Source organism: Callionymus lyra, chromosome 12 (assembly GCF_982586985.1).
Source record: "Callionymus lyra chromosome 12, fCalLyr1.hap1.1, whole genome shotgun sequence".
In the NCBI taxonomy this organism is placed as follows: domain Eukaryota; kingdom Metazoa; phylum Chordata; class Actinopteri; order Syngnathiformes; family Callionymidae; genus Callionymus; species Callionymus lyra.
Genome location: NC_141829.1, coordinates 18,986,267 through 19,116,366, shown reverse-complemented (window position 1 = coordinate 19,116,366; position 130,100 = coordinate 18,986,267). Strand labels below are relative to the sequence as shown.

At 38.3% G+C, this 130,100-nt stretch overlaps 9 protein-coding genes across 11 annotated transcripts in view; 4 read left to right on the top strand and 5 right to left on the bottom strand.

Annotated features, from left to right (window-relative positions):
• Positions 1–17,266: 17,266 nt before the first annotated feature.
• Positions 17,267–18,699, bottom strand: LOC148068563 (ADP-ribosylation factor-like protein 4C). Its single transcript, XM_087804706.1, has one exon. It carries the CDS (start codon positions 18,262–18,264, stop codon positions 17,686–17,688), a length of 579 nt encoding a protein of 192 aa, XP_087660832.1. The 5' UTR covers positions 18,265–18,699; the 3' UTR covers positions 17,267–17,685.
• A 2,602-nt stretch (positions 18,700–21,301) lies between these two features.
• On the bottom strand, positions 21,302–41,265 carry LOC148068562 (SH3 domain-binding protein 4-like). The gene is made up of 5 exons (XM_087804705.1): positions 40,883–41,265; positions 32,325–32,515; positions 28,884–31,228; positions 24,111–24,299; positions 21,302–22,364 (listed from the first exon to the last, which is right to left on the bottom strand). Exons 1-5 carry the CDS (start codon positions 41,053–41,055, stop codon positions 22,140–22,142), a joined length of 3,123 nt encoding a protein of 1,040 aa, XP_087660831.1. The 5' UTR covers positions 41,056–41,265; the 3' UTR covers positions 21,302–22,139.
• A 2,715-nt stretch (positions 41,266–43,980) lies between these two features.
• Positions 43,981–69,251, bottom strand: pde1a (phosphodiesterase 1A, calmodulin-dependent). Of its 3 annotated transcripts, none has more exons than XM_087804702.1 (16): positions 68,619–69,251; positions 63,170–63,196; positions 56,932–57,045; positions 56,676–56,858; positions 53,674–53,740; positions 52,070–52,186; positions 50,660–50,800; positions 50,481–50,581; positions 49,674–49,799; positions 49,493–49,594; positions 47,839–47,959; positions 47,272–47,353; positions 47,093–47,213; positions 46,842–47,023; positions 44,875–45,024; positions 43,981–44,802 (listed from the first exon to the last, which is right to left on the bottom strand). In XM_087804702.1, the coding sequence occupies exons 1-16, from the start codon at positions 68,999–69,001 to the stop codon at positions 44,759–44,761; spliced, it is 2,061 nt and encodes a 686-aa protein (XP_087660828.1). In that variant the 5' UTR covers positions 69,002–69,251; the 3' UTR covers positions 43,981–44,758. The 3 variants fall into 3 exon arrangements, with proteins under 3 accessions (XP_087660828.1, XP_087660829.1, XP_087660830.1); XM_087804703.1 differs by having other exon boundaries at positions 47,099–47,213; XM_087804704.1 differs by lacking the exon at positions 44,875–45,024.
• A 2,495-nt stretch (positions 69,252–71,746) lies between these two features.
• On the bottom strand, positions 71,747–75,453 carry dusp19a (dual specificity phosphatase 19a). The gene is made up of 4 exons (XM_087804639.1): positions 75,231–75,453; positions 74,572–74,618; positions 73,659–73,811; positions 71,747–71,932 (listed from the first exon to the last, which is right to left on the bottom strand). The coding sequence occupies exons 1-4, from the start codon at positions 75,451–75,453 to the stop codon at positions 71,747–71,749; spliced, it is 609 nt and encodes a 202-aa protein (XP_087660765.1).
• Positions 75,454–78,857: 3,404 nt separating this feature from the next.
• Positions 78,858–89,811, top strand: frzb (frizzled related protein). The gene is made up of 8 exons (XM_087803939.1): positions 78,858–79,138; positions 86,087–86,335; positions 86,898–86,933; positions 87,201–87,260; positions 87,537–87,602; positions 88,626–88,830; positions 88,904–88,967; positions 89,184–89,811. The coding sequence occupies exons 1-8, from the start codon at positions 78,934–78,936 to the stop codon at positions 89,241–89,243; spliced, it is 945 nt and encodes a 314-aa protein (XP_087660065.1). The 5' UTR covers positions 78,858–78,933; the 3' UTR covers positions 89,244–89,811.
• Positions 89,812–94,315: 4,504 nt separating this feature from the next.
• Positions 94,316–105,132, bottom strand: dnajc10 (DnaJ (Hsp40) homolog, subfamily C, member 10). Its single transcript, XM_087803757.1, has 25 exons — positions 105,068–105,132; positions 103,553–103,788; positions 103,308–103,470; positions 103,163–103,213; positions 102,335–102,417; positions 102,111–102,242; positions 101,892–101,985; positions 101,727–101,804; positions 101,599–101,642; positions 101,088–101,153; positions 100,902–100,967; positions 99,427–99,516; positions 99,250–99,360; positions 99,070–99,184; positions 98,878–99,005; positions 98,387–98,503; positions 97,668–97,769; positions 97,173–97,233; positions 96,164–96,258; positions 95,741–95,874; positions 95,609–95,662; positions 95,031–95,178; positions 94,837–94,959; positions 94,651–94,758; positions 94,316–94,580 (listed from the first exon to the last, which is right to left on the bottom strand). The coding sequence occupies exons 2-25, from the start codon at positions 103,754–103,756 to the stop codon at positions 94,569–94,571; spliced, it is 2,379 nt and encodes a 792-aa protein (XP_087659883.1). The 5' UTR covers positions 103,757–103,788; positions 105,068–105,132; the 3' UTR covers positions 94,316–94,568.
• Positions 105,133–106,287: 1,155 nt separating this feature from the next.
• nup35 (nucleoporin 35) lies at positions 106,288–111,510 on the top strand. The gene is made up of 9 exons (XM_087804058.1): positions 106,288–106,526; positions 107,005–107,163; positions 107,229–107,353; positions 108,452–108,506; positions 108,802–108,925; positions 109,008–109,077; positions 109,278–109,406; positions 110,717–110,839; positions 110,923–111,510. The coding sequence occupies exons 1-9, from the start codon at positions 106,514–106,516 to the stop codon at positions 110,998–111,000; spliced, it is 876 nt and encodes a 291-aa protein (XP_087660184.1). The 5' UTR covers positions 106,288–106,513; the 3' UTR covers positions 111,001–111,510.
• A 2,904-nt stretch (positions 111,511–114,414) lies between these two features.
• Positions 114,415–117,504, top strand: neurod1 (neuronal differentiation 1). The gene is made up of 4 exons (XM_087803902.1): positions 114,415–114,473; positions 114,802–115,029; positions 115,730–115,959; positions 116,040–117,504. Exons 2-4 carry the CDS (start codon positions 114,812–114,814, stop codon positions 116,579–116,581), a joined length of 990 nt encoding a protein of 329 aa, XP_087660028.1. The 5' UTR covers positions 114,415–114,473; positions 114,802–114,811; the 3' UTR covers positions 116,582–117,504.
• Positions 117,505–119,836: 2,332 nt separating this feature from the next.
• cerkl (CERK like autophagy regulator) overlaps positions 119,837–130,100 on the top strand; it is a 13,539-nt gene continuing 3,275 nt past the window's right edge. Inside the window, exons 1-7 of the mRNA XM_087803956.1 lie at positions 119,837–120,024; positions 120,971–121,080; positions 122,759–122,992; positions 125,972–126,103; positions 126,973–127,036; positions 127,961–128,091; positions 129,956–130,030. Coding sequence (XP_087660082.1) covers positions 119,915–120,024; positions 120,971–121,080; positions 122,759–122,992; positions 125,972–126,103; positions 126,973–127,036; positions 127,961–128,091; positions 129,956–130,030 — 856 coding nt within the window. The 5' untranslated portion in view covers positions 119,837–119,914. The remainder of the gene's footprint in view (positions 120,025–120,970; positions 121,081–122,758; positions 122,993–125,971; positions 126,104–126,972; positions 127,037–127,960; positions 128,092–129,955; positions 130,031–130,100) is intronic.

Genomic DNA, 130,100 nt, shown 5'->3' with positions numbered 1-130,100 from the left:
CTTATGTATTGAAAAAAATGGAATAACATCCCTGTACATCCTGGACAACTCGTGCATGTAAACAGAGTCCATGCGAGATAATATCTACCATGAATAACCAGAAAGAACACTTCTGTCGTCCCAGGCTTGTGACAATCCTGCACATGTTTTTGCTTCTTAATAACCGTTTGAAAGTGTCAAAGCAAGTGTCTCAGACAAGTCTGGAGCTGCGCACGACATTCCATTGCGTCAGTCTGCCTGACGCTCGCTGGGCTGGTTAATTATCAGGCCACGGTTTGTAATGAGAAGAAGACAAACAGTAGACAGACGTCACACGCTTGATGTGTGTTTTTGGTGTAGCTTGGAACTCGCCCGATAATAACTGTAACCATGTCACCGGGATCATTACCTCTGCCAAGGATGTTATGGTTGGTCAGCGTTTATCTTTACGTCTGTCATTAAAATAACTCGAAAGGCTTGTTTTTTTTCACCGAGTTTTTTAATTAAATTTCTCTCGGCCCTGTTGATAAAGTAAATAAAACAGAATTAAATAAACACAGCATGCAATAAATGAATCAAATGCCATGTTATCTTGGTCACAAAATGCCTCAGAGGTTCAATAGCCTCATGTCCCCTTTTTAAGGTTGCATAATAAGGTCCTGTGACTGGTCGCCGTGAAGGATTTGTTACAAAAAATTGTGAAGAATTGTGCATCAAATTTATTTTGAAAACAGCCTGTGGTTCCCAACAAAAATGTTTACATATAATAGATAAGTGCAGACTTAAGCAAGAAAGCATGGATCAGCTAACTGGGTAAGGAGTCTGTTGAAATGTCAGGATTATAGACCAACGTTCAAATGGACAAAAATAAAAATAAAATAGCATGAGCTGTAAGAAAATAAAATTAAGTAAATGAAAAAAAAACATCTCACCGTAACACAGGATCAGCAAGTGCTCTAGACTGGTTACAACTGATTGTGTAAGTAAGTAAGTAAGTAAGTTATTTGTATTTGTATAGCGCTTTTCCAGACCAGGGTCACAAAGCGCTTAAACAATCAAAACAATATTTAATAAAGTATATACTTTAAAGATCAAGATAAAACTGATAACACAACAGGAGTTCCAGAAAATCAAGGAAAAGCCTGAACAAATAGAAACGTCTTAAGATGTGTACTTGCATCTTTGTAGATTTGCTTGTATGCCGACAGTAGGGTTCTATATGTGTGTGTCTCCTGGCTTTTGGACACTTTTTGCTAATGTGTGAGTTTGTGTGTTAGCATTATTTATATGGATTGAGGAGTCTGAAACTGAGGTTTCTAGAGTTTGTGTTTCGCTCATTTCTACTAATCAAGAGTCACACGGTACTGTTATTTCAGAGAAAATCAGTTTTCTTTTTTATAAATAAAACACCTTTTAGGTAGAAATAGTGTTTGTCTGATGAAGCTTCATGAAGCAGTGTCATGTTGTTTAGAGGTCAGTAGGTGGCGCCATCAGTTTAAAAATGATGTGATGTTTCATTAGAACAGTTGTTCAAAAAAAAAGGAAAATAGTGCAGAGACCGCCATCTAGTGGACTCTGAAAATAATGACACTGCTTCATGAAGCTACCATCAGTAGGCAGAAATAATAAATAGAATATACCGGACCAGAATGGAACCGGACTGGTACCGCTGCACTGGGTGACGTCTAACCTGGTTCTTCAAAGAAAGACTTTATTGACAACTGCTAGAAAGAATTAGATTGTGCACAATGGTATTTAACAGTTAGGCACTTCCTCTAAATTCACTTCACATTCCTTCTGTTGACAATGCATGGATAAGTAAATACAGAAATAACTCCAACAACAAACAAATCCCACTGCTTTACATTCTACACTGGTGCGTCAATCCAGACCAAAGCAACAGATAAGACAAGATTTGGATTTGCTCTGATTTTGATGTGTGACAGAAAAGTTTTTACGCAAAATAAGTTCAAGTTATTGGTGTAACATATAAGTCTACATTTATATGTCCAACTCCCAATTTAATTTCATAGGCACCACAGGAATCTGAGAGGTCAACACCACTGACCCTGGATGCCAGCGAAGGTCTAACCTGTTTGCTCTGCTAATGAGAGCAAATGCTGCTCCTCCCACTGAGCTCCACCAGCTTCCTGCTGAGCTCGTCACTTCAGCCGTCGTTTTTTGAGAGCTCTCAACGTTGTCCAAGACGTAATTAAAATATCTTTAATATGATTCCATTCCAAGCTTACGATGTCTGATCTAAACGTTTTTTCGTGTTTATTCGGCTTCCATTGAGAAGCTGTAGTTAGTAAGTTAGTGATTTACACTCAGTGGTTAACAATTACCCACAAAAAAATCATTCTTGCACTGAAAATTAGTAGTATTTTATCATTTTAAATCAGTACTACATCACATTTGGAATTCATTTTGCCATTTTCTGTCATTACTGGTTCATTTTGAATAGCCACAAACCGTCTTCAGCTGATCATTTAATAGTCTGATTCACTACAGAACTTTGACCAAGCAACTCGAATAATAACCCACGTGACAAGAAAACTGATTAATAATAACAGTTTTTAAGTTCTACAGCTCTTGCATTCATTTCCATAATACAAACAAAACAAACAAAAGAGAACTTTAAGATTTAAGGAGGTTTTTATGTTTATAGTGTAAAATATCTCACAGGTCGTTTCAGGCAAAAGGGCTTTTTATTTAATATATATGTTGCATTTCTTTGTACAATTTCACATCCTTACTGTATCTCTTGCTATATTCTCTTTGCCAAATATATTTCCATTAACCAAAGAACACCTAGCATCATCCACTCCTAACACCACATCTTGGACTGTTTTTTTTCCTTCTTGCTTTTAGTAGTTACTGCTTTTTTTTTAGAAAATGGGATGTCATGTAACATATAATGAATGAATAAAGAAAAAAGAATAAATATGAAATCCTAGAAAAGCTTCAATTTTTCTTTTTCACTAGTGTTAAATTGCTCGTCTTGTGTTTTTTTGTGTTGGTTTTGTAACATTTACCTATAACTGTCCCACCCTTCTCCAGATGTGGAATCGTTTCATTTTGAGCTTTTTGGACTAGTGTTAGGAGTTATGTTTAGGTGATCCAGTATTGGGGGTTTGCATTAAGCTAAGTGTATCAAATTAAAAAAACATGTTGAATTAGGGTTAGGGTTATGTTTATGGTTAGGGCTAGGGCTAGGACTGGGCTAGGGCTAGGGTTAGGGTTAAAGCTAAGTTAAAGCTTAGTTAATCAAAGCAAAAAACAACAACAAATTGAACGTGAGAAGGAGACAGGGTTGGTCTGAGTTTATAGCAAAGTTAAGAAAGCAAATAACCATAGCAATTTATTGCGTTAGTGTTAAGACTAAAGATAACAAAGCAAATAAAAGTATTGAGTTAAAAAAAATAAATGCTGAGTTAGGATTGGTTAGTGGAATGGGATTCGGGATTAGGTGTAGGGATATGATAAATGGGGATAGCTAAATTGAAAAAGCAAGCGATACATTTAACAAACCAAAGCAAAAACATACAAAACAATTCAAAAGACAAGCTCTGCCGTCTCTGGAGAGGTGGAATAACGATCCTACTTCCATGTCGGTCGAAGAGGAAACAGCGTCTGTGGAATTAATGTCTGAGAATTCCTTGACTGGAGCATCTTTATTGGCAGTAAAGCTCCTGCTGATATCACAACATTGTTAATGAGTGTACCGAGAACAGCAGGGACGGCCCACTCAGGTATTGTTGTGTTAATAAGGGGCGAGTGGAACACAAAGAGCTCAGCATTAAAAAAAAAAGTGGCAAAAAACAGGAGCTCCCACTGTTTAATGGCTCTGCAGATAGAAACACCCCTTCCTCTCAGGGACACCCCCCGAAGACAGGAGGAGGAGCTATGGTTAATAGAAAGAGGAAACATGAGCTCAGACTGTGATAGATGCACTTAAGAACCAAGGTTCTGTTGAGATGCTGATACACTAAAAAAAAAGCTAAAGTCTGAAGGTACACAAAATAACAGATCAGTGATTCACAACTATTGTTGCAGCTTTTCCAAGACTCAGGGCAGATAAGTGGGAGAGTCAACACCTGAGAGGTTCGCAAGGTTTTCCAGCTGCTTTGTGTTTGCACACCTGGAGCTGAACTGGAAAACCTGTTGACACTTGCAGGTTCTCGAGTGTTCTTCCCAGAAGAACTCCCCAATGCTTGGTCCTGACATCTAGTGGATCCTACTAAAGACCCGAAACATGTTTAAATGGTACCATACGGTGGCTGAGAAAGCTGCAAAATGTGTGACGTTACAAAACTACATTAAGCTTTAACACAATAATGACAACTTACAACAGATGAACACTAAACTGAGTGTTTCTTAAATTTATCTTAAACCTCTATTTTACTCATCAGTATGTGTCTGTTTGTACAAAACTGTCTTTTCATTTAAATGTTTACCTTAAAACACATACAACAATATTAAGCTACAACTCAACAACATTAAGCTACAAAACAACAAAATAAAGCTACAATACAACAACATTAAGCTACAAAACAACAAAATAAAGCTACAATACAACAACATTAAGCTACAAAAACAAAATTAAGCTACAATACAACATCAAGCTACAATACAACAATGTTAAGCTACAACAACATAAAGCTACAATACAAGAACATTAAGCTACAACTCCACTCCAAAAACCCCAACAACACAACAAAATGAAGACAACATGGCAACAGCTACAACATAAACACATTCAGCTACAACACAACAATATTTAGCTACAACACAACAATATTAAGCTACAACACAACAATATTTAGCTACAACACAACAATATTAAGCTACTACACAACAATATTTAGCTACAACACAACAATATTAAGCTACTACACAACAATATTTAGCTACAACTCAACAATATTTGGCTACAACGCAACTAAATTAAGCTACAATACAACAAAATAAAGCTACAACTCAACAACATTAAGCTACAACACAACAATATTTAGCTACAACACAACAATATTAAGCTACTACACAACAATATTTAGCTACAACTCAACAATATTTGGCTACAACGCAACTAAATTAAGCTACAATACAACAAAATAAAGCTACAACTCAACAACATTAAGCTACAACACAACAATATTTAGCTATAACACAACAAAATTAAGCTACAACACAACAAAATTAAGCTACAACTGAACAATATTAGACTACAACTCAACAATATTTAGCTACAACTGAACAATATTAGACTACAACTCAACAATATTTAGCTACAACTCAGCAACATTAAGCTACAACACAACAAAACTAAGTTACAACGCAACTGCCAAAGCACTTCAAAACAATTTTAGAAATTTTAGCCACAATAGAAATGTAAAAGCCACAATACAAAAAAAACAACATAAACAACAACAAAACAACAGGAAGTACCGAAAGATTTAAAATAAACCAAGTTGGTAAAGTAACTTGAAAATTATGAAAAGAGAATTTCTGTGTCAAAGATCCTCAACAATACACAACATTAAATTCATTCACTTTGTTCAGACAATATAATCCTGTGACCTCTGGTGTGGCTCTTGCAGTTGTGTTGTGTCTTGATGTTGTTGCATAAACAAAGTATAATCAAAAATATAATCACAGCATTCACTGTGCTGTGACTAAGATGCTGGTTTGTTGACGTTAAAGTGAACATGTCTCTTTAAAAAAAGATGGAGGTAATGTCAGCCGTGTGTTTCTCACATTGGAAACTAAAGTTCAATAAAATCATTACTATTCTACCAATGGAATGTATTTTCTGCTGCTACAACGGCTCCATTACTGTGTTGTTCACACGTTACCATGAGATATCATTGAGACCATTGAGCTCAGACTGCTCTCTGCACGACAACAAAGAGGTATAATAAGACATATTTAAACTTGTCAACTAGTGGCGCCAACAGTAGCATTTGTTTACGTGTGTCTGAGAACTAAACCACCGCCATGCTCTCGGATTCTGAGCCTCACATGTCGGTGAGATCTTAGGTTGTTTGTTCATTTTATTTTTTAAACACATTTGAATTCAAGAATAAAGTGATAAAGAAATGTGTCTGTATGAGCGAATTACAGATGTTCAAAAAGTAATTGCAAATAAATGCAATGTCACCCGAAGTCCTGAAAACAAACGTTTTTGAGGTATCCCTTGTATTATCTCAGGGTCAAGATGACCAGAAGTCCTGAAAACAAATGTGTTTTAGGTATCCCTTGTGTTGTTTTAGGGTCAAGATGACCAGAAGTCCTGAAAACAAATGTGTTTGAGGTATCCCTTGTGTTTTCTCTGGGTCAAGGTGACCCGAAGTCCTGAAAACAAATGTGTTTCAGGTATCCCTTGTGTTGTTTTACAGTCAATGTGACCCGAAGTCCTGAAAATAAATGTTTTTGAGGTATCTCTTGTGTTGTTTTAGGGTCAAGATGACCAGAAGTCCTGAAAACAAATGTGTTTGAGGTATCCCTTGTGTTTTCTCTGGGTCAAGGTGACCCGAAGTCCTGAAAACAAATGTGTTTGAGGTATCCCTTGTGTTATCTCAGGGCCAAGACGACCAGAACTCCTGAAAACAAATGTATCTGAGTTATCCCTTGTGTGGTTTTAGGGTCAAGATGACCAGAAGTCCTGAAAACAAATGTGTTTGAGGTATCCATTGTGTTATCTCAGGGTCAAGGTGACCAATTGGCCCGAAAACAAATGTATTCGACGTATCCCTTGTGTTGTCTCTGGGTCAAGGTGACCCGAAAGCTGGGAAACAAATGTGTTAAAGGGATCCCTTGTGTTGTGTCTGGGTCATGGTGAATGACATCCCTGGCTTCAAAAATGCATATGGATAGGTGGTTGTTCACCTTAATCAAAAGACAACACAAACATATTTGTTTTCGGGCCTTTGGGTCACCTTGACCCTGACATAACACAAGGATTAAAATAATTACAAATACACTCGAGCAAATGCAATTTCACTCAATAATGAATGACCAACTGGTTTTCTAAACATAATAAAAAATAAACCCAAATAATTAGATTAATATTCACAAACATAAACTGATAAATAAAGACACAACCTAATAACAATAATAATAATAATTAAGAAATACAATTATATTTCAAATAAAACCTCAAATAAAAGAAGGATGTAACAAACTCTCTGATGTTACTTCAGCACGTGAGAGTTCAGCTGTGCCAAGCATCCACACAACAGCGTCTTTATTTAGAACTCGAAATCAAACACTCATCTGGTCTCTTTTTTAAGTCCCAGTAAAATGTCTGGCATGTTTTGAAAGCGGGGGCTTCCTCGGCCTCCGCGGTATGTGGGGCCACTGGGACGAACCCCAACATCAGATGACAGCTGTCCTCGTCCGATTCCATCCCGTCTGGGACGCACGTGTCACGGGAGCTTCGGCGCGCTGTGATGTTTCCGCCTGTCACCGGGGTCTCTCCGGATCACAGGCTCAGACATGATTCGGGTTTAGAGCTCCGTCAGTGTGTGGATCCTCCAGTGTGTCGAGGTATGTTGTGCGTCACGTTCAGAGGCGACGGCAGTCTTTTTTTCTGGATGTTTCGTAAAAAAACTAAAAAACATTTAGTTCACATAAATATTATATATGTAAAAAAATATGTATAAATCTGAAAACATCAATTACTACAAATGTAGTTACCAGCATCGTATATAGTTAAACATATTGTATTACTATTAACAAAAGAATACTTTAAAAGTTGAAAGACAGACTTTATTTATATGTTTAGCTATTTTTACCCTTGTGTTGTCTCTGGGTCAAGGTGACCTCGAAGTCCTGAAAACAAATGTGATTCAGGTATCCCTTGTGTTGTCTCAGGGTCAAGGAGACCTCGAAGTCCATAAAACAAATGTGTTTGAGCTATCCCTTGTGTTGTCTCAGGGTCAAGATGACCCATTGGCCCGAAAACAAATGTGTTTGACGTATCCCTTTCGTTGTCTCTGGGTCAAGGTGACCCCGTAGTCCTAAAAAAGAAAGGTCTTTGAGGTATCCCTTGTGTTGTCTCAGGGTCAAGGTGACCAGAAGGCCTGAAAACAAATGTGTTTGAGGTATCCCGTGAGTTGTCTCAGGGTCAAGGTGACCCAAAGTCAGGAAAACAAATATGTTTGAGGTATCCCTTGTGTTGTCTCAGGGTCAAGGTGACCCGAAGTCCTGAAAACAAATGTGTTTGAGGTATCCCTTGTGTTGTCTCTGGGTCAAGGTCACCCGAAGTCCTGAAAACAAATGTCTTTGAGGTATCCCTTGTGTTGTTTCTGGGTCAAGGTCACCCGAAGTCCTGAAAACAAATGTCTTTGAGGTATCCCTTTTGTTGTCTCTGGGTCAAGGTTAACCCAAGGCATGAAAACAAATGTCTTTGAGGTATCCCTTGTGTTACCTCAGGGTCAAGGTGACCCGAAGTCCTGAAAACAAATGTATTTGTGGTATCCCTCGTGTTGTCTCAGGTTCAAGATGAACCGATGTCCTTAAACCAATGTGTTTGACGTATCACTTGTTTGGTCTCAGGGTCAAGGTGACCCCAAGTCCTGAAAACAAAGTGTCTAGGTCAAGGCCTACACCTCTTAGGATGCCAGTGTTTAAGATAATATAAGAAACAGAGATGATCAAAGTCAACAATTATACTTACGCTAAGGGTTAAATGACGAGGAAAGGTATTTGAAGGGAGTGCGGAAATATTGGGTACCTTGTATGATTGAGTTTGACACCCCTGATGTAAAGTGTAGGTTCATGGATGTAACCCCGGTTCTATGAATGCATATAAGCCTTTCTAACCAGCTTTGCTTTTCGTTCACCACACTCTGAGGCGCCTCCTCGCCACTGAGCAAGAAAGAACGCTCTCCGGGCCCAGCAGGTGCATTAGCCTTCCGATATAATCCCATCAACCCTGCTGGGGGCCGAGAGCACCGCGGCCAGTTTCCTTCGAGCAGGAACTCGCATGACTGCCTGCAGACATCCTTCCACGTGAGCGACGGTTCAGGAGGAAGAACACGCCGACACTAGACATCAAAGTACGCTTCACTTTTGGCTTAATTTATCTTATTTATTATTATTAACCTAATTTGTATTGAAGCCTCTTAAGTCTGACCATCCATTCATTCATCTTCATGTATTTCCATGAATCCACTTGGATTCCTTGTCGTTGTGTCACATTAAACTATCAGTTAGTAAGAACAGTCCTGGTTCTTCCCACGTGTCCCTGTTCTGTCGCTCCAGCTGATCTGTGTTTTGTCTGCTTCGTCATCGTGATTTTTTATGTCGGGTTCTGACAAAGGAAAGAATCGAAGTCAAAATAGCTTTGAGCAAAGATTCTGACACTAGTATGAGCGTTAGCCACTTCAAAGTATATAAGAGAGTTTATAAACTAGATGGATAAATAGATTTTTACGTAAACATGATTAATCTCACAGATTTTACCAGCATATACAACCTCGTCCATCCGTCCGTCCGTCCATCCGTCCATCCGTCCATCCGTCCATCCGTCCGTCTGTCTGTCTGTCTGTCTGTCTGTCTGTCTGTCTGTCTGTCTGACTTTGAATAAAATACAAGAATCAAAAATACAATCTTGTTAAAGTACTAAATACAATATTGATAAATTACAAGAATCGAGGATACAATCTTGATAAATTACTCAATACAATCTTGATAAAATACAAAAATACAACCATGATAAATTACAAGAATCAAAGATAAAATCTTGATAAAATACTAAATACAATCTTGATAAAATACAAAAAATACAATCTTGATAAATTACAAGAATCCAAAATAAAATGTTGTTAAATACTAAATTCAATCTTGATTTAATGCAAAATACAATTCTAATAAAATACAAAAATAAATACAATCTTGATAAAAAAGAGAATACAATCTTGAAAAAATACTAAATACAATATTAATAAAATACAAAAAAAAGAAGCTTGAAAAAAAGCAAAAAATACAATTTTAATAAAATACAAAAAAATACAAACTCGATAAAATACTAAATTCAATATTAATAAAAATGAATATAATCATGTATATCAAAAATAAAATCATATGCTAATGTCCAAATAAAATAAAATAGTAAGATAAAGAAGATAAGATTAAAAAATATTCAAGATGTCACGATTATCATAAAATATTATATCAACTTTATTTTACAATTGATTTACAAAAGACTGAAAGCCTAATTAATAAATATGACAAAAGAAATCTAAAACGCTTTAATTCCCGGTATTATGATGTAGTAGAACTGCTGTTGCTTAAGTCAGAATAACATTAGAATTGGTTCTGAGTGGACGCGTTAAAGACAGTTCTTTAAGGTCATCATTCCATTGGTGCACCTGCAACCTCCATTTAAGAGGAATGTCTACCCTCTGGTCCTGGTCTACTTGTTCCGCCACAGATGGTTTCTCAAGAAAGCCATTTGTTTACAACTCCAGTTCATGTTTGGCTAAGTAAACAGAAGACCTTTAGATGTTCTTTCCTAAAGAACAGAACATGTTAATAGACGTCTAAAAAAAACCCATTCAAAATCGAAAATGTTTCCTTTATTCAGCTTTATTCTACTGTCAGATCCATTTTTCATATCTAACCAAGATAAGTAAGTAAGAAAGTAAGGAAGTCATTTATATTTATAGAGCGCTTTTCGAGACCAGGGTCACAAAGCGCTTAAACATAGTCTGACATATGGCATCATGACTTGTGTAGTTCTCCCCCAAAAAAATCCATTTACAAACAATACAAAACTTGATTGAACATTTAGAGCAGGGTGGCTTGTAAGTAAGTAAGTAAGTCATTTTAATTTGTATTGTGCTTTTCCAGACCAGGGTCACAAAGCGCTTTAAACAATCAAAACAATACTCAATAAAGTATATACTTTAAAGATCAAGATAAAACTGATAACACAACAGGAGTTCCAGAAAATCAAGGAAAAGCCTGAACAAATAAAAACATGTAAATGTATTGTAAAATCATGACGTGAAGTGAAAAATGATCACCAGGAAGTGATTCAATATTTGTTTGGATTACTCCAGTTAAGTCATGGTCGACCACAACTATCCAAACACGGCATCAAAGAGTCCAGCTGGAGCTCTGCTCCCACGACCTGACCTCGCCAAACAAGTAGCACAAAAGGGAGGGATCTCTTTCTTATCACCGACTGAGGCCCGGGAATACTAATGCTAGCCTGGCGATTCTTTGCCAACGCCCGCCCCTCTCAGCATATATCCATTGTCCATTAACCCTATTCATCATTTGTGTCACACCCCCCAGAAAAAAAAAGCCCCCAGTCCTGTCTGGAACTTCTCAGTCCTAAACCTGTAGCTTCAGCATCACGGTGGCATCACTGTCTCGGTACCGAATAAGGATTCAAGGGTGTGTTGAGCGAGCAACTGTTTTCTGCACTTACACTTAATATTTTAAGTAAGTAAGTAAGTCATTTTTATTTATATAGCGCTTTTCCAGACCAGGGTCACAAAGCGCTTAAACAATCAAAACAATATTCAATAAAGTATATACTTTAAAGGTAGTTTTAAGTGCACAAGTAAGTCCCGATGAGCAGTGTGCGAAAATTTAGTGCGCATTGACCCACACAATTTGCGCACTCCAATGTTAAGTGTGGATCGATTAACACTTTCCACCCTTAACCGCCGCCATCTTAGTGACGTAGACGCCGCTAAACGGAAGCTACGCCACCGTCTTCGAAGTAGATACCGGCGTAAATGAGAGAAAACACTGATTTTACCACAAAACAAAAGAATAATAACAAATATGATTATGAAACAAAATGAAACACTACTTAATAACTTGTTTCGATTGGAGAAAATCGCGTCGAAGTGTCTGCGATGGAGTTTCAACGGCTGGTTGTTAAAAAGTAGTAGAAGAAGAAGTAAGTAAGTAATTTTATTTGTATAGCGCTTTTCCAGACCAGGGTCACAAAGCGCTTAAACAATCAAAACAATATTCAATAAAGTATATATTTTAAAGATCAAGATAAAACTGATAACACAACAGGAGTTCCAGAAAATCAAGGAAAAGCCTGAACAAATAGTCTTAAGATGTTTCTTAAAGCTGTCGAGTCATTTCCGGTAAGTGTGTAGTGGTAGTGCTGGATTTGAGACAGTACTACCCTGTCGGAATTTGAGCACTGCGCAAGTACGTACACTGTCTTACCGTGTACTGTAAAGCAGTGCACTTAGAGAAGTGTGCGAATTGAGACACAGTATTGGAATATGTCGTATGCTAGCATTAACCATTCCTATGGTCACTGTGTGCCATACTTATTTTGCCTTTTTTATTTTTATTTTTTAAGATTTGATTTCAATTTGCCAAGTATAGTTAAGAGTTCAGGAGTAGCCATTGTCGAAGGATCCTGTATGTCCCCGGCCTAATACCCTGGTCGACTGGTAGTTAAGTGATACTCGCCACACCAGCTAAACCTGGTCGACAAATACAAGCCAAGATCCGAGGTTTTCTGGTCCGTGTCGTCTCGCTCACGGGTCTCTATGCACATACTCGCACATACCGGTCTCAAGTGGGGCGGGGTCTTAAAGCGACACATTCGGAGATAACCTCTCTCGTTTAAAGCCTTACTTAAAGATTAAAGTCGACATCTCGACGAGTGATCTTCGACAACGTTTGCTTCGACAACCACGGATTTCTCTGTTCCAAAACGTCTATTGGTTCAACACCCGCGTGTTGTGTTTGAACTGGGGGGGTGTTGGGCTTTAAAGAGAGAACGCCATTGCATTCCTGCAGCCCCTGGGTTCGGCCCATCACCCGTCAGCTGGGAACCAGCTGACCTCTTCCTTTATGGACGTCCTTGTTGTCTGTCAAGCCCTGAAACAATTGTTAGAGGCCCAGACCTGGGAGCTCCGCGGGGGCAACAGATGTATGGGCCCTTGTTGTTGTTGAGCTTTATTGGTCGCTCTGGATAATGTGCTGCTTCCACGTCCACGCGACATAAAAAGGGACGTAGTAAGATTGTGGGCTCATTCATTTTGACACTATCAGTCTGATTTAAGGTCAACTTTTAACAATCTGACGCAGCATATTTTTCAGCTAATTCAAGCTAACGGCTAAAGTAAACCATCGTTTAATGCACTTCCTCAAGCATCGCCGTAGCAACGCCCTTGGTCTGAAGACAAAAGACAAAATGAGATTAAGCAGAAGTGCGTCCACGTCAGAGGGACTTTCACCTCCAACCATTTCTGCTACAAAACATTCCATGCGCGTCAATAACCGCTTCCCCTCAGATCAGGAATGACTGAAGCTACAGCTAGAAACGTACATACAAATACCACTGCCCTTAAAAAGAATGCATCACTGAAATAATATGAATTCATTTTATTTGTTGACAGTATACATGGTTATGGACAATTAAGAAAAAAGAGCTAAAGGTATAAAATCGAGTAATAAGCTGAAAATATCATGATAATGCACTTGTTCTCCAATAAAACAAACACTTAACTCTTGTGTTATCTCAGGGTTAAAGTGACCCAAAGGCCCGTAAATACAAATGTGTTTGAGATATCCCTTGTGTTGCCTCTGAGTCAAGATGGTTTCTATGGAAACCAGGGAGAGGTGGAGGTCGTCCAGATTTCAGCTATTTTTTTCTAATCTTCACATTCCAAGTTTGAATTTCCACAACAACAAAAAATCCAATATTTATTTGCATATATAAAATCTCTTAACTTAGGAAAATGATGTCACAACACGATCTGGAATTCATAATCAATGCGTTTGTGTCTTCTCGTTTATACTATTGTAACAGTTTATTTCCGTGTCTAAACAAGAAGGAGCTGTCTCGCCTGCAGTTAATACAAAACTCTGACCTGCTCTAGTAGGAGGACTTACATTGAAGATCCTTTAATCTCTGCATTGGCTGCCAGTTTCTTTCAGGATCAATTACGGCTGTTGCTCCTAAGCTTTGGAACGATCTTCCTCTCTCTGTGTGTTTGATGGAGTCTACTCCATTGAAGAAACATCTTAAGACATTCTTATCTGTGCAGGATTTTCCCTGATTTTCTGGGACTCCTGTGTTTGTCTTATGTGTCTTGACTTTTAAAAAAGTATTTATTTTAACTGTGAATTGTTTTTGATTGTTAAAGTGCTATGTGACCCTTTACAAATAACTATTACTTGCTTGCTTACTTAATTACTTAGATTGACAAGGATTTCCAGAAGAAAATGTGTCGTCCAGATCCAGGCGGAGGGTCGAAGAGGTCAAAAGAAAGTCATGTGTTAAGAACAAGCAGCTCCGTGTTACTCGTCACATGTAGCAGCTCGTCGGCTGCTTCAAAGTTTCTTCTGCTCGGTGTGACACAACCTGCAGCCCCTCTTAAAGCAGGTCTTTAAGAAGAAAGGGTCTGCAGTGGAAGAACTGGATCAAAGACCAGCTTAACAATGACTCATTGAACTAACAATGACAAAGGATTCAAAAGTTTTATTACACAAACAGATCCTTTTTTTCCCCCCATTAATAAAATTCTTAACTTAAGTTGCCTATTATGGGCTCTTGGGAAAAAGCAGTTTTTTTGGGTTGTTGATTTCTGAAATTTGGAGTGGAAAAATAATATATGACATGTAAGTAAGTAATTTTTATTTGTATAGCGCTTTTCCAGACCAGGGTCACAAGGCGCTTAAACAATCAAAATAATATTCAAGTATATACTTTAAAGGTCAAGATAAAACTGATAACACAACAGAAGTTCCAGAAAAAAAAGATGTTTCTTGAAAGAGTCAGTAGACACAGTTTTAATAGCAATAACAGTCCAAAATAACGACTTTACTTGAAAGAAAAACAATATAAAAGTGTGCCTGAATTTTATCCGTGCAATATGAAGAATTTTGGGGATCAATTGTGTTAACTAGATCCACTTCAAACACCAGGAAGCAGATTTTTCAGTTAAATCTATGCGCTTTGTTTGTCTTTCTTTCAAATTAAAAGCCTTTTCTGTGCGTGTTTAATTCGTTATCCTGTTAACTATAAGGCTGTGTTGTTTACAGTTTGTGTTCTTACATTCCCTGAGCAAAAACATTTCTAATCTACGACTTGACATTTCTGGAAGTTCTGGAGATCTTCAGTCTGCTTCGTCAATTAGTGGGAAACGCCGTCTGCCATTTCACTTGCGCTCAGGTCAGAGGCAGTAAAAGTTGACTCGAGGTTCATTCTGCCCGGCCGAGCTCGAGTGTGCTTTAACCTCCGACCTCTCCCATCCCCCTCCCCCTCCCCCGTGGATCAATGAGCGGAACCTTCGGGCAGACTTTCCTTAAACATTTTCACATGGCTCGCCGTGCTTTCAGATGGACAACCCATTGATGGATTCACACGCGGCTCTGGCATGTGTTCAGCGACCACGTTGGTATCAAGATGCTGTCACCGTTTGTCATGCATAGGTCATCTCTCGCTCTTGCTCGCCCCCCCCTCCTCTCTCTCTTCTGGAAAACTGACTCACAATAACAGTAATCGTTTAAAACTGCTTGTTTTAATGTGTCTTGCAGCAGTTGTGTGTGTGTGTGTGTGTGTGTAGATGTGGTATGTTGAGCCTGTGTTAAATGTTTGCTTGCGTGGGTTTTCCTCCTTTTTCCTCCCACCGTCCAAAAACATACAAAGTATTTGTCCAGTCACTTGCTGTAACTTCCTGTTGTCAGCTTTTATTTTGAAGAAATCTGACAATAAGCCAGAAAATACATTCCGTGATTGGATGGATTAATGTTTTCGGTGCGTCTTTTGCTCTCGCTTCAATTTTTTTTTTGTAATATCCAATACACTTTTGAACATTTGACTCCCCTGGAAGTTTATCTTGGATTGATACTTAATTGTGGATTGTATTTGTTCTTCAAAAAATGTTTTCTTATTCAAACAACAAGATTATTTGACATTTTTAAAATATTTTAAAGTTGAATTTAAGAGTCTAGGAGTACTTTGATGTGTCCTCGATGCTTGGATATTTGTTTCGCTGAGAAAAAGTAGTGAGCTCGGATGTCACGTACGTCGACCTGATGCGACCCCGTTACATACGAGACCACCAGGATCTGTCGCTTGAAATCACTCTTGTCGTCTTGAAAATGGGGGACCAGAAGGCAGTCGGATCAAAGGAACAGTTCGAACGGATTAACCCAAAGTTTTTTCCTTATTCGTAAAGTTTGCTGTGTCTGGTGAAAGATGAGTCTCATGGCCGGATCTGTGTTGGGGTGAGTTCTGCTTTCTTGTTGCCGTAGCAACGGGGAGGCCTTAGATGACTGGGGCTTTTTTTTTTTTTCTTCTTCCACAGACAAACATGTGAGTAATGATGAAGCTTGTGACCAACACTATGAGTGGAATGACCTTTATGGTCACTCAGTATTTTCGTAACATCATCAGATTAAATCAATGTTTCGCTCATGTACGAGACTGACTTGATGATTTATAAGAGAATGGTTTTTCTGAACATTCGTTTATTCATGCAGGGTTATTCACAAGTGTATTTGTCAAATTATATCTATAACTTAAGTGTTTTCACTTATCCTGGAGGAACTGCAATACAGTTGTGTGTACAACAAAATGACAATAAAGATAGATTTGATTTCATTGAGCATGAGATAATTCATTTGTTACATTTACCCAGAACATGCGTTTTCTTTTTTCTTGGTATTTATGTTGGTTTCTGTTTCTGTAAATCACACAGTTAAGGTAGCCGTAGCTATAAATTACATTAGAAATGGCATTGCCTACAATAACTTGAGTGTTTTTATATTTAAGTATTTCTTTAAAACAACTTACGTTTAGTACATGTAAAATACATCTCACCATAATTTGTATTTTACTTGTTTTCACTAGTTTAAATGTTTATTGTTTGAGTAAACTTCACCAAAACCAGCATGTTGATGCAAATTTTCTGGTCTTTTTCTTTTTTTAACTTTTAGAAATCACCTATTTGACAATATTAACCAATTTAACTTGTATTTCTTTTAAAATATCTACTAATTAGGTTACTATAATAATTGTTTTCCCAAAATTTTTCATTTTTGCGAGGATACTCAATAATTAAGAGGTTTTACACATCACGTCTTCGTTGTTGGGCTAATTGCTACATTCAGGAAACACCATTTAGAGTTTATTTAGTTTATAAGTGATGAGCAATTATTTTAGGTTTATTACAACTCACACCCCTTGACTAGTCTCGTCCACACCCGAACACGATAAACACGTAGATCATGTTAACAATGATTTACTCTCGATTACCACAAGAATAAAAAGAAACCGGTCAAATATGGTTTTATATCTTTAATAGTCAAAAAAATACTTCTTTTGGCTTTTTAGTACATAAACCACCTCAGTCTGTTCCTACAGTGATTACTGTCCACTAGGAACTGAAAAGTGCACAGTGGTAGACCTGCTGCCTTCAGTCCACCTCGCAGAGTTAAAGGCTACTTCAATGCTTTCGGAAAAACAAACAGTGACATGACATCCATGAACAACTGCCATAGTACAAGTGTCTGTTGAGCCAGCGTTGAAAGGGAGAGAGGGGGGGGGGCAGCCATGCTGAAATCATACTTGAACAAAAATGAAGCAGCAGAAAAACAGGCCCGCCTGTTTGTGGATTTTCTACTCCATCAACTATTTGGTTGTTTTTATTGTAGAATCCTCAGCAGCGTTTTTTTTTTTTTTGGTTGGCGTCGGAAGCTCCATCACCGTTTCTTCTTCTGTTTCAACGACTTCCGTCGCTTCACGATCATCTCGTAGAGTCTGTCCATGCCCTCGTGGAGCCCCTCGCCGATGATGGCGCAGGCGGGCTGGACGTGGTAGCTGGTGGCCGGCGTGAGCTCGTGCAGGGCCAGCTGCTTCTCGATGTCGGCCACGGCCAGCGACTTGGGCAGGTCCTGCTTGTTGGCGATGACCAGCAGCGGCGTGCCCTGGTTCTCGGCGAACTTGGTGACTTTGTGCAGCTCCGTCTTGGCCTCCTCCAGCCGGTCCACGTCCACCGAGTCCACCACGTAGATGATGCCGTCGGTGCAGCGGCTGTACGACTTCCACAGGGGGCGCAGCTTCTCCTGACCCCCGACGTCCCAGAAGTGGCAGCTGATGCCCTTGGCCGTGCCGTTGCTGAGCTTGATCTTCTCCGTGTTGAAGCCGATGGTGGGCACGGTGTTGACGAACTCGTTGAACTTGAGCCGGTAGAGGACGGTGGTCTTGCCGGCCGAGTCCAGACCCAGCATGACGATGTGGAGCGACTGGAAGGCAGAGACGTTGGAGAAGCTGTTGCCCATGTTTTGTTTTTTTTGACAAGCTGTAGTGCAACAATAATAATAATTTAAAAAAAAATGTTTGATCAAAAAAAAAAAAAAAAGGGTTCTAGGACGTGACACCCCGGGTGGCTCCGGTGGCCCTCGGCAGCAGCAGGGGACGCGGTGCGCCTCTGCAGGACGTCATTAGTATTCTCCACACACACTCATTTGGCGACGCAGTCTTGACTCCAAAACCCTGGGAATCGCAACACAAAAGACACACAGTTCCGGAAGAGGGGAATCCTGGGAAATCCTTCCTCAACGTTTTGATATTCCAAAAAAAAGATAAATCTGAAATTAATCCGCTTTTCTTTATCTTTTTTTTTGACCCCCCCCTGTTGCTGTCGCCTCGCGTTTCCTTCAAAAGACGGAAAGCGTTTCCTGGTGTTGTCGCAACGTTCGTCCTCATCGGACGCTGCGGCTGCTCGATAAACAACACCGCAGAGCAGGAGGCGACGTCGGAGTGGCCCCGCCCCTGCGAGGCGATTGGTAAAATCACGCCGGGGCACTAAACCCCGCCCCGCCGGGGCCGGGAGCCGAGCCAATCAAAAGGGTTTCGTAAAAAAAAAAGCTGTGACGAGAACGAATGCGAGATTTGAATTGCAAATTAAATATTAACCATTTTTAATTTATTTTTATCCTATTATTGCTTTTTATTAATTAATTTAAATGTCAGATATGGTAAGACTTTTGTGAATTATTTCGTTATCACAATGTCTGCCGCCACAAATAAACTTAGAGGTGAAGGACGCCATCTTCTGGTGAATTAAAGTAGTGACAGGAAATAGACTTAAATTTGATTTTTATAATGACTCTGATATGACTTTAAGGGCCAGATTTGATAGATAATAAAATAAAAACAATATATGGTCAATGATTCCATGTCAACTAAGTTTTAAATAGTGAAAACACAAGATAAGATCATTCTAAATTTGTATCAATTTTTTAAATTGTAAGTAAGTAAGTAAGTAATTTATATTTATAGAGCGCTTTTCTAGACCAGGGTCACAAAGCGCGTAAACAATCAAATAATACCCAATAAAATAAATACTTAAAAGGTCAAGATAACACCGAGACAAACCCAAGAGTCTCAGAAAATCTAATTGTAAACATTTATTAGGAGCAGATCGTGATCCCGTATGTCCCACATAAATCAGCACTTCATACAACATTTAAATTCGTCATTTGCAAGCCTAATTTCCATTTATTTTATTATTAAAATAATTCCCTGTTGTTAAATGGGCAAATAAAGGGGGCCAAACATATACATAATGAATGAACTTTTGAGCCAAAAGAAAGACTCAAATAAGTAAAAGACACTAGTAGAAGTACCACAATATAAAGAAAATAATAAATGAGGAATTAGATATAAACTTTAAAATATGTCAATCATCATCAAAGTATCATATAATTTTCTATAGATGTTGTTCAATTAAATATGTGGAAATACTGAAGGGATTTGCAAATGTAATACAGTTCTATTTAAAAACAGCAACAAAATATATATGTTTTATATACAGAGTATTTTGACGGACACTAGCCAAAAAAAGTGACTTCTAAAAATGTTATATGAAGGATTCAAAAACTGTTTTCATACTTATTTATACGTTTAATCTTTTCACATCTAGTCATTTGTTGTTCTCTCTCATACTCTGATCTCTTACAATGCAACTAGAAAAAGAAAAGCTTTAAGTACATATTCACAGAGAGATTGGTGTATATATTTGGAAACGGTATCATTTATTTGAGAATTAAAAAAACATAAGTTAATATTGATGCAGAATAATGTGTTTTAACCTGCATAAATAAAGACAACAAAACAAAGTGCACGTCTGCACCCACACATAAGCAATATGTGAATTTTTTCCCTTCCCACCGTGACCTAGATTCGTTCTCTGCATATCTTAGTGATAATTTTAATTATAACTAAAATAGTTTTCCCTTTAATTACACTAGACTCTAATGGGGATACAAAATCGACCAGTGTCATGTTACACCAGCATAATAAAATGAATTACATGTATTTGTCAATTTATAGTTAACCTTCTTTTAATTTTTCCTTTTGTCGCCCAAAACCCCCACTTTTAAAGTATTTTTGTTTTTACTTATTCAGTTCACCCTCCTCCTGGAGTTACGAGACATTACTTTGAATTCTCTATTTTGGGATCAAGCATCCTTTGTTGTCAACTTATTAGATTTAGCAGTGTTGTGTTATAATATGGACTGAAATATGAAGTGGCCGGAATGAAACAATTTCTAAGTTCACTAATGAGCGTAATTACATAGAAATTAGTTTTTATTTTCATTTCATATTCATAAAAAATATATTTTTAATTTCAATTATTTTCTATTGTGCTGGCCTCCCCACATTTGAACCCTAACCCAAAAAGATGAGAGTTGTAATGTACATTCTGGGTACCTTCTTTCTTACTTACTTCTACTACTTTTAAACCTTTAAACTTTAAAACTGTATCATGACACTGTGTTTTCAGTTTGTAAAGCCACTAGATGGCACTCTCTGCTTTAAAAATAATTGACTCTGATCTAGTAAATCAGTGAAATCTGGCATTATTTTCAAACTTAGAGTGCCATCTAGTGGACTTTTCAGATGAAGACACTGTATCCTATTACAGGGCCGTTTGTCACTGTTGAAAAAGTCAGAGTTGAAACAAGGATCACCGACAATATCCCTTGACCTGTAGCTCCATCCAAGATCTCACCTTGCCGGGTATAAATTACCTTAAGAACAGTGAGAAAACTGTATTGAACTAGACAACCGTGGAACCTGGTGGTCAATGACTTGAAGACCGCTGTAACAAAGGTTACCATCATGTGGTCAGTTGGGACAAAAATACAAGTATTTGTCATAAAAATGCTGAGGTGAATCCTAAAAAAACCATCTAAACTGTGAAGCATGGGAGTGGAAACATTTTTGCTTGGGGCTGTTTTTATTGCAAAGAAGACAGGACGACTGATCCATGTTAGGGAAAGGATGAATCGAGCAACGTATCGTGAAATTGTAGGGGAAAAAAATTCTCCTTCCATCAGCGAGAAGATTGATGATAAGATGTATCTGACAACTATATTTTCTTCCTTTCACTGTCCCGGTCTGGCTCTGTGGTTGAAGCTGGACTCACTGGTGACAGTTTCTGAGAGGAGATCACTGGACAAACTACTGATTGACTAAAACTATAGAAAAACATATTTTCACCTTTATTTTCATGAATTATTTCACAAGAAAAGAAGGTCAATATATCCAGCTATTATCTTTAAAAAAAAGAATAACGGCAAATTTTCACAAAATAATAAAAAGTTTTTAATCTGTTGCACAATTTCATCATCATGAAGTTGTTATTTTTACAGTACATACAATTCTATTTCCTAGTGAGTTTCCTTATTTACGTCTTCAGGGGGCGTAGAATGAGACACACCCACCGATATATTCAAACAATGGCACGTTGTTTTGTCTACAAAGAAACCGTATTTCCTCGACTGCGTGGTTCAGATAAAAGTTTTGACGAAACATATAAAATCATTGTTTTAATTCACGTTATTTGTGTAACAAAAAAGCATCAGTGGTTCACATGATGACTTAAATACTGAAGCGACAAGATCTTCTGATGGATTCATAAATAAAGTGACGTCAAAAAGTGTTCTATCGCTGATTCTAAATCCTTAATAGTGTTTGTTAAAAAAAGTAAACAGCAGTAGAAAAATACACAACTATGCTAGACAAAAAAAAGTGTATAAATATATATATATGGCAACACATCCACAGGCTGAAGGTGGCGCTGCAGGATCAGCATGTGACAGCTAAAGGACGTTCACAGTCTTGGATGTTCATCACACCAGAGCGTTCATATGGCACAGTCGTCCTGTGAGCCGGGGCTGAAGGCGGAGCTCCGGAGGGTGTCCAGGGAGTTCACCAGGATCAGGGTGCCGGTCAGATGCTTCCAGCCTTTGGTGATGGGATTCTTCATCTTGTCCAGACCCAGGTGCAGCTCCTGGATGACGTCCCTGTAGCTGTCGCCGATCTGCGCCGCCCATGTGACCAGGAAGTCATAGGCAGGTTTCCACATGGCCTGCAGAAGAAAAAAGGGGGTTCATACATGTGCTTACAACCAGGGACGTGTGGTCAGTGGAGGCAGGTGAGGCAGTGCCTCACCTCTCAGTTCGCAATCCATCACAAACTGCGTTGATACATGCAACTGATGCGCGCCTGTTGCCAATATAATGCTCACAGATACGTTTATTTGCCTTGATTTTTCACAGTCCGACTGATGTCTTTAACCATTAAAGTTTAATGTTTGTAAGGGTCTTATTTAGATTTGCTGATCGGAAATACAACCGCGGTTAAAGGCAGAGCTTGAGGCACAAACTAATGAGCCTCATCAAACTACGTCTCATCTCCATTGAGGCGGAGAGTTTTTCAAACTAAAGGAAATAAGGTGGACTTTTACAACAAAGTAACAGAGGTTTGTGTGGCGGAGAAAAGACGTATGGACTTTATCTACAGATAAAATGAAGGCCAGAAAAGGTTTTAATCTCAATAGTATTAAAAAAATAAAATAAGACTTAAAAATATATTGGTCGTTTATATTGACCCATTTAATACTCAATACTTATCTTTTCATGATAATAAACTTTAGTCCTTTTTACATAAATCTAGCCAATCACGTTCATCAAAAGGCAGGTGAATCTTTCATTACTGCATCACTACTTACACAGACATGTGTTTGAGTCATAGTAACTTAACAACATTTTACAATTACAGCGCTAAAGAGAGTTCTCGCTAAACTTTCAGTCGGAGGAAATTAAGAGCATTTTATCAGCTGCGTCTTCCTTGTAATCCTTTATTATCACGTTCATACTCTACACTGTTTAAATCAGACCTGGGCAAAGTCAAATGCGGCCCTTTGACTGTATTTATGCGACCCCTGTAATGTTGAAGTAGGATAATGTATAAATGGTTCTAATTCATTAACAAATGTATTTTGTATTCCTTTACATTTTCAAATAACACTTCCCTCCTCTTTGTGTGTTATTTTTTGTGTATATATTAATCCCTCAAAACATTTGTTTTTCAAGTTAATTGAAGAAATGTTTTGAAAAAAACTCATCTATACAAGAATAAAACTGCGGCTTATTTAGCTTAATAAATGTCATGGCCTTATGACGCATGTCCTTTTTTTTAGGGATTTTTTTGTATTTATTTTTGCTTGACGGCCCCTAACAACATTCACAGAATTTAATGTGGCCCTTGAAGAATTTTAATTGCCCACCCCTGGTATAAATCCATGTTTGCTTATCCTTTTTATTATCTTTATTATTATTATATTATTTTATTATATTATTTTATTTTAATAATATTATTTATTAGTTCATTCATTTTTTTTGTATATCCATTGATTGTTTAAAACAAATTCACATTTAGATTTTCAGCCAATGAAAGGTCTCAGATATTTAAATATGACCATGGTTATATCTGGTTATATATTGTATCGTTAACCCTGTATTGTGATACATGCTAATAGGCAGATTCTACTATTTTCAAAGGAAAAATCAAGTTAACAAAATAAATGGATAATAAAAAAAATGGATCTTTTGTCAAGTATTTTGATGTAAGGAGTGTTGAGCGCTTTTTCTCTATCGTTGCAAACACAATTCTGTACTTTTTAACTTTTGATTTTTAACTAAAAACCTTCTTCTTATCCAAGCCTCTTATCTAAGCACATCTTTGTTGATACAACCTAATACAGTTGAGAGTCTTTGACCTCGTAAGCGACACAGTGGGAAAGCAGATCGTAGGAGAAACGGTTTCATTGTACCTCACTCTCCACCACGCCGTTCTTGTCACGGTGCGGCGCCTCGTAAGCGTCCATCTGCTGGCGGGAGACCTTCACCAGCCTCTCGGCGAGCTCCCTCCAGCGTCCGGCCACCTCCACCGCCGTGGTCAGCAGGACAAAGTCCATGACGAGTCGGGCGACGAGCCCCTGACAGTCCATCTTCAGCAGCGCCTGCGACAACACACGAAAAAACAAGCACAGAATCAGCTGAGTCGACACAGGTTGAGTGACAAAACAGGTTAAATATGAATCAAGAACCGTTATTTTCAGTTGCGGCTCACACACACACACACACACACACACACACACACACACACACACACACACACACACACACACACACACACACACACACACACACACACATAAATCCGCATTGGAAGCTTTTGCATATTTCACATTCTTTCAAGGGGAAATAGAAACATGAGCTTTGCCACGCTCCTGAGATCTTTGCTCACATGGAAGTGGAGACATCTCAGATGTATATACACGACTAGAGGGAAAACTATAGATTCATTTTTATATTTATTTTCACGCTTTGAGACAAGAAGAAACATGACATCAACGTCTATATCAATTATAAATATTAGTAATTAAGTAAGTAAGTAAGTCATTTTTATTTATACAGCGCTTTTCCAGACCAGGGTCACAAAGCGCTTAAACAATCAAAACAATATTCAATAAAGTATATACTTTAAAGGGCAAGATACAACTGATAACACAACAGGAGTTCCAGGAAATCAAGGAAAAGCCTGAACAAATAAAAACGTCTTAAGATGTTTCTTAAAGGAGTCAGTAGATCCATCAAGCGCAAAGAGAGAGGAAGATCGTTCTAAAGCTTAGGAGCAACAGCCTGAAAAGATTTCTCTCCTCTGGTCCTGAGTCGTGTGTGAGGAACCATCAGTAGATTCTGATCCACAGACCTCAGAGCCCGAGCTGGGGTGTAAGGCTGGATCAGATCAGTGATGTAAGGAGGAGTCTGACCATGAATAGATCTGAAAGTAAGAACCAGAAATTTAAAGTTGATCCTGAAAGAAACTGGAAGCCAGTGAAGAGTTTTAAGGATCGGAGAAATGTGAGTTCTTCTACTTGAGCGGGTCAGAATTCTCGCTGCAGAGTTTTGTATCAACTGCAGGCGAGACAGCTGCTTCTTGTTAAGACATGAAAATAAACTGTTACAATAGTCCAGACGAGAAGAAACAAACGCACGGATTACAAGCTCCAGATCATGTTGTGACAACATTTTCCTAAGTTTAGAGATTTTTCTCAGTTGAAGGAAACAGTTTCTGGTCAGTTTTCTGACCATAATATTACTTTGGAGGCGACGCACACGCGCAAATGATTCGCTGATTGATAGATACTTGGTTTAAATCTAGACAGGCCATTGATCTCAAAGATTTCCCAGATCGTGTACCGACACGGCTGAATTAAAATTGGGTGATGAAAACGGCGCCCATTTAGCTCGAGGCGAGGGCGACTTATACACGTTCACATGTCAGTCACGTCCACCACGTCACCTATTTCGCAAACTCACAGATACTTATAAACTTGAATAGAATTAAAAGGGAAATGACTCAACCCCGGTACAGTGTGTACCAGTGGTGAAATGAGTGTTTAAGATAAAAGCTTAATTACTTCAAAAAGTGGCTTAAAAAAGTTTTTTTAATGCTGTAAAAACCTTTTTTTTTGGCTGGATGTGTACGTCACTTCCGGTCTTTTCTACAGCCAGTCTCAAAACACTCAATGAACTGCTGCTTATTTCACTTTTGCATTGTGTCTTGACTTTTTAAAACTGAATGTTCCTCCTTGGTTTCGCCCTTTGACCTTCTATAAAAAAGTTCAGATCACAAGAAAAAAATGAGTTAACTTTATGTTTTATAAAGTCAGTCACACAGCACTGGTTGACCTATAGATTTTCTGGATTGAAATGTTGGTTAACTGGTTAACATCGTTTATGTCTGGCGTTTGTGACAAGAAAACTAAAAATAAAACAAAGATTTCCAAACGTTTCTGAGGATATCCGTCGTACACACACACAAACACACATGTGTGCACCCCTGCAGCCCCTCTCCACCAGATTGGTGCATTCGATCCATGTGAAGGAATGTGTGGGACAACAGGATGTTGAAAAGGGAGGGGGGGGTGGTCAGCAGGGTAGGAATGCAGTCCAGGCCACCTCAGTCTGTCGGGGGTGATAGTTGACCAGACCAGATGAGACTCCATGCAGGTGTATGTGGCTGAATAAATGTTGCTGAGTCGGTTTAAATTATATATTTAATATATGTTCATCCAGGTATCGTCAGATCTCAGTGACAATACTGTGATTTCAAGTACAATATACAAGTCGCTTTTAACTATATATGTTTACAAATACTTTTTTTTTTTGGTCGAGGTTTTCTCTTACTCTTATTTTATATTAACATTTTTCTTTTTTATTCATAGTAACTCAATGTAAATATTGTCAGTAAATGCTTATACACGTTTATTTTTGGTGCTGATTTATAGAATGTAATTTCTTAACAATACGTAAATAACTGAATTTTTCTTGATATTCTAATAGCATGGCATATTTTCACTTAGTAATAATCTTCGATATGGCTGCTTTCTCCATGGTATTAAGGACTTTTTTTGACGGTCCCTAACAATAGTCGCAGTATATACTGTGGCCCCTTAAAGTGATTTAATTGAGCACCCCTGGTTTCGATTATTTGAATAGGTTTATGGCTAAACAACACCTCAATAACAAAACTAAAGTTCTGTCAGTTTTGCAGAAGTTTAGCTTTGACACATCAGCAGATAGATCCCCTCTAATATCATCATACTTCATAAATAAACATAAAACGAGGAAGAGACGTCTTAACTTCCTCACTCATTTACGTCTGACTTCCTCTACCTTCCCACAGATGACGTATCCATCCATCTACTGCCCTCTGTGTTTGTCCATCTCATCTCGTCCTTGACCTTCCTTATGAAACGACGGTCAAGGAGGCAGGATCCTTGCGTCTACACTGTATACAACTTTCAGATTCCAAAAAAAAATGAATTTCCTCCAAACAGGTGAGGTTTTACCGCTGAGAGACAGAAGACAGTTGAACAGATACAGAGCAGAGATAGAACCAAAACATCAAACCAACAACATTGTGCACTCAACTGTTTTTGATCTTAAGTTTATGGATTTTAAAAAGCTTTTTTTAACAACACTAGGGGTGTTTACTGTCAAGAATCTGACAATGCGATACGTATTACCATACAAGGGCACCAATACGATATATTGCGATATAGTAAGAACAAGGATATATTCCGATTATTGAGTACTTTACTCCGGTACAGCAGAATTTACAGACTGCAAGGAAGTCGTAACTTCTTTCATTTGTTTAAAAAACATAAAAAAAAAAAAATCTGCTAATAAAGCAACTGGAGTCAACTGTATCCTCTTATCCTCAGTCTTTACAGGTATCTGTTGGATATTATGGTTCCTTTAGCTGCTGAAGACATAATGAGTGATGCCATCTAGCACCCAGAGGTTTATTGGAAACCACATGAACAATCACTTTGAATTGCATGTTATTTGTAAAATAAACAAACAATTGTTTTACTTTAAACCGAGTATTGAACACTAAACCATAAAGAACTATGGTAAAAAATATATGATATAGCAATATATAAGGGGCTTTCTTAGAATACTTAAAATAATTAAATTCATCCTTATCTATCATGTATTAAATATGGTATACATTGCATTTAATTGATGAGAAAATGCTGAGCTCAAGCTATATTATATTTACCAACCACTAATATTATTGTGATTGTATCACTGCTGGTGTTTTCATCACTGCTTGTGTGAGAAAGGAACGTGAAAGTGTATGACTTGGTGCCAGGACTCTGAAGTCTTACTCCAACCTTGGAGCGTTAATAACTCCTTTAAGTTTATGTTTGGTGGAAACCTTTCAGGTAAGATAATAACCGCTTTTGAAACTGTGACAAAGATATGACAGGGACCAGCTCTGTGAATCAGAAATCATTCAGACAGACATGTAAACTCTGTTCTTCCTTCACATTTGCAAAAGTAAAAATGTGTGACTTAAACCAGATCTGATTTATATTCTTTGTTTAAGTGTTAAGTCAGATTCCTAACATGACACAAATTCTTATGTGGGCCTTTACGCCGCCCTAAAGAATACAAAAAAGGCCTGAAACTCCGGAAATCTCCCTTACTTAGTATGTAATACACATGGTTTAAATTACATAAAAATTGGACATTTTCATGGGGATCTTCTGCTCCTAAAACCTTCACAAGAGGTCAGTAATCTACATTAAAATCTACCAGTAATTTTGTAGAGGAAATTGAGAGTCACCAAGATCAGGCGGACGGACATACTTTGTAAAAGTATTCATATCTAAATATGTATATGTTTGTTATACATATATATATACAAACAAAGAATCAGAGGTAATGGATGAAGACACCATTATGCAGGTCAAGCTATGGCCGATGCATTCAGCTCCCGAACTGGACCTTCTGTTTATGTGAACAATGGAACAGGAAACATCTGGAGGCCTGAGATCAACAGTTCGCAACTCAAAGCAACTTGAACATCCCCTAAAGAAGACACAAAATGGTGGCAGCTGACGAATACTCCACTGAGGAGCTGGGGACATCTGTTTTACTCAAACATTTTGTACAGTTAGATGTACTTCTATGGTGGTCAAAATACATTACACTAAACAAGTATCTGCAAAATTAGCGGAGCTTACCATCAGGAGTTCTTTCTGGAAGGACTTCTGATCCTTGCCCTCCGAAGTGTTGCAGTCCTCCTTCAACTTCTCCAGCACACAAGCCACCCTCTCAGGCTCACTGTCCAGCTCTGCTCGGCAGAAGTGCATCAGGGGAAGGTTCACGTATCCCAGGGCGTCCGCGAACGCTCGCCAGTTGCCGATGTTCTCCATCAGGATCGTTCTCACCGACGCATATATGTAGGTGAGAAACTTGCAGGGCTTCAGCGAAAGCTCCAAGAGTTGGGACGTCATCAGTTCTGGCCCAGAGAGGTAAACGGGCTTGACTTTGCCGATGATCAGCACATTCTTCGTGTGGACAAATCCCAGTTTTCCCTGATAATATCCGATGTACCATTCCTTAGTCCACAGCTGGCCTTTCAGTTTTATCTTTTCCTCGCTCAACACAGCAACATAATCTCCTTTTTTGTACTCGAGCAGGTACTGGTTTTTGGTCTGCCGGATGACTGTTTTGATGAGCTTTCCAAATTTAAGGTTGTTTATCTTTTTGTCCTGGAAAATGGGATATTTGGTCGCCACGGCAAGAGGAGATAAAACTATTTTGCCCACTTCCTTTTTCTTGAGGAATCGGCGCTGCATGGATGTCTTGGGGCCTGTTTTGGGCGGTGCTGTTGGCGTTTGGACACAAAATTGAGCCAGTATAGAATCCTTTATGTCTTTGACTTGGATTCTTAAAGTGAAATCAGAAATGTCTTCAGAGGTTTGCGAAGCTATCATGTAGACCAGCCGACTTACTTTACCTAGTTTGATCTGAAAGCCCTGCACCACACACGCCTGCTTATTTACCTTGACGGCATAGTTGGACATGTTGGAGTAAACCATGACCTGAAGGTCCTGTGGTTTTGACAGGTGAAACTGGTGCTTCCCCCACAACTGCAGGACAACTGGAGGCGCAGACTGGGCCTGTTTGCCTACTTCATTCACCAAAAGGCTTTTCGGTGCACAGTCATGACCGAACATGGCGACGACCGTTTTAAAAGAAGGATGAATGTGTTTAGGACCGTAGACACCGAGAGTAATCTTTTTGACTACATTCTCCCAGACTGTAGTGCCGGGAGATAATATCTTTGTTTGACCAACAATGCAAACATACATGCACGGCTCCAGGTTATCCAGGGTAACCTGGATGGTGTCCTCGTACATATAGTGCTGAGGAATCTGCGTATAAGGCCCCTCTTTGCAATCGCTCCTGAGACACAGGATTTCCGTGGTTTGCCTGCAATCCGTTTTAACTAAGACAGAGAGTTTCATCTCAAGGGAAATTGTGGTTTTGGTTTCCATATTACTAAGTTTAATCTCCACAACGGGGCTTGAGATTGTGCAACGGTCATTGTTGAGCTCGAGTGGAGGGTCAAGCAAGGCTTTGATTGAGATCTGCTGTGTTTCCCCCTCAAGAACGTGGCCCTCAGGTATAAGGATGCTAATGCTCGTGTCAGGGAGCTGTACTGCACCACCTGAGCTGTCCAGCCTACACACGATATTCGTTTCCACTGGTTGTGTTTGTCCCCAACCGGGGTTCTGTCCCAAAGAGTCCAGGTCATGACATGACCGGGCCAGTTTGCGGTGGCTAAGCCAGGCGGTCCGAAAGTCCTCCCTGCTTTGGAACTGCTCCGGCATGGGTGCTTTAAGGCCACTGAAGAAACTCGTCGCCTTCGGGCCATCCGACTGAGCTTGAAGGATGGACAGCTCCGATAGACTGTACGATCGTTTGCTTCTAAAAAACGGGTTGTCCCTGCGAAGTTGCCAAACCCCCGGTGAAGGACTTGGTGGGTTGTAAGGATTAAAGTCTAAATCGTTTGACTTAGTAGATCGAAGTATGGAGTGAGACTCTGGTTCAGAGTCAAAGATAAGTAGATCAACAGATTTCTCATTACAGTTTTGATCCAGTGAATGCTGGGGAACGCTATTCAGGAATGGGTTGGTGGAGTTGTGGCTGGCAGTGAAAGGATTATCAATTTTTGACGTGTTGGAATTAAGAATCATGTCTGCCCATTCTCCAAGAACATCCATTTCATCAGCAGTCTCTTCAATGGTGTCTCCCAAGGTGTCAATCATTCCGCTGTCACTGAAGGACGAGTCTCTGTAGTTGACGGGTTGAACGTACGCGGAAGGGATGTAGCCCATCTCCGTGTTGTTGTGGGCGTACCACCACTCGGCTCCTGACGAGTCCAGAACATAGAGCGTGTCCCCTTTGGAGAACTTCAAGGTGGTGAAGCTGGAGGGGCAGTAGTCCTTGATGGCGATGACTTCTTTGGCAGCGGTGAACGAAGCGGTGGCATCCAGACGTAAGACACTCGGAGAAGGAGCTATAAAGCAATATTGAACACAATGAATCACAGTTGCAGAAGGACGGCTGATTCAAATTTTCCTACCCACCCCTCTAAAATATACCTTGAGCATTACAACTAAGACATGATATTTTCAAGGTCTCTTCTAGGTCTCTTGATTACTCAATAAGGGAGGATTCCTGTTATTTCCTGTTTATTTTTTTCATTCACTTCACGTGAACTGCACTACACATTTTCATTTTAGTGATCAGTCTTTTTCCTCTGGGTCTGTACCATGTCTGTCTTTTACCCTGTGCTGTCCGATTGCCCGTCATTGGCTACACCTGGTGTGACTAACCTGGATTATCAGCATTTTATCAGCATTCCATTCTTTATTTCATTTGCTCTCCTTGTCTATTGCCAGTGCATTGTGGAAGTCTAGTCAGGTCTGTGTCAGAACTTGATTCAGATAAACTTTCCTGGGATTTTCAAAGAGCCTTTTAGTTTTTTGTAATGAATGCCATGTTTTTTTCCCCTGGATTTTTTCAGAGTCCTTGTTTTTTGATATTGTATAGTATGTATTTTATTTAATTTTATTATCTTCCATTGAGAATTTTTTCTTGATGTGTTGAAGCAGTAGCTTTACTTCAGCTTTGCATCTCAACGTTCATTGAATGCCTAATGGATGGCAACGTTCAAAATTCTTTCTACATGTGTAACCGAACCTTATAACCGTCGTGTCACCGGTTACGAAGGAGATTTATGACCGCCGATATGCCATCTTTCTATTGATGTTGTGCTATACAACCACTAGAGGATTCCGTCTCGATTCAAATACCTCAAACCTAACCCCTACCATCCCTTTCAGCTGTTGCCAAAACTATAACATTTAATATACAACATTTTTAACCCTGCAAATTACAAGTTTACAACAAATACTTATACTTAACATTATGTATGAAAAAAAATGTTTTACTTGTATCATTTACCGATCGTTCCTTATAGCTTGAGTCATTGCTGTAGAAGTCTTAAATCTTTATTTAAACCACAGTATCCTGTCATAAATTTAAATACAGAAATGGTTTTCCAAGGTGGTTACAATTAAGGGATGTACAGTATTGCTTCTTGCACTGACCTTTGACATCACTCAGACTCGACTGGGATATGCCTTCATTGAAGTCGATCAGGGTCCCCTCCGACTTGCAGCGAGGAAGGGGCGTCGTGTTGTTGGTGGTGGCTCGGATTCTGTGGGCAGCCATGTTTTCTATCCGTGGGGCATGAAAGCTGTTGAACAGGTTGCAACGTCCAATATCAGCAGGGCGCCATCTGTAGAAGAAAAACGACGATTTTAAATTAATTCAGGGAATACAATAGAAAATCTGTCTGAAGCCGCTTTGGTAGGCACTTTAAAAAAGACAACATACATCAAAAAATAAACGTTATATCAACTTGTTATAACCTACGTTTGCTAGTCATAATCCACCCTCATGCAGACTATTTTTATTTAGAGGTGTAAATTAATTTCAATTAATTAATACAATGAATATTTTGACCTTGGATATATGTAACATTGATGATTAATCTTGATTTTTTGGGGGGATAAATATAAAGATTTCACAATTTACTTCGGGAAATCAATGCATCTACTATATGAAAAATCACTGTCATTTGTTAACTTGTGGTTCCTCTGTTTTTTTTTTGACCATTTTACCAAATTGATTGGTGGGGCTAGGAAATATATTTTTTGCAAATTTTCAGCAGGAACTGAAAACAAACACTAAACCACTAACAGCTCCCCAGTGCCCGTAAAGACGTGTCATTTTTGTCCTAGCTTTTTCCCCCTCATTCTTATTTACAGTTCCCCCTGATAACACAAAAGTGGCCAAAAGCCACACCCACTGTTTATAGCTGTGAAAACGCTTTTGGTTTATTTGGTTCACAGCTTCTCCTTGGAGAACAGTTTACTTTATAATCCAAAGAAATAAATCCATCTAAAGGGTATTCACTATTTTGAAATGCTCAAGATCAAAGTTCAAGCTCGAGAAGCTTGAAGCTCCTCAAATCTCTCAGTGAAACAAATGGGAGGCTCCTTATAAGTAAGAAATTACTGAGGGGGAAATGCCAATGTGATGACATCACTTCCAATCTCAGCTGGCTCTGCCCACCGCCACGTTTCCTTTCCAGTTTCATTCCTGACATTGTTCCTTGACAGACAAACTCATTTTGAATAAAAACAACAACGATAACTTTTCTAGGTGCTGCAACTTTAGAGGATTCCTGCTTTAGACCAAAACAATTGCAGAGTGGATGCATAATTATGCAAGAAAACCATAGTTTTTGATTATATTTAACAGTTTACCAAATTCTAATGAATGGATTGAGATTCCTTCTACATGAATACAAACTTGTTTCTATTTATTAAACCAGTGTGACACCAAATTCAGGTGATCCTCTCCTCAATAACTGTGTAACTTGACTAGAAATGAACAATGCGTCGGTTCGATACCGCTGACAAAAACGGGAAAACAAAGTGCTGGAAATTGTGCTTGAGATATCAAAAATGGGCCCAAAACTTGAATAAAAGTGTTTCGTTTTTTTATTTGGAATAATAATATATATTGTATAACATGTTTGTATTTTAATATACTTTGTCTGATTTTTGATCTGCCGTTCAACCCATCATTTTAGGACAACATTTTGTGTGCGTAAGACCTCGTGCATCAGGGGATTTTCCAGGACGAGAGTGATGCGAGTCATGACTTTTTTTATTAACAAAAAGGAGACTAACATCAAAAAGAAAGCAGCCTTGCTTTTTGGTAAAGCACCCTGAAAGCCTTCAAGCACAGTATGGTCAGAAAGTTCAACTGCTAAAAACTTGTGAACTGCTTGTTAATCCTCTTCGGAGCTGCCCTCACGGCCACCTCGCTAATAATGAACTACTTGAGCATCACCTCGCCTCTCATCCTTCTCTCACACTGTCTCCACTTGATAAAACCATCACTGCTATCAACCTACACCACTCTTACAGCTCGCTACAAACCTCTATACTAGCCTCAGCTAACCCTGGGCACTTCTTCATTCATAACGTTTAGGTTAATTTTATGCATAAAGGTTTTAAATGCCCAATCTTTGCAGTTACAAGTTAAACAGGCTGGTTTTCATGCAAATATCCGACAAGTGAAAGGTTGCGGGAAAACCTCTTGACCTTTTGTGACATCATTTACATATCAGACATGGTTCCAGCACTAGGGGTGTTAGAAAATATTGATGCTGTATAGATATTCAATTGTATTGTATTAGGTATCGCTTTTTTTGGCTTTCAAATCATCCATTTTGTATTTTTATCATAGTTACTTTATGGTTTAAAAAAAAGTCTGTTTAAAATGAAAAAAATATGTTTTTTTATTTACAATTATCAAATATTCACAGGTTTTGTTAATTTTTGTGTTGCAATTAAAATTCCTAACTGCTAGATGGCAGCAGTCACGTACGTCCACCCCAGTTAAAAACAACAATAAAATCCTGTGAGATACCGGAAATGGCTGAGAACGAGAGGTAACAGTGGAATGTTCTTGCAATGCAAGAGTCAAGTAAGTAAGTAAGTAAGTAAGTACTTGGATAATACTAGTAAGTAAGTAAGTAAGTAATAGTTATTTGTAAAGCGCCTTTCTAGACCAGGGTCACAAAGCGCTTCAACAATCAAAAACAATACACAGTTAAAATAAATACTTTAAAAGGCCAAGACAAAACACAGTAGTCCCAGAAAATCTGAATGTACTATGTATTAGTTCCTAGTACAGTATCGCAATATATTGTATTGTTGCCCCTGTATCGTGCTGTGTATTGTATCGCCACATTTTTGCCGATACACACCCCTATCCAGCACAACACAAAAATACTGTCGGGACACATTTGTGAGAACGGCCGCACACAAGAACAAAAGCTTGATGGAGCTCAAACTGCTGCTTCCTGTTAGCACTTGGTCGTAATAGCAGCAAAAATAAACACCCTTGACCACTGTGGCACGATGGTGATGACTCTCAATGTCATTTTCAATCATCAAATTGAACAACACACACTGTGGCCGCAGCTTAAAGTCAAACCACACCAAACACATCGACAACACCTCTTTAACTACAACCATCCCTCTCTGTTGTTTACATCATTTCCACCTCATTCACGCAGAACTCGGACAAATTTGCCATTAAATATCATTATACTGACTTCTGCTGGTAAGTCAAATAAAGATAATTTAAATTACTTTTTGATTTGTATAACAGGCAAATTTGATCGTGTCTGGAAAGATTTGCATGCTGGAGAGAAGCATACAATGTTTTTTTTATCAAAATCATATTTGGCCTGTTTAAAATAAGTCGTCCATTTTCATTTCCAAATATTAACATTTTACGTTGTTTTTTTTGTTTTTTTTATCATTGCAGGCTGTTAAATAAACAGTGTATAATCTCAACACAAATGTCAAGTGGGATTAATGATTCGAACCCATTACCTGTGTCCATTCTCGTTTCTATAGAAGCTGCGTGTCTTCATGACGGTAGTGACCTTGTGAAAGGTAGTTAGACAGGTAGGTAGGTAGTTTGAGTGATCTATTGAAGCCCTCAGTGTCCTGCTTCATTTCGTATCTTTGTCAGAAGTTGTTACCCTAATTACATTGTCATATGAACGTTTAATTTATATCCTAAAACAATCTATTAATGGATTAATAAATGATACATCTTATACTGCAGTAACTACATTTCTATTTATCTTGGCCTTGTTATTTTCTCCTATTGTTTTAGGATGGTATTGTATTTCTCCCATTTATACAATAAAGATTAATTAACATAAAATGGTTACGTTATATCCCTATAAAATCTAGACGTATTGAAATGAATGTATCATTAAACACAATCTTTAATTTCCTTATAACTCCACTGGTATGAGGGATATGGCTCCGGGGCTACAGAAGACCCAGGACAAGTCTCTAATTGTTCAGTAACATAGGTGTTCGATTGAGAGACAAATCTGCTGTTTCCCAGTAATAGAAAAAAAAAGCTATTTAACAAATTGGCTCGAAAAACCTTCCCGTGTGCAATCATGGGATTAGAAAAAGAAAAGCAGATGCTGCATTCTCAGAGGGAGACGGCTGAACACCGACGGACTGATAGTGCGAAAACATTGGCAATGTTTAACTGTGCAGATCGGGAAACGACAAGAAGGAAGAGAGCATGTGCATCCAAGCGGAAAAGAACAACATTGTTTTCTCGAGAAAAGGTGCCTCATTTAGAGGTTGATTCAGACCGAAAAAATCGTCTTTTGTACCATCTTGTTTGCATCAGAACCATGTGAACAGAGGTTGATGTTAAGCGTAACTGTCCAATAGATGTGTGATAGAGTGTGTAAACATATGTTGTCTGTCCTAACGCTAATATAATAATAACGCTAATTTGTTTGTTTTTAACATCTTAAAAAGTGTCTAAGGGTTGGTATTATTTTCAAAATAATCCGTTCCTTTTTACAGATATAGGCTAAAAATGCAAAGCCTATAACTCTTATAATGTATCGATTGATGCTACGTTTATGTTGTCTTCATTTTCTTCCAAAATGACACAGTTAAAAACATCAAAATACCTCTTTGTTGCTCGTCTGTAATGTCCATCTTGTATTGAAGCAAAGACAAGAGGAAATTGTTTGGGAAAAACTTAAACATGGTCAATATTCTAAGCGTGTTTGTAGCAGAAGCTAAAAGGCTAACACGCTACAGGGACACAACACACTTACACTTATATCGCGATATTTACCCTGTGACATGAGTGCAAGTAGAAAATGAGTTAAATTTGAATTTTGGAAGAACTATCCCTTTAACTTATTCAATAGCTGCGGCTGAACGAGTACCGGTAGTAGTTCAGGTTGAATCTTAGGCAATTTTACGTTTTAGTTACGAAACTCAAATTACCGACCAGGATACGGACTAAATACAGTATATATTACAAGTGGTCCATGTTACAAAAATATGTCATACAGGTGAAAAAACTGGAAAAAAAAAGTTACCAGTTGACATTACATTTGTTGATCAACAAATACTACTAAATACTTTTTGCAATTTCGGTGCATGCATTAAGGCATTTAGCCTGCAAACTGGATCGCATGCATATGGCTAATTTTGTGTTGCAGACAAAGTAACCACAGATTTGTACAAGTTCTCAGTCAAGATTTACATTTTATGTATCTCCCACTAAAACTCCCAGAAGTCTACAGACATATTTCAATGCTGGCTTGACTCAGAGGGCGGGGTCAAACAATGACAGACAGGTCTCAGGCAAGCGATGTTTATATATAAACACGCATGCAGCGACAGATCGGGTCACGTAACCGCCCACGAGCCCTTTCATGGTTTGTTCAGATAGAGTCCATATGTCAATAAAGTTGTGTGAATGTGGTTCTGTGAGTTCATCAGGAAGATAACACATAGTAAAACTGATGCTAACTAGCAATGAAGAAAATGGATGTTTTTAGTCCATTATTCAGATTTTAATCATAAAAATGACATTTCTCAGAATACATGTTGGTAGATACAGTAACTACAGGCTGAAACTACACCCACTGATAAACTGATAAAACTGATAAAAAAAAAAAACTTTCTCTTACGCAACTGCACTGAAATATCAGTGTGTTCAGGTAACGTGGAAAATCCCGAAACATACGACCGACTGTCTACCAGAACTCTCTAGCTGCCTGTGTTGACTTGTTTGAAGCAGTCGAGCCTCAGCGGCACAATTTTTGTTTGTGTACTATTTGTTATTCAGGTGAAACTAGGGGTTGGTTTTTGACAAGACTATCCGAGAAAATAGTATCCATAACAATACTTTGATCACGATACAATAACGTCACAATATATCCCGATATTGTGATATATTTTGGTATTTTAGACAAAAATAATCTTACTCAAAAACTAAAAAAACATTTGATTAAAAATAAAAATAAATTAATTTAGTGAATAAGTCACATTCAAATTCACTCTGGACTAAGGATGTATTTTTATTTTCACCAAAACATAAATAAAAAACCATTGGGAAATTAAATAATTCGAAAAACAAGGTCATAGTATTGCGATGTATTGTTGTACTAATATTTTTCCAGACTGAATCTCCTACAGAATCCCACTTGTCAGTATACATAATAATGCAATCGTTGCTGAGAAAACTTTGGATTTTTTAAAATTAATTTACTGTAATGAATCACGATTAATAAAAATGTAACTTTCATAGGGGTTTGTATTGACACGAAACGCTTGATATGATACAAATCATGATACTAAAGTATCAATATATCACAATATTTTGACACTATGCAATACTCTACATTTTACAAAAGATAAATGCAGTGTTACATGCATAAACTACCTTGAAAACATAAAGTTTGACTTTCTTGATTTTACTTTAGCAACATATTAAGGAAGAAACTTTCACTTTACTTGCTTTTATAATACGTGGTGAACACAGTTGGTTTGTCTTGTAAGTGATGGGCTCACATAATTAATTGTTTACTAAAAATAAAATAGCTATTAAGAATATATTAATATTATATGAGAACATTGCTATATATTGTTCTTATCTATTTTTATTTTTTTTACACAATTCTACTTTATCATACAATCAAGTTTTGTCCAAAACATGCTTTTATAATTGACCTTTGAAAAAAAGTCCATTCTCTTCAGGCCCTTGTGTTTCTAGGGGAACCCAAACACACAGTGAGTGTTGCTCATCTTGAGCGTCTGCACTACAGTGTGCCACTGTGTCTGTACCACAATCAGCTGGTGCAGGAGAGTGACTTTCAGCAGCGTAAAGCTGATCTCAGATCACATGTGATGTTGATTTGAACAAAGAGATATATTCAAGTGCTGATCCAACCCCAGGACTGCTGCTCCTCCAGACAAAGTGAAGTGTTGTTGCTGGTTCTTGCTGTGAAGTGGGCGGCGATTGATGTTTTTATTTGGTAGTTGCTAGGGCGTGATATATTATTGTTGTAAATAATGACACAACCAAGACATAAAAACTAGTAAAAAATACCTCATAATGCCAACGTTTTTAATAGATGATTCAGTGGTCGTGACATTTAATTTGGACTTTTTTATCTGTAGTTCTGTCTTGAAAATAGTGCTGACATCTAATAGGGGTGTGTATTGGCAAGAATCTGGCGATACGATACATATCATGATACAGTAACAGCGATACGATATATTGCGATACTGTAGGAACAAGGATATGTTAGTAGTATTGTGAGTATTTGACTCTGGTGCTGCAGAATCTACAGTACAAACAGCATTTGTTTTGAAACCAAAATATCACCCAACCTCTGCTTTGATGCTGGAATCAGATGTATCCTCTAGTCCTCAGTCATCGGAGGGATCTTACAGAAATATTTTTAAGCTTCACTCGTTTTCTACTCCCCCTTATGTCGACTAAGGGTTGAGATCATTTTTCACAGTAATCCGATCTTTGATTTTTACAGTTACAAAACATTTTTGTTCATTTTGATGTAGCGACTGTGGACTAACTTCCTCCAAAAAGAAAATTAAAAACATCCATACACCTCCATACTGCCCATCTGTAATGTCCCTCTTGCATGAAGCCTCGACGAAAATAATTTTATATTTTCGCTTGTTTGTGGCAGACGTTTAATAAACAACAATGGACATAAACCCGAACTACTCCAAAGTTACCCCGGGTCAATATCACGATCTTATAATATAGAGTTATTTAATAATGAATTCCAACCCTTAGTCGACATTAGGGTGAGTGGAAAACGAGTGACGTTTGGATTTTGGGTGAACTATCACTTTATGCTGCTGGTCGATGTAAGGACTGCTGCCATCTAGCGGCTGGAAGCGTAATTTCAACACAAAAATAAATTAAAAAATGTGGAATATTTTCATGTAAATTGTAAATTAAAAATTATTTTTATGTTATGGTTTATAGATATACAAACAATTAATAATTATGCTTCAACTTCAATGTGATTTGAAAGCCAAACATGGACAATGTAAACATTGATACAGTGCTGTTGAATATTTATCTGTCATTATTGTAAAGCTCTTCACTGCACAAGGGGTTGTGGGTTCCATTTCAAACAGACAACAAGTGGGACTTATTGAGAAGATAAGAGCAGATCAAACCCCCACTCGCACTTAAATCACTTGTTATTGAACTCCATGGCAACCACAAGCATCAGCAACAGCAGCAGCAGCAGCAAGAAGAATACATCTGGCTCCAGCACAGCAAGACTCTCTACCTCCATGTTTTTTTTTACTCTTCCTCCCTCGACTCTTTCCTCTCGCTATCGTTTACGTCTGAAAATAATTCAAGATGCTCTGAGGAGGAGGAAGGAAGGGGGGTAAAAAAAAAAAAAGAAAAAGCAGCGAGTCACGTGACAGATTACTGCTCTCCTCGCCACCATTACTTTTTTTTTTGGTTACATTTGAAAACATCAGCCTTGAAAAATAATGACTTGATCCATGAATTTTCGACGCAAAGGGAAAAAAAGGCCAAAGCGGTTTCTTGTCGATTTTTTCCTGTCGCTCCTCTGCACCACTTTTCTCTCACCCCGAGAAAGAAAAGTTGGGAGACTCGAGAACAAATCCTCGGACTCGGGTTAAGTCTGCGTTCTGCTGACACAGCAAAGACAAGAAGAACTGACCTGGGAAAATGGTTCGTTCCGCAGCAGAGCAACAGGATCGGTGGAGGATTTTTTCTTTTTCTTTTTTTGTGTTGTGTGTGTCGAGCGAGTCTCCAGTGATGTGAGAGGAGCTCCTGGAGCAGCGGTGCAGCCCCGGCTGATGTCACCGGGACAGGGAGGGGCTTCATGAACATCTCCACCAGGACGTGATGTCACCTTGTGCGAGGAGGAGATACTTCAGAAGAAGAAAAAATAATGTCTGGCTCCTTTGTTTTTTTTAAAGTGTACGTATTTTAACAATTACATGATTTTTAAGCGTCACTAGAAATGAAAAATGAAAAAAAATGAATAGAAAAGTCATTCATTTTTTTAAATTCATTCTTCTATCTCTTTCCTTTTTCTGTTTTTTTTATTCTTTTTATTTGAAGTGCTCAAATACAGAATGCAAATTTGTCATTTGTTTCAATAAAAAAAAGCATTCACGTCAACACTGCTTTTTATTTAAAATAGTTGTGAAAGAAAAGACAAAAAAATAATATAAAAATGAATTTAAATAACCGTTATAAAAGAGTAAGAGTCAAACCATAATACATTATATTTCATTAGAGCAGACCTGGGCAAAGTATATGTATTTATGCGGTCCTCATAATGTCAAAGTATGATCATGTATAAATAGTAAGTAAGTAAGTAATATTTATTTATATAGCGCTTTTCCAGACCAGGGTCACAAAGCGCTTAAACAATCAAAACAATACTCAATAAAATATATACTTTAAAGGTCAAGATAAAACTGATTACACAACAGGAGTTCCAGAAAATCAAGGAAAAGCCTAAACAAATAAAAACGTCTAAAGATGTTTCTTGAAGGAGTCAGTAGATGATCAAACACAGAGGGAGAAGAAGATTGTTCCAAAGCTTAGGAGCAACAGCCTGGAAGGATTTCTCTCCTCTGGTCCTGAAGCGTGTTCAGGAATCATCAGTAGATTCTGATCCACAGACCTCAGAGCCCGAGCTGGGGTGTAAGGCTGGATCAGATCAGTGATGTAAGGAGGAGTCTGACCATGAATAGATTTGAAAGTAAGAACCAGAATTTTAAAGTTGATCCTGAAAGAAACTGGAAGCCAGTGAAGAGTTTTAAGGATCGGAGAAATGTGAGTTCTTCTACTTGAGCAGGACAGAATTCTCGCTGCAGAGTTCTGAATCAACTGCAGGCGAGACAGATCCTTCTTGTTAAGACATGAAAATAAACCGTTGCAGTAGTCCAGGCGAGAAGATATATAATTCAAAACCAGGGATTTTTTATTATGTCTGTTTTTACTTAGTTATGAAATGTGTCATTTTCCTCCGTTAGGAGGTAAAGTGCGATTGTTGTTATTTTTTTCATTGAAAATATACAATTTATTATTTACACTCTTTGCTCTGTAGTGTTTCTGTTTTTAAAATTATTTTTTCTGAATCAGTTTTTCTTACTGTATTTGTTTTTAAGAGCTCCTGAATTAACTTCATACTTAATGTCTTTTTTGTTGTTGTTGCTGGGAACTGATTTTATTTTCTCTTATATAGTTTGTAAAGTGTCTGGAGATAATTTTGTTTTGATTTTACAATTACAATATACTTAAATTGCAATAATTACACTTCATATTTAATTCATCTCATTTTAAATTCATAAAAAGATGTATATTTTAGAACAAATAATAATGAAGTGACATTATATATGAATTTATTCGAACAGAGTTGAAGAGATGCACTCCTAGTCATGCGTTCTGTTTGTATTTAAGTTGGTATTAAGAGTTTAGTTAATGATATTTGCTCAGGGACAAACTTTTATACAAAAACAAAGGAGGGGCATATAAAGCGAAAGAAAAAACTATTTAATGTACTACTCTACTTTAAATCTAATAAATAATAAAAATAATAATACATTTTATTTATATTGAATTTTTTGTCAAACATGCCCTCATAGTGCTACAGCAGTTACATTTATTCATTAAATTAAGTTACTTTTTTTTTTTCAATCAAGCATTTTTTTTTAATTGGCTAAAAATATTTTTGATGGGCAACAATTAATTACGAAAATAACCAAAATTGAGAAAAAATGAGCTAAAATAAAAATAAATATTTAGAGGTGAGCTAGTAATAAAAAAAATAAACACAAAGTAAAACTGTCAGTGTCTACATAATATTTGACTTTATGAGGGTATTTTGCTCAAAGCCCTAAAAATAAAAACAAAGCATCAGTTCTATAGTTCAGTTCTTAACTGTTGTATGTTAAAACATCAAAAACCAGTATTATTCAATTCACCAGACCAATCATTGTCCACTGAATATTGCTGTTGTTGTTACCGAAAACACAGTCAAAAACATTTAACAAAAAGTCAAAGAGAAACAGTAAATTTAGTGAATCAAAAGAGTAATGATATTTAAAAAACGATTATTATTAGTTGTAAATCAATAAATCCAAATCAATGACATTGGCTGTTGAAATATAATAAAAGGATATAGACACATTTTTAAATGGTGGACAATATTCGCGCACTTATTCTGTCCTTAGGTGACTCATTGTAACAGTGTTTAAAATTAAAATTCTCAACGATCAGACCTGTTGTCAAACACGACAGAAAAGGCTGGTTTGTTGACATTATAGCAAGTTAAACCAGTCCCACAATCTGCAGAAACAGTGTGTGTTTGTTCATTTTGATAATTGGAAAAGTCAATAAAAGTCAGAGATCTAAAGCTGTTACCACGAGCTATGCTAACAGCTAACAGCAACAACTCTCCTTCTGCGACCTTTTTTAACCCTTGGGTTGAAAAAGAGAAAAAGTTTTTGTTGTGTTAAACAACATGTTGAAGTTAATAAATAAATAAATGAACAAGAAAGAGGAAGAAAATAACTTCCTTTAATTCCTGTAAGTTCCCTCGGTCCAAACAACAAATCAAAAGGTCATCCTCATCTGTGAAGGCTTATAGTTGCAACAGTAAAGAACTTATTGGGGGTTAAAATACACCGAAATACTCTTTAAATACATGTCAATTAATTGTGGGGGTTCCAATCCAGTTTAGGGGGCTACCAGACCCATTGAGTCAGGGTAAAGGGTAAAAAATGAATAGAAACAAAACCATATTGTTCTCCAAATGTTTTATTTAGTCACAATCATCTCTTAAAGAATAACACATTGTTTATACTGTGTTATTATACTGTATATGTATATGTGTATGAAGTTCTATCCAAGACTCGAAAAGCATCTACTGTGTTTGACTTTTTGGAATGTTATTCAAAGGCAGAATCTTGGAGATGATACTTCCTAAAAATGTTCCTTTTTTCGTAGATTTTGTACAAACATTTTTTTTTGTTTTAAGTTGTTGTTGAAGACGATGTGGTCTGGACTGTAAGGCTGTAAGTAAAACACGGATCAGCAACCGGCAATAAAAACCACAATCCACGGTTTCCGAAAATAAACTGAAAAAAATGTACGCTTTTACTTCCATCCAATGTGATACTAGCACGATACGAGCACTGGACCGAGTAACATCTGAACAGAGAGCCCGTCTCGGACTTGTGTAAAAGGGACGATCCGTCCGTCCGCAGAAGTTTTTCCAAAACGGACCCCACCCCACGCTGGGGTCCAGGGCCGCATCTCTGCCTTTCGTTTCCTCCGGGGTCTGATAAAAATCACAAGCACTTCTAGACTGAATCACCAGTGTAAATGGACCGTTAAGCTGCTAGAAGCCAATGAACTGAAGGCCTTTTTTTTTTTTCCAGACTCAAAGGTAAACATGAGGTGTGGTGGCCCCTAAAGAGGGCCCGCCAAAGGGCAGCTGAGTCAGCTGCTTTGTAAACAGAACGGCTGCTGTTGTTCTTCTCTCTCTCAGACAGACACCCCTTCCGTTGGTCGGACATCAGACGTCTTCGATCTCCTTCCCCTCGTCCTCCTGCACCGCCCCTACAGACAGAAGGAATAAGAACAGGTGAGTGTGAAGGTCATTGAAGGTCATGCGCTCGTGGATAGCAGTACCATTCCAGGTGTGATGCTCAGCGGGGTTGTGTTCATTTGTTTCTTCGTGAGTGCGTTGTGATAGGTCAGCGGTCTGTCCGTCATGCAATTTTGACGGGTTTTTGGGGTCGATCTCCGCTTTTCTGTTTTCTTGCACCTTGTTTGCCAATTCTGACCCCAACGCACACACACAAAAAGCAGTGGGAATTAGGTTCAGGATTTTAAATTCGTGGTAGACGAACTTCTTTAGTGATCGTCACATGAGTTCATAATTATGTAAGAGATTTTCTTATTTTTTAATCATTACTTTTCTGCTGTAAATCATCATTTCATTCTCACTATTACTGCGTTTGATTTCTTTTTCACCTCATCTTTATTTTCTTTCTTAATATCTTTTTTTGAACAGGCTATTCTTTTGACTGATCACATGCAAATCGGTGACAGCTAAATATTGCTGACAATGAAATTTTCTCTGATGACAGTTAAAATGTTTAATTCAGTTCATGTTTAATTCAAAATTGTTTTAGTACAGTTGAAAACATTTTAATACAATTAAAAATGGTTTGAATATAGGTTTAAATTGTTTGATTACAGTCAAATATTGTTTAAATAATAATAATAAAACAATAACATTGTTTGAAAAATAATGATTATTGTTGTATTAACGTTGATAATAGTTTTATTACAGTTTAAAATAGTTTGAATACAGTTTAAAATAGTTTGAATACAGGTGAAAACTGTTTAAATTGCAGTTGAAAATTGTTTCTTTGCAGTAGAAAACTGTTTTAATACAGTTAAAAAGGTTTGAATACAGGTTTAAATTGATTGATTACAGTTGAAAATGTTTCAAATACACTTGAAAACTGTTTAAAATACAGCTAACATTGTTTGATTAGAGTTAAAATTGTTTAAACACAGTTGAACATTGTTTAAATATAATTGAACACTGTTTAAATACAGTTGACTATTGTTGGATTATAGTTGAAAATTGTTCTAATACATTTGGAAACAGTTTAAAATACAACTGAACATTGTTTGAATACATTTAATGTCACTGAAATTGGTTGATTATAGTCGCAAATGGTTGTTATTGTACATGAATAATAAAAACTAAAATTAAGTGTGATTTTAAGTATGTGATTATATTAAATAAAAACTAAAGAAAAACAGTTAAATAAATATAAAAACAATACAAAAACATGTTCTTTTCTTTGGTTGTTTTGTTTTCTCTCTTCCTTTCAAAATTAAACTTTTTATTTCTTTCCCTTTGTTGTTTTTCTTTCGTTAAGTGAGCTCAAACTGTGTAAAAGACAGTATTCCTTGTTCAGTCAGAGATATTATTGAGTTACCAGGCTGCACAAAATAAAAAAAACAAAATTATATAATTTCTGTGGTATTGATAATAACTGTCTGAAGGGTGTTTTATTTTTATTTTGAAAATAACAACATTAAACACAAAGTTACATTAGTTTGTGATGCTTGTTCTGGTTCACTTCTACGTGAAATGTTGACCGTCATGCTATTTTATATTTACTATCTGAAGGCTGGAGAAAATAAAGTCAACATTTAACTAAGCTCTTTGAAGTGCAGTGTTGACATGTAAAGCAGGAGATCTATGACATCGTTGATGACATCATCACCACCACACCACTATTAACACTGACGCACACAGAACAAAGATATATTTAGTGAGGGAGGAAGTTACACTAGTTTATTTATTTTTAAAACCAACATTTGCCTTATGCTGAACCCATTCACAAATCCAAAAAAATATATATTATTGTTCAAATTGACGACCCAAAAATACACCTACGGGAATTTGCTCGAACCACAAACTCATGATTTGATACGAGGTTGTGATTCATGCCACAATTACTGTGATAAGAAACCTATATACGTTTATTTTATTTGAGTTTTTTTATGCTTTTGAGTGCATCATAGCTATTCCTATTGTGTGTGAGTCTGTGTGCGGTTGTGTGTGTGAGCACCATGCACGGACAGCTCCTTCCAGCGCTCCTTGTTGCTGCAAATGACACTGGACAGGTGTTTCTTCAGGGTCGGAAGGTCGATGGCGGTCAACGAGAAGTCCATCTGTCCGTCGTCGAGCCCGTGGCGTCCGCTGCTGTGTCTCTGCACCGACTCCACCGTGACCGAGCCACTTCCTGTCAGACTGTGGAGACACGCGGTACCGAGACGTTCAATGGCTTCACGTTGGTTTCGGTAAAAACCTCGTCGATACCTGGACCTTCTGTTCCCAGTTTCCCGAGCCATCCTCTCTTCTTCGATCAAAGGGCCGATCACTTTCTCGGTGGTGTCGATCAGGACCGCGAACGTGGGCTCCACGATGAAGTCGATGAAGCCTGGGACCAGAAAAAAAGTCAGTGGGACCATAGCTGAACGTCCGAAGACGACTCTCACCGATCTGAGACTGGGCGATCATTGTAGCTTTGCGGTCGCAGAGAGGAGAAAAAGGAAGACCGAGTTCTACCTCTTTATCGCCCTGGAAACCAGACACAGAATAAAGTCATAAAGGGAGTTTGCATAAAGTTTGCTCCTGAGGTTAGAGCTGCTGAATCAACAGAAAACAAAGGATTAAACACTCGGGAGCGGACATTAAAGAAAAGGCTGATCATGGTAACAGAAGATTACGCCTCAAAAAAACTGACTCCCCGAATGAAAGTGAAGGTCTGATGAAGCTTTATGAAGCAGTGTCATGTTGTTTAGAGGTCAGTAGGTGGCGCCATTAGTTTAAAAATTGATGCGATTTGATTAGAACAGTTAGAAAATAGTGCAGAGACAGCCATCTAGTGGACTCTGACAATAATGACACTGCTTCATGAAGCTTCAATAGACCATCAATCTACTTTCGACCAGGAAACGACTTGAACTTTGTTGAGGAAACCATCAAGAAGAAAATAAGTGTTTTTGAAGATGCCACACATGCGACGATAGAATAGTTTCAATGATCTTGATGGAAGAGTTTACCTGTCTGAAGAACTCCTCCATCAGACTGTGGGTCCAGTGGTGGTGCAGGGGCCATCCTTTGGCGGGGTGGCTGATGTCGGCAGCGTGAAGCATCAGCGACAGAACCTTGACTTTGTCCATGCTGTGGGGGTTCACAGGTCGCTTCATCATATATCAACATCATGGCAACAATTCCTCTCCAACATACGGACGTCCATCTGATAAAACGACCAACCTACGCTTCGCTACAGACTTCCTTATTGTTACTGGTGTGTGACTTAATGATTTGCAGTACTTGTCGTGACAAGAAAGAGCTCATCTCCCCCGGATCAGGACTAGTGCAAGTTGGTCAATCTTCTGATTGAGCAAGGGAAGGAGGCACCGGTACTAGCTTGCGTCCACTCTTCTGGAGCATCTCAAGCGACCGGAGCCTCCTCTACCCCGGGTATGGGATAGGCCCCAGCAGTCGCCTCTGGGATGTGACAGTGGACAATCTCAGGGTCGACTAGGTTCACAACCGGAACCGGTCCAAGCATGACGTCCACCGTTTTGGAATACCTCGCTGCAGACAGACATGTGGCTTTTCCAAGTACAATGTCTTGCTCAGAGACACGTCCATATCTTGACCCCGCTGTTACTGCCCCCCAGTCACGTGTCAGGCTCTAGTGGACCCACGTCTATTATCTCGGTCGTTGAACTGGCTTTCACGTCACAGATCCGTGTGCCAGCAGGGAGAATGTGTCAGTGTCCTCAATGGTTTCCCCCTTTGGGCTGTGATCTGTCGTCTCAAAACTGGACTCTGTTCAAGGACGGGGTCGTTTTCTCACTTGCCTTGTGAGAGTGTCCAAGTTATCAGCACATTTTGAGTCGCCCTAGACCCCAGTTGTCCTATCGCTCTCAGGTACCGGCACAAACCCCGTCCGGATGAAGCAACACATCTGATTTGTAGGGTTGGAAATCCCTGCTTCAATCCCTACCTTCATCAATAGCGTGATAGCTCAGATGGTAGAGTGGTTGACTCGTGGTCTGAGAGGTTGCGGGTTCGATCCCAGTTCCGGACGAGATTGTGGCGTTGTGTCCCTGAGCAAGACACTTTACCCTGATTGCTCCTGATGGTTGAGCTGGCGCGCTGCCTAGCAGCCTACTCCCATCAGTATATTCTCCCATTGTGTGTGTGAATGGGTGAATTTGTAACTTAGTGTAAAGCGCTTTAAGTGCTGAATAAGCATAGAAAGCGCTATATAAGTAAGAGCCATTTACCATCAATTCTGCAAGTACGATTTGTGCGTTCCACCAGCTGTACCTGCATCTCCTGGTTTTCATTTGTGTCACCTGTTGTCTAACCTCCAGATGCTAATCACACCTCCTTGTATTCTACCTGCATCTGCGTGGACATTCCTTGCAGTTCCAAGTGTTGGTTTCTACCAGTGATCTACCATGACTTTGTGTCTACTGATGAGTATTCTCAGTCCCTGTAAGCGTTTCTCTCTCTGGCTTAACACAAGCCTATGGTTGGCCCGTGTAGAGCTGAGGGTCTACACTCAAGTTAAGGGTGTGATTCGTATGTTGATCAACGCTACCAGGACCCGGCAACAGAACTACATCTTGGGGGTCACAGGTCAAACTGCCGTGGAAGGGGGGTCTTATAAATTCAGGATAAAGGATAAACTCTCACCCATCTCTCTGCGTCAGAGTGTTCCTCATGGTCTTGATCTGCTGGAAGTGGCAGGACATGTCCGTGGACATCACCATCTCGATCACCAGAGCCCTCAGCTCCCTGGAAACAGGACGTGCACGAGTGTGAGTGAGCGTGAGCGTGAGCTGTTCTTTCTAGCTCTGGTGGCGTGTGCTGTCACCTCCAGTCGTCCTTGTTCAGGTTGATCAGAATGTTCATCTCCTCCTCGGCCATGAGCTTGTAGGCGGCGCTGACGTGATGGTTCTCCAGCACCGACTTGTCGTTGTAAAAGATCGCCACGTCAGACCTGAGAGAAAGGGATAATATCTCATAAGAATTTTCTCCCTTTTCTCCAACCCCCTGGCTTCCCCTTTTCTACTCCAGGAGGCCGTCAGGTCTGGTTCTGCTCGAGGTTTCTGCCTGCTAAAAATAAGTTTGTCCTCGCTACTGTCAGACTTTGATTTACTCATTATGGATTCGTTGGGAACTGTTTTTCTTATCTCTTATATCAGTGAGCAGAGAAGCAGATGGAGCACGAATGCTCCTTCCCTGGTGCAAAACAAATAGACTCAAGGACTCATTCATTCCTCGTGCTATTAAATTGTACAATTCTGAGTTCAGGGGCAGGAGTGTATCTTAGTAGTGATACTCTCAAGTATCTTGATGTTCTGTTCTATGTTAGTCTTTGTATCCTTTGTCTTTTTTATTTTTATTTGATCTATGTTCTTTATCTTTATCTTTAGACTTAGATTGTATCATATTCTCTTAATTTCTCTTTGTTCTTGTTCTTATTTTATTTGGATTTATTTTTTATGAAAAATTGCTGTATTTGCTGTGGCTATTGGAAAAAAACAATTTAGTTGTTCTACCTTACCTTACCTTAAATAAACTGCAAATTGATTTAATTTAAGTTTGTTATAATTTTTCACTTAAAAAGACAATTTATTTAAATACATATTTTTACATGCTCTATGAATTATGAGTGTACCTGGTGCTGATGTGAAAGCTGTTGGTAGTTCCTGTGTGTTCAAAGTCATGGATCGCTGCAGCAAAGACCATCGCCAGGATCTCCAACTCACTGAGCCAGTGCTGGACGCAGTGATACGATACGATGAGACAACCTTCGAGGTGGTCAAGGACAGATCAATAAGAATTTCCTTGCTCTACCATGAGTCCGGTGTGAAGCATCAGGAAGTGTGCTGTCTGGGTGACGTCGGCGGCGTGGATCAGGTTGTGGTACGGGTTCTTGTGTTTGCTGTAGCCGTTCTCCAGAGCCTCCACAAACTGGACCAGGGCCTGGACCGGGATCTGAACACAGGATTCAAGGCCATCAATGCATGTAGTCGAGGGATTGTATGACGACTTAAACTACCAAAGTTTAACACTTTTTCTTACATTCATATATTAATTTTGTTTATATTCATGGCCACATTTAATATGTTTTAATTGTGTTATAACAAAAAAATGTTCCTGGTACCATCAGGTTTTCTTCATCCCACGGGTATTTCAACATAAAACATTTAAGATATTTCACGGATGTTTCAGTTATGTAAGATTTTAAATTACATACTTATAACTACATAATAAATAGATAGCGGTTTTCAAAGTGTTGAGCGCGACTTCCTCTGGAGGGCGCCAGAGGGCTTAAAGGGAGAGACTGTGAGAGAGAAAAATAAACTGAAAAAGACTATATGGAGAAAAACTGGTCGATTTTAAGTACCTTAAGGGAAACTAAAGAAGATACACGGAGAGAGGAAATATGATAAATTATATGTATACTTATGTTGACAAATAGGTCTTAATATAGTAAGTCAGTAAGTAATTTGTATTTGTAAAGCACCCTTGCTTTTATATTAAAATGTATTGAAAAAGATGTTCAAAACAAACACATATATATGTGAAAAGAAAATTCTATAAAAACATATAGCTGTTCAAATATAATATTAGAATACATTTTAAAAACATAGTTTAGTAGTTGAGTATATGGCTGTAACCTATACATGTTTAATATAATGCTACTATATAAATATATATTAAAAAAATTAACTCGAATGACTTGATAGAAACTTTAGATGATTACTGATGAACACCGTAACCAGTTAAACTTGGGGTACAAATAACCTGTAGTTCTGTACCAATAATAAAATAATAAGATCCTTGTTTAAAATAATTTCACCACAGATTTACAAGGAAAGTAGGCGGCTTGAGAAAAATACTTTACCTCTTTATTATTGACTATTATTGTTGTAAAAACTATAATATACCAGCAATAATTAATATCTTGAAAATATTTACTTGTTAATGTCTGTACCTTCTGATAAATATTTTTATTATCAAGCAATGTTGAGTGTAGTTAGTATTAATTACATTTAAAATATCTATACTGTTGGATCACAATGCTTGATGTTGATCTGCCTTTTAAACAATCATCTTATCATTAACCTGATAAATACAGATTGAAAGAAACATTTTTTTATTTATTAACATTTTGTAGCACACTCCTTAAAGCGACAATCCATTCGTTCTCAAAGGTTGTGTTTGGCTCCCCCGTGTGTCTAAAAATGAAGGTGCGTGTACCCTGAACCTGTTGATGAGATCATATCGTGTCAGCAGGTCATAGACCAGAAACTTCAAGGCATGTTCCCCCGTGGCCTCGTGGAAGGAGAAGACATCGAACGACCACTGATCCACATCCTGCAACACAAAAAAATGATCCGAAAAATGACCAAAAGACAAGGTGGGTTACAAAAGTAAAGTCTTGACTCCATACCCATGACACATAGGAGAGCAGACCTGAGTCCCTGTTCACCTCTTTTCACCCACACACATCTCTATTTCTGACCCATCAAATTTAAGCAGGGTCAACAGAGCGTGAAGAGATACACATCATTATTTACCTGTCTCAGCAGTAGACCCCTACATGTTCTAATGGTCTGAAAACTGACTCCTGCATGTCGAGGTATTAACATGCACAGTAGGTCTAGAGCTAGAAGAACAAGGGATTCCTTCCATTAATACGACCAGAAACATCAAAAGCACTACCTGCTTAAAAATGAAACTTCATATTCTTTTTTTTTATTTTCAAGAATAAAAACAGATGGGCTGTTTTTAAAACACTTCCAAGGAAGATGTTTAACCTGACGTCGACCCCTTTTCCTGATATGCACATGTTCAGCAGGTTTTCAAAATAAAAGCACAGGAAACATCTTCAAGGAAGGCTGGGTAATCAAACAAAAACAATACATACATACAGTAGTTCAAAGAAAAATCCACCTCATAGAAAATGACTAACATTTCATTAGTGATGGGTTGGTGGGGTTTCATGAAACAGTGTTTTTCATTATCTAAAGCACTAATTCAAGCAACTTGGGGCCTCACTGTGTGAATTCTGGGCCCTCTCTCCCACAGTCCTAAAACATACAGAGATTGATTGAACTCTGGAAATTGTCTGTACGTGGATGGTTGTGTGTCCCTGTTTGACAGACTGGCGTCCTGGTCAGGATGTCCCCCGCCTCTCACACGAAGATGCTGGGATAGGCTCCGGACCCCCATGACCCCCGTGACCCCCGTGACCCCCGTGACCCCTATATGGGATTAAGAGGCAGAAAATGGCTGAATATATGATGATACCTCATTAATGTATCACTAGTATTGGTAAAGAGGGTTCATTGTGCAGCCGGGTTCCTGACCGCCTGTTTAAAATCCATGACCACCCTCGTATATTACATATATGACACCTGTCAGTCTCTCATTTATTTGACCCAGGCTTTAGTTTTGAGCAGCAGAAAATAAAAAGGGATTGTGGTTCTTCAGAATGATTGATGCTTTTTAAATGTAATGTGTCCAGGCATATCACAGGTTAAGCTTTTTTAAGTTAATACATAAAAAAAAAAAAAAAAAGGTCTACCACTGGTTAAAATTTGTGTTTGATTGAATTTGCTCTGACTGTTTAAATCCCTTATAATAATGAACAATAATTAAAACTGCTTCTGGTGATCGATTGAATTGATTTGTTGCTTGAAAAGACGATTTCCTCCTTTTACTTAGTTACTATTGATTCTCCATCCATTGATCTGCCTGAGATCGTTTGCCTATGCAGTCACATATCTGTGTTTTTCTGGTGGAGTTCCATCAGCAGCACATTTCTAGGGTCACACAGCGTGATTACGGGGGATATTTACCTTGAGTGCGTTCAATGCGGTGGGGGGGTACGTGAGGCCGGCCATGTTGGAGGTACGTCTGTACATCCTGGTGTCGAAAAACAGAAGAAAAAAGACATGAGATCACATATAGATCAACAAAAGCGAGTCACCATCCACTGAACGTGATCGGGTCACCATGGAGACGGGTCCGAACACACCAGCTCTGTCATTACGCCGCACCAGTGGAGCACTGTGTGATGTCTCAAGACAGTGTTCGCACGATAATCCAGCTTTTTACCGCTTTTTGTTTTTTTGTGAAGGCTTAGAGTGATTCAAATTTCACTCATTTTCTACTTATGTCGACAACTTATTTTCAGAGTAATCCTTTCCTTTTTTAGAGATTCAGGCAGAAATGTTAGTTCATTTTAATGTAGCAACTGATGCTCAGTTGTCGTCGTCTTCATCTTCGTCCAAAAAGACACATTTAAAACATACAAATACGTCTATACTGCTTGTCTGTAATGTTAATTAAACAAATTAAACAATATATTTTGCTGTTTTTAGTGGAAGCTACAAGGCCATCTTGCATACTGACACTTGAAATGTGTTTTAATAATGATATACTCAGGGCAGGAGCTGAGAGACTAGGAGCTTCCGCTATAATCAAACTTAAAATACAGTTCTCCAACCCTCTGGCTCCCCCTCTTCCTCAAACCCGGTCACTGCAGGAAGCCATCAAGTCTGGTTCTGCTCGAGGTTTCTGCCTGCTAAAAGGAAGTTTGTTCTCACTACTATCAGAATTTGATTCACTCATTCTTGATTTTTTGGCAACTGTTTTTCTTTTCTCCTATATAGTCTTAAATTAACTGCAAATCAATTGGATATAAGTTTGTTATAACAAAGCTTTTGTAAGAAAAATGTATTTTGTCGAGGTTTTAATACAAGACGAACCTTACAGGCGAGCAGTATGGAGGTATTTGGATGTTTTTAAGTGTCTTTTTGGACAAAGATGAAAACGAGGACAACTGAGCTCAAGTCACTACAATAAAATGAATAAACATTTTTGTTTATAACTATAAAAAAGGAAGTGATAACTCTGAAAATAATCCCAACCCTTAGTCGACATCCAAGACCGCAGTGATCTCATCATTGATTCAGAACGGACAATGTGATGATTTTTCTCGAACAGATCTAGATTTGTTTTTTCTATACAGAGCTAACAATACTATGGCCATGAGTGGCACTCCTTAAACCATCCCACACTCACAGCGTGAACGACTTCGACATATGCCATGTGTCCGATTTAGCCCGGGGGGGGGGGGCAGCGGTCGAACACGAGCCACAAACTCCTGCGAGATGGAGCCATGTTGTGATCGCAAGCAGGCAGCAATCATGGAGTTAATGACTGACATTGGACTGGCAAAGCGAGGAGGGCGGCTTCTATTTGTGGCTGACGCTGTAATGTCACTCGGTTTTGCAGGGTGAGGAATAAGGTTCGACCTCCACTATGTCTCCCTTTTTCTTTGCTTACCTCTTAGTTATAATTTAACTTTAAAGAGAAGTCAAAGAAGTCGAGTACTATTAAGTTATTAAGGGTTGAAGAGATGTGTTGCATGATTCTCAAGTGTCTCTCGTTCTTAAAGAAGTATAAAATGATCTAATATAATCCACAAAGTGAAGACACTTTATCATTATACAGTGTCTTCACAACAGTGATGTTTAATGAGGCCTCATCACTAGTGAAAACATTTTAACAAGAATTCAATTGAATTACAGATACATTAAGGTCACAAGGCTCGGGGGCCAAATACAGCCCTTCCAGTCATTTTATGTGGCCAGCTGGATGGTTGGCTCATATTTAACTTGATCGATGATTATGTTGTAAATCGTGATCTATAAGGATACAGGTGTTCAAGCTAAAATAAGTAAGTAAGTAAGTAAGTTAGTAACTAAAGGTAATTTTTAAGCGCTTTTCTAGACCAGAGTCACAAAGCGCTTTAACAAACAAAAGAAATATGAAGCTAAAATACATGCTTTAAAGGGTCGAGACACATAAGAAAACACAGGAGTCCCAGAAAAACAAGGAAAAGCCTTCACAAATAAAAATGAGTCAGAGGGAGAGGAAGATCGTCCCAAAGCTTATGAGCAACAGCCTGGAAGGATTTCTCTCCTCTGGTCTAGAAGTGTGTTCAGGAACCATCAGTAGATTCTGATCCACAGACCTAAGAGCCCGAGCTGGGCTGTAAGGCTGGATCAGATCATGACCATGAATATTTCTGAAAGTAAGAACCCGAATTTTAAAGTTGATCCTGAAAGAAAGAGATTTAAGGATCGGGGAAATGTGAGTTCTTCTACTAGAGCTGGTCAGAATTCTCGCTGCCGAGTTTTGTATTAACTGCAGGCGAGACAACTCCTTCTTTTGTTTAGACACGGAAATAAACTGTTACAATATTCCAAACAAGAAGACACAAATGCATGGATCCAAATCTCCAAAAAGCTCCAGATCGTTTTGCGACATCATTTTCAAGTTTAGAGATAACTGACTGGGATTATTGACGTCAACAATTATAAAGGGTTATGATACAAGCAAAACTAATGTTAAAAGGAAGGCATTTTCTCAAAGAGTGTTGGACAAAAAGACAACTTGGGATGGGATTGTTGTGTTTTTGGGTTTCAAAAATGCTACTTGTGTACACAGTGCAATCTCACCTTGTGTAGTATCGCTCATTATGTTTCGAGGTTCAATTAAAATTGAAGGGCTTGTGTCTCCATTTACAGTTTGTTTGTTCTTCTAACAGCTTATTCAGTTTAACAGGATAACAGAAAAAAGTGACAATTAAATCAGGCAACGTGTTAAATACTATAGTAGCCAAAGTTAGATCATACATTATTATTATTATCTGAACACTGCCAACTTTTATTGACAAAAAGAGCATTATTTAATTTAAACATCTTTTTAAAAAGTGAATCAATAAATTGTCCAATTGTTTCTTCTACCTTCTCAGTGTTGGCATGAATGCATCAGAGATCACAATGGTTACCTTTCCACAAATATTCCGGCTTGAACTGCGTGGACGATGCTCCGGAATCTCGGCTTCTCCTCCGGGCGCCGTTTGGACACACCCATCTTGCGACTGAAGGTGCAGGCCAGCCAGTCCCTCACTTCACTGGGGACCGACTCCACCGGGAGGTCACTCAGCTCGTCCTCCGTGTCCAGCAGTCGTCTGAAGATGGACAAAACGTGGATCAACATGCCGTGCCTTGTCAGATTCTTCGTCGGTTTCACCCGCTGCTTACTTTGTTTCATCCGTGTAGACCGCATCCAGCATAGAAACGGCCAGCTGCAGGTTTCTTCTGAGTTCCTGGAGGTCCACGACGCCATTGTCCATCTGCTCCAGGACCCCCTTGAGCCTGACATAGCAAACAAATTGCCCTCATTAGTTTAAATCAATCTAACCGATTCCCCAAAACTTTTACAGAAGTCTGAATGTGGATTAACAATTAAGGATTACGGATTAAAGGTGGAGAACATACTGAAAAAAGATCATTAAAAAGTCAAAAATTACTTGAAAAAAATCTACTTTTATAAGAGTAAAAGAGTTAAATGTAGTTGTTATGACTTTTCCTGATAAGGCCTTGTGAGCACACAAACACTTCTCGACATCAAGTAATACTAACAAAACACAAGACAAACATATTTACAACAGATACATTAAAAGCTGAAAAGATTTAATGAAAAACTATGGAATCCCAGGAGTATGGGATGCCAGGAGTGATTGGATATGATTGGAAACATAGAGATCTAAGGGGGGGAAAGTAAAATGAATATATAGATTTATAAATGGATATAAATACACTTATTCATATGAGAATATGTCTCATCAATATTTCAAGTTGATGTGCATTTTCTCCCATATTTTTGATCACTGAATAATGATCTTTTAATAGAAAGTATTGGAAAGCTGTCAGATCAAACGGATATTTATGTAGTAACAGTTCTAAGTAATGACAAAATAATTCACTCAAGCAAAGTACAACTACTCAAAATATGTACATCATAGGTATGTAGCTAAATTATCTAAAAGCTCAACTACTCTAAAGATAAAATGGAATTTGAATAATATTCTTAATTGCCAACAATTGCCATAATTTAAATGTCTCACAGCGAGGAAGAGCCATTATTCTGTCTCTCAAGAATATATCAATAACCGTGAGGAGCTCCTGCACCCAAGAAGACCTATGTCAATATTGGCCATATTTGGTCCTCCTGGAGTTGGGCTGGTTCTCTCTTCACAAGTCCGCGCTCGCTGAAAGAAGGAAGCAGCCGTCTTCTCTTCTGCACCCACACAGCTGCTGTCGCCTTCACAGCATAGATACAGCACATTCTAATCTGTTTCCTCCAGATGGAGCCATGACACCCTGCCTTCTGTCAGTCAGCCCACTCCAACACTGAGGGGCAACGAGTGACATGTTGTCATGAACCTGAAGTGTTCGCTGAGCATCGGAGAAACTTTTGATGAAGTGAATTCCCGAAGGCAAGTGCGATGGAGCGGAAGCTGTCAGTAGAACCTGAAGGATATTCTTGTAGATTTTTTTTAATAATGTTGAGTTTCATCATGAAACATCATATATCCATCACCAGCAAGGAGTTTTGAATCATAGTCGTAACAGTGGCCCCCGTTCAAGGGACCCAAAAGTGGTGATGACGTGATGAAGCCTCATGATCCAGCGCGAAGTTCATCCCTGGGCCAAAACTTTATGAGGCTTCATTTGCTCTACTGCGCCATCAAGTGGACAGTAAGTGTGAAACTCTGACATAATTTGTGCTTAAAGCAATACTTCACCCAATATTCAAACTTCATTTTCTACTCACCCTCATGTCGACTAAGGGTTGGGATTTTTTTTGAGAGTTATAGGCAAAAATGTATGTTTATTTAAATGAAGCAAATGATGGTCAATGGTCTTCGTCTTCATCTTCGTCCAAAAAGACGGACTTAAAATATAAATTTACCTCCTTATGGTGCTCTTCCTTTTTATGTCCATCCATCAATGGATTACTTTATCAATAATCCCGACCCTTAGTCGACATGAAGGTGAGTAGATAATGAGTGAAGTTTGAATTTTGTGTGAACTATTGGTTTTAAATGATTCTGATAATCTACAAAAAAGTGCTTGAAGTACTTATGTTTGGGGAAACTTTTTCGTTACACGCTTCACGAAATGAATCCTGGATTACTCAGCACACACTTGGTGGCCTCTACACGGTAAGACACATCATTACCCAAAATACATAATGATGTGACATAGCTCAGATGGTAGAGTGGTTGCCTGCAGTCCAAAAGGTTGCAGGTTCAATCCCAGCTCCAGACAAGCTTGTGTCGTAGTGTCCCTGAGCAAGACACTTTACCCTGATTGCTCCTGATGGTGAACTTGGCGCAAGTGTGCAGCCTACTCCCATCAGTATGTGTGAATGGCTGAATTTCCCCTCGCGGGACTAATAAGGGATTCTAAAAAAAAAGGCTTTTCCTGGTGCCTTTTGTGAATGGTTAAGATCAGAGTAAACAATACACTTTGAAAGGTAAAAGTGTATATATTTAAGCACGTTTCGCAAGTGCAAGACTATTCAGGACAACCAACTATCTCAGGTTTACTCGGTGGCCGAAAAATTAATGTTTTTCTTTCAAGTCACCGGGTCACCTTGACCCGGAGATAACACAAGGGTTTAACACATTTGGACCACTTATGTGGACATGCTTGTGAGAACCATATATTGTTTTCAAATCACAAAAGATTGTTTTTTTCTTAACTGCAGTTGACAAATAAAACTGTCTTCTCCACAGCTTTAATGTTCCATGCCTGAGCCAAATGACAAGATTGACAACGACATGATTTATCCTTTGTTTTGTCCTAATGGTGGGCACTGCTTTGTCCCGCACCCACTCAGACAGCATGCCTGACAAGATGATTCTTTATGATTTTAGAGAAAAACGCAGCAATACTTTTGTGCTCGACAAGGAATGATAAAACATCCCTTTCGGGTCTGATAATCATCTCCTGGTGGAGAATTGTCAAGCGAAATCTAGAGAAAAAAAGCGGCTAGCAGGGAGGTTTGGTTATTGACTCAGTGTAAAAAAGCCGGAGTAATCTTCTGATCTATCCTGAGATTCGCTACGACAAAACCAACCCCGAAAATGGGAGACCACCAGCACAGTTCCCATTTAAATTGCACACGAGTTAATCTACCATCGGGAAATAAAAGCAGTTGGGAATTTGGTTGTATTCTCGATAAACTGACATTTGTATTCTTTAATGCCTGCTAAACTCCATAGCCTTTTATACAATGGTTTTTATATATATTTGGAAAAAATAGTTTAACTCTCCATCAATTTGCGAATTATCTGGCCGCCCTGTCAAATTTCAGAACACTGTGTCGTCCACCAGTCTAAAAGTTTCCCCACCCCTGAATTAGACTCAACTGGCGACGGCCTTACTGCCATTGTCATAGCAACCAATCACCGTCTTGTAAACTAAATAAAATCACTTGCAGTTGCCATGGTAACAACTCCTAACGTCATGAAGAAAAACGATTTCGGGGGACTTTTGGTCAACCAGATACAGTAATATCCTGCCACTATGAAGGAAGTGATGGATCTGGTGAACTGTATATAAAGAGCTTTTTCAATCACCAAACGGAAGATAACAAGGGGATTCGTTCTTGGTATCCATTCGTCGATGGTTGACATTTAATTTAAAGCAATATCCGGTCTTCTAAGCTATAAGCTCTAAGCTAAGTAGTTGAAGATGGTTGACGACTGATAACTGGTAACAGTCAGTGGTGTCAAAATGGTGTCTCCTTCCTGCGATGGAAAAAAGAGGAGAAATGCATCATCTTTTTTTTTCCACCCAAAAATATGTGTAAGGGTCCTTTGTCTTCAAGCAGTCCCTGTAATCTGCAAAATATTTTTTTTACATTACTTTATCTTAATACAATTTAAAGTCAGACTTTCACAACAGCCTTTGACTAAACAGTAAATAGTTAAATATTTGCATTGAAGGCTTGGTTTATCTTAACATTTAATATTGGGTAAATCAACGCAACTTTTCGTTGAGTTATTTTACATAAAGTTGCTGACCTTGGACAGAAGACTTTGGTTTTAAAACATTTTAACCACCAAAATAACTTCTTGTCCTCCTGAGATGAATATATTGATGAAGATTATACTTAATAAACATGTATTTTAGTCGAAAAATGTCCATGAAAACTTTATGTTGGAGAGTTTTCCAGTTTGCTGGTTGTTATTGAAACGGCTTGATAAGATGTACTTGCATTGTGAAAAGAGTCCAGATCTGACATTGTTTTTGTCCAATATTCCTTTCTATCATGTAGTCACTTATCTTGCAAATTTCTCTCAGTATTGATTTCTGTCCCTCCTTCCATTTCAGCTAAATATGAGACATTTAGTGTTGTTCACTTGAAAGAACCAGTTTGCTTGTGAACAACCTATTTCTTAAAGGGCAACTAATGTGTCGATTTAAGTGTCTCTTCAATTGATCTTGGACCTCTATAGTACTCATCAGTACGTGTCACATGACCTGAGGGCACTTTAGTCCACACTGCTCCACATCTGCATACAAATGATGATCATTACCCATCATTCTTAAAGGTCATTTGGATGTGGATTTCAAGAATTGTCACTACACTTCAATAAAAACACTTTGCAGATTCTCTTTAAAAAGCTCTTAAAAAGCACTGTCTACTACTCAATGAATCATGAGTGTCTTGTTTGGTCAATTTCTTCATTTGTATCCTAAAATAGATGCTACGCCTTGATCTATTGGTTGTAAAGTAATTCCCCCGGGAAGTCCCGTGACCCCTCAGTTGAGATGAAGACCAAGGATGTACAGTAAATACTGATCACAACATAAAGAGTCCATCTAGACTCAACAGGAAAGCCCCATGAGAAGAATAAGGCCTCAAAGCTATCTGTATTCACAGCGGTGACAGGAAAGCCATTGGCCCCCCTCCCGTGTCGGGATGGTGGGTTAGTCTGCCTCGGGGCATGGCATGCTGATTCCCCCTTTTTCCGTCAGCCTCGAATTAGGCAGCAGGAATTCTGACGGCTCCTTCAGCGCCCGGTCGGCGAACTCAAATCATGGCTCCTCCGCGGGTCGGCTCTGAGCCGGACTTCAGGGCCGAGCATCATCAGTGCGTGAGGAAGAGCTTGATTTGAATCCACGACTGACGTGTAAATTAACTTTTTCCCGTTGTCGTGCCGACAGATTCCTCTCCTCTCATCGTTCGTGTCCCTGCTGCCGTCCTTCTGCTTGACAGCCGGCCGCGACGCTAGCCTTAGCAGCACTTCTAGACGCGACCTAGCGTTTTTCTGCACGATCCATCTGCAAGGTCTCTCAGCGGCAGAGAGGAAGATGTAGGGGGAAAAAAATCTCTTTTTATGGATGCCAGGAGACTGAATGGGGAAGCATTAACACAGACCATTCACATATATTGAAAGTTTTAAGAGAGCTTGTTAGAGAAATCTACAAAAGATGGGAGAATGCATGAATACATTGGTTTGTGGGGGTTTTGATGGTGAAGTCCTGGGCAAAAGTTTATGGAATTTACTTTACATATAACATTATTATCTCACTGATTGTATGTATTCACTACTTGTATGAGAGAGAAATGTGTAAGTGTCTCTGTGCCAGGTCTCTGAAGAAGTAAACGCCACCCCGATCTTTAGAATATTAACCTTTGGAGTAAGATAAATAATGGCTCATACAATTGCAACGAAGATATAACAACAAACCAGCAGCTCTGGGCTTCAGAGAGAGTTCAGTCAGGTAGGTAAAGTGTTCTACTTTCTCACTTGTTTATAACTAAAATATGTGACTTTAAACCAGATCTGATTTCTATTATTTTCTCTTTGTTTAAGTAAAATATGAAAATGAGGATTGAAATAAAGCCGACTTTTAGAATGATGAGATTCAGATTTTTCCTTTTTTTTGTACATGTCGTTGCAAACTTATAAATGTATTTCAACACAACTATAGAACTTAGTGGAAGGCTCCAATTGCTTGTGGTGCCAACTAAAGTGTGAACTCTAACTGAGAGTGCCATCTAGTGGCCTTTAAAACTGTATCACGATACAGCATCTGTATCATGATACAGTTTTACAGTTTTATGCAAATAAATATCTCGTAACAGTGATATTAACCCACGATATGGCGAGGGAGTACTGTAACTCTGGCGCTTATTCACAAAAACAGGAACTTTAAAAGGTCTCAGAAAGAAACACCAGGTCATCTCAAGTCCAGGAGACAATAAAAAATGCTTTGTAACAGAAAGATGGTACCTGAGAAAACAATAGTAGAGATGATGAGAAGGAAAAAGCAATTGCGTTGTTTCATAGCGACAGTAACTAGTAGCGCCTAATAGAATGCCTGAGATAATGGCTACCAGTGATGTATGTAATGACGCGAGACGGTAACACATCTCAGTAGGTGCACTTGTAAATGTTCTTTTAGATTGACTCACCTCTGTGATGTGTTCTTGTACTTCTGCCTGAAAACAAAGACAAAAAAAAGAATGGTCATTCAAACATTCATGTATTGACTCTCTGTGTGTGTAAAAAAAAAAGACAATTCAAAACAATAATGTACAATTACACACCATTTTTGAAACATGCATAAATCTAGGACCAAAAGTGTTTTGTCAGATTTTTCTGTTTCGGAAAATGGGTTCAAAAATATTCCAAGGATAAACCCAAAGTTTCCAAGCTTGGATCTCATGGATGTTTTCTTGATCTCCTTGGGTGGGTCCTGGAATAAAATTCGGAGGGGTCTGGTTTCAAAGGTTTTCGTAGAGCACACCGCCAACTGTTTAGAACGGCTGAGAAAACCTTAAAAAAAACAACCCAACTTTGTATTCTCCTTTCATAGCATTTATTGGAGCATAAATAGCTTTGCTCAAGGACAACACTGCATGATCATCAAAGACTGGATCTGGATCAAGGTCTGCCGTTTGTAGAAACCAAGTATAGAAGTGTGTAGTTACTCATCAAGTAGCACAAGGCCACTGCTTCTTCTACAGTAATGGGCTCCATGAGTCACGCACTAGGGTGGCCCTGAAGGGTAAACGATAATTACAAGCGCCGTGACAAGGCTTGTTGCTAATTGGACGGATCGCACGTCGAATCCTTTGACGGGTCGAAAGTGATGCTGTTGCACGTTACACATCCTGAACCGGGTTCCAGTGCCAAAGCCTCAAGCACAAACCCGCTCAGTAAGCAAAGAGTCCATCAACACTTGGTGGTGGTAAGTGTCTTCCCTGTCCTGGTGTTTGGGTTAACACGACATGGTTTGTCTCAGAGGGAACTGATGTTTGAAAAACAGAAAGAAGCAGAAACTGCTGGATGACTCTGGGCCGGGATGATAAAACACAAACATTTGCCAAGACACTTTTTTTTTTTTCTCCTGTCGGTAAATTTCTTGTTCACATTCACTCTTTTGTTTGTCCGCCAACTGGTTATCGGCACAAGAAGCTGTTAGGTCTGTTGACTGAAGCCGCTCCTGCCAGACAGCTACTTATGTGTTTGTTGGTTCTGTTGTCCAACTCATATGTGCTGAAATCAGACGCACCAGCAGTGTCGGTCCAGGATGGCACAAACACTCACCATGGTCCCCAAGAATAAAACACCAGCTGCACCGATATATAATGTTATTAATATGAAAAAATATGAAGCTTAATTGGTGCTGTTGACAGATGAATTAATTATTATTTAATCTAATGCTTCTATGTTTAAATCCCAACTAAAAATAGCTTTTTTTTTTTATTTAGATTTGTGATTGTGTCAGATCAAAAGACGTGTATATATAGGACTAAATTGTCCTTAAACAGTCATTTATTGTTTTAAACAGAGGCTTGTCTCAAGAGGTGCCTGCAACCTTTAGTTTCCACCAGCAGGGGGGGGATATTTCTGTGACAAAATTCACCAGACCACTCAGTGTCCGCTTCAGGGTCTGACTGACCATTGTTTAAACCTTCACAACTCAAGCACAAGAAGAACAACAAACACAGCGAAACGATATGACACAAACAAAAGGCAATAAGAAAAAGTAAAAGGTTAAAGATCTATGTATAGTTTTGAATCTATTAAAACAAACAGTGAACCAATTATGACTGTACCAAATACACTTCGTCTGTTTGAGACCTAACAAGTTGTCTAAATGTTGACGTAAAAGCTATGGTCTGTCTGCTATCACGAGCCTCTTAACCTGCCGTCATTCATCCTGCTGTCAAGACGACACCACTGTTGATGAAAATGTGTTGATTGTCCAGATGACTCAGTTTACTTCCAGTGTGAAAAACATCTTTTAATAGTTGTTTAAACTACTGTTAGCATGTTAGTAATAGAATGATCCCATAGTTTAAACTAAATATAGCCTTTGTATACATTTTAGGATGTACTGTTTACTCCATTTTCCACCATTAAACATACAAAATAAATAAAATAAAGTCTGATCATTATATCATTTTTGTTTTTGAAGTGAAAGCTTCTTATTGTTAAGCAGTTTAAACCTGTTGAGAATAATAATCTAACTTTTATTAATGTTTCATATTTTTTATAGTAAGTAAGAATTAGAAATGTATTTTTATATACATCCGACACTCACAAGCACTAATCTAATTTGTGTCTAGTTTTTGGCAAACACTTAGATGACTACACTCTTCTAAGTGCCTCCTCATAGACTCAAACATCTCACCAGAGAAAAAAACACACCTTGAGGGCTTCTCAGTGTTGACAAACAAACACAGATGTTTTCGTGACTTCTATTTACCTTCCAAACAGTGCTAACATTAGCACGGCGCTAACCTTAGCACACGATAACCAGTAGTGATGGGTTGATGAGGCCTCGAGATACAGAGTCTTTATTTTGAAAGACCACTAGATGGCACTCTCTAGTTAATATCTTTGGCTTTGCTTTAGTAATTCAATGACACCTGTCATCCTTTATCACTGAGAGTGCCATCTAGTGGCCTTTCAAGCTGTATCGTGATACAGCATCAGCTGCTTCAAACTTCTGGCAGTATCTGCAGTTGCTTGTGGTGGGGTTATGAATTAAAACCGAGGGCACCATCTTTTGTTCTCTTAAAATTAGGAAACTCTTTCATGAAGCATCGTCATCCAATCAGCAACTTTTTGTCATTTTTCTGTAAGGCAGCGTCGATGCTATTATCTAGAATAATAGACTAAAAACGCTGCAGTGTGAGTGTTTGGTCTCAGCACAGCTGCAACGAGAGCCGTCGTATCCTGTTCTTTTGGTCTCTAGCACAGGCCACCACTACATCTGTCCTCTTGAAAAAAAACCAAACACAGTTTAATCCGAGACAGCTATAGCCCTCACACTTCGCATAGCACCCAGCCAGCTGGTAAACGAAAAGATCTATGCACTGTGAAAATGCACTCTTGCCCACAGTCAGTGGGACTCGGAGCCACCGGCCCCGGCGCTACGTTCACACTCGGAAAGAGTGCGTCTTGTGCCCCCTTTTCCTGCACGCCTTATACTCCGTGACAGCTCGCTGACTCACCCCCGACCAACCACATCATTAATGCTGATGATGTCACCGACAGATCGGGCGCTCGTGAAAATAACCGGACTCTAAAGCCATTAAAGACAAAATTAAGTTTCACGGAATTTAGGAACTTGCAATCCACAGTATGCTTCAATGCTGAGGACAGGATGACAATAAGGAAGGTCATTGGTAGCCCTTACTTGAAAACATACCTGCTTCAGGGAAACTATGGGAATGTCCGCTCGGCCTGCTGCCATCTGGTTGACTCCTCAGGTCAATCAAGTTCCACATAGGGATCAATAGTCCAGAATGAGCCATTCTGACTAACTGACACATTGCTACCATTTTTTAATAACTGAATATTGACTTTTCAAATAGTCTATAGGGATCAATAGGCCATTCTTTAGTTGTGACCAATGGGCCATTCTGACTGAGCGGGAAACTCCCACCATTTTTGATAACTGAGTATGGACCAAAAAAACAAGGTCAGCGGGGAAAAGTGGCTGAAATTAGATTTCTCCTGAGGTTGGCTGGGTTCTCCCTTAGAGATAAGGGATAATCACCTCACCCAACAATGTGAACTGTGCAGCTTACATGCCCTCTTTATCTGCAGGACGCCAAACAGACGCTGATTCTGGTCTGTAAAGCTCTTCTCCACTTGGTTCCTACTTATTCAAACCCTTTTATTCAACGGACCAGAAGCCATAGTTCCAATGACATTGTAAACATGCCGAAGGCAGAAAAGTTTGCCCTTTGTGCAAACAAAAGAACAAAGTGCAAGGGATGACAAAGTGCAAACATAAAGAACATAGATCGAAATAAAGAACATAGATCAAAAGGAAAGGAAATAACGCAAAGCAAAGGATACAAAGGAAAAAGGATACAAAGATTAACAAAGAATAGAATAACATCATCTTTTCACTCCGCTCCTGCCCCTAAATTCAGAATTAAACAATCTAATAGCACGAGGAATGAATGAGTCCCTGAGTCTATTAGTGTTGCATCTGGGGAGGAGCATTCATGCACTAAAGACTGCGAACGTTAATCGACTGAACGTTTAAATTGTTATCATGACCACAACTTCTGCACTTTATGTTTGTCTAGTTGCACTTTAATATTTCAGTTGTTGTTGTGCTTCCTTTCTTGGCCAGGTGGCTCATGGGAAAGAGATCTTGATCTCAAATTTTATCTGGTTCAGTAAAGGTTAATTAAAATAAATTATATGGTAGGTCCCACCAGTAGAAGACCAGGGTGGAGACCCTGAGACTATTGTTTTCTTGTCTTTGATCCATACTTCTTTCGACTCTACCCTGTTTTACTTTTTGTGTTTCCACCAGCATGGTATGTAGAAGCAGATACTATTTTTAGTACCTGTTCCCGCTGGTTACAAGTATTCGCAAGGCAACGTCGACCAATAGACGACCACTGGTTGGTCAGGGTCTGAAGAGTCAGCAGCGCAACTACCAACACAAGAAACAATCTCAACATTTTCTTTCTAAAAACAAGGTCAAAAAGTCAGTCAAATAAGTCGTCCTTTTTGTGACTGTTTTGTACTTCATCGTTTCTAAGTTTTGAGGTGTTTTGAAAAAGATGATTTAGCCTTATTGGAAAAATGTTTTTGTTTTCCAATCAAGTATAGAGAAGAAAAGTTAGAAGCCCATACAAGTGTAGCAGCTGGTCAACAGGGGCTGTAAGAGCTCGTCCTCAAATTAGCCAGTGGGTTATTTTTTCTAACATCTTATCCACTTCATCCTGGCGCTGCTCCACTCAAGAGGAGTGAAGTGATGTGTGTGCAGCCCAGTAATTCATTAGGACGAGACAAAGGTTGATTGAGATTTCAAGGGTAAACCAGGCCATTGTTCCAAAAAACAAGAAGAGGATTTTCCTTATCAAAGCATCAGGCGGATGATGTCATGTTTGTTTTTGTTTACTTGAAAAAATGCTTCATTTTAATCATCAAAATAACAGCCGACCTCTGTCTACGCTCTCACCATCCGACTTAAAAGTGTGAAACAGGAGATCAGAATCTACGAGTTTTCTCTCCGTCCTCTGCTCCCTTCTCGACTCTCCCGTCTTGATCTCTGCAGAGTTTGCTGCATCACAACGCTGCACAGTCGCCATGGCAACAGGCGAGCGCGAGAAGGCGGGCTCTCTCACATCTGCAGCTGCAAGCCTCCAATTATACAGATGTGGTAATTGTCCTTGCCTTTAGCTGGTTAGCATTCATCACCGGACGGGACACCTAGCTGAAGCCGTAACCTTCCCAACATCGTACACACACACACACACACATAAACACACACATGCTGCAGCCGGTGTCTGTGCCGACATCACCACAGCAACAAAGGCACGTCCGTCTGCAGGAAACAAGTCGTCACAACTAGTAAAAAAAAAAACGCTCGCTACTCACATCCCTCGAAGCCGCAGGAGGACCTGGTTGTTGTGGTTGACGGGGTCCACAAAGTCCTCCTCCACCTGGACGTCTGGACGTCCCTCCTGGTCAGACCGTGGGAGCATCATCCCGCTCGAGTCGCCCGGCTCTGGACTCCCCTCCGGGTGGTCTTGACTTTCATCTGCAGCCTGCATGTTCTCCCGGGTCTTCTCCTCTTCTTCTTCTTCGGCCCGCTGCTCCTCCTCCTCCTCCTCCTCCTCCTCGACGAGGGTCTGCTTCAACTCCTGGCGCAACTCTTTGTCGTAGTTCATGTCCCCTCCTCCTCTTCCTCCACCCTGCGGGGGTCCCTGCTCCGCCACATCTCGCACCTCCACTTCCACCACCTCCCTCTCGCCCTCCATGTCACCGGATGATGGAGTGAACGCTGCGTCGAAGTTTACTGGAAGTTCCCCCCTGCGCCTCACGCCCTCATGGAAACGCTATCCTCAAGTGAGGTCCTGCAGAACTTCATCCAAAAACTTCCTGGAGGATCAGCCCAAACCCCGCCAACGAACGACGCTTCTTGAAGGTCGATTTCTCGGGGTCAAAGGTCGTTCCTCCACTCCATGCTCCTGATACGAACGACTCGAAGTCCCTAGCAACACCGGGAGGACCGGCAATAAAGACAGGATGGAGTGAGTGAGAGAGAGAGAGAGAGAGAGAGAGAGAGAGAGGAAAAAGCAGGAAGAGCAATGGAGGGACAAAGGAGATGCAGAGAACATTGCGCTGTGTTTCCCTGGCAACTCCAAAACCGTTGCTAAGAGTGATGGAATCCTACAGCTGACTGACTCTTATTTTCTCTTCTAATAGATTGGAAAGCCATCATCTTCCATCACTCATAAAAGGAGTTTTTTTCCTGTGAGTGAGTGATGATGTAATGTGTCTCAAAAAACAAGAATTGAAAAAAACAAAAATCTTCAGTCAGGTGTCAGACAGTGAGAAGCCCCGCTGGTGCCCCTAGAGCCCGATTAACGCATTACATCAGTAATTTGTTTTCATTTGCTGGTGTGTGTTGTGCTCACGGGAGGACGAGCCCTGTTGTTTCTAGGCGTAAATATGGAAGTATATCAGTTCCATCTGAATATCGAATGGTTTAATTTAACATTTCAGATGTTCAAACTTGGATTTTCAGAATTGTTATAGGCTTTTCTCTTTTTTTAAACAATTGAATACTTGAATTTCTATATTGAAGGGTCCAATTTGTTTTTGTTTTTTTAATATTTCATTATAACATTAGATTGTATTCCAAATAAATCAAACTTTTTTTTTACACATACACTTTCATATCCTAATAACAAAAAAAACATTTACATTAAAATACAAAAACACATTTTCTCGATTAACTCGTTTTCAATTTGTAGCCTTTTAAATTCAATTTAAAAGCCTCTGGTATAATAGTGCCAACAGACAATACCAATTTAATATTGAATTTAAAAGGCTAAGAAATAAATTTTAAAAAAAAAATAGAATTTAAACTATTTATTTCTGAATTGTTTAAATGTCAACATTTAAAAAGTTAACTTCAACCATTCAATATTGTAATGGCAGTGATATACTTCCATATAAAAAACAATAAACATGCTTTCAAATCTTGGCTAAACAAACCCAACTGTGTTAGGAGTGTTTGTTTGTTTTTGTGTAGATGAGTGTGTATATGTCAGGGTGTGTTAATCAAGGGTTGTGGACCTTCTGCCAACCAAACCTGGTTTGTTAGAGATGGTGTCAGAAACTCGCTGCACAGCAGCGTAAAGTCCAGCCTGGAGACATGGAAGAATATATGGTAAAGAATAAAGAAAACATGTTTTTTATTGAGGCGTTTGTTTTTTCTGGAGATGAAATCCTGTTTACCACAACCACGGCAGCTCTTCTGTGATTGGTCAAGCATCAAGGTTTGTCACCGTGCATCATTAATCCCAGAGTGAGAGTGTCTTATCAGCATTTTATCTAATTTATGTTGTTGTCTTACCTCGTTTACTTAAAAAGCGATACTCATTTTTGCCACTAGGTGGGAGTAACTGAGCGAAGAAGGTCGAGAGACAGGCACAGCGATCTATATTTAACAATTATAAAAATCGTTCAATATCTGTTCTGCAGTCTGTTATTATAACTATACTATAAGAACTAATCCACCTAGTGGCTAAACTAAAGAACTACAATCATGAAAATGAACTACATGACTGGAAAAGTGTTGTGAATTGAAACTACAGGATATCAAATGTCATATATAAATATATATATATCTATATATATATAGATATATATATCTATATATATACAGTATATATATATATCCAAATATTTTTAATGACATTCATGCATCAAAACAGTGAAATGATTAAAATAAAACAAATGCTTGTACAAAATGGATGTTACTGTTGAGTTTTGACATTTATTATTTTACTGTTGTGTTAGCTTTAACCTTAGCTTTAATGCTAACAAGTGTGCTTTGTTGTTAATGTGGTGAATCTAACCAGAGGTCTTGTTAAGGAAGAAATATCCAAGTTTTATGGACAATTGCTCAAAGGAGACGGCACATTTAAACACATTTCCGCTGTATTTGTGTTTGTCTTTCTTTTCATTACTCTTCCTCCTATCTCTATTTTACTTTCTATAAAATTACAATTATAATTATTTATTATTATTCAACCATGCGACTGATCAACGTTTTAAGCATTTTTTGTTGTTGCAATTGTCTCTTGAATTGAGACATTTAAGATTGTTTTTTCGTAAAATCCCACAGGCATGTTCTTGTGTTAATAATAAAGGTTATTTGGACACATTTGTATTTGTGTCCATGATAAAGCTTTAAATGATTAACCGAGAAGGCAGACGTGCGATGAGGGTGAAGAAAGAGCTGCAAGAAAGTATCAAGCTGTGAAGATTATTGCAAAGAAAAGTGTTAAAAGGATGACTTAAAAAGAAAACAGTTTTTTTTTTTAGATCCATTAATATTTTGCATTTATTTTCCAATCCACAGCTTACCAAAATAATTTACATCCTCCTTTAAATCATTAAAAAAATCACAGCAAAAGATACCAATAAATTAAATTAACAATTCAATGGATATGATTTAGCGAAAAGAAAACAAAAACGTTTAAACTTCTAAACTAAATTTTGTTGAAGTTTCTCAGTTGTTCCATAAATCCAGGGTTGGGACACGAGGAGGGCCGAGCGGACTTGACGCTGGAGAGCGCCGCGTTGAAGGACTCGTGGTCACAAGACATCAAGTAACCGATGACCACGGCTGGCGCTCTGGACACTCCGGTGTTACAGTGGACCAGCACAGTGCCTTTCTGGAAGACAGGATTGTTTAGGATAATAAGATCAATTATTAATACTGAGAATAACGTGTTCGGCTGCGTCACATCCACTTTTATTCACGCACAACTTTAGAGACAAAACAAACTTCTTTAAGGCACATTTATGTCGGAAAGAACATCAACCCCTTTTAAATCCAACTACAGAGAGAATCTCTCAAATGCAGCACAAACGGGTTTTGCTTGAATGCTTGGCTTCAATCACTCAAATGTGGCTCTGACATTTCAGAAAGGGCAAGATTTTCAAACAAAAAAGAATACCCATCGTTTAGATTTATAATGTTCATTCAATCAGTAATTTGTTGTTAATGGTTTGAATGTATCAGCTCTACTGATATTTAAATAAAATAGAAAATTTATAATGTGTCAATATGACGCCTTTCTGGAGTATAGTGGCCAGCAACATCCATCAAACTCAATTCTGGCCTGTCAACTCATTTTATGTGGCCTGCCGTATGGTTCAAAAATGAAAGTGATTAATGCTAATGTTGGTAAGATGATCCATAAAAATGCCTATGTTGTCTTCGTCCAAAAAGATACACTTAAAAACATCCGAATGCCACTGTACTGTTTTCCTAGCCTCAACATTAGGAATTGTTCCAGAAAAACTTGAACACTTCTGTATTCTAAGCTTGTTTTTTTTGCAGATGCTGCTTACAGTTTAGACAGTAGATATTTACGCAATATTTACTTCCTGTCAGTGTAGGATGTCGGCCTAGCAGCGTCCGCTAACAACCATCTTAAAATACAGACTTGTTACAGTTTTTTTTTAATAGTTCCTCATGTCGAGGCTTCAACACAAGACGAGCAGTTTGAAGGTATTTGGAGTTTTTTCAGTATCTTTTTGGACAAATATGAAGATGAGGACAACTGAGCTCCAGTCGCTGCATTAAAATTTTGGATATAGAGTGCTCCTCTAAGAATGAAAAAACTAAAAACACTTTGTTTCTCATGTTTCATTCATAAAGAAAGTTTTTGATGTTTTAGAAAACTGTAATTTTCAGGCTAGAAATCAAACAGATTATGAGTTTCCAACATGTTTATAATCTGGCAAGAAATTGTGCTCAATGGCTATAAAAAGAATGTAAAATGAATAGAATTGTATCTTAAATGTTTTTAATCCAAGAGGTGACAATCATACGCTGTGTAGTCAGTTCTTCAATCTTCTTGTGGTCATTTCACTCACCTTGGCACACATGAACTAACAATGGTACACAGAATAATTTGGCTACAGGACTGAAAGGAGGCACAAATGTAACTCGCACCACCTTCAGAATTGGCGTGTTTTACCGTTTTACGCTGCTGTTTGGCGGCACCTAGCGGCAATACTGGGAAGTGCATATGTGAGACAATCAACGTTGATGATCATAGAACAACTGAAACACTCCTGGATCTCAAAGAACACAAACACAACTCTTGCATGTGTACCTGAGATAGATAATTACTACACGCTCACATTACTGATATAAGTGTACTTATTCTGCTCTAACTACACTAATGACACTCATCAGTGTGTGCCAGTGTGTGTGTCAGTGTGTGTGTGTGTGCGGTGTCAAGTTGAGGTTAGCCCCGGTACCCACCAGCTTGTATGACACTGAGAGGCGATCTTTGTGCGACTGAATAAAGCATGAGGAGGTGAAGGATGTATTATTCAGGCTCAGGTTGGGTCAGGTCAGAAAAAAGTGGAGGGGAACCGTGTTACCTCAGATCGAGCCTGACGGATGAAGTCACAACACTCCTGGATGTGGGCCGTCAAATCCGTGTCGGGCTGGTCCAGGATGCTGATGGTCTTGTAGACGAAGAGGTCCGGGAACAAGTTCTCCACGCCGAAGGCCACGTTGAGGATGTGAGACACCTGAGCACAAACTCGTGTTTTAAACTTCTGCCTCGTCTTCAACCTCAGCGAACGAGAGGTTACGAGAGCAGAGTCCATTATGACGTGATAATGGGCTTCACTCCTCCTCCAGCCAGCTGTAATCACGCTTCGCTTTGTTTATACAATGAGTCCCTTGGAGGATTAATGAGACGTGGTGACACATCTTGGTGTTTGACCAATCACAGCGGAGTGGGCGTGTTTAGGGTAAACAAGATTTCATCTCAGGAAAGCGTTTTCTAATGTAAATATTTCAATTAAAATAGAGTTTTGTACAAACAGACACATACTGATGATACAATAGAGTCCAACATCTATTTAAGACACACTTAAATCAACACATTAGTTGAACTTAAATTAAATATATTACTCCAAAACAAGTCAGAGCCATGTTCTGTTGTCATTTGCTGATTAAATCAAAAGTCCTTTTATACGATGTCACAGGGATCGTATATATTTTTAGGGTCAATACGTTTCCCAGGAGGTGTATTTGCTGTGTCCATAAAATTGAAAACAAATAAATATTTTTTTTAATGAAGGTGCCATTTAAAGAACAAAATAATTTGCTTTTTCTTTTGTTTTTCTTTGCTAAATGTTTCCTTATATCATATCAGTAATTGAAAAGTTGAAAGTTGATTACATTTTTAGTAAAAAATAAAATAAAATGTGTAATTAGACATTAAAAAAAGTTTTTTATTTATAATGTTAAGCATTTGTGTTCATGGAGAAATAAAGAAAATACCTTGTGCTTCCTGAGAGTTGCAAAGTCATGTGCTGCATCTTGAGAACCTGCTCATACACACACACAAAAACACAAACACACAAACACACAAACACACACACACACACAAACACACACACCAAGTGCAACAGAGAGGTTACAAATTGATATAGAAATGTATTTCATGTATGCATTATATATGTTATGTTTTGCTAGACAAAAACTATTTTTATTAGTATAATTGGCTAAACTTATTGTCCACATTTACTGAATTTATTAAAACTTTTATTGATTATTTTTCACTTGCAACTTCTACACAACTTCTACTTGCAACAGTTATTACCACCAAAATCATATAGAAGTTGTGTTTTTAAAAGTCACTTTTTCACAGGACGTGTAATAGGCAGCAGCAGCAGCAGCAGTGAGCGTCCATACAAGAAGAAAGACGAAACTTTAAAAAAAAACATTGCAGGTTGACAAACACTAAGAACTCCTTCGCAGAAGTGACAATAATCAAAACATAAGTAACACAACAGACAAACAACACTCATATTTAGTAGTATTAGTATTTACTAAGGATACAAATGAGGTCACGACTTCTTAACGTCATTGATTTCAACATTGCAACCTATAGGTGGTTGAGTGTAAAACAGTGTACTCTGTGTATGTGGTCCACTCACCCAGCAGCAGGTAGGGCTTCACGGTGCCGATCTGCAGGTCCCAGGAAGTGTCGGGTATGTAACCGGGACTGCTCTCCGGAGCGGCGGTTTCTTCCACCACGGTGATGATGGAACCCTTCCAGGTTTCTACGATGCGGCGTCCGCTCAGCGAGGTCACGCGCGTGCACTGCTTCTTCAAACGTGCGCGAGAGAAACTCTGGATCTCCTGGGTCAGCGACTGCATGTCTGACAATGAACTATAGCCTGGAATAATAAAAAAAAAAAAAAATTATTAGATAAAACACTGACTTTAAAGTAAAAGTTTTTGTTTGTAAATACAGGTTAAGTGGACAGTTGACACTTAAGTAAGTAAGTTTACAGTTTTTAGACTTAGATTGTATCATCTTGTTCTTTCTCTTTATTTTTCTTTGTTCTTATTTTTATTTTTATGAATAATTGCTGTATTGCTGTGTCTAATTGGAATAAAAATATATATATGTATTAGACAACACTGACTTTAAAGTGTTTTTAAATACAGGTTAAGTGGACAGTTGACACTTCAGATTAAGTAAGTAAGTAAGTAAGTAAGTTTACAGTTTTTAGACTTAGATTGTATCATCTTGTTCTTTCTCTTTATTTTTCTTTGTTCTTGCTCTTATTTTTATTTCTATCAATAATTGCTGTATTGCTGTGTCTAATTGGGAAAAAAAAACAACTATTTCCCAAAGGAGACCTCCTGAGGGGTCATTAAAGTTCTACCTAACCTAACCTAAGTAAGTAATTTGTATTTATATAGCGCTTTTCCAGACCAGGGTCACAAAGCGTTTAAAATATCAAAACAATATTCAATAAAATATATACTTCAAAGATCAAGATAACACCGAGTTCCAGAAAATCAAGGAAAAGTCTGCACAAATAAAAATAAACTCATAATAATACTAATAAATTAACTGACTATTGTTGAGGTTAAATTATATAAAGAGAGTATAAAGTAGTTTATGCATGAATGGAAAAACAAAATGCAGTATAAAAACCTGTTTCCTTCGAGACACAGTCTGGTTTCTGATGGAGGATGGAGCGGCGTCACCTCTGAGCAGCAGGAGGTCAGTGGTGGGAGAAGTGGAAGCAGGTCCCTCTCATCTCTGGCCCCTGAAGTGAAGAAGAACGCTAAAGCAGCAGAGTTCTTGTGGGACCACATCCAGGAAAGCCCTGCAGTGAATCGAGATGCTGTTCTAGAGGAGGAAACAACAAAGAGTGGAGCAGCTCGAGCAGAGATAAGCTGACCTGCAGGTGAGTAACTGGACACCCCGCTGCTCCCCGTCAATAGACGCCTCTCAGATGCCACTGATATGCGGGGAGGACTTACTCACTTTTCTTTTTCAATGCTAATGGATCTCTTTCAGAGGTCGATTCATTACTTTTCGACTCGGTGATAATTCAATTTTTAAAACTGAAAAAGTCTGCTATATGTTTGCCAAACACAAGAGGGAGCCCGCGTTTCGTGACTCGACACAATATCATGCGATTAGTTCATTGAAAGTTTGTGTCAAATTTCAAGCACCGTTATTTTTCAATACATGGATAAATTCAGTGTCAAATTCAATGTGTATAGGAATTAAACAACAACAAACAACCTCCCTGGCATCCATTAATACATAATGCAGTGGTGGAGGTCATTCACCTTGACCCAGAGACTACACAAGGGATACCACAAACACATTTGTTTTCAGGCGTCGGGTCACCTTGACACAGAGATAACAAAAGGGATAACACAAACACATTTGTTTTCAGGCCTCGTGTCACCTTGACACAGAGATAACACAAGGGATACCACAAACACATTAAATGTAAAATATATACATATATGTATTTAAAATTAATTAAATATATAAATATTTAAATGTAAAAATTCAATGTTAAATAAATCCAGTGTTTTTTCTACTTCCATAGCAAAGTAAAAAGGAAAACAACGTGCATCTGACAGCAGGATTTATTGTGTTACTGTAAAACTGTGGTATCAGTTGGAGGCACACAAACACACACAGATCTGTATACCCTTGGTCACTGTACATTCATGGATACTACATCATCCTCTCAACTCAATATCTGCAGTAATGGTCATGACCTGGTCAGCAGAACAACTTATGAACTTACTAACCCAACAACCCTTGAAGACCTGAAGATGATGAAGATCGATTAGATGTTTTGATGGATCCATTACATATTTCAGAATTATTATCCCATGACAAACTATGTATCTTGTGGTGAACATAAGTTGAACATCTTGCCCAGTGAACGTTGTGATGAAAGTCATAAGTCGCCCCTAAAGTCAGTGAAGGAACTTCAGCAGGGACTTTGTTGGAAGGTGTAGTTTTAAGGTGACATGATGGCTCGAGGCAAAGTCATACGACTGAGGCTGAGATGTAGAAGCTCTTCAGAGGCCCTAGCGATGAGATCTGCCTGGAATATCTCAAGGCTATGGTTCTGTTTAGGCTAGCATGCTCGTCCAACCTCAAAAACTACTAGGTAAGGTCTGTTCGAGGGGCACTGAATTGGAGGATCTGGATCAGGTTTTCGCCCTGGTCGCACTAGCTTTTTACGCTCAGCAGGTCCTTTGAAGGTCTATGGAAGTTTGTGCAACCAGTTCAGGTGCTCCTGAAGTTTGAAGAACTGTTGCATTTCCAGTGAGGGTTGGGCTCCACCAAGGCTACCTTTTCAGATTCATTCTAGCCATCAGACAAAGAGGGTCTCAGGTTTAGTGGCCACAAAGTCTCATCACCTTTTATACTGATGATGGCTATACCTTAGGCCAAGACCTTCCCTCTTGACAGGTGGATTTGCAACATAATCTAAAACAGCTATAGGTTCAAGTATGGAACAGCCTTGTCGGTTGATGGGTCTCCGTAATAGTCTGTCGTTATAGTGAAGAAAGTCTTGAAGACCAGAAGGTCCAGATTGACCTAACCTCATGGACAGTCACCAACTTTAGGACCAAGATCGTGGATATAACCGGTCAAGTCACTCAAGTCAATATGTTGAGGCACTAAGAAAGAAGTGTGTTATATCCCCAAATAATGTTTATTATTTATAGCTTATTTTGCGTCAATAAAGATTGTAAATAGTGAGCATGTCATGTATATAAATGGAAATGTATATACTTATTTATTGGCATATTCATTGCTAAAAAAACAGCACAAAGACAGATATGACCCAATCCTGGTATGAATAAGAAGATTTCAATATAGTTTTTTATAGCAAGAGTACTTATTTACAGCTTCAACATTTCGGCCACACAACTTGTGCAAGTTGTGTGGGTCTCTTGGACAGCATGTTATCATTAATGCAACTTTTCATTCGTCTTCTCTGGAATGGAAAAAGTCGAAAAGTTAATCAAAATAATGACAAACACCGAGTGAGATCTAAAACAGATTGACTGCTGTTTACTTTTCATCTGAATGGAATCTGGAAAATAAGCAGAGCAGAGAAGGAGTGGAGGGGAGGATGAGGAGGGGAGAAAATAAAGAGGGGGGAAGAAATGTGGGAATAAGAAATAAGAAATGTAAGAAGGGGGAGGAGACTGAGATGTGATGAGTGGATCAGAGGTGAAAGAGTACAGCAAAAGAAAGGGAGGTGTGGATAGAAGCCAGTGGCTCCTCCCGAGGAACATCCTCCAGAACTTTAAGAGAGACTCCTCTGCTCCTCCAGAACCCAGCGAGCTGCCGTCATGCTCCTGCCGAGCCTCCGCGTGTGTCTGATGGCCGTCAGCTACGCCTTCTGGCCGGTGGCGGTCAGGGCGGCTTCCTGCGAGCCGGTGCGGATCCCGCTGTGTCGGTCCATGCCCTGGAACATGACCAAGATGCCCAACCACCTCCACCACAGCACGCAGGACAACGCGGTGCTGGCCATCGAGCAGTTTGAGGGACTTCTAGGTGAGTTGGTTCCCCCCCCAAAAAACGTATATTATTGTAGGTAAGTTATTATTTCATAACGGAGTAGGCTTAATAAATTATTCTATTATACAGTAGGTAAAAAACTATTAAAAAAAAGTGTACTTTCCTGTAAAATATCCCTTTAATAATTTAAAAAAAAGGTGTATTGTTTAAAACATAATTTAATACAAACAGAAAGGACCGAATGTAATTTTGGGATGAAATAAAAGTTTCATTTCTTCTCTTGCTGCGACCCCTAGTGGCCGATCGTTTTACACAGGATTCTCTAAAGTAACTTTTTACGTTTAAATTATTCTCGTTTTTAGCAGCAAAGCCCCCATTTTTGTATTTTATTTCTTATTAGTAAAGGTGTGAGAAAAAATGGATACACTTAAATTTTTTCCAGCATTACTGTATCTTTTTTCAACAGCAGTGTTTGAATATTTTTCTTACTATAATACAATATATATTTTGGCTTTTATATCGTATTTTTCTTTTGTCATAGATATTTTTGTTTATTTATATTTCAATAAAGTGTGTGTCAAATAAAATAACTTGATTTTTTTATTTACAATTGACATGCAAATATTAACCGGATTCTGCAATTAAACTATAGCAGCAGCCATTACGTCCCGCTGATGACAGAGGATGAGAGGATACATTTGACTTTTGAAGCTGATGTTTGGGCATATTTTGGCAATTCAAAATTATCTTCATTCACCAAAAGGGAGTGGAATAATCACAATATGTCTCTTTAAATCTCTGTCCTCTAAAATAATTCCAAAAATTATGTATCAAAACATATTCTATCAAATCGTATAACGTGACCTAAATGTATCACATCGAATAGTATTGGGGGATTAGTGCATCGCTACAGCCCTACCCCTAAAAATATGTCTTACGGTACCAAACCCTGGCTCTTATATTCAAGAATCCAAGACAAATGCTCAGTAGTGATTTAAAGCAGATTCTCATGTAAAAACCACACTTTAAATTTACCAGAAGTTGATTCAAGATGGCGATAACAGCTGTTGGAAGTTGCTTTTCCCCATTTTTTATTTCCTTTTTCCCCCCTCCGATAATTTATAAGAGAGAAGAACTTTTCAACATCCCGTGACATGATTTGGTTTCAACTTTCTTGGAAATATCAGTTGGCAGAGCAGCTGAGCTAGTGCTCATTATTTAAACGCTACCTCTCAGAAGGAGGTTTCTGCTCATACTAGGGTTGCCAGGATATTAAAACAGACCCAAGTACCCAAGAAGATATTCAATACTGTGCCATTTACAATGGAAATATGAAGAAGGTGTTAAAAAAGACAAAAACATTTTCACTATCATGAAAAACAGAAGGACATATCAAAGTAATGGAAAATGCCAAAAAAAACTTAAAATTCAATTGAAGTTTCACTTTGCCTCAGACTTTATTGATTCATGTTTCAACTGTTTCGCTAAAGGATGCCAGACTAACATTAGTAAACAGTTAAAAAAGAAACCTAATAGATTAACAGGAGCTCAACCAACCTGTCAGAATTTTTCGTGAAAGTCCTGACTGCTTGACCCAGGCTGAGGGAACATCTAGTCAAGTCAGGCCTAAAGGATTTGTTACTGGATTCTCTACTCAAATCACAGCAGCCATCAAATAATCCAAAAAGGGAAAACTCTCAAAGAAAACACCAAATAATCCTAAATTCTTCTTGAGATTGACTTTAAATTGAGTCAGATTTTGCTCACATCTCTGGTCCTGAAATCCTAGACGCATCTGAGGACCACCTGTGAGACCCCCTGCAGTCTGAATACAGAGCAAACAGACGAGTCCATGACTTTGTTTTAATTCACAGAATAATTGGATTAAGGAAATTCATTGATTAAATTTGAAGTGGGATTACTGCCAGATTACTTGATGCATACACATGGGTGGTGTTTTTTTTAGTGCTTCTGGGTCGATCTAATTGTTTTGTGCAATTTAAAACTATTTATCACTATCCCAAGGAACCAGAACATCGGAAAGTTACTACAAGTTTATTTTCGTTTATTGCTAAATTTCCTAATTTGATTTTTAAATTGTTTTAAACCTTGTGTTATCTCAATGTCAGGTTGACTCAAGGGCCCGAAAACAAAAGTGTTTGTGGTATCCCTTGTGTTGTTGTTCACCTTGACCCAGAGACAACACAAGGGTTGTGCATGGTTCGAAAGTAAAAGTCAATAATTCCGGAGAACTCATCATTACTTTTCTATGCTCCTCTCTATCATTTCTTTCTTTCTTTTCTGAATTATCCCACCATAACCATGCTTGGGAATATATTAGTCCGAGTTAAAGTTGTCCTTTTTGGACTCCCTGTTATCTGTGAAAAAATACTCACTGTACATAGTCCTCAGTTTATAATCAGAATATATTTACTTATGAACACATTTACTAGATTTATGTCATTTTAAACATTAGCACACATTTAGACATTTTCTATGTAACAAACCTGATGGCACAGAACACTGATAATGTACTAAGATGCAGAAAACCAATGTATTATATACAATTAAAGCAATTATATATTGTAAAACTTTGAGTAATTCATTACATGGAAGTAATAAGTAATGTTTCTGATATATAAACTATTAATATTGATATCTTCAGTTCAGCAATAAGACACATTCTCTCCAGAGTGTCCTGGGTTTTTCCTACTGCTAGGACATGCCGTGAACCTGAGACCACCAAACAAGACCCCCCTTAATACTGGGGCACCACCAACAAATTCTGTCTTTAAAAGATATCAACATAATTGGTGACAAAGGGCAGGAATTCTGTCTTTGTATTTAACCATTATTGTCCCTATAAACTGTTTTTTTTTAATAAAACTTAAATCAACAATAACTTAAAGATTGGTCTCTGACAACATCAGTTGAGAACACTAGTGTTAGTAGAATCTGGTACTGATCTAATTGGCACAAACTTATTTTAAATAAAGTCTTAAAGTCTTAGAGTTGGAGTCACATTTGGTGCGACATCCCGTCACTGAAGCCGCTTCCGTAACTGGAGCCGACGGCTGAAGTTTTATCTCCACTTGCCTCATACTTGCTGATAGCAGCGTTTATTTTTGATAAGCAAAAGCCAAATATCCACGTTCAGGCTTCCATTGTTTGTCTCTGGGGAATTCTCTGAGGTTTGTTTGTTTTTTCCCCAATCGTATCAAACGCTGATAATATCCTCCACATTTGTTTGTTTGGTAAATGGAAATTTAAATCCATAGCACTGTCAAAAAAAAAAGGATTTGAATGAATTTCTGAAAGTGACTGAAGGGTGTGGAGTCACAATTCATAACTGAAATTCAAACAAAGGTAAAAGGTAAACTTTTAAGGCTATCCCCCCAAAAAATTAATTCTACAAGTAAACACTCTAGAAACTGTCATTTAAACATACTAACCTAATTGAAAAAAAGAGAATAGAAAGCAACGTTCAAGTCTCTTAAAGTTTTGATGCTTGGAAATGTTTGAATGTTCATTCATTTAGCAGATGTTTCGCCCACGCTATTGAATACACCATTGCCGTTGCTATGCCATTAAACACGGTTAATGAATTGCAACGCAAGTTTATTAGTGTTTGTTTGACAAAATTAAATAACATCTTGTTTTGGTCAATGTCATTAGACATTTAGTCAATCCATTTTGCATTGCATTGTCAACTACAGTTATCGTGACATGACCCGTGTTTCATCTTATCTTATAAAGGCTTGTCGAAGTTTTTTGTCTTTGAAGGAAAAAACTAGTACATACTGAGGAAATATCTTCCGCATGTATTTCCAGGAGACGTGACAAACGGGTCATTTGCCTCGAGCTAATGTCGAGCTTCTTGATTTATTGGCATGGGAAATGCAGGGTACGGTCGAGGATGACACCCAGTCTCTTCTCTACCCGAGGGCAGGGGTAACGGAGCCGGAGCCAATGGTGGAGGCCACGGGATCGGGTTAGGAAAGTATGGATTTTGTGCCAGTTAGGACATGAGATCTTATAAAACCTGATCAAAACTCCACAAAGATAAAATTCTGATTAAACATTTTGGGAATGGATCCATTACAATAATGTTCCAAACGATAGTCCATCCATTCTTTATATATTTTGCTGTTGCCATGCTACTTTTTAGTTTATTGATGTTTTTTTCCTCACATCCATCACGCACAAACAGATTTGGGATTCTCATTCTCCGCTCAGACATCTAATCTGTGTGACAGGGGAAAGTCAACAAACACCCAGAATAAATCTCATATTGTGGGAAAGCCTAAAATTCCCCTCCAGTGTTCTGGCACCGATGTTCCCGTGGTCTTTCCTGTTATGCCGATTGAAAACATTGAGTCATGAATGGAAAGCCAAAGGGGAAAGTTTTGACCAGAAAAAAAAAAAGATAATGAAAGACTTGTAAGTCAAATGTCAGGAAACATGTTCAAATCTCCCCGTTTAGAAATATTCTCTGACTTCATTGTAGGATTGAGATGCCAAACCTTAGTCCTTCTGGACTCAAACTGCTTTATAAATACAGAGGTCAACTGATCGCTGTAGATCAGAGACGCACAAACTTTTCTCCACGAGGGCGACATTGGATAAAGTGAAGAGCATGGTCTGATTTTGAAAAGGGAAATCTTACCACACAAGTTTTCTTATTCAGAAGTTAAAAAACGACTTTCACTCCAAGTAGCTGGAACACTTTTGAGCCCTCTGGATCAACCCGATGATGCGCTCTACGAGAGGTACCGGTTCTCACGGTCCGGACTTGTCTACCTTTGCCAAACATGGGAGGCATTTACTGCCAACGTTCAATCTGCAATCCACCAAAGATTTATGTCTGGACATAACATTTCATAAAGGAAACAACTGGACATAATTCCTAAATGTTCCCTTCTTGTTTATGAATAAAGAATAATAAAACACATAAACATGTTAATTACATAGTAATTATAACCAGGAAGTATATGCGATCATTATTCAAACAATATCGATTCCAATTTCTCGCTGGAAATTTCTAATTTGATTCTTAAATGGAATCAGTTTTCAATGTGCATCCCTATTTACCAAGTGTTTCTTTCTTTTGTTGGAAAACAGAAAGTGAAAGTATCTCTTGGGACTCCTTGGCTGCACAACGTTCACACGTGTATAAATCCAGTGTAATGACGACACCTAGTAAAAGTTGTTAGAGCATGACCAGTGTTTTAATACTTTTCTCTTCACTCTTATAAAGCTTCACTATTTCTCTCTCTCTGCTTTTGCTACCTACAATAATGGATGAATTTTATCTACACTTTAAAATGTATTAATTTCTGCCGTTTAAAATCACGATAAGTTTGATAACTTTACAGGTTATTTTCTTGTCATGGGATATTGATTAAAAAGCGTTATATTTCACAGACGTCAGGATTCTTCATTGTCCGAAGTGTTTTTCATATGAAAGAAAGGAAAATACTTGGGGTCAGAAACTTGGTCGGCGTCTCAAATACTGTCTCAAATCACAGGAGTGAAGTCAAATGCAAAAGAGTCGGTTAACCACCAACAGAAAACTACACTGTAGTCAAAAAAACCTTATACTTATCTGGAACAGACAAACATGAGATGGAAAATACATCACATCCTGTCTTAGTCCTTCTTTTTATATATTGTGTTTAAAATTGATTTGTTGCTTAGGTGATAGATGGAGGATGGATATGAATGGATGGATGGTGAATGATGGATGGATAAATGGATGATAGATGTATATAGCTGGATTGTTATGGATGGATTCATATTGATAAGTGGATGATGGATATGGATAGATGGATGGATTAGTATGGGTACTTGTGTGATGGATGGATGCATATGGGAAGATGGATGATGTATGCATACTTTGATGATGGATGGATGGATGAATAAGAATAGATGAATAATGGTTCATGGATGATGAATGATGGATGGATTTATATGGACACTTGTATGATGGATGGATTGCAGGATGAATGATGGATGAATACAGATGTATCATGAATGGATATAGATGGATGATGGATGATGGATGGATTGCTGGATGAATGATGGATGAACATAGATGTTCGATGAATTGATATAGATGGATGATGGATGATAGACGATGGATGCTGTATGAATGATGGATAAATACAGTTATATGATGAATGGATATAGATGGATGATGGAGGATGGAGGATGGAGGATGGATGATGGATGATGGATGATGGATGATGGATGATGGATGAAGGATGATGGATGAAGGATGGATGGCTGGATGAATGAAAATAGATATTTGATGAATGGATTTAGATGAATTATGGATGGATGATGGATGGTTGTATGAATGATGGACGAATACAGATATAGATGGATGATAGATGAGGGTGGATTGCAGGATGAATGATGGTTGAACATAGACGTTTAATGAATGGATTTAGATGAATGATAGATGATGGATAAGGGATGGATTACTGGATAAATGATATATGATAGATGATGGATGACTGTATGAATGATGGGTGAATACAGATGTATGATGAATGGATATAGATGGATGATAGATGATGGATGAATGATGGATGAATACAGATGTATGATGAATGGATATAGATGTATGATAGATGATGGATAAGGGATGGATTACTGGATAAATGATATATGATAGATGATGGATGACTGTATGAATGATGGGTGAATACAGATGTATGATGAACGGATATAGATTGATGATGGATGATGGATGAATACAGATGTATGATGAATGGATACAGATGGATGATTTGGTGTTGCAGAATGATTCTGTTTTTCTCTTGCTTATTTTGTGTGTTATCTTATTCAGTTTTGTTAATGTTGTACCGACACCACAAATAAATTCTCATTATGTGTCTAGAACCCTGTTGAAATACTTCATGTTATCACTATATATATATATATATATATATAACTATACGTGTGGTGATGTACTTGCAGGCACGAGCTGCAGCCCGGATCTCCTCTTCTTCTTGTGCGCCATGTACGCTCCCATCTGCACCATCGACTTCCAGCACGAGCCCATCAAGCCCTGCAAGGCGGTGTGCGAGCGAGCCAAGCTGGGCTGCGAGCCCGTCATGAAGCGCTACAACCACAACTGGCCCGACAGTCTGTCCTGCAGCGAGTTACCTCTGTACGACCGCGGGGTCTGCATCTCCCCCGAGGCCATCGTCAAAGCAGAGGGACCAGGTACTGGTTACTAAGTTACTCTTTACTAGGAGGAACCTTTTGCAAACCCTACAACACTTACTTATTGAATAATTTGTAGTGCATTTACGTACCTTTTCGTCAGTTGTAAAGGGGCGGAAAAGGGGGAAGAAGCTCTCCCTAAAAATTGAAATGTGTCCAATTTTGATGAAGACAAAATGACTTGAATATTAACATGTAAAAACTAGATCAGGGAAAGGGATAGTTTACCTCGATGAAAATTCAAATACGTCCAATTCTGATGACATTTAAAAAAAAGAAAAGTATTACTTACTCAGTCAGAAAGATTTAAGGAAATAGTTTCTCAATTTGATAGGGGATGCAAAGGGAGATACTGAAATATACATACACCAAATTTAAAGTGTATTAAACTACTACGATAAAACATCATTTTTTGGCAATAATAGAGCAGATAAAATGTAATCTCCTCCCTCTGCTCTCCTGAGTTCTTTTGTGCGTGTTTATTATATCTGGGTCATGTCGGGTTTTTCAGCTAATAACATGTAAATTGTTGTAACGTTATCCTTTTATTTGCATTTTCTAGATCCGTACCATCAGGACCCGACCAGGTGTAATCCAGGTGTGGTCTAATTTATTCTCTTTAAGTGTCATTCCAGAGGCTGAAGTGCATTATGGGTGGCTCAGAATATGTTTTGCAATATAATTTTCTTCATTTCTTTGCTATTGCTAAAAGTACTAATTGGAAGAAAAAAAAAAGATTAACTAATGGCTGGTTTGTCTCCCTGATATAATCCCAGATTTTAAAATTTGACCTTCTTTTTGAAACCCTGGTTGGAAAACATATAGAATAATTCTCACACATCTTACAAATTCCTGTTTGCTTCAGAATTCAACCCAGACTTCCCCATGGATTCCAACAATCACAACTGCAAAGGAACCAATGCAGGTAAATGTACTTTTTTATGTCCGTCCACGTTAGGGTTCTTTTAGCAGAACCGTCTCCACATTATCAATTCCTTGGTAAACAACCAATACAGTTTGAATGAAGGCCTTAAGTTAGGAATATAATGCTAATGCGAATAAATAACGTTGATCTGTATCTAATCATGTATTTAAGCATCACCATAAACCTGCATAAGTTGAATATGTGCTTTAGCTTTAGATTTAAGATCCTTTCAAAAACCTTCCACTGCTATTGTGACCTTGTGTCTGTCTTTTTTAGAACGCTGTAAATGTAAGACGGTGAAAATGGCACTGAGAACATACCTGAAGAACAACTACAACTATGGTGAGATCATCTGTGTGAGTGTATGTGTGTGTGTGGCTATGAATCATGTGTCAGCGTTTGTCAAAATTCAGTTGAGGAAGGGGCTGATGTTTAAGAACAGGGGCCTGATGTCAATGTAATGCCACAAATTGCTAAAAGTTCGAAAACCATTTCGTAATGAGATTTAGATATGTTTTGTCCCACTTGCCAACATTAAACATGAGTAAAGGGGACACTACAAGAAATAAGCCAAATTAATTTGGTTAAAAGTGTCATAAATGTTTGTTTATTTGTACGAGAAGGTATTTGGTACTTACTGAAGCATCTTCTGGGATTATCCAATTTCAATAATGGTTCCGTGGGTTTGTTGTTCTCAGCTTCTTCTTGATAATGCCATAAATGACCCTTTTGACATCTAAAAAAAGGAAGAAATCTGTAGTTAGAGTATTGAATGTACTTGATAGGCCATGTTCATCGGGCCAGAAGGAATTCCCTGAAAACCATTGAATGCATTGGAACCTAGGCTGTATTAGGGGTAATCTTCATTGTCACTGAACCGGCGTTCCAGTACTACAACATTTTTTTTCAGTACAACCCATCCAAGAGCAGACAAACAGATATATAAGAGGATCAGACAGTCATGGCTGCACCTTGACTGTGTACCGAACGCCCTTCCCCGGACATTGTAAAGAAAAAAAGAAAAAAAGAGTGTTAGATGTTGAAGTACCAGGTACAAGGGGTTCCAAAGTGATTAAGCTGGAGTGTTTTCCCTAAACACAGTTCAGTTGACTCGCGTAAAAACCAAGACCTGGATGAATAAGTACCAACATGGACGAGAAGACCAGGAAGACGGCTATTGAGGTCTAAAGATTAGGAGTTAAAGATAGCAATGACAAGGGAGGACCAACACGATAGGTGAAGGTGTAGGAGGCTTACTTGGTATGGCAACCTCTGATGGGACTACAATACATATTACTGCAAGTTTTATGGAGTACAGACCCCTTTATTGTTTATACTTGACTGACTTCAGGATTTTGTCCACAGTGATCCGGGCCAGAGTCAGGGAAGTGAGGAATCGTGGTCTGGAGCCGACCGCCGTGGTGGAGGTGAAAGAGGTGCTGAAGTCCTCTCTGGTCAACATACCAAAGGACGTCCAGACCCTCTACTACTCGTCCTCCTGTCTATGCCCCCCCATGGCCCCCGGAAAGGAATACTTGATCATGGGCTACGAAAACGAAGAGACGTCCAGGTGGGAAGAAGTTCTTTGATTCATACTTTGAACATCAGCCGAGATGTGGAGGTTAATCCAGATGTTACTGCAGGTTGCTCCTTATCGATGGCTCCATTGCTCAGAAGTGGAAAGAAAGGATGGGCAGAAAGGTGAAGGTGTGTATCCAGTAGCTGTAAATGAAACGGACCAAATGGTATGAAAACATTCTTGTAGATATTTAGTAAGCAGCCTCAGCTGGACCAGAACCAGGTAAGTCATAGGTGTTCAAACATACTAACGATTCCCTCCCAATATATAATAATAAAATGAAATGTTCTAAAGAAGAGAATCAAGTATATTTTGAAGTAAATGATGTTTCTCTGTGTGTACAGAGGTGGGACCAAGTCCTGCAGGAACGAGGACGCACACCCCAACGCCGCGGTCGCCAATGAGATCTGTGTGTGTTTGTGTGTGTGTGTGCGTTTGTGAGTATGTACTGTACCTTTGTGTGACTAGATTTTGCACTATCATGAGCTGTTGTAGCCGAATGTAGTTCATCTTTTTTTTCCGATTTGACCTTATTGTCTTTGCACAAGAAAACGTGTGTGTTTGAATGCGAGTTTGTTTGCAGCGAAACCCTAAGAATGGACCGAAGAAGTCGTGAACCTTCTTCCGTTTTGGCTCTTTGTGCTGGACGTTGGTTCACTGAACAAGAGGGGGTGCGATGGAGGACACTCGAAATATTCTTTAGCGATAGCTTAGCTGTCCACGAGTTGCTGTGCTAACTGAAATAGGAGCTTCTTTTTGTTGTCTTTTTAGTAGTTTTCAGAGGGTTCCGTTTCCCTGCTATCCACGGTGTCGCCTGCAAAGTGATTCCAAATTCTTGATGAGCTCCAGAGGTCTTGGAACGCACTTTATAAATGGCCAAAAACTTTTGTTTAGGATTCCATGTGCTTTACAGTATGTACCTTCTTCTTTGTTGTGAAACAGCATCCAAACATTAAATAGATTATTTCTTTATGTGTTTGAGTTCATACAGGTCTCATTCAAAGGTCAACATCTGGTCCATATATAGTCTGGATTTTGAATTCATTGGTGAAGTAAATGTCTATGCCTTCCTCTACGTACCCAGGTTGTGGTTTTTCTTGACTGAAGAAGCAACGTGACAGAGTTCTCACTCTCTTGGGCTCAACACCTGCGACAGAATTCCGAAGAATTATTTATTTTTGCCATTATTAGTGGAGAGGGTTTTGGTCCACTGTGCAACATTAACATCAAACATTATAGAATAAAAAATAAAACATTAGTACAATAACATTTCAAATTTACAATTACAAATGACCAATTGGTGTTCACATAGTGCAGTTATGGTTAGAAAAAGATTTGTGTTAATGAGTCTTATTGCAGAGGGGAAGAAAGGATTGTTTGGAGGGAGGTTCTGGTCCTGATGTAAAGAGTTGGTGACCAGGGTGAGAAGTCCTGCACATCTCCGGGTCCTGGAGACGTGTCACAGGTCTTAAAGGGATGGTAGTTTACAGCAGATCACCTTCTCAGCTGCGTTCACAATGCACTACAGTCTGACTTTGTCCCTGGTGGTGGCGCTGGCGTACCACACAGAGATGGATGTGTCAATTATCGCAGAGTGAGACACCCAGAAAAAACAATTGCATGGCAATGATTTTAGAGGTGAAGAACGTAATAGACAAACGCCACAAAGGCTGCATCTGTGGACGTGGAATGTCACCAATCTGGGATAGAATAAACATGAGCTGTTGAGGGAAGCACAGCATTGCACACTTAGGGTTCTGAAACCAAACTCATACTTACCAGCAGGTGTGGGGACACTCAGAAGCCACAGGGGGACAAGATGTTGGCTCTTTGCTGCTAACGCTAAAGGGAGAAACAACTGTTTGTTTTTAACTGACCAAATGTAAGTTGGGAGTACTTTGGGTTCCTTGGTGGAGTCCTGAGAAGGGCCAATTCTGGCTGATATTTATTAACTACCCAGTGGTAAATCCTTGCATGAGTCAGATAAACCCTGCCCTGGCAAAGCTCTGAGGACATATTAAAAATTCACCCAGAAATAACAAAAGGCTCTGGATATTGAGGGACACCAGGGTAGTCGTAACCATCTTTAAAAAAAAACGTATTAGAGAATATGCGCCAATTTTTATTGGAATGACATCACACCCACCTACCTAAACCATAGTCATAGGAACAATGCGGTAATCGCTGGGATGATATTATTAGAAAATTGTATGGATTTAATCAAGTGAGTTTTTAGATCAGCTGTTTTGATTCACAGCTGTATGATCCAATAAAATCTTTGACTTGGTAAGTAAAAGAAAACCGCCCGTTGGATTTTCTTGTTTTTAGGAGAAGCTGGACCTTCGCAAGCATCGTTTTCGTAGACCCTGTGGTGTCAATTCATTTGTTAATGTACTTGTATCCACAGACAGAAATACCAGATTTGAAAAGATTAATGCGATTAAATCAAACGATGACTTGAGCAGCATCATAACTCGCTTTTGTGGTGAGTTTTAAATTTGGATTCGCCGATATTTTTGTCCAATAATCTCGTTGTGCGTTGAAATGGTCGTTGATTATGACGTTCAACAATATTGAATTACAAAAGTAGAACCTCTACATTTTCTTGGAGGTTGTAGCAGTACGGGTGAATGACGGATATCAGTGCAGATATATTCATTTTATTAATGAATCACTGTCTATTTTTTTGGTTTGCTCCTGCCTCCTTTTATTGGCATCGCAAAAACAAGGTTTCTTTTCCAAATGTGTAAGAGCCTGATCATCAGTGTATATAAAAATCCACTGATTCCTCAAAACCTTCAAGATCAGGTCAACAGTTTAAACATGACGTTGTGATAAATTCAAGATATTTGACGACAGCTTCGAGCAGTTATACCATCAAATCAGAACTCTCATCTATCTGCAACGCTCCATGGGACGCTCCTAGTGTTACAGTGTTGACTCGATGATGACCTGGAACAAGTGAGAAGTGAGAAACTAAGTATAGACTAAGATAACAGGCTACAGATGGAGAATTATGAAGAGCAGCTGAACCAATATCCCTCCAGTGTGTGTGTGTGTGTGTGTGTCGGCACAGGTCCAGTAGTCCTGCCCACACCACCTTCCAATGCTGTTTTCTCAGCTGCGCTCTCGGCGAGTGAGAAGAGGGAATAGTCTTCAGCGGATTCAGAGTCCAATCCCAGCTTGTTATCCTCCTGTGCTCGTCCCTTCTTCTGCCTCGTGTCCCACTGAAAACACACCTGGTGTGTGTGTGTGTACAAGGTAAAGCCTGTTGGCGCGAAGCTGAGTGCTTCTATTCATATCGCCCGCCGCGGTGACACAGCAAACATTCACGCACAGTATTTTCATTGCGAATGACCTTGTTGACATTTGGGAGTTATTGCCGTGTCCTACTCCAGGAGGCAAGTGGCACATTGGTTCTCGCCATCGGCACCAGCAGAGAAGATTAGTGGTTTTAATTGACTCATCATGCTTACTTATTCAATTATTGTGTTTAATTTTAAATGCATTATTATTTTAACATCACGTCCCAGTTAAAGCTCTTGTATAGGAAACGGTGAGATCCATTTAAAATACGTATTTGCAGGTCAAAAGTTTAGGGGTCTTCGTAAAAGGTCAGAGGTCAAATCGTATTTTGAACTCGGTCACAGTTGAAGGTCCAGAGACAAGAGAGAGAAGATGTTCATCTCTCAGGTCTCGTCCTCACATCGGGATTAGACAGGATGTGATTCGAGTCCTGGACTGGAACACTGTGTCTCCAGTCTGCTCTCCAACAACTCCCACTGCATCCGCTCGAGTCAGCTGACCGTGATGTTCCAGAGGAAAGAGTGGATCTAGAACACCACACTGTTAAAGTCAAAGATGTTTTTTTCATTGATTATTGATTGATAATTCATTATTGTAATGAAAAGATTGGTTTTGAATTTAAAAAGTGTGTCCATGAAGTAATAATATCCTCTATTCAAGAATTGTATTTACACAAAATAACAATTCTTAAATACATAATCATTTTCTTTCTTAAAGAAAACTGGATTTGTATAAACCATTTCTTCATGTTGCCGTAATAACTAGAAGAAAATCTGTTTTATGTTCTCATACGTCACCGTTGATTAGCGCTTTGAGACGACGTCTTGGAAGGAAAAGCCGATAGATTCCATCCAAAACGAAAACAAAACTCAAAGGAATGAAAGAACAATCTCTGTTGTTCAAGAGTGAATAATAAGCTCTTAGTTTTCGGCTTCATCTGAGACTAACATGATTCAATTTATTAACCTTATCAACCTAAAAATGCAGTTTCAAAGACACAGGTACATTATAATGTATAAATATACTGTACTGTATAATGTACCTATTGCTGCCAACCACCACTGGTATGTCTTCTTGAAAAAAATCCAAGCAAAGCAGTCGTTCCTTTGGGGGGTGAACAGGAGGGGGCTCAGCACACGGCCACAGCGAGAGCATAAAGTAGAACATTAGCGATACTCTTAGAAGGAAAATCTGTTGTCAAAGAGCAGAACAGACTAATTAAAGTAGAACCTATGTAGCTAGTGAGTACATGTTGATTTTTATCCTGAGTGAAAGTTATGAAGCTTGTTATTTGTTTTTGCTTGAATACATCCATTGCCGTATGTTTTTTCTTTGTGGTAAAAATAAGTTACAAAACAATGATCAAGCTAGTTTAGTACTTGTATATTTTGGAAAAAAAGGAGATAAGAAGTAGAAAGTACAATCCTTTGAAGTAAAATTCACATGTATAATCATTATTTTTGTAAATGAAAAAACGTTGCTAGAAACTAAACGTTACTTCATATCCATGAGAAACAGAGACACTTACCAGATGTGGAAGTTTTGTCCAAAGCTTGATTTTAAATAAATTAAATCCGTTTTTAGTGGTATATTCAAATATGATGGTAAAAAAAAAAAAAAAATCGATATAATGGCGACATTAAATGAAAATTGAAATATATTATATATATTATAACACAAATATTATTAATAAGATAACTTTCTTGGCTGGTCACGGGGTAACTGCTGAAAAATACCTTTCAGGCAGTAATAACCGATGAAAGAAAGTAATGATTGATACATGAACCTTCATACGGGGTGAAATCCTCGCAACACAAACTGCTCACATCAGGCCTGCAGTGTTGATCTAACTTTGTCACTCCGTTTGACATCATGAAACAATGGAGAACATTTACAGCATAAGTGGTTCCAGTGGTTTATGAAGCAGCACTACGTCAATGCTGACCTCCAGCTGCCCACAACGCACGCACGTACACACACACACACACACCACTCTAATAATACTCGGGAAGTGGGCGGAAAATACCATAGAACATTCTTAAGTGGTTTGGACGCGATTGTTTCCACTTGGCAGCAATGATGCTGCAAGATTCTGCTCAAGACATTAGATGCACTGCCATCTAGTGGTGTTCTTTCAGAATGCAACCTTTAAAAAAAAAAAGATAATAAATTTCGTTTTACAATTAGTTTTATTCCAAAACTTTACACACCAACAACAAAGACAAAAATAAAAACACATTGAGTTTGCATGTGCGTCTCACAGTTTTACCTCATAGAGTAAATACAAACCACAGAGACAAACCAGTAAAAGATAAGAGTCCAGTGAGTCGTCCCTTCATCATGGAGTGTTGCTAATAGAGTCTTTGGTCAGACCCACCCATGTAACCCGCCCCCCAAACAAACACCCGTCACCTCGGTCACTATCAGAGTTCATCCTGCAGAAAAAGAAATTCTCAGTTTTTAAAAAAAACTTATTTAGGTGTTTTTAGAAAAGATGGAACTTGCCTTTGGTGACGTTTCTGATTGTGGAAACAATTGCTGTAGTCGCGTTCTGATGAGGTCAGCGATACCCTTCGCGTCTCGACTGTTGACAAACTCTCCTTTCTGGTCCAGCTGCGTCCACAGAAACGTCAGTCCAGTTACAGCCGGTTTCAGACCAATAAATGAATTGACGCTGAAACAAACTCTCACCCTCTTCATCGGAAGCCGTGGGTAGAAGCGAACCGTGGGATAGGCTGTGATTCCCGCCATGGAACAGGTGTCATGATGGGCCTGACAGTCCACTTTACCAGCTCGCACCTCCCCCTTCAGCATCTGAGAAACACATCATGTCTTCAACAAGGTCCTCTTGATGTCCTTAATAAAATATACTGTTGATGCCTCACCCGAGCCAAGACCTCAAACTCTGGGGCAAACTGCTGACAGGGGCCACACCAGGGGGCGTAGAAGTCCACGACCCAGTGATCCCCACCAGACAGGACCAAGGATTTGAAGGTGTTTGGGTTCAGATCCACTGAGGCTCTTGGCAGGAAACTACACACACACACACAAACACACAGCGGGAGTCAAATCATGCGATTAATTGCGATTAATTAATTACAGTCATTATTAATGCTTTTAATCGCATTCATCTCCTTTTTAGTTCTTGCTTTACTCTTTTTGTCAAGAAGTTTTGCTTGAGATTTCAGGGCTTTTCTCAATCAATTTTAGGTGCGATTAAAATAGATTAATTAGATCAATTAATCAGACATTGTAACTAATGAATTTGTAGAATTTTCAATATTTCTACACCTATTTTGGTATTTATTCTCAGACAGGTAGTAATTTAATAGGCTTTCTTTTATCGACTTGTAAACATAGTCACAGAAAAGAGTATTTACAGAAGAAAAAATCTAAAAAAAATACGACAATAATTGCAGGAAATAAAAAAGTATTTATGGTAAATGTAAAGTAGAATTCCGACCTCATGGCCCAGGCTCTCAGTGAATTGGAATCTCTGTTCCAGCCGTTGTAGATCCTGAAGAAATACAGTCAGATAACCTCAAGCCTTCACTTTAAGAAAATCGTTACAAATTGGTGACGAGGAGTTGCTTACACGACTTGATCGGAATTCTTCGGGTTGCTGGGATACAGTCGCATCTCGGGGTACGCCCTCACGCCTTGACCCTGGCAGAACTTCTGGAAGCGCTGACAGTCGACGGAGCCCACGTGAAGCTGACCCGACACCATCTACGAGAGGAGGTTTAGCTCTTCTGTCAGAATTATTTTGGGGGAGTAAATTGTGTCAATTGTAACATACTGATTTACTGTTTTGAATAGGACATTCAAGATTTAACTATGTCAACAGTTTCATGAGTTCTAAGCTCAAAATAAATGTATGGAAATGGCAGAATGTGGCCCTCAGGCCTTCAAGGAATTATAGACAAATGCATTGAAGCCTTTAAAGAATGCCAAGCCATCATGTATGAGACGCTTTAAAGTGATGTTCAAGTGTTTTGTGTAGTTTTTGGTTCCGTACCCGAGCCATTCGTTTCCACTCCGGTAACAAAGCCATGCAAGGGCCGCACCAGGGAGCGTAGAAGTCTACGGCCCAGATCTGGTCTTTGGGACGACCTGCAAAAGACAATGGCAGGAACCGGATTAAATGAAGAGGCAGCAATTCTAGAAGTAAGAAAAAGGTTTATATCACAATGAATATATGTCGTTACACTGTTGTGAGGATGTGTAAGGATAAGTATCTTTTGGCCATGACATTATAAAATGTATTTTAATGTATTTTAATGTATACGATTTTATATGAAATGTATTCATTAAACATGTAAATGTATTTAATTATTTTTAAATAGTTTTTTTTCCTTTTCTTTTCTTTTAAAGGCTAAGTCAAAATAAGCATCATATCATAAAATTAGTTATATTTTTTGTTAAAGTTGAATTATTAATGAATCATTGAAAAAGAAAATCTCTCTACCTAAGCAGATGTAAAGTCTGTAATGATGATCCACCTGCAATGCTTTCATGGTTTTTAAACAACCCCCATTAGGTCAGACTATTACTGATGGTCTGATGACGCTTCATGAAGCAGTGTCGTTATGTTCAAAGTCCACTAGATGGCGGTCTCTGCACTATTTTCTTTTTGTTTTGGAAAAATGTTCAAATGAAACATCAGAAACAAAAGATCATTTTTAAACTGATGGCGCCACCTACTGACCTCTAAACAACATGACACTGTTGAATGAAGATTCATCAACACATCACTAATAGTCTGACCTAATAAGGGCCGTTTAAAAACCATGAAAGGATTGCCTGTGGCTCCCGGGACGCTTCTCAAACCTGGTTAACTTTCATATTTTATGACAAGATTAAATAATAAAATGGGAGCTACAGGGCAATCAATGTAATAGCAACATCAAATATTTGGTTTTACGGTGGGAAAGCAAACGTGGAAAAAAGGAGCTGGAATATTCTGGTTATACACAATTCACATTATTCAACAAAACACATGTTGGATGAAGTTTATGCAAACCTACCTTTCACTTTCTTTTCAAAACTGTCCGGGTCCAAGACCACCACCGATGGATTAACTAGATCCTGTACAAGAGGAACATTCAAAAGAATATTATAACATCTTTAAACATACAACGTTAGATGAGTTGGTAGATTGCAGCTTTATTAATAATTACAAAATACATTTTAAAAAATAAAATGAAAAGAATTAATATAAAACAGACCAAAAAAGTTACCTCTACGTGATTTGAGTCTTATGGTTGCCCTTGTTCAAAATTTAAAAATGATTAAAATATGAACCTTTGAGAAGAGGTTTTTGCAATCTATTTTTTTTTTACATCTGATAGAGCCTTACTGACAATTAAACACATTCAAATACGCTTGTATACATGGAAAGAGAGATAGAAAGGATAACAGGTCAAGATCAAAGAGCAATCTTCATTTCAACAACGGTTTTGTTAATATACACATGACATTTAAAAGAGTCACATGTTAGTGTTTGTATGATGAAGTCATACCTGTATGAACTCCAGGATGCCATTAGCTGAATGTTGTCCTTCATACTCGTGAACAGAGGAGCCATTGAAGATGACTGTGGTGGGATATGCTTGGACATTATACTGGAAACAAAAGGAAGAAGTCATGCCATCTGCACTGTTGAGTTACTGGAGCTTTGTTTTTACCAAAAAGCTGAAAATAGTCACAGCATTTATCACATTTGTCATTTATTTTCATTAGGTCAAGGTGAACGACTTCCACCACCACACATTTTTTCTCTCTGACCGTTCCCAATTCATTCAGTTAAAAACATTTTTCTCCGATCGATCCTCTGTCTCCACTGGTGTTCCTCAAGGTTCTGTCCTAGGTCCCCTTATTTTTATCTACCTCCTCCCCCTGGGTCACATTTTTGGAGATTTAACATCACTTTCCACAGCTATGCTGACTCTGTTGTCACATCCCATCAACATAGTCTAAATTTAATAAGTTGGTAAACCCCAAACAAACAGATTGGACTTAACATTTATAAGACATTTTGTATGTATAGATATTATATTTTGGATTATAATGCTGCTGTAACATATTGTGGTATTTTCACAAGCAACATTCCATGTGTTTTTGACTTTAATATTTACAAATTTATGATATTTCAAAATCTTTGCCAAAAACATTTGCCACTGAAATAATAAAAAATAAAAAAGTAGAAAAAGAAACGTTCGTATAAAGTGTGCGTTTGTACCTGTGAACATAAACTTTGATGGATGGTGCAGTCCAGCGTTCCAAACTTCATCTGACCCACCAATTGGATCGAAGCTTTCCTCAGTTCAGGAAGCAAAGCCCGACACGGTGGACACCACTGTGGACGAGGACGACAAGTGTGTTTATAAAATCTCTTAAATAAATAAAATCCTTTGATTTACACATCTGAAGCCAAACAAAATCTTATTAAAATAATATTTCTTCTTTTATTATTTTATCAATTAGTCAAGTAATGATAATCGAACAACAAAGACTATTAGCCCGTAAAATCAGTGCATTATCTGTGAAGAAATACATACATTCTTATCGTTATTGTAACTCTTAAACAAGAACTTTATATCAACACATTTCAGTTAACTAACTAAATCTGTCTACACAAGAAAACATAATTCATTTTCATAACTGTTTTAATGAATTTGAATGAATCATAATTCAAGAGTTAATTGACAAATCACTTCAAGGTTCACTTACAGGAGCGAAGAAGTCGACCAACCAAGGCTCCTTCCTGTCCGAGGGGAAGTTGTCCGGCCTGAGCGTCGTCACGTGCGCACGGACACTGTCTTTAGCAAAAGCTACGATGTTGTACAACACATCTTTGCCTGCGGAGCGGAGGAGATGTAAGAGGACGATCTAACTCGATGAGCTTCGAGCGGCGACTCTGACCGTGGTGGATCTCAAAGTCGTGGACGCCCAGTCCTTTGAAGATAGCCAAGCAAGGTTTGGTGATGTAGAGGGAGCGGCACAGCTCAGAGTCTTTGGTGCAATCCACTCTTCCGACCTGAGGACGAGAGACTCATGGAGACGTGCGGAGAAGAAAAAGAGCCGTCGAGTCGCGACACCTACCTGGATGTGGTCACTACTGAGGAGCGCCTGCAGCTTCTTGTATTCATGCGTGCCTTCCTTTCTGCCTCCGAAGGTGAAACTGATTAACCAGCGATGATGGGCTAACTTGTTCTGACGTGAAGAAATAAACTCAGTTATATTCAGGGAGTGAAATCATCATAATCTTGCAAACGGTACCTCGAAGTTATCACTGCTGACAAGTTGCAAATCAGGCAAATGTTGGATGACCATGTTGTAGATGTCCCTAAAATCCAAAGACCTGAGCCACTAGAACACAGAAAAGGCTGAATCAGCAAACATTTGCTCAGGTGTTCATATCGCACAGAATACAACATGTAGGAAAGCAAAAGTTGACGTGTACATCCTGGTGCTTCCATCAGTGGATGCGTGAGCACTCGCAGTAGAGATACTCGAGGTTTGGCCTTTTAATAATAGCAAATATAATGTTAAAAATAATTGGCAGCAATAGTAAGCTTGCATTTATTACAAATGAATTATCTTATTTTAGTAGAAAAACTACTACATAAAGCAACTATATGTGATGTTTAAGTACCATTGCTACGATAAGTTTTAGAGCCATTATTCATGTTTAAGCCCATTTTGAAGTAAAACTATAAAAAACACATATTTTTAATTGTGTATTTTTAAGGTAAGATCCCGTTTAAGATATTCTGCAGTTTTGACAGTAAACAATATAATAATAATTAAGAATTTTGAATTTGAATGAAAATAACTTTTTTCTTTAAAAACCCAGACTCAGAACAGGTCCAGTTATGAACGGAGTGATTTTTTGGTGTGTTTGCTTATTTCTTCAAATATATAAACAGTATATTTAGGGCATCTAAAACTTTATTACTCAAATCCTGGTTTTAAAACCATGGTTTTGTTTGTCAAACAGAATATCATATGTTATAAAAAATACTTTTCTTCTACATTTGTTTGTATGTATTTTTCTGAATGATAAGGCAATGGGATTTTTTTTCGAAAACAATTTGTCCTTACAATATTGCCATACTGAGTGGCTCTGAAATAAATACAAATAAACACCTTTAGAAATTAATAACTTAATAATCACTAGATTTTAGTGTGGGACTGTAAAAGGGGGACATACTGTGGAAGTTTCACTTCTTCGTTGTTTAGATTTATTTGCCATGCATGGTAGATATTTGATCATATTCTCAATTTTACCACCAAACAAGATAAGTGTAGATTAAGACAAACACAATTATTAAGGGAAATGAGGGAAACAATGAGAGAAAAACGGTATTCCTTAAATCACGTGTCAGATGAGTGTCACATGGTTTTATGTTTACACATTGAAAGAGAAAACTTGTCATTTATCAGGGACACAAATCTAGGAGTTTCAAAATAATATTTTTTAAATCAGGTCCTAAGGGGGAACCTGTGTGTGACAACGCTCGCCTCAGGTAAATGACGGTAAATAGCAGCGGCTATGGAATGATCCTGCAGGCAGACGAGGTAAAATGGCTGCTAACTGGTGCAGCAAGAAGGGGAGCGGTGACGACAGGAATGTGATGACATAGGAACATCCTAGAGATAATTATGTAGTCTTTGATCACACACTTCAGGCGTTCATCAGAATTGTCAAATAGCCAATAATAAATAATGAATTCTTATGATCTGTGCCTCACCAGTACACTGTCTTGTAGGTCCAAGGAACTTCCAGGGGGGAACAGAGCTGTGGCTCCACTAGTAACCTGACACGAATAAGCAAAATAACCACAATGATTTTTTTTATTGTTGATAAATCATCAAAATAGTTGCCATTTTGTAAAAAAAAAGTTGTTTTTCTATAGTTATTTTCCTGAGCGTCTTACCTGGAAACTCTCACATAGCTGCTCCTGTGTTTGACAGTCAATCCAACCGACCTTAACAAGGCCGTCCTTTAAAAACAATATTCATATTGTGGTTATATTTTTATGGTTTTATGTGGAAACTATGAACCTTCCTGGTCGTGTTGTGATCATATTTGACCCAATTACAACTCAAAACACTTAATTAAAAAGGAGAAAAGGAGAATATTTGTGATAAAATAGGTTAAATTTACAGCTGTAATATTAATGAAAAGCAAGTATACGCCAAATTGTTATCAGTTAAGTAGTTTGACTCCCTCATGAGGGCCACATAAACAGTCTCAAACGGCCAGACTTTGCTGCATTACTCAATATTGTGATTCATTGTTTATAAGTGAAAAAAAAAAAATGGAGGCGATAAATTATTTTTATGTAAAATTAAAAGCAGTTAAAACACAACATGGATGTTTAAGAAACCGTTATGTTACTTTAATGACATAATTTTTAATAATAAATAAATTTAAAAAAATCTTACCAACATTCCTGCCAGCTTCTGTCGGGTTTTTTTCTCCAAGCAGTCTAAAAAGAATAATAATAATAATTTATACCTTAATAATAATGAGCTTATTAACTATGAACTGGAGGCAGCATCAGTTATTTTACCTCCGCTTTGAGAACAGAAGGTGATCAGCCAACCCATTCCTGAAGCGAAGGCGTTCTCTATTTCCTTGAAGACATTGCCTGAGCACAAGAACAGATGAAACGAGGGTCGAACCTCAGTGACGGAGTTGAAAAAGGAATTTAATTCTTTGACGGACGACAGGTCACCTTGCCAGAGCTCAGTGACGGTCGTCGTAATGAACTGCATGGAGAAGCGGACCAGGGTTTCCTTAACTCGGTTTCCGGTGAACTTCTCTGGTCTCTGAGGAAGAGAATAAGGTGCTGATAAATGGAAATACAACATTTTTCTATCACAAACTATACGACGACTCAGCAAGATGCGTTATCTCAGTTGTGTTCACTGATGACAACAAGAAGTCAACAAACCTGTTGTGCTCGGTATACAAAGAGACTTGGGTAACTCTGGATGCCTTTGCTTCGACAGAGGTAGTTGTTGTCGCCACAATTCACCGCTCCGATTCGGATAATGCCGTCCATCTCCTTGGCAAACTCCCTCCACTGACGAGCAGAGAGAAGAGTTGTTTGTGTCAAAACCATATTTCCCACAAAGAAAACAGTCCAAGCATGAAAGAGGTTATTTTCCCCGTTACCGTGGGAGCGAGGTCGTGACAATGGGAGCAGCGTGGAAAGTAAAAGTTGATGAACCAGATTTCTCCGGAGTTTACTGCAGCATCTGTAACACGACAAATCATTCGATTATTTTTGATTCTCGACTGCTTCAATGAGAATATTACTGGGTTTTTACTGGGAAGTCTGGCTTCTATTCGCCACACATCAGCCGACAGAAGAACAAAGTGCAAACAAGAAATAAAGTGGACGTGGATAACCAAGATATGATCATAAATGTATTGATCAAATTTTCAAATACTAAAAAAGGTGAGAGCTGTAACCCAGGGATGTCCAAACCTTTTTCCCAGTGAGCCTCACTTAAGAACTAGCTAGGGGCCAAATTCCCTTGAGAGTTGTTTCAATCAGAAGTTTAAAATAGGAAGCGTCTATATTGGAAAACAAAAACAAAAATCTTTTTCTCATACAGACCGTATTTCTTTTATTAAAATTTAGGAATCAGCACTAGCATCTTCCCTTTGGGTTGTTTTTTTATTCGACTCTTATTCCAAAAGCTTTTTTGTATTTAAACGACTCTTATTTTTAATTTAATAAAGTTTTTTTTTTTTTTTTTTAATAAAGTTTCTAACAAAGGCCACAGGCCGATTGAAAACTTCTCCAGTGGCCACACTTTGGACTTATCTGATAAGCCGAAAATACAACCTATATGCGACAAAAACACTTTTTAGGATCTGTTTTTGTTTTTGTTAACCACAGCTGCGCCTCCACATAAGAGAGTTTTTGTAAACTTAAATTACAATTCTAGTAGACAAACAAACAGCACTGAAATAACGTAAAATTCTGCCTCTTACCAAAATCACCGCTGTCCAAGGTGATGATTTCTAAATCCTCATCATAGATTCCTGAGTGTGAAGACAAATGGATTTTTTTTTTAATATATTAATGCATTTTAATGTCACATTGCTTTAATAATTCATGCCCACCATGGAAACTTACCAAAGTCATATCGGTAATAGTTCCAGCTCTCGTAGCGATTGCTCTGCTGCTCATCCAAACCTTTCTCCCCGTATTTATCGTACTTCTTCCTGAGGTCTTCGTCCTTCAAAACCTCGTACGCACGATTTACCAGCAGGAATTTGTCATGGGCTGATGCATCACCCTGTTACAGAAGACAAATGTTTTATGAAATAATGGTTGGTGTTTTACATTTGGAGATAACATTTGTGATTAAATAAACAAACCGGATTCTTGTCAGGATGCATGGTCAGTGCCAGCTTCTTAAAGGCCTGTCGTATCTCTCTGGTGGTGGCCTCCCTGCTGACTGCTAGTAATTTGTAGTAGTCCTGGTCCCCTTCAGCCAACACCAGCACCAGAGCGAGGATGAGCAGAGGGATCGTAATCCTACAGCAGGGATGCGCGACCCGGGCCTGCGACCTTGCATTCATCGCCAGGTCTCCTGTGTCAGTGCTCACTGACCCTGAAAGGATAATCAAGCAAAGTTAAGATTAGTGTGATAAGATGAAAAGACAAATAACATGTGTTGACATGTGGTAGCAACTATGAGAATGTGCGTTTAAAGAACTAAAGGTCATCAATCTTGTCGATCTGAAACATACGTGAGTTAACGAAGAGTATTAAAATATTTTTATTTTTGTGTCTGAGATGATGTTGGATTCTGATCTTTACCAAACTATGGTCCACCTGTTTACATGTTCCATATAACGAGTGTATAAACACGTTCTCTAACTTTTACTTCTACTGAAATGTGTGGAACATTTTTTCATTTATTTTGCATGCAAGTTTTCCATGAACACATTTAGCAACAATTGGACTTATTTTGTCAAACCCTTTCTAAAGAAAATATACAGTAACTAATAAAAAAATTACTTTCGACAAATCATAACTGTTTGAGGTGCACAGAATTTAAAACAATCATAATCACAAATATCTGATTTTATTTTTACATTTTCTGGGCCCATGTGAGACTTTAATTCATAATAAACAGAACATTATGTAGACTGTTATATTTAAGATATGCAGTAAATTGTACTAGTTTTTCATAAATGACTTACAAATATGTTGCATATAGCTTTTTCAAAACACTCAAGGTTACAGTTATTTGGTATTTACCTTCAATACATTTGTTCCCTGAATTTGGGCAAGGAAGCAAAGGTGAGGATTTATGTTTACTGGGTCAATATTCCAATATTATGTTAACCACGTGATACTCGGTGGTTTTCATGAAGAAAACATACAGATTATTCAACAGGCAAAGTAAAAGTTAAGAGTTATTATTTATTCCCATTATTTTACAAAAGGTTTCTTTCACACAAACATATAAGACGAGAAAGTCCAATATTTGTCATAACGAGCTTTAGTTTAGGACCAAATATGTTTTAATAAAGATGTGTAAATAATAACATGTATCATAATGTCTATGTTACTGAAGAAGGGGACTGACCCAGTCAGGGAATGTGTTGATATCTCGATGTCCTGACGTTAAAAATAGACATTTAAAATATGTTATTTTTACGACACATTTACTAAGCACGTATAACTCATTTATTTTGGTGACTTTGGTTTGTTAAATCGTGACGTGGAGGATCATACTCATAAACAAGCTAAGCTAGTTAGCAGCAACACTTTTGTCAATTACCAGCTAATAAGAGAGTCGGTTGGTTGTTGACAAAACTTTGCACGGGTCTCAAGTTCCATGAACCAGTAATAAAAAAAACTTTATGTCGTGAGTACATTACCTCTGTATGTGGAGAAAGTACCAGAAGCAGCTGCGCGTCTTCAGATCCGCTCCAGCATCCGTAACTCACCGGTATCAAGCTAGGGAAGAGAGAGAGATTCATTTCCGGTTAGGAAATTCCACAATATTTGTCTAACGTAGTCTTTCATCGCGTGTCTCATTTTACATGGTATAGTAATTCTTACTTCAACAATTAATTTAAATATATAGAGCTTTTATAAGTATGAATACTTTAATTCATCTACCATAGATTACAAAAATAAGTAACTTTGTGCTTGTATTATGTTGACTACCGGAATTGGATTTTACAATAGTCTAACTTTACCAATGTACAATCCTGTACGATACGTAATCAAAGTGATGTGGGATTTAAAAAATGTATTTGATCGTAAGATGTACATTCGTTATCGACAAATTACTTTAAATATTATTTTAAATCGGTATGAAATAGTGTATTCTCTAATATATTGGAAGTGTCGTGCCCAAGAAGTAAAGTAAAAAGTAAGTTAAAGTAACTAAAACTAAGAAAAATGATGCATTGTATGTCATAAAATGACATTTTCTTTTGTTTTCTCCAATCGATTATATGCTCTAACTTCCAGATTATTATTGCAGCAAAGTGGGGAAATGTAAATGCTTTTTCTAATATCTTCTTCTTTTCTTTTCGGATGCTCCCTTTAGGGGTAGCAACAGCGGTTCAAGCTTTCTTCCAAAAATAACCTAGATATTAGATACACACTTTTAAAATTTGATGTCGAAGTTTTATTATTATTATTATTAATATTTCGGTGTGATTTGCTCCTGCGTTACTCCCATGAAAGCAAATCAGTCATATCTATTTTTGTCCTATTAATTCACATTTAAAAGCCATTTAATTTCTTGTTTTAAGAAGCAAACAAGATGTTTTGAATATTATTCTTTAAACAAAATATCTGAAATAAGTGAAAATCAAATACAAGGAAGAAAAACAATCATTTTATAAACAAAAGTCAATTTGCAATATTGATCGCAAATCGCTAGTAACTTGATTTCCATATTTCAGACCGTGATCATTGTTTGAATTCAATGTTGGTGATTTGTTTTGCACTTACTTTAACCGGGTTGAAATTAGTTTACAAATAAAACTGACTTACTGTTACAATAACGTAAACCGCAGTACGTGTGTTTTGTCCCTGTGTCCTTCCTGTAGTGACGTCATCAACTAACCGACGCTCCTGAACATGCGCACTAGATTCGATCGTGTGGCCGGGCAACACACTGACAAGCTAACTCCTCTGCAAAACTTTACTCCTGTTTTACGCAACTCAAAATTTTTACCATTTATTATCCTTCATGCAAAATGAGAGCATTATTTTAAACAACTTTCGAGTGTGTTTTTGTTGCGTCATTATTTCACTGCGACACACTTTAGATTTTTTTGAAAACCGCGGCCAGGAAGTCAAGTGAAATGGATTTACCGAGTAAGTAAATCTTTTAAAATAATCTTTATGGAAAGGGTTTGAAGCAACTACAATTGTTCCGGATAGTTCGATCATCTCTATAACGTTAATTTAATGAGTAAAAACGTTAAATCTGTCCATGATGGTTAACATTTGTTGTTGTAGCTCCAGGACAAGCATGTTGTGAAACAATAGTTTCCTCTCCTGATGATCCTCTGCTCAATAGATAATGTATTTTCTATTTGAGCACAAACAAATCTTCTAATACTTGTATTTATCTTCCCTGGACCCGCCCAAATCAAAACAGAAAGAAGACATATTAGACAATCACAGCATTTCAACTTTGTTATCTTGAAACGTACTCTATTTATTTGGCTTTGATCCCCGAACCGTTAGTCTTTTATGTTTTTATTTGTCAGCTTCAACATTGGTTGTCTGTAAGTGTGTGATAAGTATAATACTGATTCAAAACTAAATATTGTTTTATTTGATCCTGTAGTAGGTTCAGAACCGATGTCATTGGGGTCCCCTACATCTCCAAAAATGACCGCCGGGGCCCAGTTCCTGCCTGGATTCCTGATGGGGGACCTGCCGGCTCCGACGAGTCCACAGCCCCGGTCGTTCACCCTCAACTCGCCGATCCTGGAGAGCACGAGAGGTGCAACAAGACGACTCAAAAAACTAAACCCAAGTCATGTCCTCATAAACGTTTTGTATTTGAAGGAGGTGGCGGTGCCGCTCCACCGCCCGTCGTGCCCACACCGAAGGAAAAGAGTGGAGCCCCGCCCGTCCGAAGCATTCACGATGAACTTGTCATGTCCGGAACCCCCCGGAGTGGACATCGACAGGTAGGTGTTGCTCCCCATTGAGTTCAATGCTGAAGAATGTTAGCCGCGTCTAGATGCGTCATCTTGTCCATGACTCATGTCTAATGATCTTGATTCACAAAAAATCTGTGCCTTTTGAATCTTATTGACAATATATTGGTAGATAGAGTTGTGAGGGGAGAAACTGATACACAGATGTTTATCAATATTTAATGATGGAAATCCCGCAATACTTTGGTATTGAGTGAGAAAGAGAGGATAGTATTGATGCCAGCTCCAGCTTCTTTTATATCTGATGTTTGCACATATTCTGTCTTTCAGTTCTATTAATTCAACTTGAGAGTAGTGGAACAATCACAAGATGTCACTAGAATTCAGTGACCCCTAACATTTTTCCGAAAATTCGTATCATGAGCTGATTGTATAGTTTTCTAATCGTATTGTGAGAGTTGTGTGTCGCTACAGCCTTGTTGCTGGATAGTGTCACACCAGACCTTTGTGACCCAGGGTTGTTGTTTGTTGTTGTTGTGTGATGCCTTCATTTTCTTATCTTGTTCAAAAAAAACCCCATTTGTTTCACATTTTGTTTAACATTATCTTACCATGATATTCACCTGCATAGAAAATCTTTGCACATTCAAAGTCAGTATATTATTGATGATATATTATTATATCATTACCTGTGTTTAGCAAAATTCTTAAATTTCATGGCATAATTTTCTTTTTTAATTCAATGCTATGTCTTTTTCTAATTTTGTCTGCCAGTTCCAGTACTCAATATTCCTGCTTTATATTCCACCATAACTTCAAAATTAGTCCCTTTTTTATCATAATTATATATGTAAAAGAAAATGAGATTTCCACTAATTACAACAACAACACCAAAAAAGTCTGCAACCACATTAAGTGTTTAATGTTTACACTGCGTTGTGAATAATAACGCGTTTCAATTTCACCTTGATATAAATAAATAAAGAATGTAATGTATAGTATAACATTAATTTGTAACTCTTTGTATCAAACGATGGGGCTTTGTCATTGTGAACACATTGACAAATCCAATTGTAGCAGGCAAAACTTTAATTCCTTTGACTTTACTGATTTCATGTGTGTTTCCAGTCTTTTCCGGTCATGCAGTCTCCTCTGGCGGCACGTTACCCTTCCACTCCAGGAGGTACCAACATTTGATACATGCCTACAGTGATGAACACAGAGCTCTGTCCAACAGGACTAGATTACTGAAACCATGTTAACATTTTCTTTAATGCACGCTTTTCGTTGATTTTCTGAGACCACTGTGTTTGTCTCGATGGTGTCTTGACCTTTTAAGTATATATTTTATTGAGCGCTTTGTGACCCTGGTCTAGAAAAGCGCTCTTTAAATATTTCTTACTTGCTTACTTAAGTAATTTAGTAGGAAAATGGAGATTGTTCCAATAATCAAACGAGTGTCTCGTCTGTCTCCTCAGGCTATGCGTCTCCTAGTGTACAGCATTTGTGTCTGTCTCCAGCTCAAGTGGATCCTTTCTACAGTCAGGGAGAGTCTCTGTCAGCCGATGATCAGCTGGATCAAACCTGGGTCACAGTCTTCGGGTAACTTTCTTTATTATCCCCTATATGTACGGTTTGCTTTTATTCAGACAAATCTATTTAATTTTCTTTGTGTTTGAACCAGATTCCCTCCAGCCTCCGCCTCCTACATCCTCCTACAGTTTGCTCAATACGGAAACATCTTGAAGCACATGGTGAGTCCTTCACGAGACTAGACTGAGAGACATGAAGGACAACTACCAGTTTGATCCTCAACAAGAAAGCAGTAGAAAAGTTGCTTGACAACATATTATAAACACGTTAATATTTAACAATTCATAGATTCTTAAGATCAGAAAAGTTTCTCAAAAATGTTTACAGTTAATGTTAATCCTCTTTATTCCTGTGGCCCCAGATGGCTTCTCCAGGAAACTGGATGCATCTACAGTATCAGTCGCGACTACAAGCCAGAAAGGCCCTGTCCAAAGATGGGAAGGTGTTTGCAGACGCCATCATGGTTGGAGTGAAGCCCTGCATAGACAAGGTGAGTGAACGTTTCTCCTAACTGACCAAACACGAGTACAAATAAACTAGTACCAGAGAAGTCAGGGATACGAAGAGTATCAACTACAAAGACTGGCAAGACAGTTTTACAGGGACCGTCCTCCAAATAATAAAGCATTCAATTAAAAAATTAAATGATTGATGTTTGCATCACTTCACTTATACAAAGAACATGTCTATTTCAATTTGGTAAATTATTTATTTTAATGTATTTTCTTATTAATACTGGTAAGTAACTCCAAATATACCACACAAATGTGCCCAAATTTAGCAAAAGATGATATATTTCTTCACTAAACTTTTCAGAAATATTTCCATGCAAAATGTCTAATAAAGATTACTGCTTGTTTATTTTTATTTTATTATTAGCCAGTTAATGCATATTATATTCCTATATTTATTCAACCTAGAATGGAAAGAGTTCACCTTTTTAACTGACAATTAACTGTAAATAAATACCATTATTTTTGGTAATAGTGTGTCATCATTTTCATTGAGAAAATAAATCTCCCTAAATTTTCTCATTCCTTTTTGGCAGTTTTAATTTAAACTTTACTTGATGTTGTGTGTTCATGTTTGGCCTACTAAAAGCCCTGGGGCCAAATTATTTAATTTGATGTGGCCCAACATAAAAAATGATATTTATATATAATATATAATATATACTCCGACTTGGATAGAGTTTAATATTAGGCGTGTGCATTGTAACACTCCTCATGCACAGTGTTTCACCCAAACACAATTTAGCCCTGAAATTATTAACTTCTACTGACCAAACTTAACTACTACTACTTGACAACATTTTGCCTCCAAATATTTCTGCCAGAATGTTCCGCAATAATACTCCACAAAATGTAGCCCAGAATTAAACAGACAGAAAAAAAACCTCATAAGTATTTATTTTTATTATTCAAAATACGTTTAACGTCAATTAACTTATTGATAAACTTTACATTTATTGATTGGTTGCTGTTTTTGGCAACTTCTCTATTCATGAATATTCTTGGTTGGATTTACAGCGATTCTGATGACTTGCTTGCAGCAGCTGTTCCTTTTAAAACACGCCTTCCAAAATCAATATTCATTTTTTAATAGCATGCAATCGTTTCAAATAAATACACCTACCAGTGACTGACTTGTATCTTTTGAGGGAAACATTTCTACTACACGTGTGATTTGACTTACATTTGTTTTAATTTTAGACATTCTATTCTTCTCTATAAAAAGCTACGGGTTGATAAATGGTCCATATTTCCTAAAGTATCTGTTTGACTTGAATCTCCTCGTCAGAGCGTCATGGACCACACTGAATCGATCTCCTCTCCTCACTCTTCATCCATCCTCCCATCCACTCCTCGCTCGTCCATCCGACCTCTGACCGCCACCTACAGGACCGGCGGCAACGACAACCAGGTGACTCTGATCTCTGAGCAGCATCTTGACGTCTTCTCACCCAAAGTCCTTATTTAAAGCAGATTTTTTGTTTGTTCCATCAGGTGCTCACAGACCGACAGACGCCCAGGAAAGATGAGAGCTTTGTTTCTAAAGCAATGGAGTATATGTTCAGCTGGTAACATCACAAAAATCAATACCTTTCTAATCGTTAATAAAGTCTTTTGAATACATATTATCAACTGTCATTCTCTGCTTGTACACTGGGTGTCGCTGTGTGCAAAGATACGGACGAGAGTCGACGATTTGCTGAGATTGTGGTTGCAGCTCCCTTTAGAAGTTTTTTATTTATAAACTTATCGTCAACAACTAGACTCGACCCTCAGTTCTTGTCATAGAATGAGTGCGAGGCAGTTAAAACCTGTCCATGCCGAAAACCAATTTTGGTCAAAGCTGGAGCTTCACTGTTTTTTCTTGAAAGATAAGGAAGTAGTTTGTTGCCATCGTTGAACACTTATTTTAAACTGTTAATTACGGACGACCATCGAGATGTTCCTTCAGTGTAAAAGATATTTTCTGAAGGTGGGTGAAAGTGTTTGTAACGCAATCGTTTACATTTCTATTTGTTTTTTTTATCTCTAAAGCTTGGCGTTGCTTTTTTATGCAATGAAATGAAATAAACATTAACAGTTGTTGTGTTTGTTTTTTAATATTAAACTAGCCTTGTCTTACTTATATCGAGCATTTTGTTCCACTGATGTACTGTCTTTGAAATGTTTTTGTAGCAGTCTGCTGTGTGACCTGCGAAGAATAACACTTTAGTGTCTGATTAATAAGTTTAAACAACCCTTAATAAATTGCAAAACATTGTAGGTCGAAACATCCAAATAAAAAAATAAAAAAGGATCAAAACAATGACGTAAAACCAGTAAAAAACAAATCAAATGTTGCAAATGTATATTTTTTATTTCTTGCAATAGTATAATTTATATAGAAATAACTGAAAAAAAATAAAGCGTTAAGCAAAATACAAATAGTAACTTGATTATAATAAACATTTTCTATCAAAATTAAATGTTGCTAAATGGTTCTCTCGGGTGCGTGCGTTGCGATCTCGGGCGCTGTCCATGGTGGCTGTGGCGCCGCAGAATGAACGCAAGAAGAACGGAATCACACGTCCTGAAAAAAGGCGGATCATGTATAAACGGACGAAGAAATCCGATGTAGTGACTGTTAACCAAGTCGTTATTCAACCGTGTTTCTAGTAACTTGGATAAAAAGTACTCTCCTATTTCATGTATACTCGCATCAATCTGTTCTTTGTACCTTTGTGAGTTTTTTATTTTAAGAATGACCTCTTTCTTATTTCTTAAACTTTCACCCTTTTTTCCCGTAAATTTCGTAGCTTCTATTTGTATGATCATACTCAAATGATTTCTTATTATATTAATAGTATATTCAATTGTTCAATTCAAACCTTGTTTTTTTAATGGATTTTTGTAGAGCACGGTATGGGTCCCTAGAAGCCACTTGCCTTTCGAAAACCAATAAGAATCATTTTGTCATTTATTAGATTTTAATTATTATTACCTGATTGTAAACACACACAAAAAAGGATCTGGCAATGACAAGGGTAATTAATATTGAGTCTGTCGAGAGGTGAGTCAACTATTGTTCAACAACCATTATTCTTGGAGGACACGTGTGTGAACATCCATATTTATTGTGGAATAGAACATCGGACCCGACGACACCAGAACTGCAAGGCGCATTTTTCCATGTTCAATATTCCAGTCAAGAATATTTTCAATTATGTTGTGAAGATTTACTGCGAGGAATATTTAATACACATTTTTATATTACACTTTAGAAAAAAAAACTGCCTTCCGCAGGCAGAAACCTACTTAGGACCAGGCTTCACCTCAATCATGGAGAAAGGTCTGAAGTTATCTAGAAAGACATGTACAAGCAAAGACTTAACTCTTCCTAAGAATCTGTCATAATCATGACGGTGGATTCTTTTTCTAAAACGGGTCACTTAAGTCTGTTGACCGAGCTCCCGTCTACACGGCAGACAGCTGACCTACTTGTTGCCGCTGCGTTTAAGCTAACCACGACCTTCTTTCTCCCGGAGCTCTAAATTAACTTCTAATTAATTAGCGTCAAATGCCCTCTTTGGCTGCAAGTGAGTTGGGAAAGTGTCCAATGAGAAGCACTGAACCAGCACCGCCGAACCATTACACAATGGTGAATGAAAAACACTTTGGAACTTGAGCTGCAAAACCTTTATGAATCCATCACATTGAATTTTTTTTCATTATATTATATTATATTATATTATATTATATTAACTTACATGACATTACATTACATTATACTACATTATATTATATTATATTAATTAACATGACATGACATGACATTATAATAATTAACATGACATGACATGACATTATATTAACTTACATGACATTACATTACATTATACTACATTATATTATATTATATTAATTTACACGACATGACATGACATTACATTACATTATATTAATTAACATGACATGACATGACATTATATTAACTTACATGACATTACATTACATTATACTACATTATATTATATTATATTAATTTACAGGACATTACATTATATTAACTTACATGACATTACATTACATTATACTACATTATATTATATTATATTAATTTACATGACATGATATGACATTATATTATTTACACTACTTTTCCATCCCTTTTCTGTGGCCCCCCCTAGGTCCTCTTGTCAACCCACCTAGGGTCCACACTTCCAAAACCACTGGTCTGCATCACAAACTAAACTCATGGCCTGGGGGCCAATTCCGGCCCATCCAATCATTTTATGTGGCCTGCTGGGTGGTTGGCTCAAAATCAACGTACACTTATATTCTAATTGACTCGTAAAAGACATATGTGTTAAATATAAGTTAAGTCGACGATTATGGATTTGTCAACGATTATAAAGATACTTCCAATAAAAGTCAAAGTTCAACAGTAACAGTTTTAATTCGATTGTTAAAAAATAATGACAAACTGACTCATACATTATCTGAATCTCCCCTCATCGTCACAAACGTTATCTTTACATGTAGGGTCGACCGCACTTTTCCTGACCTTTGACCTCCTGGCAACAGTTAAACAAACAGTAACATGATCAACATCCTTTGGCTCCATCGCTTCCATTTCTCTCCATTCATCCCCCTATCGTTTATACTCTTTCATTTTTTGCCGTATCAACCTATTTCACCTCCTCGCCACTACCAGGTAGGCGTCCGTGCGCGTGCACGCCCGGCGCCTTCGACAGATGGCGCCTCGTAGAGGGAGGGAGTCTTTGGCTAACGCTAATGGAAGATTTGTCACATGACCCCCCGAGGCCGTTTTAATGACGTAAACACCATATGGCTCGTGCCGAGGAAAAAAAAAGGGGGCGGGCCCAAGGTATGCTAGTTAGCGACGTGAGCTCGTGCACACACAACACATGCACGTGCACACGCACGCATACACACCGTATATAAAAAAGCAGTGCTCATCCACACCAGCTCATAATGCTCGGAACGGTCACGGTCTAGCTCGGACGGAGATGAGGGATATTTGATCGGTATCTTAAAAACAACAGGTATGTTTAATTATAGTAAATTGGGAATAATTATTGAGTCAAATATTGTAGTTTTTTTCAAATCATCACCAATGATTTAATGAGATTTCTTTTTGGATTTAACTTTATCAATACTTGAATTAATATGAATCAAAAGTTAAAATATTTCATTCATTATTCAACTTTTTATTGAGTTTCTTATTAAGTTAATTACTAAATTGATTCATTTAATAGAAACACTACAAGCTCGTTTTAATTATTTCACAAGTTTCTCAAAAGCCAAATTCTTTTTAGCATCAGAACCACTTTTTTCAAGGAAGTTAAAAAAAAAGGGTTTTTTTGGTTCCAGACTCAGCATCATGACCAGGTCCGTGCGGGAGGAGCAAGCCGAGGAGGCAGACGATCTGCTCCACAGCCCTGCAGGAGCAGAGGACGAGGAGGGGGAGGAGGACGAGGAAGACCTGCAGATGGAGGAGGACGAGGAGGACGATGACGAACAGGAGGACGAGGACGGGGAGAACAAACCAAAGAGGAGAGGGCCCAAAAAGAAAAAGATGACTAAAGCCAGGATACAGAGGTGAGAACTTTTTTTTAAATTCTTTTGATTTAATCTTGTCTATAGAGCAGATAAATTCTTTAAAATTATTGTTTAATTCATCAAAACAATAAAGAGGTGTCATAAATATGAGACTAATATTGTCTTCTTTTAAACCAAATTGTTTTATTTAATCAGGATTACACTTAATACTGTATGACTTTTCTTTTGTTCCGACTTTATCCGACTTACATTATCTTAACTATTCGTTACGATATAAAAATAATTGTTAATATTTAAATGAATTATTTGATAAATCTGACCAGTGTGACCCCAATCTGTCATTTATGTCCATTTAAAAACATCTATTCTTAAACACTATCAGATAAATATTCTTGTTGCCAATAGCAACATTTTACAATCAGATAGAAAAAGCGAAAAAAAAAACACAATAATCTGTATCTTATTCTGAAGTCACTTCAGAATCAATTTGTTTCAAAAAATGCATTGAATTAAAGTTTCTAGTTAATAATATGCGTCGACAAAATGGGATTCAATTTAGAAACAAGACGGTTTGATCCACTTTATCCCTTCAGCTTAACCTCATGTCTCGTGTAAAATCTGATGGTCGTTTAAGAACCTTTGGATCTGTAACATCATCAGTCTGTTCTTTAGATGAATACTATGTTTTGTCAAAGGTTTTCTCAAGATTATTTTCCATTAAAAAATCTCGTTCCGTCAGGTTTAAAGTCCGGAGAATGAAGGCAAACGCGCGCGAGAGGAACCGCATGCACGGACTCAACGACGCCCTGGAGAGTCTGAGAAAAGTCGTGCCCTGTTACTCCAAAACCCAGAAGCTATCCAAGATCGAGACTCTCCGTCTGGCCAAGAACTATATCTGGGCCTTGAGCGAGGTCCTCCGCTTTGGCAAAGCTCCAGACCTGATGAGCTTCGTCCAGGCGCTCTGCAAAGGTGGGTCACGTGTTCTTCGACCACGATGACAGAACCTTGTATTCGGGTTTTTAACGTCATTTTTGATCTTCTTCTTGCAGGTTTGTCTCAGCCGACGACCAACCTGGTCGCGGGGTGTCTTCAGCTCAACCCCCGGACCTTCTTACCGGAGCAGACCCCGGACCTGCCGGCTCACCTCCCGCCCGCCGGCGCGGCGGTCTACCCCGGACAGTACTCTTTCCAGAACCCCGGCCTGACCGCCGGCCTCCCGAGCCCCCCTTACGGCACCATGGACCCCTCCCACATATTCCACCAGGTCAAAGGTCAGCCGTACGGCCCCGTGGACGCTTATTTCGACGGCGTGGTGGTGACGGAGGCCCCCGCGTTCGACCCGCCGCCCAGCCCGCCCCTCAGCATCAACGGGAACTTCTCCACGTTCAAGCACGAGTCTGCCGTCGCCGACTACGACAAGGGCTTCGCCTACAGCATGCCCTACGGCGGCGGTGCGGCGGCGTACGGGGGCGGGATCAGCAACCCGCGGTGCGTGGAACTGCAGGTGGACGGGCTGGTGGGCTTTGACGGACACACGCACCACGAGCGACTGATGAACGCCCAGTTGGACGCCATCTTCCAGGACTCCTGAGGGGACCGAAGGACGGTTCCAATTTCCAAAAAAGACACTCGTGAAGCTGCAGTGACGAACTTTTTTCTCGTAGCACTTCGAACCCGCAAGTGAATGTCTTTGTCAAGATCGGTATCTGTCAATCAATCAATAAGCAATAATCAGGAGGAAACTATGCAAATGCAGAATGATTCCAAATGCTTAATGGGGTCTTGTTATCTGCTAGAGTTAGATGCCAGTAGAGTGCCATAGTGTGCTTTTTTTCAAAAAAAAATAAAATACATTTAAAATCATGTCCAGGAGAAAATAGCATTCTGGATCCTGATTGTCGTGGCGACATTTTAAAGTCGAAGTTGAACCTACTTTATTGCTCGCCACGTTGCCAAAACAGTTAATAAACTAAACATTATTGTATTTAATCTCATTTTTTTTACTTTACTGAAAAGACCAGGAGTGTTAATTTTTCAGTCACTGGTTCATTGTTGAGGCTCGTCCCAAATCTGGACGACATTTCTCTTGCAAAACTATAAATACAAATGTTTTGCTTGATTATTGCTTTGTTTTAGCAATTAATAAAGTGCAAAATTGTAATCAATAGCCTTACAGAAGTTTCTGAATAGGTCTTAATCCATACAAGAAAATGATTTATAATCTCAGTAGCCATCAGTATATATAATTTGGGAATTGCCTCTATTAAAATACATCCAAAGTGTTCATACCATTCATGGTGAACCTGGAATCAACCTCATGATGTGGCACTTAAACATCCTGTTGAAAAGAGACACTTGATGAAGCCCTTTTAATTCCTCTATGTCGGGGTCCGCATGCAGTGGCTGCAAATGTTCATGTGATTTAGATTTTTTTTTCCTGCTGATTCTGTAACATTCTGTGATTTTTGTGTTGTTATTTTTTATCATAGATGCATATTAAGGATTTTTATTAAAAAGAAAAGCATTTAAATGAAACAGAGTTTTGCCCTTTTTTCCCAAATATTTCTTTACAGGTGAGAGCGACACACGTTAACTACACGCATGTTAATCTTTGCTTGTTTTGTTTAAGCTTAATTACTTTTTGTCCCTTCATTTCTTTTTGACTTGACTGCCCTAGTCCCAGCAGAAGCCCCCAGAAAATAGAATTAATATAATTTTTTAAATGCCTAATTAAAAAACATAATGAGCAAAATTCCCATTCATTTAAGTGAAGCTCAAATGTCACATGTTTAGGTACCTGAATGCAACATCTTAGAATATACCAGAGTTGTGTGTAAAAAAAAACAAACATTAAATGGCTTTGCTGATTTTTTAAATCCTTAAAATGTTAGTTTTGTGACAAAAACTTAAACATGATTTGTATAGTAAATAGTCCATTCATATTTATTTAAGGTGGTTACATTTTTATTTTTCTACTTTTGTTTCTCTACAATGTAAGGGACATTTAAATTACATTAAAAGTGAAAAATACAAACACAAGATTGACTAAAATCTTCTTGTACCTACTCCCAAGTGCTGAATATTAATTGATTTTAAATGAGGTCATCAAAGCCTAAATCAAATTAATGATTAATAAGAGTTTTTGGTCACGTTATTTATTTTATTTTCTAATTCTTTAGACAGAATCACACAGACATATTCAGTCCTGGTGGTGGAGGTTGCAGGCAACACTTTAAGTCCGTTCAAAATAATAAATGGCTTTATGAAGGCTGTTATTTTATGTTTAATCAAACAAAAAAATCAATATTTATATATTAAATATATTTATATATTTAAATACAAAATAAAACTGGTTGAGAGATTTTCTCAGCTATTCAAGGACTATATTAAGAATATTTTAATATCAATTAGATTAATAACTACATACATTTCTACAGCACTACTCTCATCCTGTGTCAGCATGTGTTTATGTGACACCACGAAAGATATGTTTTGTAACATCCTAATACTTACCCTTGTTTGTGATGCAGCTACACTCCGGGCAGCAGCTTGAACAGATGTGCGTCAATTGAAGGTTTTTTGTTTCAGTTTTTGAGCTGATCATAACACTGATTAATGCGGCTCAAACTCAACCATCTGTCACGGACACATATGCTGCGTCCGAGAGCTTCAGGCTGAGACGATGACGGCGGACGAACAGCCTCCTCGCTGAACTGTTAGATTTTCATCTGATAAAGTTATATTTTTGTTTTTAATTAGATTCATATGTTTATTTGAACTGGAAAATAATTTAAAGGGTTGGATAAACTATTAAAACAGATGAAAAACTATAATATCCGATTTACTTATATTCTATTTTTTAGAGTTTAACTCAGACTTGGACGAAGTGCAGGGGCCACATTCAGCCCTTTAACTATATTAATGTGGCCCTCATGAGGTCACAGATCATGTTAAAAATAACAATTTAATTTTGTATTTATTTATCGTATTCATTACTAGTCTCTCTATTATTATAGTGTTTTTTTTACTTTTGTCCTCCTTTTTGTCACTTTTGTGAGTCGTTATTATCGATGGGTATATTTAAAATCTAGAGGTATACTTGAAAATAATGTAAGTATACCAAGTATACTTAAACATAATTTAGGTATACTTCTAAGATACTAAGATAGATTTTTTATTTTTATAAAATCAAATCAAATAATATTTTTGGTAAATTTAGCTTGATTAAAAACTATTTACTCATTTTTTCCGCTTAATGGCCCTTCACAAAAGCCAATGCATAAAATACGGCCCCTTAAGGAAATGTAATTGCCCAAAACTGGTTTATCTTATCTAAACAAATGTATTCATTTAACAATCATTAAATATCCTGCTTATTTCTGGGCCTTTAACCTTAAAAATCACGCATTTATCAGTTTGTTTTTTTTCTTGAATACTCGATCTAACGATGTACAAATGTTTCCAAACAGATGGTTTTAGGGGAGGTGGGGGTCTTGGATCAAACATACTGCTGGGATGTGAGACTGTTTGCAGAACGTTCTGTTCTCTTGACAAAACAAAGAAAACTTACCGAATAAATCGACATGTAACCGAGAATCTAATATATTTTTAGGAATGAAATAACATAATAAACTGTACTAACTTTATTTGTAACAGCTATTTAGATTTATCTCTATGTTCAAATGGTTTAAATCTGATCAATTGTCCGTTGAGGACTACGTTGAATCTGATCCGTCCGGGAGGATATTGTTCTATGGGAATAAAGCTCCCGCGCGTCGCCATAGCAACGGGACCCCGGAAGTAGCGCCGCTGATCAGCTTAATGGACGTCTGTCTGGAAAGTTCCCTCGTCGAGGCCAGAATACTTTGTTGTTGTTGTTGTTGTTGTTTGTGAGTTTGTTTACCGAGCGGCGGACATTCCAGGCATGTCGCAGGGCGAGGAGGAGCCGCACAGACCGAGTACCAAGAGGAAAGTCTGGACAAAGAGGAGGGTGGAGGTCGAGAAGAAGGAGGTCCTGGAGGAAGAGGAGCTCAGGTGAGCCTCGGCCATTAGGTCTAAAAACCTATTGGAAGCCCCTCATAGACACACCCTTTCTGATGCGAAATGATCCGGATTCATGTGTCGTTTGAAACCGACTCTAAGTGAGCAACAGGTGTAAAGTGCGCGTCGTAAACACAGGAAGATGCGCACCTGAGCGTCGCGAAGAAATGACGAAAACAGTGTTTGTGCGCGTGTGTAGCTTTTTCAACGATCACGCTCTTAACTCTTAATCATTTTTGTGCTTGTAATTTTGAATAATAGCATAAACAAATCACAATAGTATTTAATATAAACCAGTTATTTGGTTGTCTGTTTGTAAATATATTACTTTATATATATATATATATATTTAAAGGTTGAATTTGTTTGCGATTGAGTAGCTTGGTACTCTCTTGGTATTTTCTGGTCATTTTAATGTTTTTTATTACATTTAAATGACAAAGAATGCACATGAATAATATACAGATTATTAAACAACATTTATTGAAAATGTTCAACCTTTATGTAGAGATTATTGAATTAAACTGTTAACAAAATTATTCAATACTTAAATTGAAAGTTTCAGCATTAAAATGTTTAATTCAACCATTTAATAGTCTGATGACACTCCGTTCATACATACTTTTATTTGAATTAGCTTGTTAAATCTTAAACTTTTTTTATTTTTATAGCATTTTTGTGTAAGCCTTACTAAGACACAACAGATATAGCTATTCAAAAGCTAACTAATGCATATGTTTATTTGTAGAGGAGAATATAGGAGAATATTCATGAATTCAAAAGGTTCTTCTTTTTTGGAATTGAATAAAGTTCCATATTTGGGACTTTTTTGAATAAACAGTCACATTTTCTACTTCATTATGGACATTGTCTTAAAGACAAAAGTTCTTCTCTGCTCGGCTTCTCCCGTGTCATCCGAGTGTGTTCGTCTGTGTTCCAGTGAGCGGTGTATGCTGCGTGGGATCTTCCAAATAGAAAAGAAGAGTCATGATGTGCTGCTCACAAAGACCAAGTTGTCCTGGACCCCCATTGTCCCGGAGAACCCCACAGGTTAGTTGCAAAGAGGAGAATGAATGTTATGGATTACAGAATGGATTTTCTTTAGAGCACTTATATTATAATAATCAGGAATCTAATACATTTAATAGTCGTCTAATACTGGTCAATGTTTTTGCAACTCAATTTTTAGAAACTGTGATGAAGCTGGTGTTAATTATTGGTCAGTATCAATAATGCAAAGTGAAAAAATCTTCTTCATTTGAGTGGATCTTTAGATAATACTGGGTCTTTTTGCTTTGGCCCCTGTGAGCTAATTTTATGACCCAACAAATGTCACCCCAAATAAAGTCTTTAAGTCAAAAATCTGAAGCGAGTACAACATGAGTACACACTTCAATGATTTGTTTATTTTATTAAATCCTGGTGACTGGTTACCTGGTTACTCGTGATTGTATCTTCTGAGAGTGAGAGTGACCTGGTTTCTGGTTTGATAACGTTTTACACTTTTTTTTCCTTTTCTTTTTTCCTAATTAAAAAACATGTTTTCTACCATGTGCTTCTATGCTTGATGTATTGTGGATATGTTTTTCTTCAGATAAAAACAAATATCATAATCTTAACCCACTTATAATAATCCCTTTTCTCAACATGCGGTCATGATTATTTGTGGAGGTGTAGTACATCTGATAGCAAAAATTGTGTGCACACATTGAGGCCAATCTGTCAGTTTGTTTTTCATCCAAGATAATGTCACAGAGCCAGCGTGTGTGTGCAATGTGTGTTTGTGTGTTGGCAACGGGAAAGAACAATATGGTCTGGCATGCGGGGGGTTATTTGGATGGATCTCAGCGAGAGAAGATTAAAACATACGCACACTGACACAGTCTTGTCCAGGAACCACCGTGGCACCGTCCAAGTTCCACACTTTAGATTGTCCACATATTTCAGGAAAACCACAGTGACAGCTAAAAAATAAAGTCCCTGCCTCCTCACCAGCTATATTACTGACGTGTATATCTTTATTTTCACCTTTTAAGAAAACACTGTGAACTGTAAAAACACATGTTTAACATTTATTTTAGAAGCAACCATTTATTTTCAAACCAGAATCAAACATGAACTTGCATTAATACCGATATAACCTTGTAAGTAAGTAAGTAAGTAATTTTTATTTATATAGCGCTTTTCCAGACCAGGGTCACAAACCGCTTAAACAATCAAAACAATATTCAATAAAGTATATACTTTAAAGGTCAAGATAAAACTGATAAAACAACAGGAGTTCCAGAAAATCAAGTAAAAGCCTGAACAAATAGAAACGTCTTAAGATGTTTCTTGAAGGAGTCAGTAGATCCATCAAGCGCAAAGAGAGAGGAAGATCGTTCCAAAGCTTAGGAGCAACTAAACCGTGTGCGAGGAACCATCAGTAGATTCTGATCCACAGACCTAAGAGCCCGAGCTGGGGTGTAAGGCTGGATCAGATCAGTGATGTAAGGAGGAGTCTGACCATGAATAGATCTGAAAGTAAGAACCAGAATTTAAAAGTTGATCCTGAAAGAAACTGGAAGCCAGTGAAGAGATTTAAGGATCGGAGAAATGTGAGTTCTTCTACTTGAGCGTCCTAGTAGTTATCAGAATTAGCAACTTTTATTGCTAGTATTTTAAACACGAACGCAGGAACAGGAAATAGAATTTCAAAATAAATCAATATTTTTCTCTATCCTCGCAGCCGAGATCGGCCTTCAGCAAACACGCGTGCTGCCGCTACAGGACGTGTTCACCGTGAAGGTGAAGCGACGGCGAACGGCGGGCCAGAACGCCGGGACCGGCCCGGTGCTCGGTGTGGTGCTTCTCCATTGCAGGAGAAAGGGAAGAATGCTTGAGGAGGCCACGCTGCACCTCAACAATGCCTCCTCTGAACACACACACATCTGGTACAACTCCCTGAAGGACATATTAAAAGGTAGGAAAAAGCTACCATTTTGTGTGATCAACTTTTTTATTTTGTAATCAGTATACACATGTCTTAGTAATCTACGTGATACAAAAGAATGTCCATGATGACTTGTGTTACATAATCGTGTAGTGACGTTGTCATTGATAAGGTGATTAGGTACATGTGTAGCAGGATTTAAATTTATAATAATCCACAGCCATCATCAGCCTTCATAAGAACTGAGTCAACAGGCTTATTGTAGGTAGAGGGTCAAACGTCTGAAGGATGTCTTTAGTCATTATCATTAGGCTATTCAAAGTAGAATGGTTGAGCTTTATCTCCGGGAAAGTAATGGTTTTGACACGCATAGACATGAACCCAACATAAAATACTGGTTTCAAAATCTCACTCAGGATTTGAGTGTCTTGACGATTCTGTATTACATGGACTTTTACTATTGGTCATATACTTGCTTCAATGGACAGCAGTCAGTGCTGACCCCAACCATTTTGAAGGGCTTTTAATGGTCAGTCATTAAAGAGATGGATGACGGACAAATTCAAAATTCACTCGTTTTTTACTCACCCTCATGTCGACTAAGGGTTAGGTAGTAATCTGTTCCTTTTTAGAGTTATAGACAAGAATGTATTTTCATTTTAATGTAGCGACTGGAGTTCAGTGGTCTTGCTATTCATCTACATCCAAAATAAAACACTCAAAAACATCCAAATATCTCCATACTGCTCATCCGCAATGTCCAATGTAGTTTAAGGTGGATTGTAGCAGGAGCTCTTAGTCTTTCAGCTCCAGCTACAAGTCTTTTTTATTGAAACACGTCGCAAGTGTCTGGCCTGGGATCTTCTGATAAAAACAAACCTAAAATATTGACTTATTTAGTGTTTTTTCCAGAAAAAATTCTCATGTCGAGGCTTCAATACAAGAGGGATGTTACAGATTAGCAGTATGGATGGATTTTGATGTTTTTAACTGTGTTATTTTTGACGTACATTTGTACTGTGTCTATAACTCTAAAAAAGAACAGATTACTCTGAAGATAATCCCAACCTTTAGTCGACATGAGGGGGAGTAGAAAATGAGTGAAATATGAATTGTAAAGAAACCATATCCTCCAATGGTTGGTCAGATTTGTCTACCAAAGGATCAAATCTCTCTCAGTGACCTGAAGACTAATGCTGTTCATAGACTTCTGTTCAAAACAATCATTACCCAGCAGATGAACCATTACCTGATCAGACCAGGTGTTAACACTTCACTGTGCAAATGGCTACCGGGTATTTTGACAGGGAGACCGCAAGTAAGTAAGTAAGTCATTTATATTTGTAGAGCGCTTTTCCAGACCAGGGTCACAAAGCGCTTAAACAATCAAAACAATACTCATTAAAAATATACTTAAAACACTGAGACCAACACAGGAGTCTCAGAAAATCAAGGAAAAGCCTGCACGAATAATCTGCAAGCAGTTTGGTTTGGCAACAACACATCCACCAGCGTAACAACCAACACACAAGCCCTCTTACAGATGTTTTTTACTACTATATATTCACATTAAAAAACATCTTAATGAGAAATAATCATCATCATCATCATCATCATCATAAAGTTAGTGGAAAAAACGATCATATATTGACTTCATGGAACGCTACACTAACAGAAAGACGCCCCATTTTGCCTCAGAGCCATTATATTTACATACATAATCTCTAGATAAAATCCTTCCTGACATCTAAAAAATGTTATTGATATGACAGTAAAATCCATTGAGTACGGAAACACGGCACTAGGCGAGTGTTTAACTTGCAGTTACATATTAACTAATGTGCTCATGGGCTCCGTGAGTGTTACTATGGTAATGGCCATGTTGATGGTATTAAGTTCTAGGAGGCACCACCTGCCACCATTTAATACACACCAAACCAGCGAGTTACGTCAAAATCACTTGCACCCTGCATCTAGTCCGTATGTGAGCATAAACTGTCACCGAAAAACTATTCCATTTTATGGTTGTCATGAATAATTAAGTTAGGCATGTTGTGTTGCTCGAGGGATGGATGCTGATCAATCACTGCAACAAGAATCTGAGCCAGAACCTTTCTTCCGTGGTCTAGTAAAGTGGTGGACAAAAAAAACAATGTGGTTTATTAATAAGCTGTTGAGATTCTAAGGTGAAGCAGCACCACTGACTGCGACCGGCTGCCGAGCCTAGAGCAACTTGATCTCCCTTTGCTTTTAAATTATAATGACTTACTTACTGAATGACCTCTTTAAAAACCAAGTTTATCTAAAGAAAGACAACAAAACAAAATATATTTTTCATGTCTCCCCTTACTCTTCAAAATGGGGAAAATTTTAAGTACTATATGTAAGTAATTAAAGTAAGTAAGTAATATTTATAGAGTGCTTTTTTAGACCAGGGTCACAAAGCGCTTAAACAATAAATTAAGAAAATATACTAAAAAAAGATCAAGATAACACAGAGAAAAACACAGGTGTCCCGGAAAATCATTAAGTAAATAAAAATAAATATATGGTTAATTTGGGCTAATTTGCTGTGTGGCTAATGGGTTTCATTCTGAAGTGTTATCCTTTGGAGTTGTTTATTTCTTAATGCCTTTCTTTATAGGAGAATAAAATAACTTCCTCCCAGATCTGCTTAAGAAATCACTTTAGGATAAACTAGAATTGTTGACAGGAGGCTAGTTAGCTTCAAACCTTTTACCTTAATGCATAAGTAAAGCTGTGCATCTTAGATTAAAAAAATGAGATCTAGTTTCCTTCCTGTTGCAGCAACTAAATCCAGCACCCACATACTTTAAAGGATTCCTTATTCTCTTTGGCATTTGGCAGCCACCCCACTACTACTACTACTACTACTACTGAACTGATAGGTGAAAACAATGCGGTGACATCTGGTCAAACAGCTGGCGCCTTCTCGGGATCACAGATCGCGTAACTGAATTTACCCAACGTCCATGCATGTATGTCCAGGTTTCAGCCACCGGCCGAAGTACCTCAAAGTCTTCATCAACCCCAGCAGTCACAAGAAGGAGGCCGTCCACATCTACAGAGAGCACGTGGCGCCTCTTTTCAAGATGGTCGACATCACCACCGACATCACCGGTCAGTTCCTGAATCCCTTATGATCATAAATGTTTGGCGCCACGAGGGCTTACTTTGGGTTTTTGAATTGATACTCTTCTATTTGCTGACTTAAAGTCAGGAATAAACTTAAAAATATTTTCTTGTTAATGAAACAAGAGTAAGGTTTCCAATAATGAACAGACAGGACCAACTTAGACCCTTCTGGTCCCCGTAATGTGTGTGTGCTTTGGGTCTAAAGGTCAGGCTTAATGGGAGTCTCTGGTTGCTATGAAACCTGATAGTGGAGGCAGAGCTTGGTCCATCTGCTGATAAAGGAGAGGTGTCCTGCTCATCCCCGACTTCTCTCACTCTCCCTCTCCTCCTGCCTCCAACCCTACATTCTTAGCATCTGTTGCACTAATGTCTTTTTAGAAGTCCTCCAACACATGACCCCCCACGAGCAAGACTCTAGCCCAGGGGTGGGCGATTATAATTCTTCAAGGGGCCACATTAAATTCTGTGACTGTTGTTAGGGGCCGTCAAGCAAAAAGAAAGACGAAAAAAAATCACAAGAAAAAGGACATTTACCATTAGGCTGTGACATTCATTAATTGTATTCTTGAATATATAAGTTTATTTCAAAACATTTCTTCAACTAACTTATAAAAAATGTTTTGAGGGATTAATATATACTCGAAAAAAGGAGGGGAAAATTAATGTAATGTCAATGAATAATAAATACAAAATACATTTGTTAATGCATTAGAACCATTTATACATGATCAATCTTTGACATTACTAGGGCCGCATAAATACAGTCAAAGGGCTGCATGTGGCTGCTCTAGCCCTTTGATATATTTACACTTGTGTTTTTCCGTCTCAAAACCTTCTCCTCTCTTCCTCCCCAGTGACTGAAAATAAGGGGCACTCTCTTTCGGTGATGATGGAATCAAAGCTGGATGATTTTGATGGGTTAGTAGGGTCTTCCTTTTCATTCCGTAGCCTCCCAAAGCTATCGTTAAGGCTGCAATTGAATGCCGTAGTGACCGAACCCTCACTTCCCTTTTGGCAGCGAGTACCACAACCTGGTTATACCGTCTCCTCGCAATGTCTCTCCTGGTGAGACTGCAGCCTGCTCACACCATTAGATGGCAAAAGAGGCAGGGGAGGCACTGCTTGACTGTTTTGGCATTCTGTCTTTCTCTCTCTTCCTCCACTCTACGACGACCTACTGCAGTTTATTTTTGTTAAATCTCTGTTTTTCAAACAGACATGTTTTTGTAGCTGTAGACATTTGTATTTTCCATGTGTGTGTGATCGCCACCCATGCGTGTTTATGTGTAGATAATCAGCTTTGGGGCTCAGTCCTTATAAAGCTTAATGTTCTTAGAGAAGATTAGCTTAGTGTTGCGAAGTTAGCAACTTTCTGTCTATGTGTGCATATGTGGGTGTATGAATGTGAGACTGTTATCGTGAGGATTTGATAGGAACCTGTGAATGCGACCGGCAATGCCACTAGTGAGGAGAAAGATCTGAAAAAGAGACTTTCTAAGGGTGTAAAGAAATGATGAACACTTCGCTCGCCACTTGAAAAAAAGTGGTGCTTTTTACTCATCGGGAACGTCATCCCTGGTGCCAAGAACTGCTACACATTTGCCTAAAGTGTAAAGGGAGAGAAGATTATAACATGTTATCAATAACGCCCTAACCCTGCTTTAGGTTGGGGTATAAAGTTAATGAAGTTAGCATACACAAGAAACGTATATAATAGCAGCGTCAATCTGGGAAGATCCCCTATTTACTTGACTCTTGTAACTCTACAAGTCTGTGTGGATTTAGCTAATGAACTGTAGCACACGTTTTGTTAAAGTACATCTGCTTGTCTGTATCCATCAGAGTGGTGTGTGTTGGTGGAGATGGTTACGTGGCGGAGGTTTGCCACTCTCTGGTCCACCGTGCACAGCATGATGCAGGATTTCCAATAAAACCCGTAAAAGCAGTGCTACCACTGGGTATCATTCCTGCTGGTAAGACCATACACCTTCATATATATATATATATATATATATATATATATATATATATACAGTGGGGCAAAAAAGTATTTAGTCAGCCACCGATTGTGCAAGTTCTCCCACTTAAAATGATGACAGAGGTCTGTAATTTTCATCATAGGTACACTTCAACTGTGAGAGACAGAATGGGAGAAAAAAATCCAGGAATCCACATTGTAGGATTTTTAAAGAATTTATTTGTAAATTATGGTGGAAAATAAGTATTTGGTCACTTCAAACAAGGAAGATCTCTGGCTCTCACAGACCTGTAACTTCTTCTTTAAGAAGCTCTTCTGTCCTCCACTCCTTACCTGTATTAATGGCACCTGTTTGAAGTCGGTATCTGTATAAAAGACACCTGTCCACAGCCTCAAACAGTCAGACTCCAAACTCCACTATGGCCAAGACCAAAGAGCTGTCGAAGGACACCAGGAAAAGAATTGTAGACCTGCACCAGACTGGGAAGAGTGAATCTACAATAGGCAAGCAGCTTTGTGTGAAAAAATCAACTGTGGGAGCAATTATCAGAAAATGGACGACATACAAGACCACTGATAATCTCCCTCGATCTGGGGCTCCACGCACGATCTCATCCCGTGGGGTCAAAATGATCATGAGAACGGTGAGCAAAAATCCCAGAACCACATGGGGGGACCTGGTGAATGACCTGCAGAGAGCTGGGACCAAAGTAACAAAGGTTACCATCAGTAACACACTACAACGACAGGGAATCAAATCCTGCAGTGCCAGACGTGTCCCCCTGCTTAAGCCAGTGCATGTCCAGGCCCGTCTGAAGTTTGCCAGAGGGCACATGGATGATACAGCAGAGGATTGGGAGAATGTCATGTAGTCAGATGAAACCAAAGTATAACTTTTTGGTATAAACTCAACTCGTCGTGTTTGGAGGATGAAGAATACTGAGTTGCATCCCAAGACCACCATACCTACTGTGAAGCATGGGGGTGGAAACATCATGCTTTGGGGCTGTTTTTCTGCTAAGGGGACAGGACGACTGATCCGTGTTAAGGAAAGAATGAATGGGGCCATGTATCGTGAGATTTTGAGCCAAAACCTCCCTCCATCAGTGAGAGCTTTGAAGATGAAACGTGGCTGGGTCTTCCAGCATGACAATGATCCCAAACACACCGCCCGGGCAAAGAAGGAGTGGCTCCGTAAGAAGCATTTGAAAGTCCTGGAGTGGCCTAGCCAGTCTCCAGACCTCAACCCCATAGAAAATCTGTGGAGGGAGTTGAAAGTCTGTGTTGCTCGGCGACAGCCCCAAAACATGCTCTCGAGAAGATCTGCATGGAGGAATGGGCCAAAATACCAGCTACTGTGTGTGCAAACCTGGTAAATACCTATAGTAATCGTTTGACCTCTGTTATTGCCAACAAAGGTTATATTACAAAGTATTGAGTTGAATTTTTGTTATTGACCAAATACTTATTTTCCACCATAATTTACAAATCAATTCTTTAAAAATCCTACAATGTGAATTCCTGGATTTTTTTTTTCACATTCTGTCTCTTACATTTGAAGTGTACCTATGATGAAAATTACAGACCTCTGTCATTATTTTAAGTGGGAGAACTTGCACAATTGGTGGCTGACTAAATACTTTTTTGCCCAACTGTATATACTGTATATAATAAAATAATTAGTGTTCTTATGTTCTAAATATATATATATATATATATATATATACATAAGAACAATGATTATTGTTGGATATGCTCATTATGTACTTGTGACTGTTCTGCTGAAGACTTAATGCTTTAAAAATATTTCTATTGTACATAAATACATGTTGTTTACTGTGTTGTTTATCTTGTGACAGGCTCTACTGATGTAGTTTCATGTTCTGTTCATGGGGTTAGAGATCCAGTCACTGCAACTCTGCACATCCTACTAGGTTTGTCCTCTTGTTCTACTCACAGGCTTTTCAAGGTTTTTTCCTAACAATCTGTGAACATTTAGCAACT

Coding starts and splice junctions, on each gene's coding strand:
- LOC148068563 (XM_087804706.1), bottom strand. CDS start 18,264: ATGGGCAACAGCTTCTCCAACGTCTCTGCCTTCCAGTCGCTCCACATC.
- LOC148068562 (XM_087804705.1), bottom strand. CDS start 41,055: ATGTTCATGAAGCCCCTCCCTGTCCCGGTGACATCAGCCGGGGCTGCA. Junction 31,229..32,324: donor GAGTCTGAGTGATGTCAAAG/GTCAGTGCAAGA, acceptor ATTGCTTTATAG/CTCCTTCTCCGAGTGTCTTA. Junction 24,300..28,883: donor TCCAGAAAGAACTCCTGATG/GTAAGCTCCGCT, acceptor GTGTTGTCGCAG/GCGCTGCTGAAGATGGACTG.
- pde1a (XM_087804702.1), bottom strand. CDS start 69,001: ATGGAGGGCGAGAGGGAGGTGGTGGAAGTGGAGGTGCGAGATGTGGCG. Junction 63,197..68,618: donor CTCCTGCGGCTTCGAGGGAT/GTGAGTAGCGAG, acceptor CTTTGTTTTCAG/GCAGAAGTACAAGAACACAT. Junction 47,354..47,838: donor TGGAGGAGTTCTTCAGACAG/GTAAACTCTTCC, acceptor TCTGGTTTCCAG/GGCGATAAAGAGGTAGAACT.
- dusp19a (XM_087804639.1), bottom strand. CDS start 75,453: ATGCAGTCGCTGACCCAGGAGATCCAGAGTTTCTCTCGCGCACGTTTG. Junction 74,619..75,230: donor GAAGCCCTACCTGCTGCTGG/GTGAGTGGACCA, acceptor GTGTATGAGCAG/GTTCTCAAGATGCAGCACAT. Junction 73,812..74,571: donor CAACTCTCAGGAAGCACAAG/GTATTTTCTTTA, acceptor GTTTGTGCTCAG/GTGTCTCACATCCTCAACGT.
- frzb (XM_087803939.1), top strand. CDS start 78,934: ATGCTCCTGCCGAGCCTCCGCGTGTGTCTGATGGCCGTCAGCTACGCC. Junction 86,934..87,200: donor CCCGACCAGGTGTAATCCAG/GTGTGGTCTAAT, acceptor TGTTTGCTTCAG/AATTCAACCCAGACTTCCCC. Junction 87,261..87,536: donor CTGCAAAGGAACCAATGCAG/GTAAATGTACTT, acceptor TGTCTTTTTTAG/AACGCTGTAAATGTAAGACG.
- dnajc10 (XM_087803757.1), bottom strand. CDS start 103,756: ATGAATGCAAGGTCGCAGGCCCGGGTCGCGCATCCCTGCTGTAGGATT. Junction 99,185..99,249: donor TCAGTAGTGACCACATCCAG/GTAGGTGTCGCG, acceptor TCTCGTCCTCAG/GTCGGAAGAGTGGATTGCAC. Junction 96,259..97,172: donor TTTTGAAAAGAAAGTGAAAG/GTAGGTTTGCAT, acceptor TGTCTTTTGCAG/GTCGTCCCAAAGACCAGATC.
- nup35 (XM_087804058.1), top strand. Junction 108,926..109,007: donor ACCTGGGTCACAGTCTTCGG/GTAACTTTCTTT, acceptor TGTTTGAACCAG/ATTCCCTCCAGCCTCCGCCT. Junction 109,078..109,277: donor GAAACATCTTGAAGCACATG/GTGAGTCCTTCA, acceptor CTGTGGCCCCAG/ATGGCTTCTCCAGGAAACTG.
- neurod1 (XM_087803902.1), top strand. CDS start 114,812: ATGACCAGGTCCGTGCGGGAGGAGCAAGCCGAGGAGGCAGACGATCTG. Junction 115,030..115,729: donor ACTAAAGCCAGGATACAGAG/GTGAGAACTTTT, acceptor TCGTTCCGTCAG/GTTTAAAGTCCGGAGAATGA. Junction 115,960..116,039: donor CGTCCAGGCGCTCTGCAAAG/GTGGGTCACGTG, acceptor TTCTTCTTGCAG/GTTTGTCTCAGCCGACGACC.